The sequence below is a fragment of the Prosopis cineraria genome, unplaced genomic scaffold (assembly GCF_029017545.1).
Source record: "Prosopis cineraria cultivar Desert tree isolate PC_DT_omini unplaced genomic scaffold, ASM2901754v1 PC14, whole genome shotgun sequence".
NCBI classification, from domain to species: domain Eukaryota; kingdom Viridiplantae; phylum Streptophyta; class Magnoliopsida; order Fabales; family Fabaceae; genus Prosopis; species Prosopis cineraria.
The window spans coordinates 28,355,696-28,499,874 of NW_026555345.1; the positions used below are offsets into that span (position 1 = coordinate 28,355,696).

At 32.8% G+C, this 144,179-nt stretch overlaps 8 protein-coding genes, 2 long non-coding RNA genes and 2 pseudogenes across 14 annotated transcripts in view; 5 read left to right on the forward strand and 7 right to left on the reverse strand.

Moving 5' to 3' along the window:
- Positions 1–240: 240 nt before the first annotated feature.
- On the forward strand, positions 241–1,756 carry LOC129293717 (transcription factor bHLH36-like). The gene is made up of 3 exons (XM_054931803.1): positions 241–708; positions 1,034–1,381; positions 1,474–1,756. Exons 1-3 carry the CDS (start codon positions 361–363, stop codon positions 1,555–1,557), a joined length of 780 nt encoding a protein of 259 aa, XP_054787778.1. The 5' UTR covers positions 241–360; the 3' UTR covers positions 1,558–1,756.
- Positions 1,757–7,594: 5,838 nt separating this feature from the next.
- Positions 7,595–9,589, reverse strand: LOC129293457 (receptor-like serine/threonine-protein kinase At2g45590; annotated as a pseudogene).
- Positions 9,590–30,832: 21,243 nt separating this feature from the next.
- On the reverse strand, positions 30,833–33,629 carry LOC129293449 (subtilisin-like protease SBT1.3). Its single transcript, XM_054931430.1, has one exon. It carries the CDS (start codon positions 33,421–33,423, stop codon positions 31,105–31,107), a length of 2,319 nt encoding a protein of 772 aa, XP_054787405.1. The 5' UTR covers positions 33,424–33,629; the 3' UTR covers positions 30,833–31,104.
- A 14,196-nt stretch (positions 33,630–47,825) lies between these two features.
- LOC129292631 (alpha-L-fucosidase 1-like) lies at positions 47,826–51,272 on the forward strand (annotated as a pseudogene).
- A 9,887-nt stretch (positions 51,273–61,159) lies between these two features.
- On the forward strand, positions 61,160–64,560 carry LOC129292606 (low-temperature-induced 65 kDa protein-like). Of its 2 annotated transcripts, none has more exons than XM_054930184.1 (6): positions 61,160–61,313; positions 61,398–61,625; positions 61,845–62,129; positions 62,232–62,531; positions 62,647–64,017; positions 64,135–64,560. In XM_054930184.1, exons 1-6 carry the CDS (start codon positions 61,238–61,240, stop codon positions 64,185–64,187), a joined length of 2,313 nt encoding a protein of 770 aa, XP_054786159.1. In that variant the 5' UTR covers positions 61,160–61,237; the 3' UTR covers positions 64,188–64,560. The 2 variants fall into 2 exon arrangements, with proteins under 2 accessions (XP_054786159.1, XP_054786158.1); XM_054930183.1 differs by having other exon boundaries at positions 64,163–64,560.
- A 5,100-nt stretch (positions 64,561–69,660) lies between these two features.
- On the reverse strand, positions 69,661–70,799 carry LOC129293282 (uncharacterized). The gene is made up of 2 exons (XR_008589130.1): positions 70,654–70,799; positions 69,661–70,038 (listed from the first exon to the last, which is right to left on the reverse strand). It is a non-coding gene; the product is annotated as an uncharacterized LOC129293282 (long non-coding RNA).
- Positions 70,800–71,037: 238 nt separating this feature from the next.
- Positions 71,038–74,822, forward strand: LOC129293281 (uncharacterized). Its single transcript, XR_008589129.1, has 2 exons — positions 71,038–71,356; positions 74,007–74,822. It is a non-coding gene; the product is annotated as an uncharacterized LOC129293281 (long non-coding RNA).
- Positions 74,823–75,667: 845 nt separating this feature from the next.
- On the reverse strand, positions 75,668–76,654 carry LOC129293280 (heavy metal-associated isoprenylated plant protein 39-like). Of its 2 annotated transcripts, none has more exons than XM_054931154.1 (3): positions 76,513–76,654; positions 76,312–76,390; positions 75,668–76,197 (listed from the first exon to the last, which is right to left on the reverse strand). In XM_054931154.1, the coding sequence occupies exons 1-3, from the start codon at positions 76,519–76,521 to the stop codon at positions 75,980–75,982; spliced, it is 306 nt and encodes a 101-aa protein (XP_054787129.1). In that variant the 5' UTR covers positions 76,522–76,654; the 3' UTR covers positions 75,668–75,979. The 2 variants fall into 2 exon arrangements, with proteins under 2 accessions (XP_054787129.1, XP_054787128.1); XM_054931153.1 differs by having other exon boundaries at positions 76,312–76,393; positions 76,513–76,651.
- Positions 76,655–87,203: 10,549 nt separating this feature from the next.
- Positions 87,204–89,416, reverse strand: LOC129293616 (heavy metal-associated isoprenylated plant protein 31). Its single transcript, XM_054931674.1, has 3 exons — positions 89,264–89,416; positions 89,015–89,093; positions 87,204–87,745 (listed from the first exon to the last, which is right to left on the reverse strand). Exons 1-3 carry the CDS (start codon positions 89,270–89,272, stop codon positions 87,405–87,407), a joined length of 429 nt encoding a protein of 142 aa, XP_054787649.1. The 5' UTR covers positions 89,273–89,416; the 3' UTR covers positions 87,204–87,404.
- Positions 89,417–107,308: 17,892 nt separating this feature from the next.
- Positions 107,309–111,566, forward strand: LOC129293022 (uncharacterized). 3 transcript variants are annotated; one of them, XM_054930817.1, is made up of 8 exons: positions 107,352–107,461; positions 107,712–107,753; positions 107,837–108,175; positions 109,136–109,683; positions 110,296–110,488; positions 110,576–110,640; positions 110,732–110,942; positions 111,025–111,566. In XM_054930817.1, the coding sequence occupies exons 3-8, from the start codon at positions 107,918–107,920 to the stop codon at positions 111,382–111,384; spliced, it is 1,635 nt and encodes a 544-aa protein (XP_054786792.1). In that variant the 5' UTR covers positions 107,352–107,461; positions 107,712–107,753; positions 107,837–107,917; the 3' UTR covers positions 111,385–111,566. The 3 variants fall into 3 exon arrangements, with proteins under 3 accessions (XP_054786791.1, XP_054786792.1, XP_054786794.1); XM_054930816.1 differs by having other exon boundaries at positions 107,309–107,753; XM_054930819.1 differs by lacking the exons at positions 107,352–107,461; positions 107,712–107,753 and having other exon boundaries at positions 107,761–108,175.
- An 8,997-nt stretch (positions 111,567–120,563) lies between these two features.
- LOC129292442 (receptor-like protein EIX1) lies at positions 120,564–123,677 on the reverse strand. The gene is made up of 2 exons (XM_054929995.1): positions 121,433–123,677; positions 120,564–121,357 (listed from the first exon to the last, which is right to left on the reverse strand). Exons 1-2 carry the CDS (start codon positions 123,675–123,677, stop codon positions 120,654–120,656), a joined length of 2,949 nt encoding a protein of 982 aa, XP_054785970.1. The 3' UTR covers positions 120,564–120,653.
- Positions 123,678–142,287: 18,610 nt separating this feature from the next.
- LOC129293509 (receptor-like protein EIX2) overlaps positions 142,288–144,179 on the reverse strand; it is a 3,193-nt gene continuing 1,301 nt past the window's right edge. The window contains exon 1 of the mRNA XM_054931516.1: positions 142,288–144,179. This exon is cut by the window's right edge and continues 1,301 nt beyond it. Coding sequence (XP_054787491.1) covers positions 142,479–143,759 — 1,281 coding nt within the window. The 5' untranslated portion in view covers positions 143,760–144,179 and the 3' untranslated portion in view covers positions 142,288–142,478.

Here is a 144,179-nt window from a genome sequence, read left to right on the forward strand (position 1 = left end):
CAAATTACATGGCTTTTAGATGTCAATACTCACTTATAAGTAACTATTTCACTTTTTCTCCAGCAAAATCCATAAAGAAAAAAGGGTCCAATTACTTAAGAAACACTTAAATAGAGTGCTGATCCACATGATCTGTATGCAAATTAATGGGTGTAGTGATCAACAAAGCTTTTATATATATATATATATATATAATACGTCTAATACCCCCAACTAGGTCAGTTATCATATAAAATCACTTTGCAGGGAGGAATCTTGAAGGTCTCTAAGAGAGATAGCAAAGCCCAAAAAATCTGTGCTTCCTGTTGCCTCCATAACCAAAGTTTGAGGACTTTTGAGTACTCATTGGAAGAGAACAGTATGTTTCCTTCACAACGAGGCGATGAGATGGTCATCGAATTTTCTAGTTGTCCCCACCATCAACAACAGAAAATGTCAGAGGATCTCATTCTGGACGACTATGCTCATACTTCTCTGGATTTCCTCGATTTTTCTCATAAAAAATTACAAGGTCGTACCGACAAGCCGAAGAAACTACTTTACGAGTCGTCTGATGATAAGATTAATTACCATTATCGAAATTCTGAAAACGACTACAAGAAGAAGAACGAGAGGCTGGTTCACAGGGAGATTGAGAGGCAAAGAAGGCAAGAAATGGCTACCCTCCATGCCTCTCTTAGATCTCTTCTCCCACTTGAGTTCATCAAGGTAAAGTACCTAAATTCCTATTTCTTTTTCTTCTATGTGTATACGAACTCTGTAACTCTTGCTAAATTTTCCTCCAATCGGATTTTTGAGATCTGAGCCAAAATCCTCTTTCTCAAACGACAACCCACCCCCTTCTCTCTCTTTGTTTAACCTTGGCTTCGGCTTTAATTTGTTCTAATTAACCCGAATTTTCAGTCTTGGAGATAATTACAGTACTGAGCGAAAACTTTCTGGCAGTGTCTCTTTTTTAAGAAAAAGATTACATATTGTAGTGTCTCTTTTACTAAAATTAACTTTAGGGTTTTTGTTGTGGTGGGGCTTTTAGGGAAAGCGTTCGATATCAGACCACATGAATGAGGCGAAGAACTACATAAAGCACCTGCAGAAGAAAATCAAAGAACTGAGCGCCAAGAGAGATGAACTGAAGAGACTATCGAAGAATTCTTCAAATCCAGAAACACTCGAGTGCGAAGAGTACACGTGTAGCGGTTTTTTCAGTATTCACGAGATTAATACTAATGGTGGTGTGGGAATAGAAGTTTCTAGTTCCTTCGGAGAGGAAAGGCTTTCCCTTTCAAAAGTGCTTAAACTGGTGCTTGACGAAGGACTTGGAGTTGTTAATTGTGTTTCCACCGAAGTCAATGGCAGATTACTTCACAGTGTTCAGTGTGAGGTATGGGATTATATTTCTCTTTTTCATCATGTTTTGATCTTTGCTAGCTGTAATATATTCTTCTTTCTTCAATTATTTTACTTGATTCGCAGGTTAACAGTTCCGACCGCGTAGACTTACCCGCGCTGAGGAGGAAAATTGTCAATCTAGTCCCATCATTTAAATGTCGTGATTAATTATGCTTACATTAAAATTAACTTGGGTATTGACAAGAAACGCATGACCATTTTTCTTTTCTAACAGGTTAATTAGTTAGTACTTTTTATGTTTGGATGAGTTTGCTTTAATGTTTCACGTCACCTTGTCTTTGTTTCAGATCCTTCCTTTTCTGAACAATATGAAGGAAATAAGAGGAAAGCATTTCATTTACTAAAAGCCTTACCCTCTCTGCACTTTTTCTTGGACAGATATTGGCGATTGAATTTATGTCTTTGCTGTTGATACTTAAATTAATCTGTGCATTTATGTGTGCTTTTATAACATCATATATCGTTGTATATAGTTACATATAAAACTACGTGTTGTTAACTAACTGTAATATCATACGCATGGATATAAATTTTGCAGATTTTGTGGATGTCTTTAGATGATTTTCTTCACACTTAATTATATGTTTGAATCAGTTCATGAAATATATGTTATTGTTAAAGCTTCTCTGTTATAAAGTTCGACAAATTGGAATCTGAATGTCGGTTAAAATTTTGCATAAAAAAGGTACTTCGTGTGCGTGTGCGCGTGTGTGTGGCATGATAAAGCCACATCAAACTCATGTGTTCGATTATGATATCTACACTTTTTTTTTTAAATACTTTTTTTGTTAGTTCTGACTCTGCACACAATCTTATGTGAGTATTAAGTATTTCTCTCAAGTTGGAGCTCAGCTTACCAGTAATTGTTGAACCTATTTTTTTCCAAGCTTAATTATGATGATTCCTGAAAACTTTGAATAACCAATGTGAAAGAAAAGTTTCATATCGCTTGCGGTTCAAAATGATGAGGACATTGTTTTCTGTGAGGAATTAATTAAACTATCATTAAAAAAAATCCTCCTATGCGTTTCCATCAATTAATTATTTGAAAATATGAGCACCATGAGGGGAAGGAAGCAGCCAAAATGTTCTTTCTAGTACAACAAGAATTCTACTAGTTCTGCATGCATGCTCATCTAAGCCTATAATGTACAACACTGATCATGCAGTTTTAGAGATATACAACTGATTGTCTCCTGAAGATTTAAGGAAATCATTGAAAAGAATGATGGTATACTGTGTGTGTGGATGCTGACTGGCAATGATTGAGTTGCCCACATATGGTATTCTGTGACCTGTGTAATCTGATATGGTGCATGTGCTGTTTGATACTTTGTGCATTATTATTCTCTGGTTCGTCAACAAGTGGCCTTCACATGCATATGTTGTATTGTTAATTAGCTGTCAGTTTTAGTATCCCCTTCCTGTACATACCTGCTCATGTTATATTAGAGATTCTCCATTATTCTCAAACAGCTAGCCTCTGGTGGCTACTTAATTATAGCTTGCTTTCTCAAAGTATGTACTTGTGAGAAAATTAGTGGGAAGATACTCCTTTTGATGCTAATTATGGAGGATAGTTAGTTAATTTCACGGTTCTTAAGGAAATGCGACATTTCAATTTTATCCTAGATGCTTCTTTTCATGATATACTCTTCCTAGGTACTCTTACATCTTACCAATCTATATTGAGTTGGAGTGCATGTAGCTATATCTGTTTAATCTAGCTCCTCCTTCAATTTATTCCTTTGAAATGAGAGAGATTTTTCAAATGTCATTGCACATGCATGTGTGTTAAGCCAATTAACTTACAATCAAATTCATGTAATGTAATCAAGTTTTCAGTTATCTATGGTGGTTAACTGGACCTTGAATTTGACGTGCGAAATATGAATTTTGCCGCCACGTAAAAAGAGTTTAAAAGAATACTACATTATTTTTTCCCTCAGACTAAAATGTAGTAGATCTCACGTGTTACGTTAGCAACGTTCAAAACGTAAGGTTACTATTGTGGGATATATTTTGATAGACTCTTAGGCCTTCTACAGGTTGAGAGAAGGAGAGAACAAATATTGAAACCCGAGAGGTCCTTACTCAACCAAACATGATTTCGACGTTATTTTAGTTTTTTTTTTTTGGGTAATAGACGTTATTTAATTAAAGATAGTAAAACGAACCTGAACCTTTTTTTTTTTGGCCTGAAATACTCAATGCCATTACTAATTGCCAGTAAAACAGATTTAAAAAAAAAAAATCTGTCCAAGAAAGAAGACGCAAGCAAACCAGCAAATCTGCCAAACAGAAAACAAAAGAAGCCAAGATATCAGTTAAAACCCCAACATATTAACCAATACCCTCCCTATCCCGCGCAAGCGCAACAATGAGCCTCAATCAACATGCCTGCTAGAGAAGGAGACAGTTATACGAACTCGAGTAATATGCGAAAGAATTATCAATCATTTTTAGTTGGCTGGTGATGTGATTAAAGCCTAAAATATAGTTAATGAGCTAGTACTTGAGATGACACTGATTAATTAAATCGACATGCATTTTGTGTCAAGGATTCAAATTTATATTCTTAATGAAAAAATATTAAAGATTCAGGCGCGTCACAGTCAAAGGGTAGCCAGCTAGCCAACCAATTAAAACAGATGTTAAAAAGCTTTGGCTCATTCAAAGTAGCAGCAGTATGACACTGAATTCTACCTGAGTCCATCAAAGTTGGGCCGGGCTTTGATGGGCCGAGCCAACTTGTATGTCTGTAAACAATGGATGCCACGTGGCATTATAAGGAAAGCCTGTATTCAAACTCAGGCTTGGAAACTAGCGACTTCCCGTTTGATTGCCAGAGTATAATGAATTAGAAAAAATAAAAATAAAAATAAATTAAATTATCTAGTCTCTCATGTCAATAATAAAAAAAAAATCAATTCCACGCATTTTAAATATGAAAGTCACTTTATCCACCACAAATTTTAAAAATCATATCTCACAATTTTATGAATTAAATTACTCATTTTTTTTATGAATATAATTGACTTATATCTATTTTCTATATCTTAATTATTGTATTTTTATCTTTATTTTTTTAATATATTTCATTATATTCTTCTTCACAAGTAAATGGGACCAAAGAATTGAAAGAATCTTTAAATTTGGGACAATTAATTGATATCAATATCAATAATAAATCTATAAACAATTTAAAATTTAAGTGGGCAATGTGTGTTTACATAAAGGTTAAGACTTAAGATAGATAAGCCGCACTATTCATAATTTGTCAAGCATCACAATCATGAATTACCTACATTGTTTTGCTTTATATCAAATTATTGATTATTCGTAGCAAATTAAATTATGAATATCGTGCTTTATTTTTTAAAATGGTAGTATCACATCCACAGAAATGTTTCAAATTTAAAAAATTTAAAAACATTTCTATCTTCAGTAAATGCACATCACGTGGCTTGGTGAGTGTTCATGGCTTTTATATATGCAACTGTATGGAAGAGTTTAGATTGATATCACGGCTACCACCTCGGGGGATTGCACATTAATTGGGAGTAAAATCTCGTCTCAATTTTGAACCAAGTGCAACCAACTTCAGCACCCCTTGTGACATGTCACATTCACATATCAAAGTGTATAAATTTTTTTTCGTATTTACTCCCTCCATCTCTATTTATTAGATAGAGATATAATATAGTTTTTTTGTCATATCTATATTAACTCTTGATCACAAATTTGTCCCTCTATTTTAAAATATTGATGAAAGAAATGCATTATTAAATTATGTATAAGTAAAAAAAAAAAAAAGCAACCGAGGACCTCAGTAATAAATTAATATCAAAAGATGATTAATTGACTTCAAAATTACAATGCAATTCCTTGATCCTTGACCAAGATTAATTTGTTGCTCAAAAGACCAAACTACCCTCAAATATAAAAACAAAATAAAAAAAAGAAACCCTCATTTTTGCCAATGCTGGTTGCCAAACAACCACCAAACCCCTGCCGATGATGAGGTCACAAGAACCCTTGCTGCTAGCAGGGTTGTTGGAGCTCTAGCGCCAATGACATTTTTATTCAAGAAATTATTGATTTAGGTGGTCAAGAGAGGGTTTAATCCTATGACCCTTGGTCACTTAAAAAGCTTGGTGGCCACCAAGCCCTTTAATTATATATAATAAAAAAATAAGTAATAAACTAAGTTTCTAACTACTTTCATGTTATAACATAATGATTTATTGTTAATTTCTAAATGAAATTTATTATTTTACAAATGTTACTTGTTAATTTGACATGAACAATTTCAAATTAAGAGTTTTAAAACTTCATATATTTTATTTGTTAAAATTTTGAATGTATTATTGTTAATCACAAATAGGTTGTTGTCAAAACCTAAACGGATACTTATTAATAAAGGACTAACACATACAATTAAGCTTATCCTATCAATTTTTTAACTTGTTAAAACCATAATAGATTATTGTTAATTTTGAATGAATTATTGTAAAAACCTAAATGTACACTTGTTGATGAAGGACTAACAAATAAAATTAAGCCTATCTTATCCATTTTTCTAGCTAGTTAGTGCTCGAATGGACTGTTATTAATTTAAAATGAATTATTATCAAAATCTAAATAGATACTTATAATTGATGATTAAAAGCACAGGTCTAATAGGCTGTTGCTTTTCTAGCTTATTACATCTCGAATAGACTGTTGTTAATTTAAAATAAGTTATTGTTAAAATCTAAATGGATACTTATTGACGAAAGACTAATACATACAATTATGCTCATCCTATATGTTTTTCTAGCTTGTTAAAACCTGAATGGACTATTGTTAATTTAGAATAAGTTATTGTTAAAACCCGAATCGATACTTGTTGATAAAAGACTATCATATACAATTGTTCTCATCCAATCTACTTTACTATCATGTACAATTATTCTCATTGAATGGACTATAATTAATTTAAAATGAGTTATTATTAAAATTTGAATGGATACTTGATGTTGATAATTAAAAACACATGTCTAATGGAACAAGTGTATAAACAACAAACCATTTTAAATTAATAACAGTCCATTTTGACTTTAACAAGCTAAAAAAGCATATAAGATGAATATAGTTTTATGTGTTAGTCTTTCATCAATAAGCACCAATTCAGGTTTTAACAACAACTTATTATAATTTAACAACAGGATTTAACAAGCTAGAAAAGCAATAGCCTATAGACTTGTGCTTTTAATCATCAGCTACGAATAACTATTTGAATTTTGACAAAAATTCATTCTAAATTATAACAGTCCATTCAAGTATTAACAAGCTAGAAAAACAGATAAGATAGGCTTAATTGTGTTTATTAGCATCAACAAGTATACGTTTAGGTTTTCATAATAATTTCTTCAAAAATTAATAACAATCTATTCTAGTTTTAATAAGTTAGAAAAACTGACAAGATAAGCTTAATTGTATGTGTTAGTTTTTCATTATCAAGTATTTGTTTGAATTTTAACAATAATTAATTCGTGATTAACAACAATATATTTGGACTTTTAATAAGCAAAATGTATAAAGTTTTAAAACTCTTAATTTATAATTGTTTATGTCAAATTAATAAATAACATTAAAAAATAATAAGTTATGTTCATAAATTAACACAACATCATTACGTTGTAACATGAAAGTAGTTAGAAACTTAATTTATTACTTATATTTTTATTTTGTTATATATAATTAAAGGACTTGGTGGTTTAGTGGGCCATAAGCTTTTTTAAGTGGTCATAGGTTATGGAATTAAACCCCTCTAGCCATCTAAATTAATTATTTCTTGAATAAAAATGTGGCCAGCGTCGGAACTTTAGTGATTAGGCCACCAGTGACCTCGCCACAAGAAGTGGTATCAGTCAAGGATTAACATATTGTATGACGATTTTAAAGTTAATTGATTTTTGAATGATTTAATTTACTATTAAAATCCTTAATTGTTATTTTACTTTATATATATTCAACAACGTTGAAGCCGGAGATTAATTAAAAAGTTTTGATGAGAGTTAACAAGTTTTAAAATATTATAAATTAATTAAAAAGTTAGAGAATTAATAAAATTTAAAATTTTACATAGTTATAATAAATATGTTAAAAATAATTTATAAATAAGAGTAGGGTGGGAATGTATCAATATTAAATTATACAAAAGACTAAAATTCCATATATTTCTTTGCACTTATAATCAGGGAGAATCTATACTTTGTTTGCCTTAGAGTAAAGAGAGACTGCGCATGCATGCAGGGCAGTTGCTGGCATCCCTGTGAAAGGGACGTAAAAAAAATTTATGAGGAAAAAATTATCTCAGCAAATCCCAGTAAATGTGAAAATTTGCAAAACAAGAGCTTCCCAACGCAACAATCAGACACTCCACAGTCAAGACTAAAGTTGGTGACAAAAATTGATTTTTTTTCCCCAAATGGTTCCGTACAAGAATTTCACGGAGCGTTTTTTCGAGACCTGAAGGGAAATGGAGATGGTGATGAAGATAAATAGTCGATCGGCAGTTGCGGTGGCTCCATCTCTCCACACAGCATTCTCACAACCTCTTCCATTGAGGGTCGACGAGATGGCGATTTCATCAAGCAGAGCAGAGCCACTTTAATGCAGAACTGAGCCTCCTCTTTCTCCGTCGGCTTCGCGCACACACTCTGATCTGCCAGTTCTGTAAGCTTCCCGTTTCGCGCGCAATGGCGTGCCCAATACAATAGATTCGCTCTCTGAAGCTCTGACAATGGCGAACCACTCACCACCTCAATTGGCCGTCTTCCTGAAACTATCACCAGTAATAGGACCCCGAAACTGTACACATCGCATTTCTCTGTCATTTCTCCGCCGTGGCTGTACTCCGGAGCTACGTAACAAACTGTTCCTTTCAAACTTGGAGTACTACTGATTCCACCACTCTTGGGATTGTGAATCTCTCCGCTTAAACAATCATGGCTGTTCCTGTTAATTCCATCGAACCACCAATCGATACTCTTGCCTCTTCTTCTTTTATTCTTTCTCTCTCTATCAAATGCTTCTTCGTCACTGTAGAATCCCTTTTTCTTGTTCTTCTTTTCTAGCTTCTCACGGTACTCCTCTCTCCACCATTCGAATTGCTTCTTGCTTTTTTTCTTCTCATCGTCTTCCTTCCTCCACCAATCCTTCATTGATCTGCTCTTTAACCTTTCAACGTTCTTTTTACTCCTGTCGCAATTTACCTGGGCCGGGAAGTCCGCTTCCGGCGAAGTTTCTGATATGGATATTGCTTGCTCCTCAGAAGCAGTATTTACGCTCTCTGTTTCCTCCACCACTGAACCAGAATAATCGATTCCACCGAAATTCTCAAAATCGTATGGGACTCCGATTTCAACCGAGCGAGCCCGAAATCCGCAATTTTTGCTGAGAAAGAAGCGTCCAATAGAATATTACTCGGCTTGATATCTCCGTGAATCACAGGTGGGTCGCAAGAGTGAAGGTAATGGATTCCTTTTGCGATATCAATAATAATGGCGAAACGTTTCTTCCAATTCATCAGTTCAAGGCTCTTCCGTCGCAACAGAGCATCCTGAAGATTTCCATTGGGCATTAGATCATACACCAACAAGAACCTCCGGCGATTTCTATCGGAGGCGGAGCCTATAGCGACGACGACGTGTTGGGAACCGAGCCTGGAAGCGAAGAAAAGCTCGTTGTGAAACTCGCGCTCGCCTTGAAGCGAGAGGCAGAGTCCATGAGCTTGACGGCGATGGGCTTTCGGGTCGGAAGCATGACGCCGGAGAAGACAGGTCCGAACCCTCCGTTGCCTATGCGGGTTGAGAAGGAGGAGGTGGCAAGGCGGAGGAAGGAATAGGAGAAGCGATGAGGAGGCCTTGACTCGGAATCGGAGGAAGGGGTTGTGCGTTTTCTTGTGCGTCTGCGAAAACAGAGGAACGCGAGAAAGAAGAGGGAGCAAGGCGGATATGGATCGACTGCAACCACCGTAGAGGGCGGCGATGTGGAGAGGTGCCGCCGGGATGGCATGGTGGCGGGAGCTATGGGAATTGAGGTTCAGAACAGTTCATAATTTGGGGGATTAACTCTGAAAATGATGGGACAGTCCTGAATATATGTGCGAGAAGGAGCTGATGAATCGCGCTGCAAAAGTGATCTTCAAATTTTGAATTTATCTTAAAAGCCTAAAAGATTTTAATTTTGTTGCGGATGGACAACTTTTTTAAGATATATAATTTGATGACGATAAAGAACATAATAATATTCTATTCTAACATTAGAAAACTCTAGTTATAATATTCTTATAATATGATAATTTAAATTATATATAATTTTGACCTTTTAAAATATTCCCTTTGCTTCATTATAATTATCTTTTTTTAACAAAATAATTTTTAATGCTATTTTTTCCATTTTATCTTTAAAGTAATTTACTATTTTTATTGTAAATTATAATCTAATATTTTTAGAGAGATGAAATCAATAACAAATTTGGTAAAATATTCCATTTTATATATTTATTATATTTTAAATATGTGTAGGATAATCCTTAAAAGATAAATAAAATAAATCAGAAAGAGTATAATGATGAAGTTTTGTAAAAAAATTTGTAACCTTTGAAAATCTCGACGACTTTGTAAGACAAATAAATTTAAAGTATTTTTATTCATTCATGCATGTACCACTTGAACAATAATAAATTAAAATTTTAAAATCTTTTATCATAAACCTTACGAGATTGAGTTCGTTGGATATGTAATTTTTCCTTTGCTCCTTCCATTCCACAAATTGCTAGTGATTTTTGGGCATTCTATTCTTGATCATCTTCTAAAAACTACGAAATTAATTTCAGATTACGAATTTTGCACAGAAATCGCTTATGTATTGAAGTATGAACGTTAGTGGTTTGTTTACCGTTTTCTTTCAGATTCAATGATTGAGGAATAAAAAACATGCAGGATGACAATAAAATCTAAATCTTTGCTTAAGTTCGCAACATCTGCTCAACATACATTTCTACACATAAAGGCTTTTCGGTAGTTTTCTTTTTTGGCAAAAGGCGAAGAACAAGTTTTAGTCATCACATTATAAAGACAAAATTTACACGCAACTTAGGATCACATGTGGCTAGAAGAATCAATGATGTGATTTTTAAAATATAAAATTTGGCATGAGATTGTTTTTTTCCTTAAATTTGAATATTGTTGCAACTCTTTCTTTCGAATCTTTTGAAACGCAACAAGTTATGAAATTAAAAAGAAAGATAAAAATGAAAGAGAGATATTCTAATTGGAAACCCATTTACGAAAAATACAGAACAACAGCGACAGACCTAGATTGAGGTAAGGAATGGGCAAATATCCTCGCTCACTAAAATTTACAAACATACATGGTAGCTTTTGAAATTTGCGCCTACTATCCTTATAAATTTCAACCGCTAAATCCAAAATAAAATATATTTGAGTTCCCAAAAAATTAAAACCTTTGATATCTTATTCAAGTCTAATACATTTTAAGATCTTAATATGTTAAATTTATATTTATATTATTATTTTTAATATAAATTATTATTTTAATTTTAATTATTTTATATTCTATGCCCGAATCAAAATCTTGCGCGTGCCACTGCAGAGGAGGTGCGAATTGCATTTGGTGCCCATCACAAGTGTGCTCATTAGGCTATTTCAGTCTAAATTGATCCCTACTGTTCATTTTAATTAATTTTAAAATATTTTTAACATTATATTTATTAATATAAAAAAATTAAAATTTTAATAAATATATTTATTATCAATTTGGCCAATACATATTTAATCTAACAGTTTAATTTAATATTAAAAAAATTTATAATTTTACATTCTGACTACCCAAATAGACTCTAAACAATTTAAATATAATTTATATGACCTAATTTAATATTAAAAAATTTATTTAAATATAATATTAAAAATATTTAAAAATTAATTTAAATAAATAATAAAGATCAATTTAAATTAAAATGGAGGGTTAGGATTGTTTTTGACCCTCATGTTCATCACAATAAGGAGCACCGGCTGCGGATAAAAATACAGCAACAAGGCATGAATGAAAGAGAGAAAAGCATGATTGGTGAAAACATGAAAAATATGGAAAAGCATTGGGAAATGAAAGGGAGTTGAAATTTTGGAATAATGATGAGGCAATGAAGAGAAAGAAAGAAAGAAGATGGTGGAAAATTAGGTAAGTTGGGTTTGGAGGCTTCTATAGTTCTTTTGACTTTTAATTCTTCTTTTTTGACTATACCCACTGGCGGATCACCAAAATGGCACCCATTTGCTGCTCTCTTTTTCGGTTCCTTTTTGACCTTAATCCTCCGTTCATTTCATTTTTTTTTATTTTATTCTAGCTGCATTTATATTATATAAATATTTGTCTTCAACAAAATTTAAAATTTTAAAAATAATGTGTTTGATAATTAAAACTCAGCCCTGGATAAAAATCATTTCAATCTTCTTTATCTCTCTTATTTATTATTTTTAAACTATCTCTATTTATCTCCTATGAGTAGTTTTTACTTTTCAATATGAATTATTAAAATGAGGGGTATTTTAAAAAATCAACACATTTTTTAGAATTAATTAATTAATTAATTTAATTACTTTTTTTTTATATATGTGAATTAGTTATCTAACTCTTAATTTGGATCGGGAAGGAGTGTGACATATAAAAACAAAGTCCATCGCCATTATTTGCCATGTGTCGCTTTTTAATCGGCTGCTATATTGACGAGATGTGGTCTGTAAATTTGAACATCCTTGCATATACACCTTGTTTACTTTAATGTTGAGATCCATTTTTATAAATGAAAGCTAATTCACTATTAGAAAAAAAAAAATAGTGACAAATAATAAGTAAAATCAATCACTACGTTTAGATTCAGTGACGAATCATTTATCATTAATTTCTATCACAAATATGATGTCACTACTTTAGCAACCAAAATTAGTAATAGAAAATATCTATCACTAGTTAATATACTTTTATCTTTAATTTATTTTATAATTAAAATTTTTTTGTGGTTTTCTTCACTGTCATGTCACCTCCCATACCACCTTACAAGTACACATCACTTGCCCTGCCACATCAACATAACTTGAACCTTCTTGCCACATCATTGCCATATCAACAATTCACTTTGATTCTCTTTAAATGTTATGTTACCTCACCTTAAACCTAAGATCTTGCCAATTAAACCATGATTACTTTTCATTCTTAATATGCAAATTTAATATATATTACTTAACTGTACATATATATTTAACTTAAATGCATTTTATATATATTTACTATGTTATTATTTAAATATGTTGATAATATGTATTATCATATACAGACACATTAACACATATAAATATATAATTCAATATTTATTATTAGTTAATACATATATTATTTAATATCAATTAATATACGTTATGAAAATAAATTTTGTGTTTATTGTTTTATATTATCTATGTTATAATTAAAATATTTTAATTAACAAAAATATAATTGTCAAGAAATTTCATGTTACGCTGTCGAGTGTTGACTGTTGACGGGTTATCTTAAACTTTTAGTGGCTTTTTCTAATTCAAGTCAAATTACGCCCAAAAAAACCAAAGACACGACTTGCACATGTTCGACCATCCAACTTTTTATGCAGTTCTTTTAAAAAAAAAAAAAAGGCGAAACTGGATATTGCAATTTAACTCTACGCGAACTCTTCTTTTTGGTACCTAACAAACTGTTGTGAGAAAAAAAAATTAACATCTGCGATGAAGTTAATTAAATTTCTGATTACTATTAATAACTAACCTTCTAAGGCTTTGAAATTTCAAATTTGAAGACACTTCTCCCAATATATATTTCACTTACTTTTTATTTCCAATACTGGATGCCTGAATTCTTTCAAGATCCCGTAATTATATCTATCTTAATAAATTATAAGACTTCAACTAGATAATTTTAAATATAATTGTTTAACTGACAGATCACAATTATATATTTTTATGCTTGAAAACTGAAGTTGAGGTGATTTTTTAGCCAAAAATTCAGGTGATTTTGACATATGTAAATCTTTTTTTTTTTTAATTTCCCCCCAAAGCACAAAATGTTCATATATGCAATAAAATGAGAATAAGTGGTATGATGAGTTAATTTCTTTTCGTGCTCCTGTTGTTTGGAATATTATATTAGATATATTTGGTGGAAAATTCCTTCTTTAATACTATCTTTATTCAAAAATTTAAGATATTTTTAATCGAATCTTACCTCCTAATAAAGTAGTTATCTATTTTCAAACCCTATTTTTTCATATTTATCCCTATTAAATACCTTACAATAAATATAAAGTCATTATCAATAGGGGTATTTTTGAAAAAAGTAATAATTATACCTTAAAAGACTAAAAATACCTTATATTTTTTAATATTTAACTTTTTTAAAAATACCCTATATTTTTAAATAGAAGGAGTATATTTTTTAGCAAATAAAAGATTGTAATGTTTTTAACAAGTGGAAAGTTAAAAATAGGGTTGTAAGAATTCATATTTGTAAAAATAAATTGGACATTTTGCAATTTAAGACATTTAACAATTAGAATTTCTACTTGTGAATTAAGAATTAAGAAATACTTGTAAATTGTGGATATTTTACGAACTTTTATTCTTGGACATTTTTTAACAAAACTTTCTCCATAAATAAAAGTTGAAAACTGAATCTCCAACTCCACAATTATATATATAAAAGTAGAGTTAAAAATTATGAGAGAATGCCACGTGCTCATTTTTAAGTTTGCTATAATTCTATGTTTTAGGATATCTTTCCTATGATTTTGTGCTTTGGAGTTAGGTTTAGGGTCTGATTCGGGCCAATTATTATTTTTTAATGTATATAAAATATGTTATTTAGGTTTGGAGTTAAGTGTGGGATGACTTATTAATTTTTAGATGTATATAAAAATCATTTTTTCCTATTTAAAAGTCAAATCTTATCATATTTGAATTCAAATTAATATCTATCTATTTAAAATTTTCATCCACTCTAAAGATATGTCGAAAATCTAGGTTCATATGATCAAATACATGTGCAAATATATTGAAATTCAAATTTAAAATAATATTTATCTATTTAAATATTTTAAAAAATGAATATGTGTTTGAATATTTACACCTATCCTCATAATTTTAGAGAATTATAAATATGATAAAGTATAGATATTAATTTATTTAATAATTTAGATCTCGTGAGGTTAAATTTCACATATTATAAATTTCATAATATAAATATTAATTTGTATAACAATAAAGTATTTAGAACTATCATTTGTTATTTATGGAGAACATTGAGATGTAAATTTTTGGATAATACTAATATGTTGAAAAGGCCCTCATGAAGTTTGTTAAAATTTAAATGCATTAAATATCTATGCTCACAAAAATAAATATTTAATATCTATCATCTTGATTTTGTAAAAATAACCCCTTAATTTTCCTTCCCAATTCAGCCTTATTCAATTATAAATTACTAAATTAATTTAATAGTGCATTTCACACATTCACGTCTGTCTCATTTATCTAATTGCATTTAGTTTATTCTCCTCTTGACTATTATTCATACTATCAATGGCTTCTACATCTAAGATGCATGTCAATTCGTATCGTTAGTACAACAAAAAAGAAGTGGTGTATTGTCGTTAGGGTGATTCATGTTTAGAGACTACTAGGTGAAAATATAAAACTAACCAACATCTAATCGGGCTTTAGATTATGCAACTCAACTTGCCATTCTTTGGCAAAATTTGACCTATAGGTTGACTCATATTACCAGCTCTAATTAAATTTGAGAAAATAATACAATCTAATGGAACAGATTTTAGAGATTACAAGCTTATACTTTTACTTGACATGTCAAGTTTGGATACAAGTGGAAACAAATTAATAAAAAATAAGCTAAATTATGATATAGTTGTTGCATTATATGATGAATTGATAAGATTAATTTAGAGCCTAACTTTCAAAAAGAAGAAGAAGAAGAAGAAGATTTATCATGATGCCATTGAACTTGATGAAGGAGATGTTTTTTTTTTTCATGTATGTATATGGTGGTGTTGGGAAGACATATGTTTGGAAGACACTTTTTGCTTTATTAAAATTTAGAGATAAAATAATTCTCAATATAGCATCAAGTAAGATAGCCTACTAGGAGAACATACAACTTATTCAAATTTTGTACTTCTCTTTCTATGATTGAAGACATTATACATAGCATGAAACATGGGAGTAACTTGGTTGAATTATTAGTTCACATATCATGGATCATATAAGATAAGGCTCTAATGGCACAATTTTAAAGAAAAAGTTGCTATATTTGGTGGAGACTTTAGATAAATTTGGCCTTCCTATTATTCTAGATGGGTGAAGAGAAGATATTATTTTTGTAACTATTTACTTTTTATTTTGGGACAATTGTCAACTTTTGACACCAACAATAGATATGAGACTTTTAAAAATAAATAATGGAATATCTATCAGCACTCTTTAGAATTTTGTTGATTGAATAACCTCAATTAGTAATGAAACTACTACTGAAACTAGTGAAGGATTTATAAATATTAAGATCCTGGCCAATTTGTTACAATATGGTTAAGATAATTATAAAATCTATTGTTAATTGAATTTTTTTAAATTTCCTTACCAATATATATAATTCTTTATATTTCAGAGATAAGGCTATATTAGCTCTTATGTAGGTTGTAACTGAAGAAGTAAACAAATATATGTTATTCTTGCTTCCTAAGAGAAAATTGTAAACATGAGCTTTGATTGTGTTATTAAACATGTTGGAGATATGAATTTACTTAATGACTTGTACTCTATATATTTTTTAAATCAAATTATAATGTCAAGCCTCATGAATTATGAAATAAGGCTTAAAGTAAGTACCTTAATTTTAATGCAAACCAAAACATTCATAAGTTTATGTGTTATGTAATGGTACACGTCTTGTAATTACACAAGCTAGAAAACATGTTATTAAAACCCAATAAATATTTGAATTAACTATAAAGATAAAAGTATGTATATCAAGTATTGCTATGCGTTTATCTGATTTAAGGTTATCATTTATTATGAAAAAGAAACAATTTCTCATTATGTTAGCCTTTGTAATGCCCATTCATAAGAGCTGAGATTTGATCCTGTGTTATGTTGATTTGTACATAACTCATCCTATTTTTCACTAAGGACAAATTATATGTTGTTATTTCTCATGTTCAAAGTATGGAGAGTTTAAAATATTAATTATTGATGAGGATAGTCACTATAGAGATATAACTTTTAATGTTGTTTATAAGGATGTCTTTGGTAATTTAATTTAAATAATTATGAAATTTTGTTAATTTACCTATCATCGCATCCATTTATACAATATGCATTTAGTTTTTATCATTTGATATATATATATATATATATATAACATTAATGATTATAATTATACAGCTCCACTGCGTATATAATAATATATATGGATAAAGTTTCTTTTATAACTTATTATTTTAAATCTACCTATAAAAATTGTAGTATAAAACTTGTGCGATGCACGGCTACTTCATTAGTTATAAATAATAGAAGGTTGTGATTTTATTTCTATCTTGAAAGTAAAAATGATGAGGATTATACACACATACACACAATTCTTAGTTGATATATATTGTCCAACTTACAATTATAATTTTATGAACTTTATGAACCATATTAAGATAAATATGAAAGATCAAAAGTTTCATTATATCATAATTTTATAATTGGACAAATTGTTCAAGATTCAAAATAATCAAGAAAACACTTTTTTAAATAATACATACAAAATATATTTTCATGATTTAGGGGAATGGTGATGATGAAAATTAAAATAAATTAATAATTTATTCATATTTTTATTTACCATTACACATACCTAGATAAAAAGAGGTAAATATAGGTACTCAATGCTCCGCAAGTACTTATTGGTCTTAAATCATGAAAATGACATGCGCAAGTGTGAGAGCAAACAAGAAGAAAAGAAAAAAAAAAAAATTGGGAAAGCAATGGACAACTAGTAGAAACAAGGGGCAGCGTCAAGAGTGGGGAAAAAAAATGAAGAGGACCAAGGCTATAATTTCCCTATTTGATCTAACATCTCTCTTAAATCTCACTATGTGTGTTTTGGGGGGTGGGGTGGTCTTGATTACAAAACACAACAATTTCTTTCATTTTTTAAATTTTATTTTCATCCATTCGATTATTGATTAATCATTAAGTTATAGATATTAGACTACAATATTTTTTAAATATAAATGTTGTCTAAAAACTGTTCATATTACCATAAAATTAATGCATATATTTACTTTTTCACGTTTTTACTTTTTACATAAATGTATTTATTCAGTAATATTTTCTAAAATTCAAATACACGAATTAGCCAATTTTTTTTGATAAAAATAATCTTTCAAGCAAGTAGTTAAAAAATTAAACTAAATAATAATTTAATATTAAATATATAATTTAAATTTATTTTTTTGAACACTTTTAATTTTAACATAAAATTTTAAATTATTTATTTAAATATCTACATGCTTAACTATTTACAATTTTTGCATTGGGAGAGAGTAAACAATTAGATTATAAGGATGAATTAATAATTTAAAATTTTCAACATAATTATAAATAAAAATTAAGTATTTTAAAATTTTTAATGAAATATGCCTGACAGGTTTAAAAATTGGATTAAAATGTAAATTTTAAAAATAGAAAATATATTTTTGTAATTTTAGTAAAATGGAAGGAAGGTTGCTACATGTTACTCTTTCAAATAAAAGTGGCATAATATATAATTTAATTAATTTTTTTATAAAATTGGTGTAGTTTAAGTCAAAAGTATGAAACTGTGACCAGGCGTTTATGATTCACTTTAGTCGAAAATCAAAATGTTAATCACAGTGGTGGACAGAGAAAAATTGATTCGCGTGGAAAAATTTGTACATCATATAAATATTGCTTTTAAAAAAATACGAAGTAAAAATATTAAATGAATATGACAATAAAATTTACTAAAATTATATACGAATTCTTACTATCCTTGAAAGGAAATTTCCAAGGGAGCATGAATAATAATGGTGTTTAACTTATGCCCATCTTAATTGGCTTTATTTCATCTTGGTGACATTGGGATGAGTCTCATCTTGACTCAAAAATAATTAAGACAAGATTTTGCAAGATGATATAAAAAAAAAATTCAGGACGGGACGGGACGTAAGATTGTCTTCGAGATGTCCCGTCTTGTTCCAAATATTATATATATGTTATTTTTTATTTTAAAAATATACATTAAATATATTAATTATAATATAATTTATTCTTATATTAGTTATACCAATTATAATTTTAATATGTGTAATTCTTATTTAAAACTAAAATTTTTTATATTGATAATTTTATTGATACATAGTAAGCATTATAGGATAATATCTTTTTTATAATATATTAATTTTATTAATATAATTTATTTTTATATTTATTTATTTCATAACTTTGTTTATATAATATTTCTTGCCTTATTTTTGAAAGAGTAATTAACTTAATATATCTTAACTAAAGAAAAAGAACAACGACGTGATGTCGTGCTTAGTTTTTTTGTTGTTATTACTCTTATAGCATAGAAATATATCACTTGTAATTGCCATCATAATGTTATACACTTATAGTTATGATTAATATAGTTCAATAAATGATTTTAAATTGTTGTGACTGATATACTCATATTGTTTTAATTTTAAACTTAATAGATTATGTGATTTAAAATTTTAATAAATGTTATTATTAAGATCTTTCTTCTACATTGTTAGATTTATTGGGACAGTGAGATGACCCAATTTCATCTCAATCTCATCTAAATTTTTAACAGGACAAAATGACTTTTGAGACAAGACGGGATACGAGATAAAAATTAAGTACTAATCTTTTTTCAGAATAAGAAATGGGACATGGGTGTCCTGACCCGTGAACACCCCTACTAAATAGGTGTTCACTTTTAGTGATAATCAATTGATGAGCACTCTAGACTGTCCAATTTTTTTTTTCTTTCCAGATTTATCAATTTTATTTTATATTTATTATATATTTATTAAAATATAAAATATAAAATTGTAATAATCTACTTTATTATCCATATGGATAATGTATAATTAATCTGAATGTCCAATTTCATATTATCTTTTTTTAGAAAATTATAAATTGACTATTTAAATTACTCTGGATCCAGTTTGCTAAGAGTAAATCTGGATAATTAATTTATAAAAATAATATTAAATTAAATTAATAAGATTAAATTTGTATTGTCCAAATTAATAATAAAATATATTTATTAATTTTTTTATATATTTTTTATAAAAAAGTAAAAAAAATAAATTTTATAAAATCTAAACCAGACACTCATCAAGTGATGACCATCAAAACTAAACTCCTAACTTTTTACTTTTTACTTTTTACTTTTTAGTACAAACAACGCTCTATGTATTGAGAGGAAAAACGCTGTGTGTAGTATGCAGGCGTCCCCTGCTTGATCAAATTCATTTAATCGGTGGCTTATTATTTTTATTTTTAAATCATATCCATGTAATAAAAGAAGACGAGCTTTTCAAATTCACGTGCAGAACGCGCGACATCTAGAAACCACACGTGGGGATTCTCCCTCGTAAAAAGCAAAACACGCGATTTTAGAGTTCATTTTATCTTAATAAAGTATAAGACAAACTAAACCAGCGGCATACTGGAGAGAGAATATTATAACTAGCGGGATTAGGCCAAGCTAAATGAATTAGTAATTGATAATATAATAAATTAAGATTTAAATCATCATCGTGAGATATACAGTATATAACCCTCTTTTAAATGAGATTATTTTCAATCATAGTATAAAAAATCTAGATCAACCCTCCTATGGAATTGTTAAATCAGTGTTTTGATTGCTAAATGACTAGTTTATAATTAGTTTAATACAGATCAATTATGATTTGGATCATTACTTCTTAAATTAATATTTTAATTGGTTTAATAATTGATTTGATTTCCAATACATTGCTTTGGATAAAAAGATCTACATATAAGTTTTTTCTTAAAAAAAAAATTGAGAGCGCTATAATGATGAAAGGCAAATTTTAAAGTAATTAATTAATGTTAGAGACATTTCGTAAAGACAATCCTCAGCACGAATCATTGAAAGCTTCTAAAAAGGATTGTAATTATGATAAGAGCAGAGATGTTTTTGTGCATGAATTGTATTAAAAAAAAAAAAAAAACGGAGAAGAAGATAGACTAAAATAACATTTGGGGGAATTGTGGGGAGCTTATGGGGGATGCAAGGGAGAGTGGAGAACAAGTTTTCAAAATTCAAAGCGTGGGAAAGCTGTCAATCATTTGTGTTCTTTTACTTTGGATTCCCCATCTCCCAACATCCACCTTTCGATCTGTATCTATGTATCTATTGTTATTATATTGTTAGGGAATGAGTCAAAAGAATATGAATAGTATACAATGTCCTTGATACCTATCCAATCCAGCCCGGCCTTCGCGACTCCAATTTTTCACTGAACCATCATCAAACAAAGCTTGTTTCCGAATGCAAACACGCAGTCAGTCAACCCAGGAAGCCTCGCCGCAGGAAACTTGTGATCAACCCACAGACACATTTACTGTTAATTCCTATGAATCCACCTAACATGTTTGACTCCACTTCAATAGTAGGTGCGTACGTTGTCCCCGTTTTCATATAAATCCGAGGTAATTTCTCCCAATTCCAAGGGTCAACCTCCAAACCTCATTATTAGATCTAGAATGTCAGGTTTCCTGCCACACTTGGAAACAACCGACAGCCGCTACCTGCTTCAAAGCAAATTATCACCTAGTTTTTTTCATTCATCTTGCCCTATCAATTTCACTGCATGTGTAAAAAAAGTATTCCCTTTCAATCTTTTTATAAAAAGCAACTCACGGGACTTTTCATATCTAAATATATATATATATATAATTTATATATATGAAAACAATTACTCAGTGTCTTATATTTTATTAAAAAAAAGAAAATCTATTATTTTATTAGGTTTTGCTTTTAATTCTTGTAATATTTTTTAATGTTTTCAGCTCCTATAGGATAAAAAATATTAAAAAAAACTAAAACTTATATGGATCTAAAAAATAAATGTCAACCAGTCTTTTTTAAAATTATAGGGATTAGGATTAAAAACACTCAAACGTTTAGAAATTAAAAGCAAAATCTGATAAAAACTATAAGGATAAAAAATTATGTTTTTCCCTAAAAAATTTCTTTTATCCTGGTTAAAAGAAATGATCATCCTCATTTATTAATACATACATGTCGATCAATCAATATGCATACTTTTTAGGAAAAAATAAATTTTAAATATATTGATTGATTTTAACTGTTTTACTTGAATCACAGCTTGCTGCTTCTTCTGCTTCTTTCTTCTTTCTTCTTCTTCTTCTTCCTTCTTCCTTCTCTGTTGTTCTAAAATGTAAGGGTCAAATTTTATTCCTTAAAACGTTAGTAGTACGCACAAGCAGGTCCAACAACAGAAGTTCCACCAACAGTAAACAGAAAAAGAAGACCTAATCATAGAATTGGGCTAGTTACATCTTCTTCTTCTTTTCTTCTTCTTCTTCTTCTTCTTCTTCAAATTTTATTCCTTTAAAAAGTTAGTAGTACGCACAAGCAGGTCCAACTAACAGAAGTTCCACCAACAGTAAACAGAAAAAGAATGACCTAATCATAGAATTGGGCTAGTTACATAAAGAAAGTAAAGCGAACATAAAAAGTGACGGCTTCAGCAACTCAAAATGGCCCAATCATTTGACGGAATTATAGGGATTAAAAACACTCAAAAGTTTATGAAATTAAAAGCAAAATCTGATAAAACTATAAGGATAAAAAATTATGTTTTTCCCTAAAAAATTTCTTTTTATCCTGGTTAAAAGAAATGATCATCCTCATTTATTAATAAATACATGTCGATCAATCAATATGCATACTTTTTAGGAAAAAAATAAATTTTAAATATATTGATTGATTTTAACTGTTTTACTTGAATCACAGCTTGCTGCTTCTTCTTCTTCTTCTTCTTCTTCTTCTTCTTCTTCTGTTGTTTTAAAATGTAAGGTCAAATTTTATTCCTTAAAAACGTAGTAGTTACGCACAAGCAGGGTCAACTAACAGAAGTTCCACCAACAGTAAACAGAAAAAGAATGACCTAATCATAGAATTGGGCTAGTTACATAAAGAAAGTAAAGCGAACATAAAAAGTGACAGGCTTCAGCAACTCAAAATGGCCCAATCATTTGACGGGAAGATATTGCTCCAACTTCTTCGAAGGAGACGAGCAAGCATTTTAAGCAGAATCTGCATGGCTGATGAAGAACCCTCTCCAAGGATGTGAACAAGGGTACCTAAAAGGTACTGATAAGAAAACAAAAGGTCCTCAAGAAGGTTTAAAAGCCGGAAAAAAGCAAATATCCATCAATTTTCTAAAGACAATTTATATCCTAAAATCAGAAAGCACCAGTTGTAATTAAACCGAAGCCCATTATTGGAACAGAGCAGCAAGATAAAAAGTCATAGGAGTAGCCTGAAATACCCATTTCATGGTGTTCTACACCATCCTGTCTCATATCCCCTCCATGCTAGCTTTTTTGGCCAAAAAGCTCGGAAACCCAAGTCTAGCTCCCCTATCCGAACCCTTAGAGAGATGAACAACAGAATCCTGATGAGTTGAACCAAATACCACCTTCTCCTTTGCGTTTCTTCGGAGGATAGAACAAACCAGGCTTGCATGAACCATATTCCCATGAAGAGTCAACAGACCCAGAAGAACAAAGCTTCAGTAAGTAAAGAAACTTCCAACCATGATTAGGTGAAAAGTAAAAAAGGTAATAACTCTCAAAGCATCCCGAGACTCAGAACCAGCACCATAATGATGCTGTATATGTTTGATCTTCTTTGCCGCCCTAAAAGTCGTATCAGTCTCAGGGATAGCAGCTAAAAACTTGCGCTTAGACAGGGTAGAATGAGAAGTAGCAATTGAAGATAACAGAGGCTTTGCCGAAGCAGTGGAATAATGGGCTTGCATATCATGAGAAGTGGAAAAAGGCTTAAGCAATATTCATTTAACTCCACTGTTGAGACACAACAACAAGTAAAGCCCAATTATATAAATAGGCCCAATCAATGAATATAGCAGGTCCAATATAATAACAGATTTTGAGTTCTATATTTATTCTTTACATATATGTCAGTCATTTATGTATCCTAGGGTTTGTTTTCTAGCTATTTAAGGTTGTAAATGCTTTGGTCACTGTAGCTGACATCAATACAATTTTCTATTCCTAGAACGATTATCTTGATATCAGAGTTGAAAGGATAATCACCACGTCTTCTTTCGAGACAACTGTTATTCCCTCTATTAATTCTTCCTCTAACATGTTAAGCTTCTTGGCTGTAACTAATCTTAGCAAGAATCCTGGTGCTCCTACTTCTCTCCCATCGGCATGTACTATCAAGTTGGATAGAACAAATTTTATCCTTTGGCAAACTCATGTTCTCCCTGTCATACGAAGGCTTTAACCTGGAAGGCTTTCTTAATGGCACAAAACTATGTCCCAGTCAGTTTATTATTGAAAATGGTGCCACCAAGCTCAACCCAGATTTTGAGGACTGGATTGTAGCAGACCGGCTTGTTTTTGGTTGGATTTTAAATACAACAACCTTGGATATGTCATCTATAAAGTCTCCAACTACTAATCTCATTTGAAACCATAATCCAAATTAATCAGGGTCTAATCTAAATTAAATTGCCTAGTTTATAATTGTAAAAATGAGATCATAAGTTTTCACAGATTAAAACAAATCAAAATCACTATTAAACTTTAAATTAGAGTATAACAAGTTTTGAAAGCATTGAACACCTTAGAGGAGTGAAATAAAATTGAAAACAATTGAAAAATATTAAAGTCTGTAAAACAAAGCAGTGCATCATGACATGTTTGTAATATCTGCCTTGACATTATTAGAACAACACTCTAATACACAGTTGTGATAATTAGAATTAATTAAAATCTGTAAATAAAGTCATCACAATCCAATGGTTTTAAAATAGATAGTTTAAAATATTGAGATCCCAAGAAAACTTTTCTTATAAAGATGTTTGAGTTTAAACCATAGTTTAAAACGAATCAAATAAGATAGTGAAAGCAAGAAAGTTAATAATTATTAAACAAACATTAAAAGAGGCATTTCTGATTGCCCAACAACTGTTCTATTCGCCATGGCGCTTTTGCCATTCGTCGAGGTGGATGGCACAGAGAACCTAATGTTCTCGCTGTGCAATGCGCCTGGTGCCCATGACTTGCATAAGGACATGTTGCTATTATTATGACAGCAAAATAGCTGTTATGGTAGCACTTTGAATCTAACTTTTAAAGCAGGTATTTGACATCTTAACATCTAATTTGAGTGATTCAAGTGTCCACATGTAGCTCTTCAAGCTCTCTAATTATTAGCATTGATCTCACACCCAAATATTCAACCATTTAAAAGTTGAATACCAAAACACAAAAGGGTCTGTTTTCAACCCATATTATACACAAGAGTGTCCAAAACTTACAACCTAGTGCTGATAGTTTTAGAACTACTTGGACTAACTCAAATGAACCACACACAACTTGATAAACCAATTATATCACAACAACAACCATATATACACAATTTGGCTACCAAAACCTCGATTTCATAGCAATGTCAAGGGTAGTAATATAATCTCAAATAACACTCTTTGGCCAACCACATGTGCAAACCATTACAAAACCATTACTTATACTAGTATCTCGACCACTAACAATCATTTAATTACAGATACATCAATTGTAAGCCAAGATACTCACATTACATAAATTCTCATAGAGTGACCCAAAATATGCATGAAATCCTAAGTTGGCATAGAATTCATAACATTCATTACAATATTAAAATAGAAATGGAAAGAGCTATACAGACAAAGCTCTCAACCCTCGGTAGTCCCTTCCTTCCCTTTGCCCCTACCGAAGCCCTACCTGTCAAATATAACTACGAGGTAAGATAAATATCTCAATAACAAAATAATTCATAACTATTAATTAACATGCACAACTATAAGCAAGTAAAGCTCGTATATCTATAAACACCCATTTAGTGCATTCAACATAATCTTTTTCATAATCATAGGTCATTTCCACTCTAGCATAATCCTTCTAACATTTGAGCCTTCACATCACCCTAACTAAAATCAAAGACTCTGATGAACTAAGTGCTCATGCACAATGGCCCCAACTCACCTTCAGTAGTAGAATTTCCCAGTCAAAGTGTTTTAGCCCACTTTCAAACTATGTTTTTCCCTCTCATGCAAGATTTAAGGTGTCATTACTCCAACACCACATCACACTGATGCTAAGGAGCATAAGTCTCCAAAACCATATCCCACATTAGTACTAGTGAGATGATCTCCAACGCCATACTTTACCAGGTACTAAGGAGATACATGCCATATGAACTTCACTACCTCCTTCTTACGGGGGAACTTTCACCCCCTGTCAAATAATCATGCTCACACTTTTTAGATTATCACATACGGATCAAAACCACAAATTACTTATATAGAAACTTTCACAAATTCATTATTTTAAAAATCATTTCAAATGCAAAAAATCCTCCTTTCGTAATATGCAATACTTTCAAAACACTTATGAAAATTACATATTTACTCATAAACATTAAACATTTAATCAAATAGAGTAAATTATTCTGTTATCTCAACCTTTTTACCACAAAAAGGGTTACCGTAGTCTACCATTTGATCCACACAATCTACATGTGCAACAACATTCAAGCAATACTTAATCAACATGATTAAGCGATAATTGTCAATTATCATTCTAATTAAACCCCCAAATTCCTAAATTTGAGTGCCTATGATACTGAAGATTTCATTTTATCAAAATTAATTTTCCCAACACACTCCATTAATCTTATTTAACACCCAAACACATTAATATCACTAATCATTTACTCATATTATTCCAAAACTCTCAATTTTCACTTAGGGGGTTCGTCTAAAACCCCAATAAAAAAAATTTCAAATCACTATAAAAATTATAAACTAGGTTTAGAAACTTAATTTAGCTTTCTAACATCTTAACTAAACCATGGGTTTGATCTAAACCTAAGCAAACTGAAATCAAATCTCACCATTGCCTTAAAGTCACATAAATTTGCATAAAAGGAAGAGGAGATGTGTAGGAAGCTTATCATATTTTAAGCTCTAAATGTTCCAAGATGACATTAGGGATTAACCCTAATAGCTCTCAATGTCTCCTCTATCATCTCTTCATTCCAACTTAATACTCTGTGCTAGATCTAGACATATTGAGCTTTAACATTTACTTTATCTGTGATTGGGTCCTCGATTAACAATTGGTTGTACGATACATTCCTTCCTCTGATCAAATTGCAGACTTGTTCACCAAAGCCTTGACTCACTCATGCTTTAGACTACTTGAGACAAACTCGGTTTAATTTAAGAAATTGCCTCTCATTTAAGGGGGAGTGTTGAGAAAAACAAAGTAAAGCCAATGATATAATAGGCCCAATTAATAAATATAGTTAGGTCTAACATAATAATAGATTCTGAGTTGTATTCTTTATTCTTTATTCTTTACATTACATGTCAGTCATCTATGTATCCTAGGTTTGTTTTCTAGCTATTAAAGGCTATAAATGCTTTGGTCACTGTAATTAACATCAATACAATTTCTATTTCTAGAATTTCATCTTCCACATGAGCAATAATGGAGGGCCATTAAAAAATAAAGCTTAAAGAACCGACAGACAAAGCCCAAATATCACATCTAAATTGATTTGAGTTAACCACCTTCAAGCATCAAATGAAGAGTGACCAAAATGCAAACACTGAGAATAGAGGCTCCCAATATTTTCTAAAACCAGAAACTTCAAGAGGTTCACCAGAAGATTAGTCTTCTAAGAAACAATATGCTGTTGCTCGATCTAGTATGAAGTCCACTCTATCATCCCCCTTCAAATGAGAGGGAGGAATCACTAGTCCAAGTTTGTCCCAAAGCAAGAGAGAGCGAGTACAGTGAAGAGGCTTATCAAGCAATTAGCAAGTTGATAAGATAATAGGACATAATGAATAGCAATGGGACTAGCAAGAACATGATCTCAAATAAAGTGAGCTCTAACTTAATTTGTTATCACACCAGATAATAAAGGGAAGCTGAGTAAGAAAGTTAATTTTAGACAACAATGAGTGAAGCTAGAGAACATAAAGGAGGTGTGAGGAAGAGAACAATATTCAAGTCCTGGCACATCCAGGGCAAATCCTAGCATATCCAGACTTGCTCAGGGTAAGTCTTGGCACATCCAAAATTGTTCTATTGTTATTTTTGTTATTCTATTACTCCTTCATTTTATATATAAAAAAAAACTATATCACACGGTTTAAGAAAGTTAATTAATCATAATAATTCTGTCTAAAATAAAAAAGTTAGATTAAAATGTCATATATTAATCAATAAACATGCACTAATTATTTCTCGTTAATGTAAATTATGAAGAATGGTTTAAAAAATATGTAATAAATGATTGTTAAAGTATGTGATTTTTGCTTATATAAAAAAATAAATAAAAGTAATAGTTTTTTTTTATAAATAAAAATAAAGGGAGTATTTATTGGATGCACAGATCTCTGTACAAGACTAATCTATATGTGTCAGTGTTAGACGTCTCTGAGTATTATCACATGACAATTACTTTCACTTCGCACAATTTTTCTTTAGTTGCTATTTCAAGAACCCAATCATCCAAAACCTTGAACACAAGAAAGCGCTTACGACAAAATATAATATGAGAAATATCAAAAGAAGGAAGAAACACATCTCGAAAACAGAACAAAAACCACAGAAAAAACCAAAGAAGAGCAAAACACGAAACTAAAAGCCGAAACAGGCAGAAGGAAATAAAGTGAGAGATTGAAGAAAAAAAAAGAAAGAGAAAGCGCACAGCCAAGCGCACGAAAAACTCTCCAGCTTTTTTGTAATAACCAACATCTTCCTACTCGATTCACGGCTACTTGTCCCCATGCTAAAGAATTTTTTATTAATTTTTTTCATTTTTATTTTTTAAAAAATGAAAATGGATTGGATCATCATATAACTTAAACCAAACAAAGCCTATTCAAAAGGAGGGCTAAATAGCCCAGTAACTATATTTTACACAATAATTTTTATGATTGTAAGAAAAATTAAATTGATAAATTATGTCATTCTGGCCCCGAGAAAGGGGGGAAACTAAGAGGTCATATGTCATTAAACTGTCACTTATTTTAACAATGAATGGCACTTGGGTCTTATTGAATCTAACCAAACTTTTGTTTCAAAAAAATTCTTACCTTTAATTCAATTTGTAATTAAGTAGCTAGGGTACTAAATCCAGTCCTCTACATATGTGATGTAAAAGTTGACTTGGTTAATTTACAATTATAAATAATAAAATTCACTTCTTAAATTTTGTACAACGTACAGAGAAAGGTATTTAATTTTTTTGATAATTGTTACAGATCTTAATCTCTTCAATGTTCATTCAGAAGAACCCTTAAAATAATCCTTTGGCCACAAAAAAGAAAAAGAACCCTTAAAATAATGTCACAGTCACACAGCAGGCACCCGGCCCATGAGAAGGTATAAAGATATTGAGTATATGACCCTTGTCCTTACGAAGCCCCGATGGGTCCTGATATCTGGAACAAACGAATGAGATAATACTAAAAGCTGTAGTTGACTTTCTTTTTGTTTTTTCTTTTATATTTTGAGATCAACATATTTCCACTTGAAGAAATTTAATAATGAACGTCAAATCTAAGAATGATAAAGTTTCCCAAGTCATATATTAATGTTTTTTTTTTTGGTCGAAAGAAGTCGTATATTAATTTATAGCGCTGGCGAAGTAAGGTTTCAACAGACACGTAGAATGGTCTTTATTTCGGGAGAAAAAGACATGTCTCAATTCATATCCTTTAGTAATGAGATTCATTGATCGAAGCTGTATGCTTCTATCCATTGATTGGACTCACTGGTCCATCATTTGGCCTTTGGACCAGTGAGTGACTTTGGGCCGTACATGGCGCTGACACTTCAGATCCATCTATGACCTACATAATGAAACGATGTCGGTTTTTCCTTCGGCGTCGTAAACGTGCAGAGGACGGGAACCGCATGGAGAGAATGTAAAAACTTGCATAAAATCCGTAAAATACTCGACAACATTACTTATTCTCCATATTATACAAAATATACGACAACTCACCAAGTGAGTGAGTCAAAGCTCTTGAGATAATTTACTGTCATTTGCTGGGCATCGACAAAGAAAGAATTTATGGTCATTTGAATATTTGCAAATCCTTAAACTTCAAAAAAATTTCACTTAAAAGAAGAAAAACATCTTAGCAATATAAAACGCGGTCCAATCAATTCGTGGGTATCAAAAATATGTCAGGGCTGCCTTACTTAGTTCCAATGGTCTCTTTTTAAATCAATTGGGCCCTATCTTGATGAGTGACTTATTGGGCTTAACGATTTCTCTTCCATACTTCTAGACTATAATCAAATGTCACTTCATTTTAGGCTCAAATAATGTCTTCATGTCTTATAACACTATCTGTTGGCCCAGGCAAAAAATCTACTGTTATACTACATACTAAATCCACCATAATTTATATATTAAAAAAAATTCCACCATAATTCGTGGTCCAGCTTTGAAAAGATGAAAGAGGTGGCTTTATATAGGGCGTATAAATGTTATGATTCAGACCGCAAAGTGCCGCTCAGTGAAGATTGCACTGAGCCACTGATACATAAATGCGCTGAATAGACACGTCATGAGCTTCAATCACGAAAACTAATGGCTAGCTGTGTGGCCGGCCGAGTCTGATCTCCGACGATGCGTTGCTTTTACAAACCACATACTCTCGATTAGGCAAGCCAGCAATCCCAGAGTTGACATGCACATTTCCGTACTGATTGTTTTACACCAGGAGAATTGCAGATTCACAACCTCCCCCCCCCCCCAACACATACACACACAAGTAACGTATTCAGAAAGCAAAACACAATTGTAACATACCTTGTAATTGTGTTGCATTTCACTTGGTTAAAGAACTTCGTGCAAAAGGTAATAGAGGTCACGGTCGAGCAAAGGGAAAGCTAATGAAACCACAGTATTTGAGAATCAAGCAACAATTTCCATTCTGTTGAACTTTGATCGCTTTTTATAGCCATACACTGCTTGAATCTGCAGATGGATTCATTCTAGGCTGATGAAGAACTAGGCACGTGGGATCATTATTGGAAGCAAAAATAACAAGCATTTCCTTCTAACTGAAAAAAAACTGGTGGCGGACTAAATATTGCAGAAAGATATAGCTTATTGCAAACCGAGCAATCCTACAAAACTTGCAAGAATTGGTCCCAGGGAAACTCATACTGATGGCAATCATGTCATAACTATAGGACTTCTCACCCTGTGAACACCGTCCTTCCAAACCAGACCTCCAAACTCAGGACCAGGTTGCCTAGATTTTCTGGTGAAGGTAACCTTGTAAGACAGTTTCTGGTTCTTGCTGGTAAAATGCAAGACATCAGGCTCGACCTTAACAGAAGCACCCTTGAATGGTGAAACCATAACATGGTATTTGGAGTTAGGAGGGCCAACATTGGTGACAGTTCTGTGAACAGTCAGAGCTGAAATGGTTGTTCTTTCTGGAAACACCACTGAGATAGCAGGGTAATTTAAGTCCCCTGAACTAGCAAGGGAGTGCCCACAGGTTCTGTTTGAGTATTTAGCAAAAACTCCCAACTGGGTTCGAGTTAGCTTCTGTGTGCATAGGAAGTCAAAGTAATCTTGTGGCTCAATGTCGTAGACCAAACCTGGGTCAAGAGCTTTTCTGGGGTTGATGTGTCCAGCCCCATGATCGTAAGGGGTTGATGATTCCGCTGACGAGGCGTCTTTGAGAGGATTAAGGGTATTGTCATGAACATAAGCTGTAGTCATGAGGGCAGATTTTATAGCAGCTGGACTCCACTCTGGGTGCTTTGCCTTGAGCAAAGCAGCAACCCCACTTACATGTGGGCATGACATGGAAGTTCCAGAGAGTATGTTGAACTTAACTCTCCGGCGATCGGTGGCCAAACTCGAGGGTCCAATGACCCCACTCCAAGCAGCAAGAATGTTCACGCCAGGAGCCACCACATCAGGTTTCAGAATCTCAAACGTAAGAAGATTAGGCCCTCTTGATGAAAATGCTGCCACAACAGGAGATGGCCTAATCCCCAACCTTGTGCCAAGAAAATGAAGATTTGCAGTAGCTTTCTTGCTTGTCAAGACATAATGCTTCAGCTCCTTACCTTCTTTCTCTCCAATAGCAACAGCAGGAAGGAGGTGACAATCTGCAACAAGTTCTTCGCCATTAGCTGCAGTATTTGTAAGAATCATTCCAATCCCTCCAGCTTTTTTCACCACCTGACCCTTCTGAACTCTAGGACTAATTCCTCTGTCACAAATCACAATTTTCCCTGAAATCTCTTTGGGATCCAATGTTCCTTCCAAACACAAAGATCTAGGGTCAAGGCTGCTTGAGTTTCTGCTTCCCATGTACACCAGAGGGTATTGCTTCTTAGTGGAAAGCATTTTTCTCCCTCTATAGAGTGAAACTCCAGTCATTCTTCTTCCATTTCCAAGCTTCACTTTAGCAGGGAAATCTCTATCCATTGTGCTTGCTCCAACCGTGGCGATCCAAGGAGACACGTTTGTGAGACTCACAGGGTCAGGGCCTCCATTTCCTGCAGAACAAGAAACAAAAACACCCATCTCCATAGCCCCAAAAGCAGCAACAGATAAACTATCACGATAATAAGAGGAAACTCCACCTCCCAAAGAAATTGACAAAACATTAACCCCATCAGCCACTGCCCTATCAACAGCAGATAGAATATCCGAACTAAAACACCCACCAACCCAACACACTTTATAAGCAGCAATTCTAGCTCCCGGAGCCATCCCTCTCGCCGTGCCATAAGCATAGCCTAAAAGATTAGCCCCGTGAACTGGAGACCCAGCAACTGTAGCGGCAGTGTGGGTCCCATGACCATCTTGGTCTCTAGGCGATTTGAACTCGCTTTGCTCGTTGATTTTTCCCATCGCAGCCTCGTAGCCGTGGTAGAACGCTCTCGCACCTACAATTTTTCTATTACAGTGACGCTTTGTAAATCCGCGTCCAGTTTCGCAGCTTCCTTTCCAGTGAGAAGGCACGAGTCTCATGCCTGTATCGTTGAAGCTCTCGCTCTCCGGCCAAATCCCCGTGTCTAAGACCCCCACAACGACGTCATGGTCAACCGTCATCTGCGACCAGAGGTTCATGCTCTGTGCTGGTTCGAGCCCTAGGAATATGGGGCTTCGCGTGGTGTGAAGCTGGTACTTGGTTTCTGGAAAAATGGCAAGAACCCCAACCTCTTTCTCCAGCCTCCCAGCTTCCTCTTCGCTTAGTTTGGCCGCGACGCCGTGGAAGGCAGTCTGGTAGCTGTAAATTATTCTGTCTTGGTCGTCATTTTCAGCTTCGAGGGACTTGGACAGTACAGATTTTACCTTTGAGGAATACCATTCGAGGTGGCTGGAAAAGGCTCGCGGCATTGCGGATTTATCCATTTGGATTATGTAAGTTTGCTTGGCAATCTGGGCATGGGAAGAGAATGCGAGAGTGCAGAGAATGTAGGTGACTAGAATGAAGCCCATTTTCGTAATGGAGGTGTCAGCCATGGTTGGTGCCAGAAAGAAAGGCAAGCTCAGGAAGAAGATGGGATGTAGTAAATCGAAGAGGGGAAGAGATAAAGAGTATCAGAGAGTGACATAGTGAGTGAGAAGTGAATAATTAAAGCAAGGTGGTTGTTTCGTGAATGGCCGAAGTTAAATGCAGGGTCAAACAAGCAAAGCAACGCAGACCGGTGGTAGAAGTTAATATGCACTTGCTCGTCTGACAGCCACAGCGACTGATTTCATCTTTCTGTCCTCTTTGCAGTTTTTTTTTTTTTTTTTTGGCCCATGTCTTCTTTGGAGTTGAGATGGGTTGAATTGTTGGATCTTTCGTCATTGTACTTTGCAACAGATACTGTTTTTTAAGCTTGTTTAGTGGATATCGAGGTTAATGCATCAATACTAACATAAAACATAAAAATATATTGGACGTTAAATTTTCAATATGTTCTAACATTGTCATAAATAATGTGAGATATTTTATAGCATTTATCATTGTTTATTGTAGGATATATTCTCTTTTGTCCTTGTACTTTTAGCCTTTTCACTAATATAAAATTAAATAAAATATCAATTTATCAATTTTATCTGAAAATAATTTTTTAAATTTTTTTCTATATTTAAACTCATGTTTTGGTAAACAAAATAAATCAAATTAAATGAGCATAAGACCAACAAAGGTTAAAAAAAATAATTTTAAAAAAATTAGAATATTATCGAGTGTTCCGATCAACAAGAAAGAATATTGATTTAATTTAACTAGAAATTTTGAATTAAATAACTCATAAAAAAATAGAGGGACAAATATTTGGTCCAGTGTCTTTATAAGGATCAAAGATCCTTTTTAAAGAGTACCCTATCTCATAAGAAGGATGAGATGGAGTAAAACTTATGCCCAAGCGCATCATTCATATCACAAGTGATACAAAAGGAAATCGCATATCTTTGCATGACAAAGTCACCATAATGTTTAGCCGGTGAATAATATCAATATTGAGTTGGCTGGGAACCAAGATGAAGCAAGAAAGAAAGATTTAGTGAGATGTTTGTGATGTATTTTATATCAATATGCATTTAAATCCATTAAAATTGATAGGAAAAACACAACTTGAATTCTGACATTTTGTTCAAATTTTTATTATAAGTTATTGTATTTTTTTTTTTTTGAGTCTTTATATTTTTTTCTATTTACACCTTATATCCTTACACTTTCGAAGAGATATTATCGTAACACTAATAGTTTTAATTATGGTGATGTCGGTTTTAACATCATTAATTATGTAGTGACATGCCATTCAATTATTGGTGTTTATTTTATAATTAAAAAAAGGCCACATGTGCAAACAAAATGATTTGGATCCCTCTTATTTTCCAAGGCATAATAAAAATGAAAGGACCCAAAAAGAGACCCCACAACCATGACGGAAAACGAGCTGAACAAAATGATCTTAAAATCCCTTTGCTTCACGCTATTGAACAATACACATCAGCAACTAAATGTATATCATTGCATAATTAATGATGTTAGAGTCCACATCAGCTGTTATTGGCTTATTGCCACATCGACGTCCTTTGAAATTATAGATACCTGCAATATTAAAAAAAAAGTAAAAATTTATAATAAAATTTAAGTAAAGTATAGATATTTAAAGTTGTGTTTTCAAATCGATATTACTGTTTCCTCACACTTCGCTCATTCAACTTGCACTCCTGGCTGTGCGTCTCACTTTTGCTTTGCTTCATAAGATAATATAACATTATAAAGCCTGAATATATTGCGGAATCACTTCCATTGTGCTGTAAAATTCTTCATTTTCATTTCATATCACGGGAATTTAACTTTGAATGATTCAACTTTTGGATGAATCATGGACAGACACCATCATTTTCTTGATTATCTCAACAAGCTCTCTCTCTCTCTCTCTCTCTATACACACACACACACACACAGTGCTAGTACATCGCTAGTTTATTAACAAAAAAGTAAAGGCTGTCACATTCTTTCACGTAATAAATAAATAAATAAAGACTTTATGAAAAAGATCTTGTGTGCAAATTAAAGAGTAAAGACACAGGTCATCACATTTTAAATTCTTTCTTTCTTTTGAAATAATGTTCACAGTCAGAAGCTTCTTTGTGAGAGGGATTATCACATATATTAATGGATCATTAAAACAACATTTACTAATAATGATTTGATTGAAAATAAATTGTAATAATTAAATACACTCAATGGATGAATTTTTTATTATGGATTTAAATATTTTAAAGTTGATAGGTGTATTTTGTGAAGTTTACTTTTTTAAGGAATAAAGAGAAAATGTTATATTCAATAAAAAAAGAGAAAATTTTATATTTTAGTATTTTAATATAAGTTTTTCTCTCTATTCCTTAAAAAGAAAACTTCATCGAAATTTATAACAACTTTTGAGGATTTGAATTCCTTTTTTTGCATTAATTATGAATTCATTTAAAAATATTATGTTATTGTTTTAGTACAAAATGTAATAACTAATTTTTGAAGCCTGATAGGAGGTCAAAAGAAAAAAGAGAGAATTACAGTTAGTCCTTTTTTAAAGAAATTAATTATAAATAAAAAGTAACAATAAATTTCATTCACGCATTTTAATAATAATTTATTTTATATTAATTATAAAAAACAATAAGACTCATTCACGCATTTTAATAATAATTTATTTTATATTAATTTTTATCTATAATTAATTTTTTGGGAGGGAGTTGGTTGTAATTTAAAAAAAAAAGCCTCAATCTAGCTCTTTTTTATTTTGGAATAAAAAGCCAAAACAAACTGTTCATAAAGTTCCTTTGTAAAAGAACGGCCCTGGCTTTACAGCTTCATAATTCATCTCAGAGGAAGATTCGTAGTGCGAAATGTTTAATCTCTTTTATAATAATTGAAAAATAGAAATCCACTATTTTATCAAAAGCAAAATAATAGATACTACTAGGCATCACTTCGTTTAACTCATCGAGAAAATTAAATTAATTTATTCTTAGGTGGTAATATTATATATAAAAAAAGTTTTACAATTAAAAATTAAAAAATCATAAATATATAATGCTTGGAGAGTGTCGTCTAATCAAATAACTCAAATTTTTTTTGTGAAACAAAATATTTTTAAATATATTTAATATAAATTATTTAATATGATATCAAGAATTATTTGATCAGGGGACAAAAAGACAACAAAAAGGAAGAAAGGAGAAGAAGGAGAATTGAATAGAGTTGATGTGATGCGATGCCTCTGAAACTAAATAACAAGGTACCAGTCAGGCAAAGAAGAAGAAAAATGCGGAAAAAAAACAATAAAAAATATTAAAGGTAAACGAAATCCTGCATTTAAAAATTTAAAAATAAATTATGAATATATAATATTTAAAACATATTTAATTAAATGATTTAAATTATTTTAATAAAATAAATTATCCTTAAATATACTTTTTGTTTTGAAAAATATCCTTAAACATACTTAATATAAAGAATTTATTACGTAGCACTCTAGATTTTTTAAAATACCATGTGATGAAATAAAAAATAATAATAAATGTATTGTTCGTAGTTGAGCTGTGTCACATGAGATGGAATTGAAGTGGATACATTAACAAGGAACATTTTTTTTTTAAACATTTCGCAACATTGATGAATTTAGTTTAAGAAATTTCCTTACAAAACCAGATCCAAATCGATATGGCCATATTGTCTGATTCTTTGTTTGGTTAAAATTATTGCGTAGAAGAGATGAAGTATTGTTGATCACGTTTATCCAAATAAATGAGTATAATTTCCACTACGATAAAGAGCAAGGTGTAGTGCGTTTTAGTGCTGGACCTGATAAAAGGGACGATAAGATAGATGGGACATCTTTATTAAAACTTTATAACTTTACTTTAATTTTTTAAATCAATTTATTATAATAAATTAATTTATAGTGCAATGCCTTTTTTGCCAAGGCGCCAGTTTTGATCCACCAAAATAAATGGTAATTATTGATGATTGATGCATTTTGCAATGAACTTAAGAGGTTAGATATTCTTGTCAGCATATGCACACCCGCCACAGGCTATTAATGACCTGAGCCAGGAAATGTTACATTTATGAAACGTGCTTACGATGTTTGTGTTTAAAGGTGTATTTAAATCATGGAATAGAATATTAAAAAAAAAGAAATTCCGATATATCCGTTCGTTTTTATATACAAATCACTTTTAATTAATTTAAATTATTGACATCCCAGGAGAAAGGAAAAAAAAATCGCATTCAATTCAATTAATAGTCCCGATTTCGTGTGAAATTACTTTTAGGGCATTACTTATGCATAGAAATCGAGGGAGCATGCTTTTTGGGGTGAAAATTCACTCATTTGAAAACGAATTCTTCGGGCCAATCTAGTTTCGTTTTTGCTTGGAAAATTGACTTATTTGGTTTTTTTTTTTCGTTTTTATGGTTTTAAAACAATTTCACATGGAAATTTTTTAGAATAAGTTAAAAAAATGTTTGAATTATATTTTTTGCGACTGAAGAAATGCATTTATAACTCCAAGGAGATTACAACATCAGCAAAAGTTTTGAGCGATTGTTTTCATTATCTGCCCCCTTTTAGGAGAGAAGTGGGAAGATTAACATCTAAATCTTGAATTATTATTCTGAAAAATATATCTAAAGTAGTAGTATGAAAGGGTGAAAGGATTGATTTTTTTTTTGGGGTTAAAAAAGGATTGTTTTTTTTATTAACATAATTATCATTAATAAAAATATGATATTTTGTATCTTTTCTTTGGTTCTATAGAATAAAAAGTAATAAAATATCCAAAAAAATGTTTTGGTTTTTTTAATTTTGAAAAATAATTTTAAATTTTTGAGTAAAATACATTGACCATCTTTTTATGAGTATGTCTTAACTACACAGACATCCTCTCTATTTTAAAAACATATACAAACATCCCTTAAAATTAAAATATATGTTATGTAAATTTTTTTTGTAAATCTGAAATTTTATCTTCATCTATCTAATCATTAGTTAACTATTAAGTTTAACTTGTAACTTTTAATTTAACCAAAATGACCCTATTGAATATAAGAATTATCTAAAAATATATATTTATCAAAAAAGTTAATTTTTTTATACAACTAAAAAATATAATAACTAAATTTTAAAATTTTTATTATATTATAATAAAATTTATTAACTTTTATCATATTATAAAATTTATGATTTTAATTTTTATCAAATTTTTGAAACTTATTTATTAATTTTTTAAATTTTTAAAAACATACTTCAAACACATAATATAAAATGATATAAGTTTGAGAAAGATTTTTAATTAATTTAAAATTTATAAACATGGTTTTTACAATGAAATGATGTAAATGTCAAAATAATATAATTTAGGACTTATTGAGGGTGAATTAGTAAATAAAATTTGTTTTAATATAAATTTTAACTTAAAAATATGTTTTTAGAATATTCTTAATGAAGTTAAGAGATTGAATTAAATTATATGTTTTTAAAATAGAAAAAATTTTGTATAATTAAGATAAAATAGAAGGGTGGTTTGAGTATTTCAATCTAAATTTTTTTAATTCTCAAAACAGATACTCCCTCCGTTTAAAAATATGAGGTATTTTTTAAAGAGTTATATGTAAGATGTTTTTTGAAGAGTTGTAATCATTGTTTTTTTTTCAAAAGTGTCTTTATTAATAATGATTTTATTTTTATTGTGGGGTGTTTAATAGAGGTAAATATAAAAAAATATTGTTAGTTGAAAAGTAGTTAACTATTTTATTGAGAGTAAGATTCAGTTAAAAATGCTTTATATTTTTGAATAAATGAGTAATAGATAACACATTTTCAAACAAGGTTTTTTTATTTTTTTTCAAAATAAAAAAAGTGAACACTATTATGAAAACATGTAATCAAACAGCATTAAAAATTGTCTAAGAGGGAAGAAACTCTTGCATAAATTCAGTACACCACGTCGCCTGTGCTGTATCTAAAAAAACATGTTATATTGTAACAGTTTAATTAAATAAAATTTTATATGTTATTATTTTTGATGAATAAATTTTCTATTTAATTTTATCATCAATAATAAAATTAATTTATATTTATAATTATTTGATATGGTATATTTTTATTAGACAAAACATGAATAGCACGGTACGCCGAGTCCATGGAAAAAGTTGAGCAGTGAAAGGAGGATAAATAGGAGTAAATGCCAAACGCAACATGGAGGGATTTGTCATTTTTTTTAAATTATAAGGCCACGTCAAACTATACAATAGTCTAAGATTTAGTTATATTAAAATCATGAAGTTTTTACAATTGTGCGTAATATATCAAAAATTATAATATTAAAGATTTTATGCGAAGGTCGGTGAATTAAGAGATTAGTGCATCTGTTTGCTTTTCTATGAACATGATCAAAAGTAATCATTTAATTTCTTATAATAAGATTTTTAATCTTTTTAATAGTGTCAGAATAAGGATATCTTTTAGAACAGATATAATTAATGAGTAATAATATTTTTATGAAATTAGAGTGAATATGAATTCTTGATAATTTTACATTTGATAATTTTGTAAAGATGAGGGGATTGTGTTTGTAAATCGGGTTGAGATGTTGGATTTTCCAAAAAAGAAAAGAGACAAATTTTCTCGAAAAAACCAAGAAAGGGGTGAATCAACAAAAAAGGGTTGGATCTAAGACGATGAAACAGTTGGCGACAATTAATTGGGTCATAAAGAAGCCTTAACGAATCGAGTGCTCTGCAGGCAAACATTAATGACGCGCATTCATTCCTCCCACGCAGCGCTGAAAGCAACTTGCCCCCCTCTTAATGCCTCTGCCACTGTTGCCTCGCTACTTTATCACTCCGATTTGTACGTGTCCTTTTAACTGAAATGCTTCGTATTAGTTGCCTCTCAGACTACATTTTTTTTAATATTTATTTTTATTTTACTGAACGGAAAATATTTTAATTATTAATTATATATTTAAAATAAAAATAAATGATAAAAATACTTTGAAACTTTTTTCAGGGCCCCTGACATTCTAAATTTTTCTTTGAACATTTTTGCTATTAAATTTTTAAAAATAAAACATTTTTATCTCATCATTAAATATGAAAAATGTTGATCATTAATTAAAATTGGATCAAAATATTTTATGATTTTGCCCTCCTCCATGTCTATGCTTTTCGGCTTTCGTTTTCATTCATTTGAGGACAAAAGTTAAAAAAAATTAAAGAATAAAATTAAAGACTAAACACAAAAAAAAGGAGAGAAAACTATAAAAATATCACTGGTTAAATTCTAGTTCAACGATCAATGTTTTCAATTTTTAATGGTGAGGTAAAAATGCTTTTTTTTTTGTTAACTTTTAGGGCAAAAACACTTCAAAAAAAGTTTAGAATGTCAAGTACTCTTAAAGAAAAATTTCAGGACATTTTTTTCTTTTAACTCTTAAAAATATTATTAATTACTCCTTAAGATACTAAAATACCTTATATTATTTAATATAATAATTTAAATTTTTTTATAATATTCAACCAAGGGAGCACTTCTCTAAAAAAATTAGTTGAAACTTTAATCTTTTAAAAAATATACATTTTTAATTATTTATTTATCAAATTTTTTATATCAATGTTTTAATAATGATAATTGAAATTTTATTGGACTGTTTTCAATAATAATAATAATAATAATAATAATCATCATCATCATAAATGAAATACAAAAGATATAAATATATGGAGCATCTATATAAATCCTTTATAAAAATCTCTATGTTTCATATTAAAGATAACTTCTAGAGAATTTCATGGACCATGTTTCAATAATGTAAGATAATTTTTAAGAAGTTAAATATTTAAAAATATAAAATATTTTTAGTGTTTTAAGATATAATTATTGCATTTTTTAAAGTAATCCTACAAAATAAATCAATTTATATTTATTTTAAAATGAAATACTATATTAAATGGGGTAAATATAGAATGATAGTGTTAGTTTGAAGATAAGTAAATACTTTATTAAGAGGTGAGATTAAATTAAAAATAGCTTATATTTTTTAATAAAATGAATATATAACAAGGTTGGTTTAATAGGTAAGGATTTAGCCCATAAGCTACAAGGTTGTGAGGTTAAATTTTGCTCCTATAAAAGAATCTTGTTAATAGGTGGCTTATAAATATATTTATGTGCACCTTTTGAATTTGAAGATATAACCCAATTCTATTAAGCCCCCAGAGGCCAGGAACACAACTCACATTTTTTATGAAAAATTTTATATCAACTATTTAGTTTTTATTATTGGAAAAGAATACCCAGTCTTAAATGCAATTAATAAATGTTTCTAATTAATTGTACCCCTCATTCACAGCTGGAAGAAGGAATTGGAAATTTGGAATTGTTATGGCAATTTATTTTTTCTGATCGTATGTATAAGTGACTCTCAACTACTTAACTTATTAAATTGATATTAAAATATCATATTAAAAATCAAACACTCTTTCTATCTTCTTTAATGAAAGTTACTTTTAGGAAAAGCATTAAATAATTCAAAAACTCATAGAAATTTACTTATATTTAGAATCACAAATTTCTTATAGATGTGTCTTATATCTAGATTAAGAGAGAGTGTAATTATTATTAGAAGAGGCATTTAAGAAAAAAAATACAATTTCAAACATAATTAGTATAAGAATGACTTTCTTAAGAACTATGAAACAAAATTTTTCTTATAATTGAGATTAGAGGAAATATTTTACCAATAATAGCCGAATCTCTCAACTAGACTATATCTAATCGCATGTCATTATATATCTCGGGAGGGTGTCATAGTTACTGTTCTTCGGCAAGTGGATGAACAGTAACCATGGGTTTTTTTTTTGGGGGAAAAACAATCCTCATAAAGTAAGAGTTCTTGTGGGACCCATGAAAAAAAAATAATAAAATGTGCATGAGACCTACGATGAAAAATATGTGTGACTATGAGATTCATAATAAAAAAAATAAAAGATTTAACATTTTTTGTGGGGGTAAGAGATCTACTCATCATCTATTAATTGTATTTTGTATATGTAAAATAATTAACTGTATTATAAAATATAAATCTAAATAATAAATTACAAAAATAAAATTTTTTATTTAATTACAAACTTAATTTATATAAATTACAAAAAATATGTGTGTAATTTAATGGATAGCTTTTATTTTTCAAATCTTAACCCACATGTAATAACAAATTCTACATAAAAGACTTTTAAAATTCTATTTTGAAAATATACAGGATAATAAATCATAAAATAAAATAAATTTATATGGAATGAACATTGACACTTAAAAAAATTGCACATTGAAGGATTATGTGCGGCTTAAAGTAAAAATGATAGGTAAAAAACTAATCATGTGTTGTTTGTATTTTTTATATGTATAAGATAATAAATGGTAGAAAAATACAAAGCTAAATAAAAATTTATAAAATAATTTTTTATTATTTAAATTTAAATTATGAGTGAATGACACATTTTAGAATAATAAGTTATTCTTTATAATTTTAACATACGAGGAGCAACAAATTTTTTATATATAATTTTTTAATATGCATGGGTTATGTTATTTATGTTTAACATGTGCATAGATAAAAAATTTAAAATAAGATAAGGCCTTATTTAAATTTTAATTTTTGGCAGGTGACACATAAAATTAAAATTTTAATTTATAAAATAATATTTCATTTTCTTGCATGCGTTCCGATATACTGAGGTCCTTGACAACTAATCCAGTTGGATTAAAGGTATTCATTCGGCACAAAACAATAACTTTTAAAACTAAACTTACTTTTTATGTGCACTTTTTAAACCTGTCTTAATTTAATTATTTTTTTTATCATGCAATACATGTAGTTGATAAATAATGCTACCATCAATTTTATACGTGAATCACAATTTATAAGTAACTAATGGTTTATTTGATACATTTTTTCGCATGAAAAATGGACCATTATTTTTTTTTCAATTTCACCTATTAATAATTTTTTTATAGATAGAGGGAAAAGTTGCATATAAAAGAGAAATTATCTTTTGAACATAATACATTTAATAAAGATAACTTAAATTTTTTCTCTCACAAAACTATAAATTTTTTCTCTCACAAAACTAATTATTTAACTATTTTTTTTAACCTCCACCTTTATATTTAAGGTATTTTTAACTAAATCACAGATATCAATAAAAGTTTGATATTTAATTGAAAACATATAAAATCATAATAATTTTTTAATTTTACTCTTAATAATATCACAACTAATATCATGAATGTAGGTAAAGCTCATAATTAATGTTTCTTCTCCATTCACTAGACAATAGGGGCAAAATTGTTTAATTACTTAAAATTATTATGGCACTCTTTATATTTAAGGACAAGATAAATTTATAAAAATATTTTATATATAAGGAAGGAGGAAAATAGTTAAAAGTAATTTATACATTGGACACACAAAGAGTATTATAATATTGGCTATACTATTTGATTAATTTAAAATCATTATTTAATATATGCATATTTTTTATTTATTTTTAATTGTGGCTATCATTGATAACAAATACCATCGTGACTTCCATGATGACAAACTTGTTTTAAAACCTTATAATTGAGAGTGAATTCAAGAAGAAAGGACCTTATATTCAAGAAAAGAAACAATATGAAAAATGTTTGATTTTGAGAGAATCAATAAAATGCATATCACTTTCTTAGTTGTTCTTAACTTTGTCCAACTAAGTCCTTACTCACATCGTCGATTGCTCCTCCATTAATGTTATTTGTCACGGCTACTGTGCCATCACTTTATCTCTCTAGTTCTTCAATTGTTTAGTTTTCCAATATAATTGTTTTTCTAAAACTTGTCACTCACAACTCACTCATACTTTAGATAAATGTTGCTCCTCTATTGAATCCGTCCCTCATTGCTGACCATGCATAACACTCTAAACTCTTATTCTTATATGAACCATGTAAAAAAAAAAGAAGAAGAAATAGTGGTTTTCTTTTTCAAATGAAGAAAGGAAGAAGAGAGGGTGGTTTTCTTTTTTAAATTTACTTGTTCAAGACAACAGCATTTTGGTCAGAAGATAATATTATTAAATGAATAAAAAATTAAGCCTACTCTTTAAAGTATATTTGATCCTTGGGACTAATTTTGGTTCTAAATAGGTTCTTTTAACCAAGTTTTCCTAATTTGTAACTTTATTTTGAAATTCTCTCACATATTAATCAAAGAAAAAATACAAATGTATCTCGATAATAATGCACTTTAAGATAAAAATAAATACTTTTTCTTTTTAAAAATATAAGACATTTTTTTAAACGTTGGGTATTAAAAAATATAAAGTATTTTTAGTCTTTTAAAATATAATTATTGCTTTTTTTAAAAACTAGTTTATTAAATAAATTATTTTATATTATTTTAAGGTAAAACACCCTGTTAAATAGGAATAAATATAAAAAAATATAATTAATTTAAAAATAAGTAACTACTCTATTAAGAGTGAGATTTAGTTAAAAATGTCTTATATTTATGAACGAAAAAGTAATTATCTTTATCTTTAACATGTACTGGCAAAACAATTTTTACTATAAAATAAATTATTATTTATATTTTAATTTATATAAATTAACAAAACGTAATATTTTGAGTACATAAAAGTAAATTATTTTTTATTTTTATCTTTTAAATATTAAATATGAAATAAATCTAGTTTATCCTAACGGTGTTAATTTTAAAAGGAATGGAACAAGGGAAGGCTCGATATGTTCATATTATATCATCATCACATGTGGAATGGATAACCGCCCCTCTAGTATATGACATTATCACACATAAATAATTTTCTTAAATTTAATGGATGATATTAATATCGAGTTAACATTTAAAAAAAAATTCAAGAAATTGACATGAAAAATAAATAGTTGATGCAAAATTGATAATGTTTTATTAAAAAAATCAAATTTGTCACAAATACTTCAACTCCATTTTGTGTGATTGTAATCTGTGGCCCAAAGTGGAACAAAGATAGTCAAAGTACATATCTTTCTCTGCCTTTTCTCTCTCTCTCTCTGACTCTGTCTCTATTTATTCGGGATTATAATTTAAATTTGATCTATTATGACTATGAATGGATTGGTGGTCCACGCCCAACAAGAAAGGATGTGATTCGAAGTTTCGAAATACTACTTTATTCATAGTTTTACATAGACTTAAACTAGAGATCTCGTGTTTAAATGATCATAATGTTTCTTCCCATAACCACTTGTTGATGTCTATGAAGTATGAAGAAATATTAGCGTATGCATTAAATGCTAATAAGAAATTGGGCTGAGAGCCTTTGAAGACATAAACAATTGGCGATCCAACCCAATTAAAAGATGATAAGATGAAATTGGGCTCATGTTCTTCTCCCCTTCCATTCGGCCCAGAAAATGATAAGATGAAATCCCATTTCAAATTAACTGGATTGTAATCCGTTTGAGGCAGAAGAATAGGCTATCCTTAAAAGTTTTTAATTGGCATGGGATACGGGTTTTAGGAAAATCATTATTGAATCTGACTTAAAAAGTTTGTTGGATTTTATTAATGATTTCCCTGAAGTTCGTGTTTTAGGAAGCTTAGTCTTCTTGAAGATACAAAACCTTCTCAAATATAGCTGGAATGTCAAAATTAATTTTGTTCCACGTGAACAAAATATGGTGGCTGATTGCTTGGCCAAAAATGGTATCTCCAACTCTTTGCCTCTTGCTTTAGCTCCTTTATTTCTGAAAGACTTGGTGCTCCAGGATTGTATGGGTTTTAAATGCCCAAACTTTGATTAATTTTGCTGTGTATGGGCTTTGCCCTCTTTTTTATGAAAAAAGAAAAAAACTGGATTGTAACCAGCTCATTATGAGCCAACTAGGCCATGTAAAAACATCACGAAGTTTTTTTTTTTTTAAAAGTTAAAACGCGTTTTTTGAATTTCTGACCTTTCAGTAATAACGTACCTGTTGAATATCGGTATAGCATACTGAATAATTACACGACATGCACATCATCTGTACCACACACCATCATTCCGTGTATCAGTATTCATATTCTATGCCAAGTGGCTGATGGGTCAATGTTTTTGTCCTTTCGGAGTCCGAATCCTTTAAATAATTCAAGCCAAAAGGATCCTCTAAATAATAAAACGTTGGATGTAAAAGGAGAGGCAATTGGTTGAACTGTTTGGGAGAGTTTAATTAATTTATTTTGAGATTTTAAATTTAAATTTTAAAGTATGTTGTCGCATTAAATAAATAAGCTAAAGACACCTTGATATAATTGGAAGATCACTGTTGATGATAATGGTTTACATAATAAGGGTTTGGATTAACCTAAATGTATAGTAGTAATACATTTAAGTTTTTCAGACCAAACAACGGAATAAGAAAATGTTAAATGTAAAAATGCTGAAAATATTCTATGGCCGATTTCTCCCTTCACATTATTTTTTATATATACGATCATTCTGATAAAATTATAATATGATTAATACGTATAGAATAAAAATAATAATAATAATAGTCAGAGAAGGAGCAGTAACATAAATATAATACAGAGAAAACACAATTATTGATTACTATAATTTCATCAAATTTTATTTTTAATTTTTGTAATTTATTTTAATACTTTTAATCTCGAAAGTTTTAAAAAAATTGAATGACATTTGTTATTTAAGTTTATATAAATTTAGGTTGAAAATGCTGAAAAAAAATACAGACTAAAAGTAAAATTTATAAAATTATAAGAATCAATAATTATATTTTTTTATAATATATTACACATGTCATTTAAATAATTCTTTTTCCTCAACAGTAGCCAGCAGACCCCTTAATTTTTTAGAGAAAAATTAGTTCTTGGAGCTCATGAATGGACCCTGAAAATAGCACCCGGTCTGCTTTACAAAAGGGGCTTTTCGGACGCCTAAAGGAGGTAAAACATAAGCTTCAATTTTTTTTTTTTTTTCATTAGAGGAATATACATTAACAACTTGAGATTATAAGTGAATCTTTTCACTTATAAAAAAGCTTACATGTCACTGGATTATAAGATCATTAGCTGAGATTTCATGTTTAATTTATAATACATCTATCTCAAAATTCACTTTGTCTTTCAATTTATAATTATACTTAAGACCACAAATACAACATAAATTTAATTTAATGCTGTAAACTCCTCACATGTGAGCGAACATGTTGAACCAAACTCAGAACCGTGTCCCCCCATCATACATTTCACAAGCAAAGTGAAAGCCAAGTAAGTAATAAAATCAAACCCTTCCTCGAGTCCTCGTGAGACTGAAGTCACATGATAGCACATAGCGGAGACTGAATCAACCCGTGAATGATTGCAGTATATGTAGGAGGATGACGACAAGGTTGATCACAAGTGAAAAACCCACAGAACGAGAATCTATATAATTGTGTGGCTCATCCCTTCTTTTGCTTCCATTTTGTCTCCAAGAATCTTTCCTTTTCTCCCTTGGTCCTCCACTGACACAATTATCATACTTGAATTCCTCAGATACTGAGAGAGAGAGAGGGGGGGGGGGGAAGAGTAGAACACCAACGAAGCTGAAGCATCATGGGAAGGCTATGGAGCTGCTGTTTCCTTCTCACTCTTCTTCATCACTTCGAATTCGCCATGTGTAAGCGTGAACAAGTGGCACCCCACCATTACCAATTCTTCCACTTCCCACATATTCACAGTTAAAATGGCAGCAAAGGGAGATCATAATGTTCCTCCATTTCGGTGTCAACACTTTTACTGACACAGAATGGGGAAACGGCCGTGAAAACCCTGACATCTTCAACCCTTCGGATCTTGACGCCGGCCAGTGGGCGGCCGTGGCCGGAGACGCTGGAGTGTCGTTGATGATACTGACTGCTAAACACCATGATGGATTTTGCCTGTGGCCTTCAAAGTACACTGAACATTCGGTTATGAGAAGTCCATGGAAAGGCGGGAAAGGAGATGTTGTGCAGGAGTTTATGAATGCAGCTTCAGCAAAAGGCATAGACGTGGGGCTTTATCTTTCTCCCTGGGATCGACATGACAAAAGATATGGAAATGATTTGAATTACAATGAATACTATTTGGCTCAGCTCCAAGAGCTTCTCAATAAGTGAGTTCCTTCAATTCATTTCTCTTCTTTATTCTATGCTCTGATACGTTCTTCTTCCTGTGTGCCGCCAGAGTTCTTAATTAGCTAAGCTTCATTGAACTCTTGGTCCCAGAACAAAGTATTTCTTTTCGTGAGAGTGTTGGATGTATTTTAAACCGAAACAAGGCATTGAATTGGTGGAAGTATGTTTATTTATTGGTCATTATATCAATGGTATCCGAGCGGTGGAATGCACGGACACTTCTCACTGATATGGAAATGTTGTAGATACGGAGGGGTGAGGGAGATATGGTTCGATGGAGCAAAGGATCCGAAGTCAAAGAACGTAACATATTACTTCACAGAGTGGTTCTCAATGGTGAGAGAGTTGCAGAGCTCCATTAACATATTCTCTGATGCCGGTCCTGATGTGAGGTGGGTGGGCAATGAGAAAGGCTATGCCGGACGCACTTGTTGGTCTCTCATTAACAGAAGCTCTCTCTCCATTGGCAATCCCAACATCACTCAGTAAGTCCACTTTAATTTCCCTCTACAAAACAAAGAGCTCTGGTGCCTTTTTTTCTTGCTTTTACAAAACAAAGTGCAATTGCTTTTTGGTGTAAGTTGTTGCTTTCTTGGTCTGAAGTTATGGACTTTTCACACATCTAGTTTCTGCATTATTGGGAAAGGATTTTTGAAGAATCAATCAATAGTGGGGCACTAAGCATTGAATTAAGTTAACTTTTCAACTATCTAAAGGAAAGGGTTTAATGGGGTTATCAACTTTGATTGTCCTTTAGCTGGATTCCAACATTTTGTATTCTAGGGCAACATGGCATGTGATCTGGTAAAGGTTATAGTGCCTTGATTTATTTGTTTCACCTACTTTAAGATCTAGGGAACATGCTTTGTATTTAAAATAAACACAAAACTTGGCAAAAACTCATTAGTGCGAATGTGTCAGTGAGGTATATGGGGGATGATCATTGGCAAATTTCAATCAATCTCTTGACTCAACATAATATCAGCCGACTTTTTAGAACTTTCAAATTTCACTGTATATTTGGAGGAACTGAAATAAAATTAAATAGCTGACTCAAATAATTTTATTATTTTTGGTGAAGTTAGGTATATGAATAACTCGTGTAAGAAAAATGGATCATTGATATATGAAAAATGAACAACTAACATAGATAGAATTTGAATCTCCCATTAACAACATAACACCATTATAAATTTGCAACTTTCATGCGTCTAGTTTCACTATAGATAATAAAATTATTTGAATGAGCTCCTTAATTTCATTTCAGTTTTCCAAATATGTAGTGAAATTTCTTAGTTTTGGGAAAGTTGATTGAAATTATGTTAGGTCAAAGGGAGTTGATTGAAAATTTCTCACGATTATTTTTGCTACCTGATCAAACAGTAACATCAAAAATTTTTTTTTTAACGAGTTTGAACTTTTAATTTTTGATATGAATTTATTAACATCCAAATGTTACTGAGATATCTAGACCAACATATTTGAATTTTGATAAAAGTACCTTTTTTTTTTCCTTCAAAATGCGTACAAATTTTACTATGACACAACCTTCAGTAATTAATTTTTTTCTTAACTCTGACATTTGAAATAAACATAAAAAACTTAATGAGAACTCATTAATGATAATATTGAAAAACAATATAATATGGAGCAGATGGAAATTTCTTTTTTTTCCAATGCCCAATCATCCATTAGAGGTAGGGATTTGACCTGTCCTAACTTGCCTAATGAACTCTATGATAAGACACCTAGCATGGTGCTGGCTAGCTCGGTCTGGCCTGTTAATACACTCAAAATCAGCTACTTTTGCTGCTATACATGTAATTAAGTTTTCATAGAGTTTTACAGCTGTTGATCATAAACGCAGCTACCTAAGCATCGGAGATCCGCGAGGAACAGATTGGGTACCAGCAGAGTGCGATGTATCAATCAGAAAAGGATGGTTTTGGCACAAATCAGAATCCCCAAGACAACTGAGTGAACTTCTAGATATCTACTACAACTCTGTCGGAAGAAACTGTGTTTTACTTCTCAACGTGCCTCCTAACACGAGCGGCCTCATCTCTGATATTGATGCTCGCAGGTTAAAAGAGTTTCGTGCCGCCATTAACACAATCTTTCACAACAATTTGGCCCAAAACTGCGACGTTAAAGTTAGCAGCCAGAGAGGGGGAAAACATGGTGGATTTGGCCCAGACAACATGCTTGATTCTGACCATTTGTGGTCCTATTGGGCTCCCAGTGATGAACAAGATATAAAGGAACATTGGATTGAGGTTAGTGGGAGATTAAGGTTTAATGTGGTTAGGATACAAGAAGCAATAGGGCTCGGTCAAAGGATCCAACGGCATCAAATCTATGTGGATGGTAAGTTGATAATCCGAGGGACCACGGTTGGTTATAAGAGGCTCCACAGGTTTGATGGAGGTGAGGTTGAGGCTAGTGTCGTGAGGATCAGAATCACAAAGTCAAGAGGATTGCCTCTCATTTCTTCTATTGGACTCCATTTTGATCCTTTTTGGCACTCGAGACTTGGTGCTACCTGAACATTCAACAACTAATGTTGAGAATAATAAGAGCTGGGTGATTTATGCCTTACTCTAAGTTTTGTTCTCTCTGTTTTCTTTTCTTTTCTTTTCTTTTTTGTCTCTTAACCAAAAAAATGGCGCAATTGCTCCAGAAAAGTGGAGAGTTGGCAGGAACAATGTTAACAGTAATTTCATACTCTGTCACCAACATGATTCTTTGTAATAAATAAACATAGAAGTAACCCAGTTAAGTAATAAGTTCTCATTTGTTCTGTCAACTGTGGTACATACTTGAAACTGAAATAACATCTCATCTTGCTTTTCTTCTGCCTTCCTACTTTTGCTTCGTAGGCTCTTGGCTCTAACCTGTGAAATTGCCATGATTAACTACAATAGTTGGGATGGGCTGTCTTTAGTGATACGATGATAATTACTTAGAACTGTTCGGAAGAAAAGGGCATAAATCAGAATAGGAAGGTTTGGTATTAGCGCATTGGTCGAGCAGGCAAAGAGGCTCTGAACATAAATAAATGAAATGAACAAATTAGAGCCTGTTTAGAAAGCGTTTTAATCGATTATTTGAGGTAAAAAATAAATTTATGCCAAAACTATCCAAACACCCATTTGTTCCGATTTTTTCTCAAAACTCCCGAACTCAACTTCTGCGTTCAAATTATCTAACAAATATAAAAAAATTACAGAAAAGGTTCAAGAAAAAATTATAAAAAAAGTACAAAATTTAATAAAATTTAAAAATTATGATAGTTTATACAGCTATATAGTTAAAATTAATTCTAAATAAATTATTAAAATTAATTTTAAAAAAATAATATCCAAATAGATTGTGTTATAAAATAATCAATTATGATTAAAATTTATCATTTAATTAATTATTTTTATAATTTATTATATGCAACTGAAATTTAAAGGGACACTTAATAATTGCCTCCACTGTGAAAATTTTTTACCACTTCAGTTCACATCTCTCCTGCCCATGTGGCCATATCCTGGTCCCCAATCTCATACAAACAACACACATTGGGCTAATGGAATCAATTATATTTGCACATCTATGAATTTAGCATATTTAGCCAATACATATGATGCGCCTAAAATTAGCAACTTCAAGGGCACGGGACCAAAAGCAATACAATAACAAGTCACGGTCATCCCATTAAAAGTTATCACAAAATAATACTAAGCACTCAATAATTCAAGTTCATTCATGTTAAGCGAGTAATTTTGAGAGTGGTTTTGGAATAAATTAAAATAAAATTTCAAAGTTGACAATTTAAAACTCACTCAACAAATGAAATTAATTAAGGAAATCAATTGGAGAGTGTTCTAGACTCCTAATAACCTAATTACTTCATAATCCTCTCTTTATCATTTTAATTATCTTGACATTTAATTTTGATAATCTAGGAACCTAAAATGGTTTTGAGTATCTTTCGATTACTAAAAATCTTAATTAACCTAATTAAAGAAAATTATTATCTTAATTAGTTAACTGCAATAGAGACCAAAACCCATAAGGATTATCTAGGTCCATTGACATTTCTATTCTAATGGAAAAATTAGCTAAACTACTCCTAATCTGCTAGTTTTCAAGATCCAATTTGAGTTTTTTCATCCAAGATTTAACTCAAATACCTAAATCTTAGCTAGTGGTGGCCATATACTAAACAAGAATAAGTAATCAAAAGATAATTTCTCAACAATAAAGCAATAAATTAATCAAGAGTTATTTACACAATTGGTTCATAGTCATCAAAAACAAAGAAATTTACTTAGATATAGCTGATAAAAATAACATGACAGTACAAGTTAAGTTTGAATCTATCATCATAGAAAAAAAAGAAAAAGAGAAAATGTTGATAAATGAGGTAGAGCTGAAAATTTGCTACACTTCTTGATTCCAAGCTCCCGGACTCTCCCTTTTGCTCTCCTTGGGTTGCCTCCAAATTAAGATGGTGAAAGATGCATCCCTCAATTGAGAAAAACTAATTTCATAGGCTTTTTTTGCACAAAAAATGAAAGTTCGAGTTTTAAATTTTAAACAGTTGTTATGGCACTTCCAAGTACCACAGTACCTAAGAGATATTTATAGCATAATTTTAGCATTGATATGGTATCTTAATTGTTATACCTTGGCATCAGAGATACAATCCACGTAACTTTTTTTTTTTAACATTGATGCTTTGACACCTGAACTCTCGTGCTACGGTATTAATGAGCCTTATTATCCTTAATCTCTTCTTTCACAATTTCTTCTCTTTTTTGCTTGAGCTTTTGATATTCACCTATCAAACATAAATATTTATTAGTGGAATATTTTGCTCACTTTAATTCCAACAATTTTAAACTATTTCTTAAAAATATTATATTAAATCCATTTACTTAGTTAATTTTTCTTTCTTGACTGAAAATAAGTACTATAATATTAGAAAAACTATACAATGAACAAAACCCCCAAGGGGCTAACTCCTTTCACAATCCACCCTCTCATTAAGATAGGAAGGTTGATGATGAAGGAAACAAAAGAATCAGTCCTAAGCTGACCTATACTAATCATGTCTTTAAGAAATGCACTATAATCATTACAAAGGAAATTAAAAGAGATATTTCAATTTCAAAGAGCAAAACTTTGCACTTGGAAAAGGATATCATGCCAAGGGCTTTCATAAGTTATACCCTTACCTAAGCAATTAAAAGTACTAGCATAGTGGCAATCAATCTCTATTGTTTTGACACCATCATTCCATCATTTTTTTAGGCCCATAAGAATAGTTCGTATAACCATAGAGTCCCCTAGAGCAGAATCTATCTTTATGCTGTAGCCAAATTTAAGAGATTGACCTTGCTTCCCTATCACTGCTGCACCTATATGTCTTCCTTGTAGCTCTACTTGTTCCACTACCTCAAGTTTAACTAGATTATAACCAGGATACGATTGAATTGGATACACACCAACACCACCTCTTAAAGAGTTAGTTGCATATAGAAGTTTTCTATCTTGGAGAATTCTAAAAATTACTGTTTCTGCATTAAACTGTTGGGTATGTCTATCATTAACATTAAAAATGGCATTACATCGGGATGTCCAAATTTCCCAACATGTGTAAGCAAAGAGGATTTTCCAAGAGATTTGTTTTGTTATTTGATTACCCAAATTATCATTGAGGTTCAGTTTCAGCCACTGATGTATGTTCCTACTTGTGAATTTCGTCCAGTGATTAAGTGCAACAAGTTGACTCCATCTAGTATTTGCTTCTTTACAGTCTCTGAACAGGTGAATCTCATCCTCTGCATCATCACAACCTTGTGGGCATGTGTTTGTTGGTAGTAGAGCTCTTCTGTGACGTAGGCTAGCAGTGTGAACAGCACCATGTGCCATCATCTATAAAAGGACTTTCATCTTTTTTGGTACTTGCAGCTGCCATATTAGTTTCCAGTTAAAAGTTAAGCATCTTGGTGTGCTTGCATGCAAAAAATCATAAGCAGATCTAATTGTAAACCTTTCATCTCTTGAGTGTTTCCAAATAAAAAATTCTCTCTTACTCAAGCTAAACCTAGGTCTAGTGTGAGTCAGAACATTAACCATATGAATAGGAAGGATACTATTTAGCTTGTGCTTGTTCCAATCACCTGATGGAAGAATATACTCAGTCACTTTCTCATCAAGATCAATCAGCCCCAATAAATTAGGGAGAACCTCAAGAATGCTGGAATTAAGATTAGACCAAACATCCATCTAGAAGTTAGTATTTCAAGACAAGCTCCTTTTGGTGCCCTGGCCTTCTTTGAAAATTTCCCAAACCGAGCATATGCTCCTCCAAGTTAGAAAGGCATTTCTTTTCTTTACTATATTAGGTAACAGCCTATCTCCACATTTGTATTTTTCTTTAATTGCTTGTACCCACAATTTCTGATCTTGTGTAATGAGTTGCCAATATAATTTCATGATGTAGGCCTGATTTTGTGTCCTAAGGTCTTTTACACCTAATCTCCAAACTCTTTTTAAGTAATTATCTTTTGCCAAGACAGCAGATGCAACTTTTTCACCTTATCCGTGTCTCCCTAAAGAAAGCTCCTACTATACTTTTCCACTTCATTTAGGATTTTCTTTGGAAGAGCATCATTTGCATATAATAGCTAGGCAAGGTAGAAATCACTGTTTTAATGAGGGTAGTTCTACTTGCTATAGATAACAATTTACCTTTCCATCCTTGCAATCTTGTCCTAGCTTTCTTTATAATAGGATCAAAAATTCCAGCACTAATACATTTATGAAGTAAGGGAATGCTAAGGTACTTCCCTAAATCTCCAATGAGAGCCACTCCTAAGTAAGAACTCAGATCACGAGCTCGAGAAAAATAGACATTCTTAGAAGCACACATCCTTGTCTTGTTTGTATTCATTTTTTAGCCAGAAGCCTCACAAAAAGAGTTCATACAATTCATCATAACCTTCATTTGAGAGGTGGATACTTCCCTAAAAAGGACAAGATCATCGGCAAAGAATAGGTTAGAAAAACCTTTGCCATCCCTAAAGAATTTAAAAGGTTTCCAATGGCCTCTTTGAACTTCATCTTCAATAATATGACTAAGCCTCTCTATACATAGAGTAAAGAGATTAGGAGAAATTGGATCTCCTTGTTTAAGCCCCCTTGATAATTTAATCTCCTTGCAATTATCATTCTATAGTACCTGATGCAATGCACTTTCAATACAAGCCATTATCAACTGAACTATCTTGTCATCAATCCCTAACTTCTCGAGAGTGTTTTTAAAGAAAGGCCACTTAATTTGTCATAGGCTTTCTCAAATCAACTTTCATTGTAACATAACCATTCTTACCTTGCTTGAGTTTCATCGAGTGAATGATTTCCTGATCCACAATTATGTTGTCACTACTTTACCTGCCTGCGATAAAGCTACATTAATGTTCTCTAACCACTTTGTTCATGATAGGCTTCAATCAGTTGGTAATAACCTTAGAAATTATCTTGTAGCTGACATTGCACAAGGATATTGGTCTAAGGTCCTTTATAGTTTCCACATTTTTAACTTTAGGAATAAGGATTAAGTGAGCTTTGTTTAACTGTCCTAACCTAGCTGTTCAAGAAAAGCTTCTTTTATCAGTTTACAAATAGACTCCCTTATAATCGACTAATACTGTTGGTAAAAGAACACTTGGATTCCATCAGGCCTAAGTGCTTTAAAACCTTCCATCTCAAGAACAGCTTTCTTAATTTTTTTCATCATCCACTTCCCTGTTAATAGTTGCTACTTCCCAAGTCTGCAATTGAGGGAAGTTTGAAACCATATCAAAGATACAGCTAGAGGAGCTTTTAAATAACTCACTATAGTAAGAATAGGCAACATTCTTCAAAGCTTCCTTATTTGTAATCCAATTCTCATTCTTATCTTTCAAAGCTAGAATAGCATTTTTATTTCTATTGATTATGGTACTTGCATGAAAGAACTTGCTATTTCTATCTCCCCATTTGAGCCAATTGCACCTGAACTTTTGAAACCATATTAGCTCTTCCTGTTGTAAAGTCTTATTGTATTGATCTTAGAGCTCTTTTTCCACCTATCTAAGATATTATAAATCTCTTGTGTATCTGGCCTTTTCAACCCCTTCTATTCTATGAAACAGTTTTCTCTTTTGTGCTGGAATATTTCCTACTCAAGCCTCATTCCAATCAGTAGCAGACTTTTGGAAATTTACAATTTTTTCATTCCAAGAAGATGCTTCCTAAGCATTCTGCACTATAGTAGGGAATTCCTCCTTAAGGCACCAGGCTACATTACATCTAAACATTTAGGTCTTCTTTACCTTTAGATCATTAACACTTGAATTTATAAAGACAGGACGATGATCAGAACCAAACTTGCTTAAGTGGTTTACTATTGCTTGAGGAAACAGAAGCTGCCATTGAATATTACAAAATGCCTAGTCAATATGTTCTTTCATTTCGTGCTTTTCCTAAGTGAATCTCTCTCCAACCACTGTCAAATCACCCAAATTGGATTTGAGAATATAGTTCTGAAATGGCTTCATGGATGTAGAATTAAGACTTCCTCTTATTTTATCATCCCCTGTCAGATAGGCATTGAAATCACCTACTACTAGCCAAGGATCCCTCATGTTATTACTAATAGTAGTGAGATCACTCCAAAGATGTTTACACAAAAGATAATTCAGTTCACCGTAGACATTAATTAAGAAAAAAGTTGAAGTTAATCCAACATTCCTAACCTTACAGTGTAGAAGTTGGGTAGTTGATAGAATATAATTAACATTAGTTTCATAATCATTCCAAAGGACTTAGATACCTCCTACATACCCTGTGGCTTCCACCCGAATCTACATATCAAAACCCAATTTCCTGATAACTTTATCTGCCTTTTTTCTATTGACTCTAGTTTCAGTTATAACAAGAATATGAATATTTTTCCCCCTTAACGGATCCTTAATTCTCAGAATAAGAGATTTAGAGGAAGCCCCCCTACAATTCCATGAGACTATATTCATTAAAAAATATTTCAATAGAAGATAGGACCAACTTTCACACAAAAAGCTAATTTTGCATAAGTTCTTCGGGTCTTGTGGCACTAAGACCATCTTCTTTGTCTATGGACTCCATTTCATACCACTCATCTTGTCCTTCTCCTAAATCACACCTTACGATAACTTCAGAAGTATCCATGCTCATGTTGTCATCTAGTGGCTTAAGAGGAAGCTGTGTGTGTATAGGGTCAGGGGACGGGATAATGTCTTAGACTGATTGAAGAATCAAAGGTTGGGACTGGGTAAATGAGATGGTGGGTTAGGTGGCATTAAGGAGCTGAGGTTGGGTTCTTTAATAGGCTGGCTAGGGATATCTTGGTTTTGCAGGCCCAAAACAAGGGATCTTTTTGTCACATTTGAGCCTTGTATGACATTATGTAGTCTAGATAAGGCCTTTCTCTTCAAAACTGGTGATAGGATTTTTTATCTTTGGGCTTGGCTTCTTTTATGACCTCAGGTAATGGACCCATCTTTCTTTCTTGCTCCAGATTGCTTTTTACCAGACTTTTTTGCCTTACTTGTTGATGTTTCCCATGTTTTACTTTCCTTAACCCATACTTCCTTTGTAGCTTTGAAATGAAAACTTTCATTTTGAGATAGATTTGGCACTGTACCGTTACTATCTACTACCTTTCCTTTGTCAGATCCCTGGCTGCCTCCTTTTTTCTCCATTCTTGTGTAAGTTTTGTACTTTTCGCTTTTTTTCTGTCTTATCATACTCCATAGCGTCCTCATCTAGAACAGCAAATCTCAATGGTTGGCCACCAACTTATTCCATCATAGTAGTCCTTGGCCTTAAGGGTTGCTTGCTTGACTGACTACCAGTACTCTCTCTTTTCTAAAATTTCCTAAAGGAGGATCGAGATTGAATCATCCACTCCCCAAGCACTTCTTCTAGCGAGATATTTGGCTGTTCTTTAAACTTATTTTTGAATTAGTTCTGTGACTTCGTTGAGCATGAATTATGTGAACATGAATCCTCGCATTTCTTCCCTTCATTCCTAGTATTTTCCTGACTAGATGCAGCAGAGGGGTTCACAGCGTGAGGGCACTGCTCCTTATTATGGCCAAATCTTCCACACTGAAAGCAAATAACATTGAGACCTTCGTAAGCTACATTGAAAACTTACTTCTAATAACAAACTTGGAGAAGAGTCTCTTCTCTAAATCAATCTGAACACTGATGCCAGCAAAACATCCCCTTTCCACTGTTTGTTTACCTTTGTTAGCTTCCATAAGTGTGTTCAGGTCCACCTTCAAGGCTTTACCAATCAAATTTCCTAACTCTCTAAGGATCTCAACATTATAGCAGTGTATAGGAAGTAACAGAACTCTAACCCAAACAGCTAGTTTCTTCAATGTGTTAAAAAACGGGTTGAAATTAGGACTCCATCTTTGGACAGCAAGGTAGTGCCCCTGTATGACCCATGGACCCTCTGTTAAGGCTCGTTTGTAGTGTTGGTTTTGTGAGAATTTAAGAATAAAGTAGTTATTAGGCAAATCAATAATTTCAAAGTCTTTGAAGCCCCATAGAAGATCAAGCCTATCTTTCATTTGAAACTTGTTGAGATGTCTCCCCAAAAGAGTAACAATAAGAGCATCCTTCTAAGATTTGCAGAGTTCAATCCATCTCTCGTTCGGAACATCTACTCTTGGAAGGTTATCCATGAAAGTCTGTTGTTCTGGTGTCAGTACGAGGGCCGCATGTTCTTCTTCCTTTAACCATTCTTTGATCATCTTTTCAAAGCATTGTTCTTCTTCCTGAGGTTGATGCCCTAGAAGCGAGGCTTTGTAGGAGATTTGAGGGTTGTAGGTGGCCTTCTTATTCTGCTTTCCCGTCCTTAAGTTTGCTGCAACATCTCCCATAATAATGTCTTCATTCAGTTTTCTGGTGCTTCTTCCTAGAGCGTCCTCTTCTTCCTTAGTTAGCTGATTGAAACTTTTCTGCCCAGACGCATCCACTAGAATCTTCGAACTCATACTAGCTTTAGTCCTATCGCTCTCTCTCACACTAACTCTCCATCTCTCCCCCAGTATCTTATACTTTGAGATGGAGAGATTGTTAATTTTTCTTTATGAAAGCAACAAAATACTTTTCTTTTTCAATGATGACTCCCAATAATACAACCAAAAACACTACAATTATAAATAAAAAGTAGGGAGTCATCAACACACACATAAATGTGAGGCTTAGAGCTTTATCTTCACAAGTTAAACTTGATCTATGACAATAAACCATCACCTTGTATTCCAAGCAAAAAATAATAATCAGAAGTCATCACTTGTTCGAGTTCATTAAAAAACAAAGTGAATTATTGTTAAAAAAGAAAGTGTTATCATTGCTAATTGCTGAATTTCTTGGTGAGTTTCGGCCTGAGTCTGACTTTATCTTTGTACATGTAGGCCGAAGTTTGAGCTAATTTTAAAGGGAAAAAAATATTAAAATATCGACACGGTCCATTTTCCGAGTAGATTTTTTCTTAAACCTTTTCCCTTGTAAGGAAATGGAGGTTTGAACAATATTTAGAAGCTAATAGAATTAACTGAGGAATGTTAATTATTATTTATATCTTCTATAGTATATCAAAACTGAATGTATTTTAATATGTGGTTATTGGTTAACAAAAAAGTTGCCATTAACGCTTGATTATTTATGAAGTTCCATGTTGTAAAGAATAATCACAATGCACAGTTATGGTATTTTACGGATTCGACACCTCATCTTGTAGATGGCTTGAATTCTAATTCATTCTTCATACGCCATGTTTAAAGTCTTTTTTTTTTTTCAATTTTTTAATTATCTTTTAATGGGTATAAAACCTTATAATATTTAAAACCTCATGTACATGATTTTGACCCAAAAAAAAAGCCCATGTACATAAAAAAATTAATTCAAGTCTCAATTCTTTTAAAAAAATCTACACGCATTTACATTTTAAGCAAACTTAAAAACATTAAGATCACGTCTCGCCAACACGCGCTAATGTATAAACATGTCAATACAAAAGGACAAAACAGAATGTCATCCATGGAACGTAGAACTTACTAGTAGTATTTAATTAGTTAGACAGATATATTCATGAGACTAGAATTGAAGCAGGACACGTGTCCGCACAAATTAAGAGAATGAAAAGCATGGCTTAGTCTCTTGTTTCACTCGAATTTTTAGACAAGGGAGTGATGGCATTCTCTCGTGGGACCCACCTCCTAAATGAAGTTATCTTTGTTTCTGATCCAGGCCAGCAGATAAGATTATTTGTTCTGTCAATAAATAAAAAAACCGACAGTTTTTGCTCTCAGTAACCGCTCACCACGTGTCTGCCACATCACACGTGTCTCCATAATGTAGATGCCACCCTCATGCAAAGGTGGCAATCCACAATGTAACGGCTCTTCCTATAAACCGCAAGTCTCTTATCTCTTTTCTTCCATCTTTTCTTTCCTGTTTCTTGGGTTTCTCGGTTTTCAGTGATGGATTCTGGAGCCGTTCAAAGTCGTGTGCACGAGTCCGACCAACATCATCCTCACAGCCTTGGATCAGAAAAAGGTGGTAACTCGGAATCTTATTTTTCACCTTCACTTTAGTGTACTTCTCTTATGGCTCTTTCTCATTCTAATTTTTCATGTGAAGGGGAACATTATGGGGCGGACGATCACCACCATGACCATGACAAAAAGTCGGTTCTGAAGAAGGTGAAAGCGAAGGCTAAGAAAATTAAGGACACGATCAAGAAGCATGCGCATCATGACTATGATCACGATCACGAGTATCACAATATCCCCGATGATCATGATCTCGACGAGGAAGATGATGAAGATGAAGACATAGTTGAAAATCCTGAAGTTCACGGAGCCCCAAGTGAGATTTTCCCCCTCTAAATTTAAGCAAGAAATTTCAGACAATGAAGGCTTTTAGTCTGTTGCTCTGTTTTCCTTTTTGATGAAACTAAAGGCTAGTTTGTGTTTCCTCTGCAACATAGACTAGGCTTAAGTTTCAGAAATTTTCTATGAAAACAGTGGAATGTATTTGACCATGAAAGTGAAAATCCGCATTATATGTGTGGAACTTGTGGCGCAGTTTATGAGAGTACGGTGGCTAGAACAGTGATTCCTGCAGGCGAACAAGATCATCATCAAGAACCAAAGGTTGTGGTTGTTTCCCCAAATATGGGAACTGATCAAACAGTGGCAAAAGATTCAGCAACGAGAACATTTGCTGGAGAAGAAGGGAACGCTGGGCAAAGAAAGGTCAATTTGCAGAGACCTATTGACTTGGAGGAAGATCCCGCCACTTTTGGAACAACACGTCATCCTCGTGCTGCTTCCAATTATCAAAGCAAAGTCACTGATCCAACGGGGGCAGGTACAAAAAAACGAGTTAATGCATCGTACTCTTGGATGCTAATATCATTACAAACTATTTAGTCCATTTTCCGAATATTTTTCTGCTGTGTGTTGCTTGCAGGTGCTGCAGAAATACACGTAACCCCGGCTCTAAAATCTTTTGCTGAAATGAACATCAATGACAAGACAAAACCTAATCCAGAACTGCACCTTCGTCCTACTACTACTCCATGTCCTTCCGTCACTCCTACAATACATGAAGAACGACCACGCGTTCGTTCCACTGCTACTGCTCCATATCCTTCAGTCAATCTGCCAAGACCTATTGAATTGGAGGAAGATCCTGCCGCTCCTGGAACAACACGTCAGCCCCGTACTGCTTCCAATTATCAAAGCAAAGTCACTGATCCAACTGGGGCAGGTATAAAAGAGAGTTCATTCATCGTACACTTGGCCATTAATGTCAATACCAACTACTATGGTCAACTATATATTTAGTCCATTTTATGAATATTTTTCCGTCGTATTGCTATCAGGTGCTGCAGAAATACACGTAACCCCAGCTCTACACTCTTTTGCCGAAATGAACTTCCCTGACGAGACAAAAACAAATCCAGAACCACGCGTTTATTCTACTGCTACTCTTTTTCCTTCTGTTACTCCTACAATCCATGAAGATCAGAAACGCTATGAATCCATGGACAAACCATCGAACCAGAGCGGCTACAACGCTGCTCAATATCCTTCTGGCACTCCTATAATGCAGGAAGAACAGAAACACTATGAATCTGCAGTGGACAAACCATCGAACCAGAGCAGCTATACTGCAATTCAATATCCTTCTGGTACTTCTGAAATGCATGGAGATCAGAAACACAATGAATCAATGGACAAACCATCGAACCAGAGCAGCTACACCGATAAAATCTCATCTGCCACCTCTGCAATTGCTGATAAAGCCATCACTGCTAAAAATGCCATAGCTTCCAAGCTCAGCTACGATGACAACGAGGGTAGTGGAGATCATGAGAATGAAAAGAGGAGTGGAGAGAATCAGAGCAGCTACACAGATAAAATCTCATCTGCAACGTCTGTAATAGCTGATAAAGCAGTTGCTGCGAAAAATGCCGTGACTTCGAAGCTCGGCTACAATGACAACCAAGGTAACAGAGATCATGAGAACGGACCAAGGCATGGAGAAAATCAGAGCAGTTACACAGAGAAGATCTCATCAGCAACATCTGCAATAGCTGATAAAGCTGTTTCTGCCAAAAATGCTGTGACTTCGAAGCTAGGTTATGGCGGTGGCGTTGGCGAGAATGTGACAACAACTCAGGAAAATTATCCTAAAAGCGAGGCTGCTAATGCTTCTGGGATGTCGACTACATCAACAGCAGAATATGGAAAGAAAATTACAGAGTCCCTGACTGAAAAACTGGCTCCAGTTTATGGGAAGGTTGCTGGAGTAGGGAGTGCAATGAAGTCCAAACTGTCACCTTCTACGAATGAAACAGACAAGGGGCTTTGTATGAAGGACTATTTTACAGAGAAACTGAGGCCAGGGGACGAAGACAGGGCTCTTTCTGAGGTGATTTCAGAGACTTTAAAAAAGCGTGGAGGAGAGGCGACGGCGAATGAGCGTGGTGCTCAGGAGGGAAGGATAATGACTGATGTGATTTCTGATGTTATACATGAGCGAGATGAAGGGGTGGCAGAAGCAGAGCACCGATCATTGGGGAAAGTGACAGAGTCTGAGGAAGTGAAGAGAAGGTTGGGAAGTGAAAGTGACATTGACAGTAGGTATCAAGAGAGTTATGAGAATAGCTCTGGAAAAGGTGTGGTTGATAAGCTTAAAGATGCGGCAGTGTCCTGGTTTGGCAAATCACAAGAGAATCAACCCTCACAAGGTAAAAGTTATATGAAATTTTCATGATGTTGCAACTGCTACTGCATACTCTTTAAACGTAATGGCTTAGGGTTCTTTTCTGTCTTTTTGGATATGCGATGATCCTCGATATATTCAGTCCTTGCTCAACTTCCTGGCTGGTGCAGATGCAGGGAGAGCTGGCCAAGGTGAAAGAAGACTTCAGGAGTCATCTCGGTGAAGAAATGTTGGACAAATATGTGTGCTTTGAGAGAAGCTTCTTCATCCATGATGGTATTATATATATATATATATATATAGTACATATATATATATATATATAGTTTGCACATGTGTACACGTTATAGATTGACGTAATAGTTGTTTGCTGCTTTCCTATCCTTGTTAGCTTTATATGTACAAGATCACATATAATTTACAATTCTCTTTCATTTGTTTGTTTGTGGATATGTATGCGGCTTTGTATTTCAGAATGTGAATTTGTTTTCTAAATTTGTACGCGTGTCTGGGGAAATCTTGTGCATAATAGGATCCAAGTTCTCGGTGATCTTGAGATTATTTGATACTCTGGTCTATGCAATTGTCACTCCTCTAGAATTTGAAGGCTATGATGTATTAGCTTGAGATATACATTCGTCTTCTTTCCAAAAAAAAAAAAAAACATACGGAGAGGATTATTTTCCTTTTGAGAAAATGAGAGGTTAAAAGCCAAGAAAGTAACAACAGAGAAGTAAATAAAACGAAAGAGAAAACAACGAGAACTTCTTTTGTACTCTGTCTGTTGAACACGAGAAGTCACAGCATTCACTCGTATTTTCTTGAAGTTAAACCTAATTCAGTTCAAAATAAAAAAATCTCTCATTGGATGCAACCGTTTCAACTTGTCCCCAGAGGCCGTCCATCTTTGGAATATCAGTTCAGTATGCAATCTGGTTTTGTATCAACAACCATGTCAACATTTGAATTGTTTCCACTGAATTTGTACAATGCTTGACGCTCAAAAATATGACAATCCAACCTTGTGAGAGCTAAGGAAGGAGCTGTACATATTTGCTTAGATTGTGAGGAAACTTCACACCCTCTTTTGATGCAGCGCAAGATATTTGATCATGCCTAACTAAGTTATAACTTTTGATCATACTTTTTAATATGCTACTCAATGTCTTGTTCGTTAATCATGTCCATTAACAAATAATTCAGGTTTATTAACACCCTCTAGGGATTTTTTATTTTTGATGTTTTAGTTCTGGTTTCTTCTGAAATGCGTAGACTCCTAAGATATGAACTTACAATTTACATGGAGTATAATTCTTCTTCTTGCTTTTTCTTTTTGGGGACCAAACGTATATAGTTCTTGACTGTAATCTTTTTCTGACTAAAAAGGTTGCAGTTCATCCAAACATCATATGCTATTTTTTAAGAATACTTTTATTTCTTTTATCTGACTTTTAAAAAATTCAAGACAATTTCAATTGCTATTTTTTTAATCATATCTTTATTGATACAAAGCTTATGTTAACAATATTGCATAACATTTTTTTAGGGAAAATATTTTCCTAAGGTGCTTGTAACTTATCTCAATTTTGAATTAAATCCGTGTAATTTCAATCATTTTAATTAGGCCCTTATAGGACTCTTAATCATTTTCTATCTAATATGGTTTAAGGGAGAATCTCATTTAGGGCCTTTAAAACACAAAAACTTGCACTGCAGGCTCAATAGAATATGAAAACACACTGTAGGCTTGAAGGCCTTTTTTGTAAATTTTGTCGCGGACAAAAAGATACAACTGCCCTTGTTTCAAGGGCATGTCCATATATGCACAATATAATGTCTACAAATTTTTAACATAATGTTCATGAATGCACAACATATTTGGTGAACATGGTTTAACTTGAAGTGAATATACAAGCCATCAAATGGTGTATAACACAATGTTCATGAATACACAATTAAAGTCGGAAATAAGGGTTGGATCTGAAAAATCAGGCTTGGGGCCCTGTTTAAATAAGAGTTTGGGTTTTGAAAATAAAATTTTTTTAAAGTAATCGGGCTTGAGGGCTTGGTCTTAATAAACCTTGTAAAAAAAGGCTTAGGCAGTCTTTTAAACTTTGTTATATTATTATTATTAATTTTTTTATTTGGTGAAACAAGCATTTGAAGCTAAGAACCTACTTGTTTGAAACCTTTATCCTACACGCATTATATTATTATTAATTTTAATTTATTTTAAAATTAATTTAACATAATTTAATAAATATCATTGTACAGTATAAAATTTTTGATATTTTTTTGTTTTTCTATAATATTATGTTTGTGTATTTATAAAAAATAAACTATTTTTTAACCAAGATTTAAATTTTATTACTAGACTTCTAAATGTATGTTATTTAATTTTTAAATATGAAGATTTTAATTTTTTAATTTCAAAATGTTTTAATTAATTTATAATGCTTAATTTTATTTTATTTTTTTTTAAATTTAAAACAAGGCTTGCGGGCCCAATGCTAAGCCCTTCAAATAGGAGCTGGGCCTCAGGAAAGGGGTGAAAAATTGGGCTTAAGGGCTCAGGTTCTTATGGGCTAGGCTAACAAGGGTTGAGCCCGCCTATTTTTCAGCTCTAACACAATACAATGTCCACCAATTCTCAATATGGTGAACATATGTAGATTTGTAACATTTGTACAACATAAAGTCTATAATGAACAACATACTTTTATTGAAATAATATGCTTCAAGTTAATATCTACTAAATGTGTTGTGTATCATACATATTGTGTTGAGAATTTATGAACACTGTATTATGCATAAATAAATGTTTTATTGAAACAAGGACAAATGTGTCTTTTCATCCATAATAAATTTTGCGAAAAAGACCCTGAGACTTGCAGTGCAAATTTGTGTGTTTTCAGGGCGCTAAGTGAGATGCTCTCATGGTTTAAATCCCTCACAGATCCATTAACTTTGTTAGTCTAAGCTATTCTTTTCACATGTGGACTGACACCATGAACTGGAGAAGGACAACAAAACATCAAACAAATTACGGAGGAGTCTTCGTGCTCGAACTCGTTGAGGTCACTGGGTTATCCAATTAAATTGAATAAGAGAGAGAAGCTGTCGCTTTTAAATCTTGGAAATAGTACTGAGGATATTAGAGTCTTCCTTCGTTGCTGAAGATATTGGAGATGTCGCAGAATCGTTGAGTCTAGGTTGATTTGAGACATGAATTTGAAGGAAGAGAAAGAGTGTGTTCCTCATTTTTAACATGTTCGAAGATATTGAAATAGTTTTATTGGTGTTGTTTTAAATTTTGTAGCAGATACATATACATAACAAATCTGACAGCAGAGCTTTGTAATGCATGTATATATATATATATATGAAAATCTATATAAATACATAATATATATTGAATTTGATACATCTAAATAGTTGTTTACGAGCTATACATGCACACACACATATATAGCAGAGCTTTGAAGGTGAAGCTTCATAGGTGAATCTGCAATATATACATATATATATATATATATATAATGGTTATGCTCACTGTTGGTTGTAATATATTAAAAGCATATCAAATTTATATCCATAATATATTGAAGTTAGTTGCATTTGTTGTGGAGACCGGCAGAAATGCGAGTATGAAGGTACGGGTTGCTCGAGTCGTGCCCGAAAGGACACTGTCCTTAAGGACTATTCCGGCACACCGTCAGACGACTGGCAGTTCCCCAGGATTAAAGCTATGTCTGCACGCATGGATATATATAGCCGAAGGTGGACATGAAAGGCTTGGTTACACTGTCATAAAATCGTTTAAAAGCTTGTCTGAAAACGGAGAGGGTACACAAACGTAAACTGTATTTAACCTCCTGTCTGAAAATGTTGGGAAGGCAAAATACCAGACACTAGGTTACACAAACATAAACTGCATCAACCTCAAGAAATCTTCAAGAACACCAACATCTTGTTAATGGCTTCTCTACCAGACACTCAAAGCTACTATGTTTTTTTCACTCTCTTCCTCATTTCCTCCCTCGGCATTCTCAAGTTTGTCCCCTTTTCTCTCTAGCCATGTGCTACAATGTTGCCTAATGTTCCAATTTCTAGTGGCCATCATTTAAATATGAACTTGGTGACATTTCCTTGAATGGGTATGTTTCAAAATATGAGCTTGGGCCTTTTTCCTTTGAGAATGAAAGAGAAGAAAATGAAATAGGGGATTCAAAGTTTTGGAAGCAATCAGAGGGATTGAGAGATAGGTCATGTTTTGATTTCAGCAAAAAGTTCAATGTTTGATGGTTGTGGTTGTTGGAGGATTGGATCAACAGAGGAATCAAATTGTGAATGTTGTTGTAATTGTTACGATTCTTGGGGTGGAGCAATTAAATGAAGAATCGTATGATTGCTAGAGTTTGAACGTTGTTGCCATGTTGAGGGAAACATTAGACAAGCTTCATTGGTTCGTGGGTCCTTCTACTACTCATTGTGCTTCCTCATGAGCTCTTTTAGCTTGCAGTCTCAAAAGTTGACAACTATAAATAATGATAAAAATAAAAAAAAATTATATCTAAGTTCTATAGAAGAGAATTTATTATTAAAAGGTTTCATATAAATTTACATAAAATTTACAAAATACCTAAATTTTAAATTTTATATATTTATAACTTGGTTAATGGCATTTATAATCGGGTAACATACATTTAGAACTTGCATATTTTTCTTTGCAAGTTGTAAATGCCTATTACTCAATTGTAAATACCTTACTTAAGTTGTAAATGTGCATGATTTAAAATTTGAAAATATTTTATGAATTTTATAAAATTATTTGGTAATAAATTATCTTCTTTGGATCCTTGGTGTAATTTGTCCTAAAAACAAAGCATCAATGTGTACGCTAGTCTATGTACATGTGGCAAACTCTCCCCATATGCTTGTTTTCTCAATGACACATCATCCTCCACCTCACTGTAAATTAATGGCTTTTAAAGTATAAGGTCTAACGCTGGAAAAAACTATGAGGACTAAAAAAGAAACAAATCAGTGGGACCTTATTCAAAATTAGAAAAAATTGTAAGGACGGATGGATTAATTTTTTCTTTGAAAAATCTTATGAGCTAAATATTGGGTTTATTATGCAGACCTTATTGCCCTTGGTGCATATGAAACTAGGGACCTTGAACCTGAATACATGGAAAATGATTCTCATAAAACTACTTGTTGCAGTAAGCATTATTCCAGAGAACCTCATGCGAAGTACTGCTCGTTCACCATTTTTTTTTTTTTTTGATAAAACTACTTGTTCACCTTTGTCCTTTGCATTTTCCATTAGTTAAGTGCTTATCATACTGCACAGAAAGGAGATCATAAATTTTCTTTTATTTTCTTCATGTGGCTTGTAGGAACGCATGAAGTCATCAGATATCTTGAATATTATGTTCATAGGTTGCATAATGAAGACCCTGGAATTTATGCAAAGCAGGTTGAATAGTTTACTTGTTAGATTGATGCACTTTGTAAATCATGATTACCATGAGCTTTTCTCTTTCTGATTGTATCATGGTATCATAAAGGTACAATATCTAGGTGGATAGATGTGTGCTATGATTGTCTTTTACAAGAAAAACAATAATGCTGCAACTAAAGAACACATCCACGACAGGACTAACTTATAACCACCAACAGGCACTTAAAAAATTCATAGAAACGAGGATACTTATCCTTTTTTCATTTAACAAGAATATGAGGCCCATGTGCCACTTGATATTACAGAAATACAACAATAATAAGTGGTCTATCTACCACTTTAATCACAATCTACAGACTACAAGTACCCACCTAACACTTTGAAAACATACAATCCAAGGTCGTAATGAACTACAACCAACAACAGGCAAGCATTCATAGCGAGCAAAAACAACAGTGCAGTCTCCAATGCCTTCAGCTGCCACTTTGAAATTTTTGTCCTCCACTCACTTGTGCTTCGAATTTCTTTGGGGACTGCACCATCAAGCCCATCAAAAAATTTGCAGCATCATCCTTCCTGCACATAGAAAGATCCATCAACACATCAAGTAGAAACAACAGCAGCACACATCGTCATTTGAGGAGTAATTTAGGCATATCATAGAATTCAACAGATCAATTCATCATTCATCAATCAGTTCTAATACGAGCATACTAGAGAATACATCCATCTCAAATTAGTTAATTTGTAAGTAAGGGTGCTTTCCTTTACAAACATTAGGGAAAGAATTCATTGAGGCACACAAACAAATTGAAGGAAATAGATAAAATATAATTTTTTAAAATCGCAACCAGCGAATACAATTAAACTTGACTAGCTAATCAATATCACCTTGTTCACAAATTTAGTAATACTATTAAACTTGCAGCAAGGGGATGAACATGGTTTTCAATTTGATATAGTATACAATTCGAAATAGGTTTCAATCTAATAGATGTAAATTTAGTTTTGAGGAACTAATCCATCTCTTTTCTTTGTTGACATGGCAAATTTTAAATCCACAAATACGAGCTATCACAACGGGGAACACCCGCCCCAACTTCGATAAACACCAACACAAAGCAGTGAAGAACCTGTGGAAGCGGGGAAGAACCAGAAATAAAAAGCAGAAATTAGAGCGTGATTGCTTACCTATTCAACTTGTAGAACCATCCTATGAGACGATGATGGCAACAACATTTTCAGCTGCAATACTCCCCCAGCCTTCCCTCCCCTGCCGTCACCCTAACCCGATAGCCCAAAATGTGTTTATTTTATTGCTTGCTTGTGTGGACTTGCCTGTCTGCGTGGGTTATGAACCATCTTGCAAGTTATCAAATTGTTAACCACGTCATCTCAATTTAATGGTGTTAAAGCAGATTTTAACTATAAGGATAGATGTATTTAACACAACAAATTATAAGGATTTAATTTTAAAAAAATAAACAACAAGAACCCAAATTAAAATTGAGTTAAATTACAGGAACTTGCAAATGATTTTTTTTTTTCTTTTTAATTGTGTCTGCAAGTCGGAGCAGAAACTGCAACTGGTCAAAACGATGTGTTTTGGGCAGCGAGAGCTGCAGCAGTGTCTTCTTCCATTGCCCACCTTGCTGCTGTCCTGGCTAGTCCATCGTCCATGGTCTTGGTGTGAGGGTTACCTCTTCTTTGGTTCTGTGGTAAACAAGGAAATTCATGAGATAGAGATATACCTATCGCTTCGTCTTCCTCCGTCGCTTTAGGGTTTTGCAGAGTACTTGCTTGCCTTCCTTCCTCCGTACCTGCAATTTTACTTCACTGGCTGGTCATGAATAATGGATCCAAGAGCGGGTTTTCAACCGATATACATTGCCAGGTAAAAAAAAAAAAAAAAAACCGATATACATGGCAATTCATCCATGCTTTTATTTTGGGACCTCGCAAACCTCAAAATATCGACCGTGTCTCGCAATACGGTACGATATTTTGTTCCTTGATTTTTATTCTGTTGAATTTTTGGGTTCTCCCTACTATGTGTGCAGCTGGTTTCCCACTGCACGGACACTTCTCTGTTTTCTAGCACTATGGATTTGAAGCTTTCCGTGCAAAGACTATTTTTTTAATAGATGGATTTAATCTCTTAAATCACATGAAAGAAACAGGTATAGTGCCAACTGTTCTTCATTTCACCACATTAATTGATGGACTTAGCAGAGCTGGGAATCTGGATGCCTGCAATTTTTTTTTTTTTTTTTAATGAAATGATACGTAACGGGTGCTTGCGTGATGTGGTGGCGTACACGGTAATGATCACGTGATATGTCAAGGCTGTTGAGCTTGACAAAGCTCAGGAGATGTTTAATGAGATTATTTCTAAGGGACAAGTTCCAAATGTGTACACTTACAATTCCATGATTCGGGGGTTATGTATGGCTAGAAAATTTGACGAAGCATTGTCAGTGCTCAGGGAAATGGAGGCCAAAAGTTGCAGTCCAAAATTTTTTTGTGTACAGTACCTTAGTGAGTAATTTGCGGAATGCTGGAAAGCTTACTGAAGCCCATAGAGTAATAAGAAAGATGTTGAGGAAGGGGGAAAATGTCCCTCTAGTTTCCAGGCTTAGAACTCACTGTCCAAGATAGCGAAATAGAATATTCTCTGGCTGAGGTATTAGCTAACCACTAACCGCGCATCGACTTGTTGATTTCACTGAGACCATCTATTGCTGCTTGTTTTGTTGGTGAGTGGCGATCGAGATCAAGTAATATAGTATTTGATTTTCCTCCCTATCTAGTATATTATTTCAATCCTTATTTACTACTGACATGTGAAAAAGGCCAGTATGCCCATGTTTTTTCATAATATGATGACGTTGCTTGTTATTTGTGAGACGAGAGTTTCTCTTGTTTCAAGTGTGCTATAGCATGATTGTTTGTTGGGTTGTTACTTTAGTCTGTGATCCTATTGCATTAACCTTACTAAAAAACATGATAACTAAGGTGAAAAAGACGAAGTAGGCTGTCATTTTTTTAAAGCTAGTTTCCAGGATTAAGCATTGATGTTGACTTGAGCGAGTTTGAATCAAAATGTTTGTATTCTTTTATCTTGTGAAAGTGTAATGTAATGGTTTTCAAGAAGTGGATATGTAATTTATGAAGGTTCTTCCAATAATTACTTGATTTGCTGGGTATATTTATGTACTTGGACAGTGGATAGGTAATAAGTTTGAGGCAGTGGATAATGTGAAGCTGTTAGTTATAAATAGATGTGCCCTGCGTGCTTAAACTGTAGCTGCAGCAGGTTGACACTAGTTAGCTGTGACAGATTTCTTTAGAGAATAGTTGTAGCACAGCTTAGAGGTTGGCTGGACTTAGAAGTACGGTTTATTGTACAAAGCCCCTTGAGATGCTATCATGCTATGCTGGTATGATCAGGGTATTATTTGGAAAGGACAATAGGGGAAGGTTAATTGCCATGCTCACATATTTAGAATGTGAATCACCCGATGGTCTCTTGATTAGATTAGTCTGCTCATGCTATCTCTAAGGTTACCTGGTTAATATTTGTTCGGCCTGGATTTTTGAACTAAATTTGTACCAACCTTGGGGCAGCATATCACCTTGTAACTTAGTAAGAAGGTGGGAACTAAGTTAGTGTATAAGGAAGGAACTGTGACAAACTTTTTCTTCTGACGTCAAGTATAATCACTCAGCTCATGCGCTTCAACACCCCTCTTTTTTCCTTCCTCTCTAAAGTGTGATACTCTTGAGGATATTATTTCTAATAAAGCTAGTCATATGTCCCTGAAGAACCAGTCATGGTTGCTACAATTTTCAGATGTGTGTCTTTGACATTGGATGGCAAGACTATGGACTTAACAGGGTTTAGAGGTTTCTTAGATGAATAAATGGTATGCTGTTTGTGGGTTAAAGGTTCATTGTGAATATTTGAGGACAAGGGTAGTGATATATGTCATAGGGTGGGTTTCAGACTTCAGTGGTTGCTGTAAATAGTAGTGCATAATTTTGGCTTTTAGATCTGATGGGTTTTAGGGTAAATTAAAGAGCCAATGAGGCCTCTGAAATTAGATATTTTGTAGTTCAGTCCATCAAAGAATTCATATCTTGATAGATATTAAGACAACATATTTGAGATTGTGAAGTAGAAAATATGCTAGGGTCCGCTTGCATCACACAACCAAAGATAATGTGAACTTATACTCAAATCAATAATTCACATTGAACCAGTGACCAGGGAATCCTGTTTCTTAATTGGCATTCAGTTGTGTCTGATAATAATTAACATTGCTCATACTTGTTGCATTGGTGGTATTTTGGAGGTCCAGATGAGTAGATCTTGATAATGTGAAATTGTGAATTAAAGCTTGGTGGGGACGGTCACTTCAATAGTGTTTATTGCAGAAGTTTATTCTTTTGAGATTATAGCAATGAGAATAGCATATCACAATTAGTAATAACCAACGTGGTTGATTGGGCAATTCTGACCTTTTTTTTTTGGGTAATTACAGCTTAGAGTATCGTCAGACTTTGTTCAAGCTGCATTCCCTCTTCAGATGATTAAATAGGCATACTCTTTTTGCATTGGATGATGCATTTAAGATTTCATTTCCTACTTTCCAAAGAAATTCATCCCAAGATTCTGATGCATTTGAAGCTGAAAATTTGAAGCGATTGGCTAGCTCCAAGAGCCATGGATGTGGTGATTTGTTCATTGATGCTTTTTTGACACTTGCTCGAGTGCTTTTGTTTGCTTTTCGTGGCCTGAGTGATGACAACCCTAGAACGCTCCAGGTGAAGAGAGAAAGCACATCCCCTCTCCACAGCCAGCGTGAAGTTCTTATGGCACATTTTTCAGCTAGATATCTTGTGCAGAGTCCTAACATGGTTAGCATCTTCTGTCACTAGTCACAGTGCTGCAAGCTCATTTTGAACTGATGTGCTGTTGCCTATGCAACTTGCAACCATTGATTTGCTCGGCAGGTTTTGCTGTAGATGCTTTTGGCGTTGAGGATAGAGAAGTTTGAAGTGCAAGATCACATGTCCTTCCGTATGTGGCTCGTGGAATCAAAGATTCGAAGATTCCAATTCTCCAAGCAGATGTTCTTTTTTTTTCATTCATTATAGGATGCCATCTTCTAAATCTGCTTCTTGTTATTTATTTTTTATAGTGCAAGCATTAATTGTGTATTTAATTGACGTTATGTTGTTATATGCCAACCTTCATCACTTGTATGTTAGTCACAACATTTCTAGGTAGAAACTATGAATGCTGGATTTTTTTTTTTTTTAAACAATAATAAAAGAAGATACCAGGATCTTTTGTATGCGGTTATTCTTCGTGGAGCCTAATTTGGATCCCTACTACTTCGGTAAAGTAGTTAAATATTTAAATACTGGAGAACCTTTTGTGATTCCATGTCGCGCCAAATTTATTCGTGTTGGTGCTGTATTTTTTTTTTTTTTTCCTGGGATATCTATTGGTGCTGTATTTGTATAGAATGCAACTTCTGGAAGTGCTTTGCTCCACTATTTCCTTCTAAAGGGTTTGATCAAACAATTCAAGTTCTATTTTTCTTTGTCTACTACGTGTTTCCCATTTCAGGTGCTTTTATTTTTTTGGGGCCACCTGCCATTTTAGGTCTTTTGACTTGTACAAGCAGGGTAGGCCGACGGCCGTGCTGATACAAATTTCTGAAAATAATGTGATTGATCAATGCAAATTCAGGTATGACTAACGTTTTCTTGCATTAGAATTGGATTAAAATTCTAGTGAGCATGTCAGCCTATTTTTTTACCCTCCGATGCACGTGGAGTTGAAAAGCGGAAGATCACCAAATCCAAAACGAAAGATTCTATGCATGAATTGATCATTTACAACCTAACCTAAGTGACTAAAGCAAAAGGATTAATGAAATGCTTAGCTCATCAAACAATCTTGTGTGTACATGAGTCATCTCCCCACCTCAAAAGAAAGATTTGAAGACCATTTTTGTCCCCATCCATCTTTTTATTACTTGAGGGTAGGATTCCTTGGCCCCTTTTGGGCTTTGGTGTCATTCAGTTTATAGAAAATGACCACAAGCCCATAGAAAAAGGGTTTCGTGATGCCCAGAATTTCTTGACCTTCCATGCCCACCTCTTTTCACAAACATGCCAAAATGCATCGATATTATCAGTGTAACGAGACAATTAGCACATTAAATTAGTCCTTATTTCATACAGCATTATTAACTACACTAAATGCAAATTAAAGCCCACACAAAATTGTCAACCATCTGAGTTTTTGCACGGTTGATTCTGCAAAAGAAGAATACTGTGACACCAGATTTTGAAGAGAAACCCAAAGAAAAAAAAGTATAGTAGTGTTTTCACTGTATGGCTAACCATGGATTTTCTGCATACGGAAATTATCAGAAAACTTGAAAACTGAGAAAAAAGGGGAAGAATTTGAAGAAGCCGACAACATGTAATTATTGTCCTTTCATTTCTTCTCCTCCTTCTTCTCCTCTTTCTTCTCTTCCTTCTTCTCTTCCTTCTTCTCCTCTTTCTTCTCTTCTTTCTTCTCCTCCTTGGCAGGTCCAACAGATATGATATCAATCTTCCCCACTTTCTTCAGCTTCTTCACTACTGCCACTGTGTCCATTTGGCCTATGACAGTCAGCTTCTGATCCTTCACATCTGCAGCGATCGAATCCACCCCTAATCGATAAAAAATCACCAAAAAATCATCAATCAGATGGATCCCCGGTTAAATTCCAATTCAAGCCAGAAAATTGAGTTCTTATGCGAAGAAGAAGATGGAATTTGAAGCACCATAGATATCTGCAGCTGCTTCTATTGCTTTCTGCTTTGTCTTATCATCAGTCATAGTCATGACCTTCAACACCACCTTCTGCTACAGATCCGAACACACAGGGAACAAGAAGATGAAAAAGAAGGCCATAGTAAAAGAGATGTACCGTTCTGAATGATTCAGAGATGACAGAGCAAGAAATGAATGGAGATGAGTAGTACCTGAGCCATTGAAGGAGGAACAAGAGTTGATGAGAGAGCAGGAAGCAGAAGAAGAGTTGAAAAATTTGCGGGTTGAAGTGTCTCTAAAGCGTAATGTTTAAGAAGTGATGGTATTTATGAGTGCGTGGGAGTGCGAGATTACTTCGAAGAGAGGGACCCATTAAATGCCAATGCCTGTTTTGGGATGATATTGGCTGCGGGAATGTTTGACACTGCAGTAGATCGTGCTTTTATGGGCCTTCATTTCTGATGGGCTTTCGGTTATGGGTCAAGGACCATCATTAAATATGGCGCTCTGGTCTGGTCATAATGAATTGACAATTGACTGCTCTCGTAAGAAAGTCTAATTGTATATATTCTACCAAAAAGCAAAAAAAAAAAAAAAAAAAGAGAGGGTCTAACAGCGTATAGAGTTGGCATTTCATAATTTATGCTGTTTTAAATGTAGATTTTTATTTAGGCATGGTCTTTCTTTCGTTTCAAGCATATTTCCTTAAACGATGCGATGATGTCAAGGTCCAGAAATTATTTCTCTTGTTCTATAGAAAATTCGGTTTCCAAAATTTCCCAATAACTTATTATTATATCTGTCAAAAAAAAAAAAAACCCTCCCCTCATTATCCTATGGAATCCCCATGCATCCCTTATTTTTATATCCAGTTAACTTATATAGTCAACTTGATGATGCATATTAAATCAACTGCATCACTTTGTCCCAAAAGACAAAAAACAAAAAACAAATGCATCACTTCAAAATATTTGTGAAATTTATAAAGATATATTATTATTGGGATAAATCAATCCACTAGTACAAAAAATCTTGTACTCAGAAAATATGAACCAAATTTTTAAAAAGTTGGGACTGAGGCCAATTTGCCACATTAATAAACAAGAGATTTATTATTGAAAAATTTAAAGTTTACAATAATTTATTGTTAATATACAATGGCATATCATTAATAAATGTAATAAATTAATTATAATATAAAATATAATAAATATTGAATTGCTTATTTGATTTAGGTTTACAGCATGAGCTATATCAACAAAAGCTTCATTATTATTGTCATCACCAAATGCCAACAGTGTATGCATGAACCTAAAATTTCCCTGTCAAGACAAGCAAGTGTACTTTTGAAGTCTATTTTATGATCTAAGCTTGTCTTCTTCACAACCTCACAGCAGCACTGGTTTACATGCACATGGGTCATGGCTGTATATGTGTGTATAAAATATTCTATCATTCTTCCAATACTTTATTCCGGAAATATTTGTGACATTGTATTTTGTCATGCCGTCCCAGAAACCTTTGAAAAATAATATATAATATACAAATTAATTAAGTCTACTTGAACAATTAAATTTATCCTGAAATAAAATTATCTCTCACAATTAGTGTTATAAGAATCGGATCGAATTGGTTAGTTCAACTAGAAGAATTGGGAACCAATCATAATTCTAGTTTGGTTATAGCTAAAAATCACCCAACCAAAAAATTGGTAAAGAAATGATGAAAATAGGCAGAACTAGCAGGCAGGCAGTTGGTTGAATTGGTCTTGTTACTTTTTAAAATTTTAATTCATATTTTTAAACTACAATTTACACATATTTGTACCTAATAAGTATTGATAAATGAAAAAAAAGGAATAAATATGCAATAAATATGTATAGAATATGTATAAATGTATATATTTTAAAATTAAAATTATAAATAACAAAATAAGTATCTAATTTTGGATGAAAATGATGAAATATTGATGGATACAACTTTTTTATTTTATATTATTTTGATTGAAATTTAAATGTTCATTTTTTATTATATATAATTATTTCTTTTTATTTTAAGCATATATTATTGAAAACATATTAATTTATTCAAGATTGGTTAAACTATGGTTTAGATTACGATCCAACCATTAATTGTGAATTAATATTTCGGCTAGTTTAATGATCAGTCTAGTTTTCTTAATATTTCTCACAATTCTTACATCTCATCCATATGTATTTTTCCTTTTTTAAGATAAATCAATATGCATGACTTTCATTCAGTATTTTTCCTCAAAAGAAAGAATACATGGTGCTCTTCCCCCTAGTTGTTTTGAGCTATACAAATATAATTTCAATTTTTATTATGTTATATCTATTAAAAGGAGTAAGCAAATACTTATAAAATATATTATTTTACATTTTTAAATTGACAATATCTGAGATACAATGATGGGCTTTTCTAGAAGTGTAAACAAGAGAATTGAACTTGAATTAGAATAAAAAACTTGAGTAACAACCTAACATTAACTTCAATAGATAATAGTAAGCCCAGTAGATTATAACCATATACTCTCATATTCTCCCTACTCAAGAAAAGAAATACAACTCAAGAGGAAGAGTGTTGTGTGAAACAAAATGGATTAGGAAGCACGTGCATTTTATCACGAGGATATAAGAATATAGCAGTTGGAAGAGGCTTTATAAGTGTATCAGCAACTTGTTCTGTTATAGGATCATAATTGACTTGTACTAATCCAACAATAGTTCCACATCTTTTGTTTTGGCATGTAAGACAAGATTTATAGTAAGGGAGATGGCACTGGGGTTATCACACCAATACAAGTTATGGGAACATAAAGTTCATGCATAAAAGCCATAAGCCACATAACCTTAGTTACTAAGTCAGCCATGCTATGATACACAGCTTCAGTAGATGAGCGTGATATAACTTGTTGTTTACGAGAGAACTAGAGAACAAGGTTGGCATCAAGATAGATACAAATGCCATTGGTAGATGATAATCATAGCCCTAATCAACATCCACAAATCTTAGAACAACAAAATTGCTAGTAGGCTTAATGAGTAACCCATAATGAATTATGCTACTAAGACACTAAAGAACATGTTTAACACACTTTGGATAAATAATTTGTGATTGATGCATGAATTGACTAAGGTGATTACTAGTAAAAGTAAAGTCTAGACATATTGCAGAGCTCTTGAGACATTACTAAGTAGGATCACTAAGAGGATCAAAGTCAAAATTATTAAAAGGCGAGTCATTAGAAGTATTATCAGTAGGTTTAAAGTTATATGGAAGATAAGCATCAGCATTTGAGTTCTTCTATGGACGCTTAACAAGTAGCACATTTGTAGCCATAAAAGTGACCTATAGCTTAGTAAGAAGCATATGCGTTTGAGTCAATAGAGCCGTAGTTTATTTATCTTGACTAAGATGAATACTTTCAATAGAGTGAGAAAAGTCAATGCCTAAAAAGTAAAACTCTTACTAAATCCTTGAGAGAGAAAAGACAACCCATATAAGAGATGAGTCTACAAAGTTCATATGAATTACTACCTGTCAAAAGTAAATTGCCAACATAGACTACTATATAAGATATAGAATCATTAGTTTTTCAAACAAAAACACATATATCAATAATTAAAGCAACAAAGCCTAAGGAACAGAGAGCATCTTTTAGTTTATGGAACTAAGCATGAAAGGCTTGCTTCAAACCATAAAGGAAACAATGAAGACATCAAACAAGCTTGATGTTGTTGGGTCCTTTTTTGTTCAAAACTAGGAGGTTGATCCATGAAAACTTCCTCATTAAGATCACCATTTGAAAATGCATTATTAAAATCCAACTGATGAACAAGCAAAAAGTGTGTAAGCATTAGGCGAACGGGTTGTGGGCTAGCCCACACAGGTTGGCATTTTTGCTGGTTAGGTTAGGCTAGCCTACTAATTCAAATGAGTTAGAAAACCTAACCCAACCCATTTCATGGAGGGTTAACTCATTTAAATGCATCAAAATTATTTTTTTTACAATTTAAATTTTTTTACAATATAATTAACAAGCATATAAAATTTCAAATATAATCATCCTAATTTAAATTGTTCAACAATTAACATTCTTGAGTCCAAAGTCTACTCAAATCAAACAACAATTAATAGTCAAACTTTCTAGTGAACATAAACACATAATCTATGCTCTAAGCATTTATGATTCACTAATTGAAGAAATACAATCCAACCAAGGTACATAATTAGAATTTGAGGTATAGAGGATCCCTAAGTGCAACGAGAACTAGAGACTGAGTCAGGGAGGAAGCACCACTGCCACTGTGTTAGGAGAGGTGATAAGCAAAGTAGAGATGAAGACTTTGTGCCCAAGAGCAATAACAAGCTGAACAGAGACAAAGGTGTAGACTGAGGACTTAAAGAATGACAGTGAGCTGAGCACTTAAGCAGAGATGTGAAGTTAGAAGAACAGCAATGGTGACTGAATAAAGACCGAAGAGTGAGAAGAGTGAGTTGAGCGATTACTATCTTTACTGATTGAGAGAATGAGTTTAGAAGAAGGATTTGTAATCTTGTTAAGCATTGAGCTTCAATAGACTAGAGAATTAGAAAAGAGACTAAATTAAAGAGTTAAGCCTGAGTAAGGAATCAAGAGAATGAGTTCAGAAGAAGGCATGGCTATGTCTGTGACTTTCTATGAGTATCCTAACCTAGGGTTCTAATGTTCTATCAAGTTCGTCAGTTCAACCATTGAGCACTCTACTACACTCAGGCATCCGAATTCTATGTTTTGTGATTGTCCTAGACCTAGACAGACTCGAGTCTTGGTCTTAGACTCTTAGGCCATTGGATTGTCATCTTAAATTCTCAACTCTGAACGACTAGTACTAGAGTTCATGCCAATGTGTGCATGTGTACTATGTATCAATTGAAAGGAAAAAAATTGAAGCGAGCTAGCTCGTTTAGCCAGCCTAGTTTTATGGTTTGAGCCAACCCAACCCATTTTTTAAAACGAGCTTATTTTGCCAACCCAAACCGTAAAAAATGGTAGGCTAACAGGCTAACCCATTAGGTTGAGTTCATTTTCTTGGCTCTAATATGTTATAGCTATAAAGAGAAGAATACAAATAATAGCTAGTTTAACGATAGGACTAAATGTGTTTATGTAATTAGCACCTGGTTCTTGAGAATAGCCTTTAGTAACTAGGTAAGCTTTGAACTTCTTAGGTGATTTATGATTAAAAAAAAGCCATTTACAATTGATAGCTTTTTGATCTTAGGTAAAGGAACTAACTCCCATATTTAAAAGTAAAGAAAGAGCATTATACTCTTCCTTAACAATTGCAGCTAATCAGGTTAAGTAAGAGCCTCAATAATATATTTAAGAATAGCATTATTACCATGTGCAAGAAAGATCTTTAGCTTAAAAATTCCATCTTTGGATTGAGTGGTCATGGAATGTATTGGAAAGAGGAAGTATAGGAAGGGTAGGTAAGGAAATCAAGAAGGTGTAAGAGAAGAAATTGGTGTAACAAAATTTAAAGGTGAGGAGAAAGAGCAGGTGAAGTAGATAAGGGTATGGTTCTCATGAGTGAATATTGGCAGTGGTTGAAAAGAGGAGAAGTTAAAGGAAGAAGGTCATTTGGTAGGCAAGATAGGATGATGAAGTCCTGGAAGCATATGTTCATGAAAGATATCATGGCGATAAATGAATATATGGCTAGAGATAGGTTCCAGACATTTGTATCCTTAGTACTAGGTACTATAACCAAGAAAAAGATATAGTGTAGATTGAAACTCAAGTTTGTATGTGTTACAGACACGAAGATATAGAAAACATTAGAAGCCAAAAACCTAAAGAAAAGAGTAATTGGAAGCTATTCCATATAGCTTCTAATAAGGAGTAATATGAGAAACTATTTAGCAATTAATTAAAAATAAAGGCTAATAAAGAGTGTGTTATAGCCAATTAATTAAAACATAGTAACGGTGAATACACCAAGCTAGTAAAATAAAGGTAGAGAAGCATGAGCTAAAAGAGAAAGACCAACTTTAACTATTTGGCAATGTTTTCTTTCAACCATGCCATTCTATTTAGAAGTGTGTAGGCATGTAAAATGATGTTGTACGTAACATTTAGCCAAGTATTTAGTAAAAACTACAAACTGTCTATCATTATTGGTCTATAATTATTGAATTTCTGTTTGAAAATATAACTCAACAATAGCCTTAAAAGTATGAAAGATAGAAAGAACATTTGATTTCTTTTTTATCATGTAAATCCATGTAAAACGTGTGTAAACATCAAGAAAAGTGATGTAGTAAGTAAAACCATGCGAGACAATATGTACAAGACCTTAGAGATCAATGAATACAAGTTGAAAAGGCTATGTATACATTGTAGAGGATGGTGAAAATGAAAACTTACAACTTTTCCCTAAGCAACATGCATTATAGGGAGAGAAAATAGAAATAGAAGCATGGGGTACATTATACAAATGTAAAACATGCTTGAGAAAATCACTAAAAGGATGCCCAGGATAAAAATGCCATAAGTCCAAGGAGCTTATATTGAAAGCTTGATAGCATAGAGGTGATTTTGACACTTTAATGGTAAGGATGACAGAAGCACTGCCACCATAAGATACATTCCATTGATTTCAAGTCCATGCAGGAGAGGTCTTTGAGTTTGTAAGTCTTTTACTAAATAGGCACGAGTAAAGAACTCAACTGAGACATCGTGTTCTTTAGTAAATTAAGAAACTGAATATAGGTTTTTAGTAATAGTGGGAACGTATAGGACTCGTGACAAATTTAACTAAACAAAGGGAGAATGAAAATCATTTTTCCCACGAAAGTAATAGGTTTAAGATCACCATTACCTACACATATATTCCCCTGATCAGAATAAGGCTCAGATTACTATAAGAAGGAGGCATCCTTAACAACATGTTGAGTGGCACCAAAATCCATATACCATGCATTATCTCGCACAACATTAGTGGTTACAACATATGCATGAGGTAAGTAGAGATAGAGGTAGATCCCTGCATGGAGGTATAAGAAGGAAAGTAGAAGTAGAAGGTGTTATAACATTCAAAATATTATCAAAAGATGATGCAAGAGTAGATAAAGGTAGATCCCTAAGTGGAGGCAAAAATAGGTGTAATAGCAAGGGGAGGAACATAGTTCTGAGTAAAAGAAGAATCAGAGGATGATGCAAGAGTAGTATGATAGCCAATAGGAGATAGAGTAGCCATATAATAGGTATGATTATTAGTACGAGGAGTAGTGGTATAAGAGTAATTACATCTGTAATAAAGTGACCAGCTAGATGACCAACATGATAAAAGATTTAATAAATAGGATGAGAAGATGGAATAAATTGCCCATGTCCACGACCACCACACATAGATGGAGCCAAAGGATGAAAACCACCATATCTAATATTGGACAATGATCCATGAGCATAGAAAACCATATCAATATGATCATCAAAAAGAGTCGAGTAGATACCATATGAATTTGAGCAACTTATTGGAGAAAAGTCTTTTGATGAGCTTCTGTATCGATTAACATTGTAGAAATAGTGTTAAGGTCAAAATAAGAAATAATAGAGTTTACCAGGGCAATGAATAGCTCATATTCAGTCATGAGTCTATTGAGAATCTGTAAGATGTGTGCACATTCATCCACACAATAACCGGGCATAGTTAAATGGTCACATATGGACTTAAGTTGAGCTAAATAATCACACATTAGTAAGTTACCTTACTTCAAATCTGTAAGCAAATTTTAATAATGTAACACCTTTGATTCATACTTGGTTAGGTAGAGGTTACAAATTTAGTTTCTGCTAAATTTGCGATGCTAAGTCATGGCCAACAAGTTTTGGGAGTATGGATGGAGAGACGGAGGTAAGAAGCCAAGAGGTAAAGGTGGAGTCTTGTTGTTCTTGTTCATATTCCTTGAATACATGATTGGAAATAACTAGATCATCATCAACTCGAATGGTCATTGGAGGAATCACTTGAATACCAATAAAAAAATAGCAAATTAGCAACAGAATTTAGTAACAAAATAAATTTTCATCGCTAATTTACTGACGAAATTCCATTGTTAAAAAATCAGTCGCTATTCCATCGCTAAACTGTTAGAAATAATTTTACCAATGACATTTAGTGACGAGACGTTCCATCGCTTAAATATCAGAAATAATTCAGTGACATAATTTTTTGACAAAAATGTTCATCACTATTTTTCAAGATATGGTATTCTCATTTTGTGATAGTATTTGCAATGAAGAATTCCATCGCAAACCTTTCCATCATAATTTTGTCACTAATTTCATCATAAATTGTTTTAAATTTTATTACATGGTTTATAATATGTATTTATATATAATTTATCATTATGCAATAAATAAATAATTTAATAATTATAATTTATTATTTTAAATTATTTAGATATTAATAATAATTATAATAATTTAAATTATGTATTTAATTATTTTTTATAACATAGTAACATACCTAATTATTGTTATTTAAAAATAAAAGTATTTTTAAATAATAATTCAAAAATATAAAATATTATATATATATATTATAAAAATTATAATATGATATATAGTGATAATAAAATATTTGTTCATTATAATATTAAATTTTCTATCAAAAAATAATTTTTTAACATTATAATATAATATAAAATAAGTATTAAATAAAAAATTAATTTATTTTATTTCTAAATAAAAACAATTTAAATGAAAACAAATATATTTAAATTATATATTTATTGATATATATACATGGGCGGTTATATATTATATATTTAATTTATTAATTAAAGATTAAAGATCTCCTTTAACTCAACTGGTAATAAGATTGGATGCAAAGGCCTACGAAGATGTGAGAAAGGTTCAAATTTGGCCAAAGCACATTTAAAGTTATTTGAAGTTAATATATGACGTGGAAGTGACATGACAGGAACATGGTGACATGGTGACTATGTGGTCGGGAGCGGATGACGAGGTGGCAGTAACATGGCGATGAGATAGCATTGACCTATTGAGTGACATGACAATAATGATTTCTTTTTATATAATTTTTATTTGTGACGGATTAGCGATGGGATGCATTTCGTCACAAAATTATAATAGTTTATCCTTGTTTAGGGATGAAATTTTTCATTGCTAATTCTGTCACTAATAAATTAGTAAGGTGTTTTTATCGATAGATTTATTCCATCGCTAACCCGTTTAGTGACGATATTTTTAATTACTAATTCACTATTTTTTTGTAGTGAGTACTAGCATGAAATGTGTGAAGATAATGTTGTTTGAATATGAGAAAAACTTGTTGCTTCCATAAGAGAAAATTATTGTCATCAAGTCGAACAATAATCTTCTTGTTGGTAAAGATCTTGGAGAGAAAAGGCCAATCAGGTTGGGTAGTCATTGTTGAATTTGAAAAGAAAATTAAGAAGATGGATAGAGATACTCTGATACTATATTAAAAGGAGAGAAACAAATAATGATAAAATGTGTTATTTAATATTTCTGAATTGAAAATATTTGAAATAAAATGATGGGCTTTTATGAAAGTGTAAACAAGAGAACTGAGCCTGTACCATGTTAACGGACTTGAGTAACAAACTAATAGTAACTTGAACAGATAACAAAAAGCCCAACAGACTATAACCATATGCTCCAATAACATCATTGACAAAAAATTTCATAAAAAATTCAGATATCAATATATAAACTTATATTTATATATCATATAATCAATATCATCATTTTATTAGTCTCATTTTATTGCATGAGTGAAAGAAGATTGGCTAGACTCTTCTAAAGCATAATCCATAAAATAAGTGTCGGCAAAAAATTCCATTAAGTAGGTTAATCTCCACTAAAAGTATAGCGAGAATTCAGTATTGCAAGAAATTTCATATTTACTTCATACTTACTGACCTCAAGGGTTAAATTTTTATTTTAAATGGGGATTCTGTATCATTATATATTTAGCGAGTCGGAAATTAATGACTTTATCTGGTAAAGTGTTTCTGTGTTGGTGAGAACTTTTCATGAGGAGAGTCAACTTTCAAGAGTATCCAAAGATAAAAGTGATGTCACGAGAGCACATCACTTTGACCACCTCACAGTAACTATGTTGGATTATTGCATAATTAATTAATAACAATCAATTAGCTGATAATTCACATGTGACTGCACTAAATATATAAAAGATTCCAATATCCTTTCTAGCACGGGTTGTTTACCTACTCATTCACTAATTTTTAATCTCGGTAAACTCATTTTAAAAGAAAAGTCGAGTGTATTCAAATCCGTCTTGGAAATGTCAAAAATAATAAAAAAAAACTTAAAAATAAGCAATAAATCGGATGCACACTTAGAAGGCTCGTGAGGTTATTAACTTAATCTGAATTCAAGATCATTTTATGAACTTGCTACTCTTCCCTCAAAAAATTTAGACGGTAAGAACAGGAAGCGACCAGAGAGAAAATAAATAGACAAAAATAATAAAAAGACAATTACATTTTAAATCAAAATATTCTCAATATTTAAATTTAAAAATTATTTCACTTTATTAGATGTTAATTATTAAGACTAATTTTATCTTAAGTGGGATTTTTTAAATCAACTTAAATTCACTCGTATGTAGATAAACTAACATATTTTTACATGTCAGGTTCTGAAAATAAAAAACAGAGAGAGATGTGAAAGGAATCACTGAAGAGGATGAATGATTTTGAACATGCCCCCTCTAATTAATCCAGCCGGAGAAAAATCAGATCCATGAGCCGATGATAAAGTTACAGAACGGCTGGGTTTCCAGACCCCACCCGCTCCCCTCGCTAATGAACCTCATTCAAATTCAATATTCAATGCATGGCCCAGTCCTCATTGGATTCGACATTAGTAATTTACAACAAACCGTAGTCGTAATGTAACACGATTCAAACAAGCCTACTGCAGGAAATATAGTGTGTCATACTGATACAAACATATGCAGGGGAAAATTAATTAGAGATATAGAATATATAGATGATATGATAGATAAAGGCATGAACATGGCTACATGAGGGAGCAGGCGTGAGGGTTCTCGTCGCTGAAGAGGGAAGCGAAGGGCTCGTCGGAAGAGGCAGCGACGGAGTAGAGAGAAGGAGTGTGGAAGAAGGCGTGGACGCCGCTGGAGGCTTCGGATCTGGAGGATTCGTTGTAGTAATGGTTGACGATGTAGGTGGGGTACTTGTGCAACGACGTCGTCAGCTGAGACTGCGTTCCAGAGTAAGGCCACGGCTCCGCCGTCTTGCCCGCTCTCCTGATCGCCTTCAGCACCTTCTTCTCCAGTTCCACTCCGTACCCTCTCACTCTCACCTTCTGTTCTTCTATCTCCACCTCCACTTCATCCACTCCTGCACCACCCACCACTCGATCGATCAATTTATCATTTTGGTTCATGAAGTTTAATCTTTAATTTATCAATCAAGTTCCCTTAAATTTCAACACTATATACAATTAGTCCTTTGATTTGAAGGGCAAATTGTACTTGGTTATGGTTAAGAAAAGTTGGCAACAATCTTGGCAGAATACACCCAGCACTTGAGCAAACATAATAATATAGCAGACAGTGAGGCAGCCAGGCATCGTAAAAGCTGGACAGGGACAACACTTTATCGACTCCTTTTCGCATCCGCTTCACCTTCACAATTGTTCCCCCTTGATAATTAATTATTCTTATTTTCTCAGGTGTCCACTATTTATCCAATCATCTTTTTTTAAAAAAAAAATTTAGGTGAAACAAAATACAATCTATCTAAATTTATGTGATAGATAGGTCTGGTAATATCATTCTATGCTTATACAATAAAAATATAATAATCTATAAAAAAATATCTCGCCGAGACTTGAAATGATAGACAGTACTAAAAAATTTCTCCATCCTTTCATGCTAGATCATCAGTTTCTAACTTGGTCCAAGTTTTATTTGGGTCATCCATGGATTTCACTTCCAAACTGGGCCTTTTCTTTTTCCGCCTCATGGGCTGGCATTGTTGATAGTGCTAGTGAAGATGAGCCTATAATATTATCTAACTCTGGCTTTTTTAAATAAAATAAGATCAAATAAGAACTAAATCTCAAGTTTCATGCAAAAACATGGAGCTCATAGAAGCAAGCTATAAATAGTATTACTTTCGATATAATTCATGTTGTGTATTATATTAATTTATTATTATTGAAATATTACTTTATCAGCCTCAGCAGTTTGCCTTGGATAGTGACTAATTTGTCAAGAGATGGATGGCTTGCACACGTTATTCTCCAAGTACAAAAAACAGGTTATATATATCCGTTAGCTTCTTCTTCTAGCCTCACTAATTCTAGTATGGGCTTTTTCTCTATTTTCTGTTTCTGATGCTCCGAGGTCTGACCTCTCAAATGAGACGAAATTTGACCAAAGTCACATTAAAAAACGATATGTAGAATTTGTTTGAGAAACAAAGTGATCAGTCTCATCATGTTCATGGACAAGACTGGTGATTGATGATGACAATATTCGAAAGGGGTATTCTTTTTTCTTGTACGCTCTCGCCGCGTGTGCGTTCATTTTTGCATAACGAAGTCCCACAGCATTCATCACTGCCCAGAGAAAAAGCAAAAAAAGCTGATTTGATGCAAAGTACCTTTAAGCTTGATGAGAGCTTTCTTCAACTTGGAAGCACATCCCTCACAGTCCAGATTCGGAACTCTGATCTCTATCATCTGCATTAATCAGATCCAACAACACAACACAATATCTCAGTCATGTTTTGAGGAATGGTCATGTTCTACCATGCCAGATCAGACCACCATTTTGTTATACGTTGTAGTGTACATGGAAACACAGAAAAAGAGAGAGAGAGAGAGAGAGTACTGAGGAATGAAGAACTCACCGTGGACATGGTGGGATTAGCTGAGAGAGAGAAGGAAGAACACAAAATGTTTGAGAAGAGCGTGAGAGGAAGAAGTTGACGGTGGAAACAGTGGTCAGCCTTTGGCTTCGATCAAAGTGATATATGTGCTTAAACAAAACACCCTCAGGCGTCCCTTTATAAAGCCTTGGGTTTTGAACTCCCAAAGCGCATGTACAGGACTGTCTATTCACGCGTGGGAGGGCAAAACTGTCACTTCCTTTTTGGCGCTAGCTCTATCTCAATTAATTATATACAAGTGAATGCGTGTGAATGATAGCCGATTCAAATATTGAAGGGGTGTGTAAATGTGGAATGATGAAATGCTTAATTAAATGTCAGCAATTGGGTCACTTTCCCTCTCTTTTGTTGTGTTGTTGGACAGGAATTGAAAGCAAGAAGCATGTCTTGAAGGGTTGTGGCTGTAAATGTAGTCGATGTGCTGTGTAGGACCTTTCTTGCACGCTCTATGCGGGCGCAGGTCGGTCGTCATTAGGTAACTAATTAAGTGGAGATTTGAAATTACTGATCATGTACTTAATTTCCCCCACACTTTTGCAGTTTAATAATGATTAGAGTGTGTTGTTAACTTTTCGATTTAGAAAACGAGCTGTTATGAACATGTCTTGGCTCTCAAGTGGAAGTCAATTGGAGCCACACAATGTGATGGAATAAAATTAAGAGTTAATATATAATTTGAATTCTAAATAAATTATAGGTATTGGAGTAATTTGAATCCTAAATCTTTAAAAAAATGCATTTTAAATTTTAAATAATTAAAGTTAGGACAATTTTGCTCCTATCATTAACTTTCAACAAATGTCCATCAAATTCATTTAAGAAAAATTACATTTTAGGCTCTAATTTAACAAAAGTTTATTGAAAGTTAAAAATAAGGGTGAAATTATTTTAACTTTAATTATTCAGGGTTTAAAATGCATATTTTTAAAGGTTTAGGGTTCAAAGCGCCCATATACCTAAAGTTTATGGTCCAAATTACATATTAACCCTTTTATATTTTAAAAAATGCACTCTAATCAATAATAATTTAATAGTAACAAAAAAGTGTATTTTTCATATTATATTAATTTTTAAAAAGATTTTAAAAGAGTATGTAAGTTTTTTGGTTTGAATTGATTGATGAAGGTGAAAATTTATAAAATAGAACCAAATACTTTTATAATAAATAAAGTGACAAAGAAAAAAAATGTATGAAGAGAAACCTATTCAAGATTTTTTCTTAACAAAGAATGATAATGTTTTTTTTTACTGATATTATTATGAAATTCCATTATATCAAAGAATAAATAGGAAAAAAATATAAAACGTACACTTATAGTGAAAGATTATGTTACACTTCTATTATTGCCATTGATAGCCTTTCAAAACCCCACTCAGTAAGAACAAAAATAATTAACTCGACATCGTTTCACTTATACCCACTATAATCTCCACCAAAAATTATTTTACTCATTATTACAATTTACAGCTTTCTTTCTTTATAGTGTTATTATCCTCATCATCATTATTATTTACTTTCTTTTATTGTTTCTTCTCATGAAAAAATTTGTAATATTATTACATGTTAATATGCAATTTGAACCCTAAACTATAGGTTTAGAGACGCTTTGAATCCTAAACTTTTAAAAAGGTGCATTTTAAACTATAAACAGTTAAAGTTGGGATAATTTTGTCTCTATTATTAACTTTCAACAAATGTCTGTCAAATTGAGACCTAAAATACAATTTTTTTTCAAATAGATTTGACAGACGTTTGTTGAAAGTTAACGGTAGTAGTGAAATTGCTCCAATTTTAATTGTTTAGGGTTCATAATGTACTTTTTTAAAATTTATGGTTTAAATCACTGCTGTACCTATAGTTTAGAGTTTAAATTACATATTAACCCTAAAACTAAAGCTACTAAAGAAAATGACACTTAATTAAGGAAATTCCAATTCTTTTTAGTTATGAACTATTTACATATAGTTAATTAATTAACAGTTCTACAAATCACTTAGATAATTTTTATGAGCTCGCCATGCAATTATTTATCAATATTCAGATCTACGGAATCGAATTAGACATGAGTTGCAGTATTCATATATATAATAACTCTTGAATGCGGTACCGTGAGAGTTATTAATTATAAAATAAATATGGATATATATATATAAAGTTATGTTTTTGAGGGGGTTACAAAACATTCTTTGGTTGAGATGAAAAAAGGTGGGATGCAAAAGCTAAAAAGGAAAAGGGAGAGGATGTAGCTCTTTTATGCTACAAAAATCTGTCCCCATTGATTTTCGGTCAAACCTTTACGGGGCCATCATTTGCACTCTCACAAGCAATTTCCCTCACCACCACATCATTTTACTTCATCTCCCCCCCCCCCAAACAAAAATTATGGTCAACAAATTGTTTTCACTACGTACTAAATTTTATTCAACTTACCTTGCAAAAAAAGATACATTTTTCTCTTCAATTTTTTTATTATATATTGATAATGAAATGCTGGTTAACTTGTTTTATGGGGGAAAAATACTAGGAACTGTTTGGAACTTTGGATAGAGTACGTCGTCATTGAAAATTAATTAATTAATTAGACATGTTGGACTAAGAATGCTTTTATCTTAAGTTACTTCCAAAACACAGCACTAATCAAAATTGGAAAGAAACATGTACCCTGAGAGAAGCTTTTTTTTTTTTTTAGGGCTTCATTACCCATAATGCCCACCCACCCATATTTACACTCATTCTTCATAGGAAAGAAACATACACACACCAAAATTTTCTCCACTCTGGGAATTGAACACACATCCTCCTTATTACAAGAGAAGAGTGTTGATGTCACTAGGCCACAAGGGCCGCCAGCAGTAGCCTTGACTAAAAATGAAAAGAGGGAAGCCTTTTTTCGCCCCTTTAGTGATGTGATGGGGAGTTTAATAAACAGGTAAACAAGAAATTTATCCAATGTTACATGATTGTATCTAAATTTCTACAAACTGATATTGAGAGGACAAATTTCACACTTATCATTACTATTTTAATGATATTATGTATTTATATCTTGAATGAAAGCATGATTCAGGATTTCAAGTATTTTAAGAATACGGTTTATTAGCATGTTTTCAGAAATAATTACAAATCAATCATTGAAAATGACAGTAGTTTCAGGGTCATGAATATAATTGAAATAGATGTTTTTTGTTTGCATTTTTGGGGCGTGGATAGATGAAGGGATGAGGAAAAGGGGAAGAATATAGATAGATAGATGTAGAAAGGGAAAAGGGAATTGTGATGATGGGGACGGAGATTTTGAGGAGAAGGCTTTCACGTATCCGAAGCTGCCGAAGGCTAAATAGGAGTCACAAGCAAGTCAGGTTACGTCCCTTTTCTTGCATTAATCTATCCAAATCAACAGCTGTGTGTCACGTCCTTATTAATTCCTCTTCAACCTCCTCCTTCTCTCAATTATTCCTGCTTCAATCTCATCGGATTGCGTTTCTTTTGTCTACTTTCTAACATCCCATCACTTTTTCATTCATATATACTTCTTCCATTCTATCTTTATCCTTACCAAATTGACCAAACATAAGTCGATTCAAACTTATGCGCAAAGTCTCACATAAAGAAATGGATTTAGTAACTAATAGTATAAAATAAATAAAAAAAATTATAAATTTAAGCCTTACAATTTTAAATTAAGATGTGATTTTATTTTATCACTCTTGCCCAACTCCTATTTTTGGGCAATCGCTATTAGAATTGGTGGTTAGGATGTCATTAATAGAGGTGTTATTCCATCACTTTCATTCATTTGTTTGTTTTTGGACGGTCACTTTCTATTCTTAATAAGCGATACTTCTTATTTTATATTAGTTATTAAATTTAATTTTATTTAATGTAAGACTTTTTATATTTGTTTAAGTTCACTTAAACTTGAGCAACCGAACAATCCTTGCTTCTAATATTTCCCACCAAATTACCCTGATGCTGACCTTTATTTTGCTTGGCAACTTGTTGCTGATGGGGTCAACTTGGACCAACCATGTCATTTTTACAAATTACACTGGATAAACTCAACACACTCCCTCATGATTTATTTATATCACATCTTTTAAAAGTAATTTTTAATTTAAAATATAAAATATTTTGTAATGATTAAAGCACTTTTTTTAATTTTATGTTTTTTAATTAACGTAAAAATATTTAATATAATTGTATCCTCATTTAAAATCAAAGGTAAAAATAAAAATATATTTTATTTTTTTATAATACAAAAAAATTAACTTTTTTTTAATATACATAAAAGTGATTACATATCATGTTGCGCATGGAAACAAGGGTCCTGTTGAAAAAATTATACGTGATTAGAGCATTTCAATCTGCATAACCTTATTTCCCACCTCCTTGTGTTGTGCGGACCACATGCTATCTTTTTATGGCAGAGCTACTATCGAACAAGAATGATAACATACATGATAGGACCACCATGATTTGACTAGCGTTGGGCCAAAATATACTGTTCCGAATGTTTTCACTCGGCCCAAATTTTAGCCCAATATGACAAGGCTGGGTCGAGCGAGTTTTGCAAATTCCTTGTCAAAGACTCAAACGTGTTGCACTAATGGACGCTGGAAGCATTAAAGGGTGTCATTTTCTAGTCAAAACGGTGGAGGGAGTGAGTCGCGCACACCCTACCCGAAATGTGTTGTTTCCGCTTTATTCTCAGTCTAGATTTTTTCGAGTTCTGGAAATTTTCAAGTCCCACTTGGCTCTAACTCATTTTTGGAGGTTTCCTTTCTCCATCGGTTTTCACATGTTTAGATCAAATTGGTTGCTCTGCTTTTACGATGTTTTCCTTTTTCAAATATTTCATTCAGCAATCTTCTACTCTCACAATTAAAGTTGAAAATAAGAATTGAGTTTAAAAATTTTGTTTAAATAAATGTTTTGATTTTAGAAATTAAAATTTTTTAAAGTAATTGAATTTGAGGGCTTGGCCCTGATAAATCCTGTAAAAAAAGATTTGAACCCGAGTAGCCCTTCAAACCTTATTATATTATTATTATTTTTTTTTTTTAATAAAACACGTGTTTGAAACCAAAAAGGACCTGCTCACCTGAAGTACTGATCCTACATGCATTATATTATTATTAATTTTAATTTATTCTAAAATTGATTTAATATAATTTAATAAATATCAGCCTATAGTATAAAATTTCTAATATTTTTTATTTTTTATAATTATTTTGTTTGTGTATTTATAAAAAAATGAACTTTTTTTACCAAGATTTAAATTTTTTTACTAAATTTTTAAATGTATGTTGTTCAATTTCTAAAAGATAATGAGATTTTTTCAAAAAATTTTAAAATATTTTAATTAATTTATAGTGCTTAATTTTATTTTAATTTTTTCAGGATAGGGCTTATGGGCCCAGCCCTAAACCCTTCAAATAAGGGTCGAGCCTTAAAAAGGGATGAAAAATGAAAAATCGAGCTTAAGAGCTTATTCCTTTATGTGCCGGGCCCATAAGGGTCGAGCCTGCCTGTTTTCCTAACTTTACTCACAATGTCAATCCTTAAAAGCGGGTTTCTAATTTCATGAGATAAAAAAAAAAAAACTTGCCTTGTTCTTATTGATAGTAACATGTTAGCATAAAATATAAAATTTAGGGTTAAAAGAAAAATTTACTATGAAGTTTTTTTCTCAGATCATCTAACATCATTAAGTAGATGAGATTACAAAAATACCTCTAACATTTATTTAATAGGTGCAACTATTCCAAAACCATTTGTAGAACTCAACTTGGTTGTGAAAATAAATGTGTAAGCGAACAGTTGAATTATTTTGCTAATGTGAAGTCTGACATGGTTATATTGCATCATTTTCTCCAACCTAAAGGCCTTTCCTCATTCTTCTCTTATTCTCTCTCTTGACTATTGACAATAGCTCTCCCTCCCTCGCTCTTGACTAAGCAAGTTTATTGCTAATCCTTCCTCTCCCTTGGCTAATCATTAGTTCCGCAAAATAATATATTCATAGTTTACATTGAGAAACAAAAAATCCATGATGGTTCCATGAGCACAATTAGAAACTAATATTAATTCACTCACAATTATTCCTAAAAACTGAATTGACATTGCAACATCCCTAAGAAACTGAGGAATTCATAGGGATATATATATATATATATATATATTTCTTTGTTCAAGAAGAAACACTGCAATAAAAGTTGAAAGACATGAGACATGAGAATAACACTTTAAGAGCGATGCTTCAAGTTTTGGATAGCAAATACCAAAAGGTCTAGTGTCAACTTAAGAAATGAGAGGCATGGACTTGAATCAAATTACATTAGTGTTTAGTTATCATGATACGAATAATACGAAACCAAGAATTGAGTTACCCATAACACATAAGCCATTGCAGATCTTCACTAAAACCCATCTTCTCTCTGCTCAGTCTCTCTTTATTTCTACTCTCTCTTTCACTCTCTAACTCCTTCTCATCTTCTCCTTGTTGTGACTTGACACCCACAACCAATTAACCACAACCCTCGCCCTTTTTCTGTAACATCCTGAATTCATGATTCTTGCATTAATGCTAGTTAAGGGATGAATTAGTAATTTAATGTGAGATTAGGGTTTTGGGATAATGGAATGTTATTTTGACTCTTTGGGATGTTATATGGATACATTGGAGTGAAAGAATGACATTGCGAAGTAGAGTATGTGAGTGTGGTGAGGAGTTTCCTTACTGTGTCATACACCACGCTAGTATTGGATGCACTGCGGCACATGGTACATAATTTTGATAGATAAAGACATGTATTAGCTTATGAAGGCAAAGGAAAAAATGAGAAAAACGCACAAGAGAGGGAGAGGGAGAAGAACCTCTGCTAGGGCATCCAATCTCAAGAGCAAAGATAATGTTTTTGACCTGTTACTTATCAAGTAAGTCTTGTGCTGCCTTAACCTTCAATTCTACCATATTTATTCTTAGTTTAAACTATTGAGAAATTGAATCTAGAGGTTTTAAGAAGTTAATTTCTTATCCTATAGTAATAGATAGATTTTTTTAGAGGAAATTAGGACTTTGTGATTAGTTTGAGTCTAATCGATAAAGCTTTAAAGCTGTTCGTTCAAATTGGTTGATTTAGAAAGAGGAAATTTGAGAATAAGCATAATAATGCTTGAAATAAGATGTAAGTGACTGTTGTAAGTAGGAATATAATTAAATAAGAGAAATGATAGCATTTAAGTGCTTGATTGCTATAATTGGCACTTTTAGGCATTAAAATAATTGACTCTGGTTGCTAGTTTTCGTGTAGATCTTCATGTGTGATGTGTCGAGTAGCTAAAGAGACTTAAGTAAGGGAGTATAATACGAGTAACCCTTTATTGCGAACAAAAGGGTTGAGGTAACTATAATTTTGTTATACTTATTTAACTATTATAACTATGTATAAGTAAATGTGTAAATTATAATTTTAATGTTTATGAGTTCTGTGCATGGTTTTTAATACAAACAGTTTGGGCATGTAATATGATTTTGAAATGTTTATTGAACTATTGTTAGATTTTTATTTGTATTAAGCATATACATATATAGTGGAGAATGTGGAAGTTGTGATTAATACGTGTTAAAGCATGATCATAGGGGATGAGAGTTTACTTATGGTATGTGTAGATGTGTGAACATTATGTAGGTGAATAAATCTACATGGTTGGGTTAGCATGATGGGACAATCGGTGCAGCGATATACTGGCATTGTTACTTTAGACATCCCAGCAGTTTGATAACTCTCTAATACCCGTTAAGGTACGGTTAGGAGTTAATGACACCTCTATCACAAGTATGTGAGATGAGGAAAACTATAGTTTGGAGGTGGGATAGAATACATTTAGCTGGGTGTTTTTACTACTGAAAGTGTGCTCGAATTAATATGTAATTGATCTATTAAAGCCTATAGTTTAACATTGGGGAGCCTTAGATGATTGGTGGATAGATGATCATGCTAGTAAATATGATTGTGTGAAAATGTTCATAAAAGGAAAACTATGTTACTATTGATATATAAACAATTATTTTAGTTTTCTTTACTTTTATGTGATTATTTGTGCTAATATTCATAAAAGGAAAACTATGTTACTATTGATATATAAACAATTATTTTAGTTTTCTTTACTTTTATGTGATTATTTGTGCTAATAAACATTAAAAGCTATTTTGGTTACTGAGATTTTGATCTTACCCATGGTTATTTAACATTTTTCCAGGTTCTGATGTTAGTAGTGCTAAAGGGAAAGATTCAGGCCGAGATTAAAGATTTCTCGACTAAGCCTATTGTAAGAATTTGGTGTAATGACTTAAAGATATAAGTTATGTTTGTATATATAAGTTGCCATAGGAATTAGTACATGTATATAGTTTTATGAATGTTTGTATGTATGGTTAAGTTTCATATCCTAGCTTAGTAGGGCGTAATTACTTGTGTTTGATAGAAATATGATAATATGGGCAAGTGGATGAGTATGTGTGTATGTGAAGAAAAGTATATTGTGAGAAATGTAAAAGTTCGGCCAATTGTGTGAAATGTAGTGTTACACCCAAGAATGTGTAAAAAAGGATAGTTTACAAGCCAAATATGTGCATATATGTAATATTATATGTATGATTATTCAATCAAGTGTAATTTATTCAGTTAGATATGGTCAAGGCCTTAGAAGTGATCAATGACTTGTGATTTTAAATGGTGATACTCTAGTGGTGAATTTTAACTTAAAATGATCAAAATACACTTGAGTGTCTAACTTTTGAATGAAATATCAGATTTCAATGGAACTAGTGTCCTTAGTTAGATTTTAAAATAAGTTTTGTTTAGGCGCTTGAATCACCCTAATTAGACACTAAAGGTGAAAATGATGCACATATGAAGTTTACATCAAAAACTACTATTTGACAATAAAATCTAATATGTATGCCATGGTGCATGTATTAATAAGCTACATGGCACAAAGCGTGAGCTAGTGCCTCTATGTCACATGTTGTAATGCATGTGGCACAAGCCATGGCGTATGGCCCACATTTTAGTTGAATTTTGTTTTCACATCAATTTCTTTGAAAGCTATTTTACACATACCTTGAGTGCTTTTGCTGTGTATGGCTTTTATAACTTAAATATCTCTATAAATTATTTTCAAATGCTTCATGTTAGGATCTGTAACATTCCAATTTAAATTTTAATAGTTAATTTGGGTTAATAAAAATAAAAAAAATATTTAGAGGTAAGAAAATTAGTAAGAGATGATTATTAAATCTAACTTAGGATATAATTCTAAAAAAATTAAAAAATAATTAAAAAAATAAAAAAAAATATATTATTAAATTATTATTATAATAAAAAAAAGGGAAAACGTATTAAAAAAAAAAGGAAGAAGGAGTGAACTTTCGGTGCTCTCCGACAATGATTATGTTTAATAATAAAAAAAAAGAAGAAGAGAGAGGAAAGAGTAAATAAAAAAAATGTGTGGGACTCACTGAATTTTTATAAAACTCACCCGTTTCCTTTCATTTCTTCATTCCTTCTTTCGTGCGTGAGCTGAGGCAAAGAGAGCATCTGTGAGCCAAGTTCACCGGTGCTGGGTTTTAAGGTAAGAATTTTTAATAGGATATTTAGGGTGTGATTTTAAGCTTTTCAAGACTAAGTAAGTGTTCTAAAATTTTTTCTTAGTCATCCTTTTTCTTTGGTTTCTGAGTTTGTAGTGGTAGAAAATTTAAGATCTAGAAGAGGGATGAATTTATGTTGAATAAATATGATTTTTGAGGTTGTCAGTAGTATAATAAATGTTCTAGAGTATAAATTTATTGATGATCTTTGAATCTGTGGCTTATGGATCAAATTCTAAACTAGATCTGAAAATATATGTTGATTTATTGAAGTTTAGATGATTATTTGGGACGAGAAATGAATTATTATGGTTATAGGATTATGATTCTAAGCGAGAGATTCAATTTTTAATTTTTGAGTATTTTAGGTACGAATTTATGAAATAAAAAGAAAATTTTGATAATAGAAATTAGTTTAGAAGTTGATTTTTAGATTATTAATGTTTATTGATAATTAAAAGAGGAGTTAAAAATTTTACTTAATAGTATTAACTATAGATTTGTATTAAGATTGAAATTAAGAATTATATTATATTTTTAATTCTATTATTATAATTATTTTATTAGTTTCAAAAATTGAAACTAATATTTATAAATAATATGTTATTTGTAGATTGTATTACTGGTGAAGATTGTGGTGAGAGAGAAATTTTAAGGAATAATTTATTGAAAAAGCCACAAGGTAACCATGCTTTTAATTTGTGATTAGTGTTACTTCATGTTAATTGGGTGATTATTGAGAAAATTATGAATTTTGTAATATTGTATAATTGTGCAATATTATTATGAATTTGTTTAATTATTGTGGGAGGTGTTGGGAGACTTTCTATTATTGTTGTATTTATGTGCCACGTGGTACGCCCCTATTGGAGCTCAATAGGTGGCTTGTAAGGGCTCGGGCTAATCTACCTTTGGCCGGGTAATTTAGCACCGAGTGAGGGCTACGGCTCAAGGTTAATGGAGGGATATAAGGATGGTTGTTTGTGTTTATTGTAATATTTCTTATATTTGTTGGAATTATATTATTTTTAATTCTCACTTAGTAAGCACACACTTAACTGTTTGTATACACTATTATAAATTGGCTTTGGTTACTGGGACTTTTGAGTCTCATTATGTGGTTAATAATTTTTAGGAGAAGAGCCACGAGTGACACGTGGAGGAGTCCCAGAGGCTTAGTGGTATAGATCCACTGTCTCTTTTGGGTATTTAATTTATGATTTATAATGTGTTATATTGCCAATATTAGGGCTTTTTGTTTATTGTCAATTATATGAATATATAAATGTAATCATGCCTTTCAAACTATTTCTATTTTTGGTACAATTTGGATGACTATAATTTTAATATTTGGTTTACTTTGGATTGGTTAAAATGGCATGATTATAAGGCCAAATAACTGGCTTGTATTGAAAATTTATTAAATTGCTTATTTTACTTGTTGGGAGTATAAGGATGGACAAATGTAATTTAGCCTAATGGCATGTGGGAGGTAAAAATTTATCTGAAATGCTATAGTGTGTGAGTTGAAGCCAATTATAAAATATTTTATATTGAAATTATTGATGTAAAAATGTGTTGGGTGGCTGTAACCCAACTATGGTTGAGTTAAATTATTTAAAAAAAAATTTGGTGTGTTACAGGATCCCCGTAACATCTTAAGTTTTCAAGTTATGAATTATCAGTATTTATAAGGGTATTTTGGTCAAATTAAATAAATTATTGATTAATAATGTTTATAAGAGACTAATATAGTTTTTAGATCTTTGGATAGCTTAGAAGAAAGGTAGGTCAAAGTTCGAGTGGGCCATGGCATAAAGAAAGGTTTGAATTGATAAGGGGCGCACGTGCAAAAATCAACATTTATCAATTTGCGAAAACAGACCGAAACCATAGGGAAGAAAGAAGGGAAATTGAGAGAGAGATAGAGGAGACCTAAGGGCAATTAGGGCACGATCTTAGGGACATCTTGGACACATTTAGAGCTTGAATCTTCATTGAGTAAGTTTTATTTCCCCCTCTCCTTCCTTTTAATGCAAAAATTCTGACTTTAGGGAATTTAGGGGCTTGTTTTTAATTGTGGTTAAGTAATGGACAAAGCCATTAACTTATTTAAGGTTTTGAGAAGTTAAATCAAGCCTCTAACCTAATGTTTATGAGTTTTATGGTGATTTAAAATTTTATTGAAGGTTTAGATGAACCTTAGGCATAATTTAAGAATTTTTAAACAATATGGATAATTGGATGGTGATTTTGGTATGTTGGGATATTTAATAAAATTTTTAAAGTGTTTGGAGATGGTTGATGTTGTTAGATAAGGAATTTAAGTGTTATGGGTTCTTAAAACTTAGTGAATTTGAGGTTTATCAGAGTGATAATTTACAATTATCACTTAATTGTGTAGATTAAGGGTTGTTCGTGTGTTATTGTGTGAATGAGAATGTGTGGAGTTAACGTTTAACTAATCTTTTTGTAACAAAGCGTTGAGATAATGAAATAATTAACACTATTTGATTATATTGCTTAGCTGTTTGTGAGTAGATATATTAATTTGTTACTTGAGATTTGATAATCTTGCATATTATGAAATGTGATTTTGTGCATGTAAATCTATTTGCGAATGATGAGAATTGGTGAAAATTTTATATGGACTGGTTGATGAATTTAAAACATATATATGTGTTATATACAATGAGTGCGAGCATAATCATGTTAGAGAGTGTGAGTTCACCTGTAGAAAGGAGTAGTGGAAGTTCATATGGCATGTATCTCCTTAGTGTCTAGTGAGGTACGTTGTTGGAGATTTTTTTTCTTAATATCCATGCAAGATACGACTTTAGAGAATGATACTCCTTAGCATTAGTGATGTGGTGTTGGAGTAATAATACCCCAATTTGTGTGCGATAAGGGAAGACCATAGCCCGGAAGTGAGATAGGACACCTTTAGCTAGGTGATCCAACCACTAAAGGTGAGCTTGGGTCATTGTGAATGTACACTTGGCCCAAGAACTCATGGTTTCAATCAAAGTGATATGAAGGCTCAGATGGTAGAATGATCATACTAGTGGTAATAACTTGTGTCTATGAAAAGGATTTGTTGAATATGCTAAAGTGACAATATACATTTACTATAAAAAATGTTATGTTATAATATGCTAAAAGTGTGTTTTAATACTTTATAGCTTTACTCCCATATGGTTATGCATGTTAATTAGTAGTAGTGAATTATTTTATTATTAAAATGTTTATCTCACCTCGTGGTTATATTTTATAGGTAAGGGCTCTAGTGGAGGCAAGGGAAAGAAGGGGGAACTGAAAAGTAAAGAGCATTGTTGTATAACTCTTTTCTTTCCTCTTTTTGGGTTTGTAATGAATATGCCATAATATTATGCCAACTTAGGAGCATTTCATGATTATATTATCATTTGTATGAGAATATGTGAAATAGGTGCGTATCTTGGCTTAAGATTGATGCTATTATGATTAAAGGAGTGTGTTCGGCCAAGATACAATTACAAGTAATATAATTGTAATGTTTATTTGTCAAAATGATTAAAATAATATTTGTGTTAAGTTTCGTCCACCCTTTTATGTTGCTATGAATTGAGAGTTTGGTAGTCATTTTAAGTATGCTTGGTTATTTGTGTGATATGATTGGCCATGTGAGTTATGTGTGGTCTATTTGAGGTGGTCAAAGTGATTCTGGAGCTAATGGCATTTGGTGTTGTGATTTGGACACCCTTAAAAGTGTTTTAAGGTGAAAACAAATCATTTTGAGTTCAACTGTCTATCTTTTTAAGGGATGATTATTTAAGTGTGAGACCAATGCCATTAACTAGAAGGCTCAAATAGCTTCGTGTGGATATTTGAACCGCTCAAATCGAATGTCGGATGGTGAAACAGCTCACTCTGGAAATTTAAAATGCTGTCATGACAGTAGGTGCACGCTATGGCGTAAATGCTCACCAAGGGACTAATTCTCTGTGCCATCCGCTGCAGCAGGTGTGGCCTGTGTCGTGGTGGACGGGCTAATTTCTAGGAAAATTCCATATTATATTATCTTATTTTCATATGCTTATGGTTTTCATGCTTTTGTTATCATATTTGATTGATTTTAAACTTTAGTTTAAGCTCAAACAACATATTTCAAGAGGGTTTTTTTGGGATCCCATTGTTTTAAACTAATTACTTTTAAACCCTTGGGTTATGATAACTTTTACTTGGAATTTTATTTAATCCTAATTATCACAATGACATGTAAGTGTGTTGTCTTGATAATGTCAAGGCAGATGATACAATCCTAATCCTTTAAAGAAAATGGTTTAAAATTGGTTGGTTGATTGTGTGGAATGTTAAATGGTAATGTCAATTAGGGTATTACATTTTTCGTCTTCAGCTTTATAGATTAGTAGATAGTTGCCTCCTCTTTTCCTCAATCCCCACAAGTTACCTCACCTTTAACTAAGTCAGAAACCCCGAACATTGTGAGAGAGAAGGGGTTCAAAAGTCAGAGAGAAGGAATTAATGATTAGATTGATGCAAAAGAAAGAAATCAATTGAAATCTACAAAATTCAAGGGAATCTTAAAGAACAAGAAGATGAAAATTGACAAAATGTAGCAAATACCCTTGTAGTCAGAGAGATCGCTTATGACACCATAATCGTGGTTGAGTCTAATTGCTTGGGTGGTGTAAATGCAAAAAGTTTCAATCAAATTAAGGGTGGCGTAGAGATTGCAGAGGCAAGTTAACTGAGTGGCAATATGATGGAATATGAGATAATGGTTCATTATGATAATTAGAATTTATTTAAGATATTAGGATTATTTATTAGGGATATTCAAATAAAGATATTGATCCATTGAAATTAGGATTTATTATTTTATTTTATCGTTATCTTAGATATCAACATATTCAAGATTTAAATTAGATTTAGGATTTAGATTTGAATTTAAATTATTATTATCTTATTATTTTTATATCTCTATAAATAAAGTTAGATTTTTCATTTGTATTTAGCTTTTGAGTATTATTAAATAAGAATTTTCAAGAAATTTTTGATTTGTATTCAATTTTTGAGTATTATTGAATAAGAGTTTTCAAGAATTTTGGCCTTCCCCTTCTTTCTTTCTTTCTCCCTCCTTCTCTTCTCTTTGTCCCCCTCTCCCTTTCTTGTTTCACATGAATTTGGTACTAGAGCCTGATTCCACCTTCCTTTCTTGTGTTACTTTTCTAGTTGAGATTTATAAAATAACCCAAACCTTCCCTAAAGCCACATATCATTATATAAAATATTTGAAGGGTAATTTTCAATCCATATATTCATGATTTTATATAGGATATTATTATGAATGCCCATGCAAGGAGTGCCAAAATATCATGGCACCTACCTTGATATGTTAGGCATCCATAATATAATGAAGGCTACTAGAGAAAAATAATTAAAGAATGATGATAATATTAGTATGCATTCGATTAATGGTGTGGTTATGAAACATGTTGTAGGGTTGAATATTTATGATAGATTGCTTCGGATGAAAGTTTTAATGCTACATTTGAAAAGTGAATAGCTAAGGTCAAATGCCACAATGCTGAAGTGAAACATCAAATTCAAGAAGGTGCACGCTTAACTGAAAAAATAAAGAGTTTTCAAAAAAAATTAGAATCCCTCAATTAGCAAGAACAAGCAATCAAGCAAGAAGAGGTTAAAACTCCTACCTTAAATTTAGAGGAATCTATAGTAACCATTATGGAACCTAATCATGAGAGACGTTTGTCCATTCTAGCACCTTTGTCATTACAAACTACATTAAAAACTCTATTAAAGGCCCATATACTTCTTGTAAATGGCACCTTCCCAAGTTGTAATTAGCTAGAACCAACCTCATCATACTACAGATTCACCTTATCAAGTTGCATCTGCCAAGAATGTCCTATCATTGAATAGGAAGCTTCAACATTATCTTGTCTACTGTAAAGGTTTTCTAGAGATTCTAAATAATCAATGTTATCCTTCACTTGATGCAGTTCATCACTATCTCACTTGTTGGAAATGATTTCTAAATCTATGCACGTGGATAAAATTTTATCCCGCCCTTCCCTTCTCAACTAATTTGTGCCTTGATGAGTTCTTCAAGTAAGGGAGAAATGATGGAATATGGGATGATAGTTAATTAAAATAATTAGGATTTATTTAAGATATTAGGATTATCTATTAAAGATATTCAAATAAAGATGTTTATCTATTAAAATTAAGATTTATTATTTTATTTTATCATTATCTTAGATATTAATATATTTAAGATTTGAATTAGATGTATGATTTATAATTGAATTTAAATTATTATTATGTTATTATTTTTAGGTATTTATAAATAAAGTTAGATTTTTTATTTGTATTTAGCTTTTGAGTATTATTGAATAAGAGTTTTTGAAAGTTTCGGCTTCTATCTCCTTCTTTGTCTCTCCCCCTCTTTCTCTTCTCTCTATTCCCCTCTCCCCTTCCCATTTTACATCACAATGTTTCCTTGATCGAAGAACGATAGGAATTGAGCAGCGTGGTGGTAGAGTTAATCTTGAAACACACACACACACATGCATAGAGGAGTTCAATATAACACATCGAAGGGAGAGAATGAAAGGAGAGAGAAGTTTTGGAGGACATGTGGAAGGAGGAGAAAAGTGAATGGCTGATTTGGTAACACCTAGCAACACATGGTGAGTATTGTGTGGAAATATAATAGATGTTAAGCTCCTCAAAAGATTCAGGCATGGTTGCGCTTCTTAAATAAATGTTAGGGGTATTTTTACCTTATTCCACTTAATTATATTGGGTGCTCCTAAAGAAAAATTTTATGAGTAGATTTGTCATTTAATTCTAAAATTTCTAATAAGTGATGTCATTCATATAAATCATCACTTCAATTTACAAATCGCGACGCTATATGGTTATTCAATTTTTAAATTTTTTTGTAATACACGTAGCTCATCTAGTTTGTGTACTTTTTTTTGTTTGGTGGCCAACAGCGAGCAACCCTGTGTTCTTGCTTGCAATTGATAGGAGTGTTGGTGAAACATTTATTTGTGTTTGATTAAAGAATGAACAATACAATTATGACGTTAGGGTTACAACTTGAAAAAGACCAATCAAAGCTGTTATGAATACTGAACAAATTGGAGGGCTTGCTTGAGAATCTGTTTAGTTTTAGAATAGACATTAATTAACGGATGTATGGTTTTAATTAATAGTTAAAGTGGTCGTCCCAAAGAACCAGTTAGTCGAAAAGTTGAATGAAGCTAATAATAATACTACTAGTTGGTAGTTTAATTGATGAACCATTGCATCCACTTGGAACATTATAAGTTCTCGTTTCCTTCTTATTTTACGGTGACAAGTTGTCGTTTTCAAGCTTCCATCTCAGAAGATAACAACGGTGCGACAAAACATGATTGTCATCTTCATTTTCAGACACCATTGCATGTGATTTCCTTCCTAATCCCTATCCTATCCTCAGTCCTCAGTCTCACCCTTGGACTTTTTGAATTCCAAAATTTCTCATTAACCATAAAAGGTAATAATCTCTCTTTCCTTTCTTTCTGTTTCTTTCTTTCTTGTTTCCCCCGCCTCCTAAATACAACTCATTAGGTTCCTGTTTAATCCAATTTTGCCGTTACCCTTATATATAAAATATTTTTTAATTGAATCATGTAAATTAATAAAAATTAATTATATAATTAAAATATAATAACATTTTATTTTTTTTAATTATTATAAATAAAAAATAAATCTCTTATTTTAAAATAAATTAATAATCCATTCATTAAAAAATATGTTATTAATTTTTTATATTTAGAGATAAAAAAAGTTTTAAAAAATTTTTTATATATAAGAATCGAGGAAGTACTTCTGATGCTATAATAAATTCATCAATTTTAATTAGTTAAATTTGTAGTATAGTATTTTTCACGCTTCAAAAATAACAAGTTCTCAATTATAAACTTAACAATGATTGACATTGGAAAATTTTAAATTGTTTAATTTATCAATTCAGGGAACCTCTAAGTTGAGGGAGTACCCTATCTTTCGAAGAAAAAAAAAAGACAAAAGACATTATATACTGACCTTTTAAATAGTATAAATTTTTCTGTTAAAAAAAAGTATAAATTTTTAATAACCTTTTTCAACAAATAATTTTTAGTCAGACATGGATAGCCGTATTTGGAAATTTTGGAAATCCAACAAATAATTTCTTCTTTTTTGTGGGCCAAATCAATTAATATAAAAAAAAAAATTAAGGTGGAAAGGTAGGTAGATTTTTGGTGACAATAAAAAGGAACGAAAAGGTAAACGGGAGACTAGAAAGCTAAACACAGATATAAATAAGTGGTATGCTTGTAACCACGGTATGAAACTAAATTCCCAAAATCAGACAGAGTCCGCTAAATCTGCAGGTCTCTAACTTTTGTTTGTTTCTTCGATCTTCGCCAGCAAGTTTCAAAATTTCTAGGTCCAATTCCACCACCACTTATACTTCACTTTCTTCTTCTTTTCATCCAAGTCTCTTCATAATCACACAAGTAATCGCACTAGTAGGATGGTGTCACGAAATCATTACACTGATCCCACCATTTCCATCTCACTGTTCAATTTTCTGAAGCCGCTTCTCTCCCCTCCCCTGTTTTAACTTTCTATCAACCAAGAATCCGATCTGCTCGCCGTTTCTTTCTCTCAAAAGGTTAACGTATCTTTTAATACAGGTTCTTTACTGAATCTACCACCACGAAAAGTTAAACTCCCAGGTTACTCCTCTCTCTTTCTCTCTCTGTTCTTGTTCGTTCTTTCATATGATTCAACATATCATACTAACCATGCTCAGCATCAGCTCTCTCTCTAGTCTCCTTAGAAGCTGAGAAATTCAGTGACGCCATTGAAGGAACTCTGAGAAAGCTGGTATCTTTGACTAATGTGGAATATGCAGAGGACAGTGCGCGGCGGGTGTGGCGGAGCCAGACAGAGGCTGAGAGAGAACAGCGTGGTGCAGAGATTGCAGATGCAGTTGCAGGGCTATGAGAATCTGGGATCGTGGGCTTTCCGTCATTTCCCAGACACGATCTGGCGTCCATTTATGAAGTCACCAGGCAGATCCGCGTCTGTTCTTCTGGCCTTCACAATCTTCCTCGTCGTCGGCGCGTTGGCCTGCTCGCGCTTTCTCAATCCCACGGTATGTGCCTCTTCGTCTGACCTCGATTGGCTCCCTAAAGTCTCTTCGCATTAGTTGTCCTCCACGTTTCTTTTTTGGCCACAATTGTCTTCCCCGTTACTTAGACGTCTGGCGTATCACGAATTTGGAACATTGAATCTCCATTCCCATGGACCTAGGCTAGGCTCGCAATTATTTAAACGACTTCTTGCACTTGTCGCTTCGTCGTAATTAAAATAATCAAACGGCCCACTAACTCAGGTCGTTTCGGTGGATCACCACTTTCATTCTAGAAATTTTGAATGTGATTAACACGAGCCGCTATCGGCTATCGTCGGTTAACTAGGCAGGAAAATGCAAAGGTCGTATAGAGAGTTTGTGTGATTGTCGCCACGTGTCTGCACAAGTGGCTATATAAGTCTTGTGGGACCGGCACGACTGCGTTCGTACCCTACAAATTTCGTGACTTTCACAAAGCTGGAGAAAACAGAGCGCCACGTGTTACCGTGTGCTTGAGCTTGTTTGGACCACATCACGCTCATTGGTTCCCCGACTGACTTTGCAACATTAATTAATCAGTTTTCTCATAAGGAAGGAGAATCCACATTTTAATGAAGTCACCCGAAAGACAAGGATGACATTCATTATATAAGATTCTACAGCTGTTATAATAAGTAACCTCAAGTTCTAATATCTCAATATTTTTAGCTTTGCCTTTTATCTTATAAATACATAAATATCGTTACTACTTTTTTGCCTGAGCTGTTATTATGAGTACCAAAATGAAGGTTAGATTCTCTGTCACTGTTCATTTAGGGGAGAATCTTTGTCATGGTATTAGGGGTAATATCATATTATCATTCATTTTTGTGGATTACATATCTGATAATAACTGTTATAATTATGAGGATGATAACAAATAAATATAATCAATACATTTTACACCCATAGCCACAGGAGCTGACCAAAGTTTTATTACAGGTAATTATTCCTGGTGACAAACCAATAACGACGTCATTCGCCGACAACTTGGACTCCAGTAGGCCAGTGGAAATCCCACTGAATTGCAGTGAATATACCCGCACCGGAAAATGCCCAGGAAACTACCTTACCCCACCAGATGATCATTATCGTCAAGAAGGAGGCACGTGTCCAGAGTACTTCCGTTGGATACACGAAGATCTGAGGCCGTGGGCCCACACGGGGATAACAAAGGAGATGGTGGAGAGGGCGAGGAGGACGGCGAATTTCAAACTAGTCATCATGGGAGGGAAGGCCTATTTGGAGACGTACACGAAGGCGTTTCAGACGAGAGACGTTTTTACGGTGTGGGGGATCCTACAGTTGTTACGGAGGTACCCCGGGAAGGTGCCTGATCTGGAGTTGATGTTCGACTGCGTGGATTGGCCTGTGATCAAGACCGTTGAGCATAGTGGGCCCAATGCCACGGCCCCACCTCCGCTTTTCCGTTATTGTGCCGACGATGCCACGTTGGATATTGTTTTCCCTGATTGGTCCTTTTGGGGATGGTAAGTCGCCAACCCTTTTGCTCTTATTTTATTCATTTATTTATTTTTAGAATTCTTACCTGCTAAAGGAAATTCGTTCAACTGCCCAAGTTTTGCTGTCACCTATCGTTTAATCTCCTGATTTTAAAGATATTACAGATTATAAATTGTTTTGAAAGAAACAAAATGCGAGCTTGTGTTTATATGAAATTTGATGTGAATATTACTATTAATAAATAGCATAGTTTCCATATAATTTTATAAATACAGCATTCAAATTGGTTTTAAAATTAAAATTTAATGTAATTTAATACAATTTATAAATATATCACGACTAATACAATTCATTTTAGGCTTGGTATAATTGTAGATTGTAGCTGTAGGTTGAGACTACTTGTGCAAAAATATCATGAACATGATTGTTTCAAATCAGTTTGAGGGTTTTTTCGGCAGAGCATTTTCTTATCAGTTTAATTTACCCATGTGCACGGACGTAATTTTCATGCATTTTAAGTCACTCTTAACTATTATTAATGAATTTAATTGAACAAAATTAAATTGTGATGAATAAAACATAGAAGTAAAATTTACCAGAAAGAAGAAGCGTAGTGATAATGATACAATGATGTGAAGGCCAGAGGTGAACATAAAGCCCTGGGAGAGATTGTTGGGAGAGTTGAAAGAGGGAAATAAGAGGACAAGATGGTCAAAAAGAGAGCCTCATGCTTACTGGAAAGGCAATCCTTCTGTTGCTGAAACCAGACAAGACCTCCTCAAATGCAATCTCTCTCAAACCCATGATTGGAATGCTCGTTTATACGCCCAGGTAATTCCTTTGACCTTTATTTTCAATATTTACGACAAAGCTTCACGTTCATACTGAAATATTATATTATTCTTCTTTCTTTGGCAGGATTGGATATCAGAATCTCGACAAGGCTTCAAGAAATCAGACCTGGCTAGCCAATGCACTCATAGGTAATTAAACTAGCTCGGTCTTGCCTTGCTTGCTGAATTATTTATCACTTGATATGTGTGTGTAAATAGGCAAAACTCGTGATGCACGCAGATACAAGATCTACATTGAAGGGTCTGCTTGGTCCGTGAGTGAAAAATACATACTATCCTGTGATTCTGTCACTTTATTAGTAAAGCCTCATTACTATGACTTCTTCACGAGAGGTTTGCTTCCAGTGCACCACTACTGGCCCATCAAGGAAGATGACAAGTGCAGATCCATTAAGTTTGCAGTGGATTGGGGCAACAACCACAAAAAGAAGGTAAATCTTTGACTAATCTGTTATATTTTTACCATGCCAACTTGACTGTAAATCTGTACCTGCTGTTTGTGGAATTCATCAGGCACAAGAGATAGGAAAAGCAGCGAGTGATTTCATGCAACAGGAGCTGAAGATGGAGTACGTGTATGATTACATGTTTCATCTTCTAAGTTCGTATGCTAAGCTGCTCAGATACAAGCCCTCTGTGAGTGAGAAATCTGTAGAACTGTGTGCAGAAGCCATGGTTTGTAAAGCAGAGGGGCTTGACAAGAAGTTCATGACGGATTCAATGGTGAAGGGTCCTTCAAACACCAATCCATGCACTCTGCCTCCTCCTTACGATCCTCCATCTTTACATTCTCATTTAAGCAGAAAGCAGAGTTCAATTGAACAGGTTGACTTGTGGGAGAGAAAGTACTGGGAGAAACAGAGTGTGCAATAAATCTTGAATACATAGCTTTATTTATGCGGGCGACTTGAGTTAGGGGTTTCTCAGTTGTGGATTCTTTTTTATTTATTATTAGGGATACAAATGGAGCACACGTTATATACTGATCTGAGTTTCTTTTCGGCCAAACTTTAGTGATATAAGTCAACTTTGTCATTTTGACGAGAATTTCTTAACATTTTGAAACTACGTACGATCACAAGAATTGTTAATCATTTTATATTACGGTCAGGTCAGCTTAGACCGGGAAGGAAAAAGTGGTGATTGTGGCTAATTATAATGCAATCATCAATATATCAAAACGGCCCTAGCCAATTCCTTAAAGCGGCTTTTCTAACATTTTACTGTTCATAGAACCAAATCTCACATTTTACTATTCATAGAGTCAGTACTGGCTTCTATCTTCGGTGCAAGCTTTAAAAACTTCGTTTCTCTCTGTTTTTTTTCCCCCAAAGCTGATAGTAATCTCAAGCCCTGTGCACATGGTTACTCATACATCTCATTTGATTGCTCCTGCTCTACTGTTTATTTTACCTGTTCGAACAAGACACTTGTCAGTCACTCTTTGCTCTAAACGTCTTCTTCGAAGAAATCAGCCCGACTCCAGTGAGCAGTCCAGTCGTAGCTTCACCAATGGCTGAGGTACCATCCACCGCGACAACTCATAAGGCTTCAGCTAGCATCTCATGAAGTTCGGAAACATCGTTGGGCTCACCACTAACCCTTCTGTCAAGTGGAAGTTCACTGGTCAGAGCTTCGCCAGTGGCCGAGGGACTGTTCACCACAACAACTCATAAGGCTTCAACTAGCATCTCATGAAGTTTGAAAACATCGTTGGGCTCACCACTAACCCTTCTGTCAAGTATAAGTTCAACGGTGATTTTTCTAGTGAGTTTATCTTCGGAAACGAGTCCGGCAACCCACGATTTCGGTGCAAGTTCGATATATGGGTTTTCAGTTATTATCTGTAGTGTGGGCTTCTGGTTTTGTTCTCTTTTGGTTTCAGTGTTAATTGTTTGGCTACTTCGCTCCCAAAACAAAATAAGAGAGACTGATTCTAGCTTGCTCTTCAAAATCAGATTTTGGCCTATGGTAATGTAATCAGGAATTAATCTCCTGAATTCTTTGTTTTTTCCTATGTAAGGAAAAGTTTTCTTAAGAAGTCATGAGATTAGGTGTTTAAAGATCGACACTGAAATTTGAAACTCCTGTCACGTACGGCCTTCTTCATCCAAATTCACTTGCTTCCTAATTGCCTTCTTTAGGTTCTTAAGTTCTCACTTTCCCTCTCATTTTTTGCTTACTACAATATATATTATATGATGTTGATTTCTGTCTGGAGCTATGAAAGCCTTCTCATAGAACTTTTAATAGGCAAGTGATCTGTTTGTCAACCTCACCTGGGATTAACGAGTAGAATCTCTGTAGCTGGGTCTACAGTGCGGTGAGGGAAGAAAGGATGATCGAGATAAAGGAAAATTCTGATGATAACATTTAGACCATGTACAGATATTTCTTTTCTTTGTCTTGTACTTGTATGCATGTTAAGTCATTATTATATAGAGACTGTTTTTAAGTGTTGCATAATGGCACATGTTTCCTTGGAGAATGTTTGTCAAAGATGAACCAAAGATGGATGCTTTCTTGATTGATTAAAATTAATTTCTGGTAATGATCATTTCTCAGCAATAACTTTGAATATGCTTACACTTTATCTCAGCATTGTCTTGGTAATGATCTATTTGTGAATTTATGCACTGTTTTTACATTTTCTTTCTACCAAACTTTTAACGTTTTGCAAGCATGTTGGTTCTGCCTTAATTTATTCAATAGTTTGGTATTGGTTTATTTGGGATGAAATAAGCCAATCATACATTGTCGGATTATCAGTAGCTGATGGTTACGTCGATGCCAGTTCATAGACAAATGAGGTACTTTATATGCCTTTCAAATGATCTTGGAGAAATTTATGTTACATCTATTCGTAATTGAGTTTCAAGATCTCCTTTTTGTTTATTTTATTCTTCATGTTCAAATAAAGATGCATTATCTCCTCTCTAGATGCAGATTGTCAAATAGTTTCATTATAAGGTCTTTAAGGTCCCCCCTCCTTGAACTTTACCTTTTGATTTATGTGGTAGACTATAACTGAAATGTTTCAGATCCATTATGGGAGTAATTTTCTTTGTATACTGTCCTCCAGGGGTTTCAAGGTTGGATTGTTGGAGAGTTATATTTATGCTACAATGGCCTTAAGGAACCCTAAATTCGATGAGATCATTCTTACCAGGAGGGCTTTGATCTTAACCATTATAGGGGACCTTAGGATTGGAGTATTTGTTTGGAATGGTCTGCATTTGTAGTCTTAGGTCTTTATGTGTATGTCATCCCTACCAGGAAGCATGTTTCCTTTTTGTATATTTAGGGTTTTTTGTTGTAAGGTTATATATGTTCCCCATTTCCTTGGGACCTTTAGACGGCTTTTGAACAATGATGTATCAGGTGCTTCTACACCATATCTATTTTTAATTAATGTTAATGGTAGTTACCATCTTTTTAAGTCTCATCTATATCTTGATTAATTTTGTTACAAGTTAGTTATTTTATTGGTATAACCTCTTTACCTCCACTATATTCATGTTTATATATTTGTTAAGACCTTTGCCAAGTAATTGTGCAGAAGTTAGTTCCTTATCCTTATTCAGTTAAGGATATGTTTTTTATATTAAAGTTTGAATATGCGGATACTTTAATTTACTATGATATTTTAATTTAATAATTACCTGGTATTTTTATATTGAATCACGGTGATCATGTATATTTGAACTGTTTTCGTAGAACAATTTGAAGGGAAAATATATATGAAAGAAGATGGCATATTTAAGAAAACACTTACTGGAGGAATGAAAGGGGGACAAACAACCTAATGAGTTTTTGTTCGAGTTTTATATGCTATAGAATAGCCTTGTATGTTGCAATGATTATAATTTAAAATGTCTTGCTACTAATTCAGGAGGGGGAGAGATATAATTAGGATGCATTCTATACAAAATGTCCCATCTCAGCCTTGTGTAATGTTAGTTACCAGACCCTTTTAGCCTTTACAAAATGTTTGTCATGAGTCATGTTCACTGCTGTAGCTATCGGCTGATATTTATTTTAGAACACTTTTTTTTTAGTCATTGTTTGCCAAAAAGTCAGAACTGATGGGAGAAAGGTTATGTGAAAAAGCAAATTAAATTCCTTAAAAAGTCTTGAGGAAGTTGAGTTTTACTTTTCATGCCTAACTAACTTTTGCCAGTCCTTTATAACACGTCTAGGCCTATTTTTGGAGGATTAAGGTTTTAAGTTATTGCATTCCCAAAGTAGGTCTGAAAATTCGTTTGTAAAGTGGCAGAAGTTTTTTTTTAACATCCTTTAAGTTCAAACCATATATATTTAGTGTACGCAAAAAAAGCTACGCATTTGGGATATTAAGTTTTTTGTATTACTTTTATTCCAGTGAAAGCTTTGACCACTGTGTATAAACCTACATGTAGTTCCATGTGCAGTTCCTTCTTTTACTAGTAATGTTGTCAAGGTTTGTGAAATACAAAGTTAGACAATGAAGTAAAAATACCGAACTTTTCGTAAAACACGCCTCCAACTTATGTGCTAAAAGATTTTCATATGCAGAAACAGTATAGATTGCATGACAATCATCATTTTGAGTTTCTTCACTATTCTTTTTGTAATTTGGCTTACCACTACATCACTTTTCAATGGTTTTTCGTGTGTTAATTATTACATGACTGTCAATGCTGGATCATATGGTATGCCTCTGCATTGCTTCTCATCAATTCTCAAGTGTATGTAGCCGAAAGGTGATCTTTAGGGGTGTAGGGGTGAGGTTAACAGATGAGAGTACAATCTGCATAAAGATTCAAACGGGCATGACAGAAACCTTTTGTGTAAAACATCCCTTCAACCTCTTTCAATTCAGCTCCCCTAATTTGCTGTCATTGTCACAATAGGGTAATTATCATGGCTATTGTCAATGAAGATTTTTACTGACAGTTGCCAATAGTACTTCATAAGTGCTTTCACACTCTTGTGCTAAAGAGTCCTTATAAATCTAACCTATGATATCGCGTGTGTAGGGATAAAGATTTTATGGGGGTGCAGTCAATGTGGAGATTTGATTTTGTATTGAATGATCCCCTGGTTTTGAGGAAATGTTTTTGATAGGTAGTCATTTTTTCATCTTCTTTCCCTATCTTCACCTTCTTGCTCAATTTCAAAACTTTCAAATCGCTATAAGTCATGATATTCTTTTTATGCTTGTAGCTATTATTATATGGGATTATTGTCCTCAATTTTTTTAGGCTTAAGGTGCATTACACAGTCCGTGATGAAACAGGAAAATCTTATTTTGTTTTATTTTGTTTTTGTTTTTGACAAGTTTTCTTAATAACCCATTAATAAGATAGCCCCAGAACTTAAGCTTCAGTTATAAAGGTAATGACTTCAGGCATGAAGCACCTACTACACTACCAAAAATTAGTTTCTAATGGAAGCCAATCCCATGCATCTTTCTTAAAGATTAATATTCTAATATTCTAATGGCATTGTTTAAGTTTCCGTTACGCTAAGCTTAATTAAGTTCTTTTGGACTCCTGGCATTGTTTAGCCACATTTGGTGTCAATCACGGTTTCTCCTTTTGCTTTTTGTATGAATCAAACTTTATATTTGACCCATGGTATTGGCTTATAGTAGCTTGATAAAATGCTTTTTGTTTCAGTTCCTGATTTTCTTTACTTAAGTACCCTATTCAATCGCTGTTTTTAAAAAGTTACATTTTGCTTATTGTAAATTCGAAGCACCATAATTGTTATGTAAGAAAGTAGTTGTAAGTATAATGCTTTAAGAAGTTGTAATGATGTATACAACACAGTTAATAATTAATATTTCGAAAGAACCAAGATTAAGGAATATATACATGCATTGAGAGGGACTATTTTTTACGACTATTTATTGTTGGACTATTTTGCATAATCATTGTTAGCTATAGCTATCTAGATGCATTCCTTATTATTCTTTTTGCCTTCTAAGTTACTGTGTTAATTATTCTCCCTACCTTAAGTTCTAGACGTGCAATCTAGAAATACATATAAGTGGAGCTGGAAATCGCATGGTAATTATTAATTTATATTTTAACATGAAATAAAGGTTTTATTACTAAAAAAATACGCAGAGAGTCTTCTCATGGACAAAAACTCAAACAAGCAATGAAAAGTTACAATTTAAAGGACTACAATACATAATTTTGAATCAAACCTATTAAACTACTCATTCTAAATTTTTGTAAGCATAAAAATGTCAGTACTTGGTGGTAGAGCTTCAATAATTGTACTGTTTCCTTACTTTGATTCTTTTGTTTAAAAGTTATGAATTTTTATTTCATTGTTTTGTTTTTAGTCTGGATATTTTTTTGGTTTTATCTTGTGTACCTTTGGTTCTATGATTTATCTTTTAATTTTACTTATTTTTTTCTCTGTGTTTCAATGTTGTGATTCTGTAGCTTCTTTTTTTTTTAATGGTACTTTTTATGTTTCACATTTTCTTTTTTTGCGTACTTCTGCATTTCAGACCATGCAGTGACAGAAGAAGCTTTTAGGTAATATCTGAATACTTTTGCTTTTTGACAGGAAATCATCCTTCAGCGAACTATGTACCAGGGGACAAACCTTTTAACTATCAATTTTTTAATCTTTTGGTCTGTATGTTTTAATTGTTGTCAATTCTTTTCATTCATTGTATCTTTCCTACTGTTTATGCTTTAGGTTTCTTTGGAAATAAGAGTGTCCTTTATGCAATCATGGCAATGCTACTGCAGGTAGAGCTTTTTTGAGATTTTTGCCTTTTTGTATCAGAAGGTTTACTAGAGTTTGGTTGCTTCTAACTGCTCATATCAAATTAGTATCATGACATTTTTTCCCATGTCAAGGTATATATGATGGCACCATTTTTCTTGTGTACTACTTTTTTGAGTTGGCTATTAGTTGTTGCTTGTGTTATTTGACTGTAGAGATGGCTAATGTTCTTGATAATAATGCGCAGATGCTTACTTTATGGCTTCAGTAATTTATAACATTATCAACTGTAAGTAATAAGATCTAGTGAATTATGCATAATCAGTGCTTGGAGAATACTATTTTCCTTGTATGTTCATACATATTAAATTATGTGTTAGGATTCAAAAATCAAAATAATCTTTCATTCAGTATACTAATCTATAATTTATTATGTCATTCATTTGATTAATTACTGTACGAATGATATGATTTGGAAGATATGTTTTATTCATTGCATACAGGATTATCTGATTTAAAAAGGTGCGATGTGATGAATTTTTCATAATATCATCATGTTTCCATGTCTTATAGTTTAGCATTGTGAATTTATATGGCAAGTATTAATTACCATGTCTTATAAGTTGATCTATTTTTATATACTAAACATTATGTAAATAGTCATTTTATTGACAGCTATCTTTAATCAAATTGTCTTATTAATTTTTGTTTTTAGTTTGTTCCTTCTATGTGCATTAGGTATACTAAGTTATTGAGACCTGAAATATATCGTAGAGCCAATTAAGGGTCAGATCTTCCATGAAGGTGCATAGTGTGAGGATTTACATTTCAGACATTTGCAATAACTTATTTTAAGAAATTATATTTCTTGAGCACCCAATCGTTTTCTTGTCTTCACATTTTTTGTGAGATATGGCAATATAGTGCATATATAGTAGGTGATTCCTTGCAGGTATTAGTTGAAATTCTATTTATAACCTTAGATTTTTTTTAGTAGCACACAAAGATTGCAGATTTGATATATAATTCTTGTGCCATCCTTATGTATTGACTGATCTTTTAGGATAGACTCTCTCTTTGGGCTTATGCTTATTACATTAGTGCTTTTATTAAGACTAATGTCACAGAAAGGGCTACCGACAGAGGATTCTGACCAGGAGAAGGCCAAGCTAATGAAGTGAAGCCACCGGGGATATCGGCTCTTGACGATGTGGTATTATCATGAGTCTCACAACGGGGAGCTTCACAAATAGTGTAAGGTTTATAAGTTCAAGGAGCTCTCCCTCCTAATAGGCTAGTCTTTTAGGATATGCTATCTATAATACCCTAAAATTTTCAAACCGATTTTTCACAAATTATTAGTTTAATAAATTATTTTTACATCATTAAATCCTTATCATGGTAGAAAAATTTCTATCATGATAATAAATAACTAAACTTCTTTTCAAAACTCTACTATGTAGAAAAAAGTTTATCATATAAATTATGCCTATATATGACTAAAGACTTATCTATATGGGTTTTAATGACCTTTTGAGATAGCCTTGGTTTAGTGGGAGTCTGAGTTTTGTCCTTTTAAGGACATTTGATGGTTTAAAGCCATTTTGCTATTTTGCTCAGTTATGTTTCAGAAACATTGAGATGTTTTATATTCCCCATAGAATTCATGATTTGATTTATGTTTATGCATCTTGTATCACTTGTTTCCTTTTGGGATTTAGTGATCTTGTATTGTTTTTCTACTAAGTTTTAGTTTTGGTTCAAAGATATTACGGTCTTTATATCATTTGCCTCCCTATAGGATTCAATTATTTTTGTTAGTACACTCATGTCACTTGTTTCCCAATAGGATCAGTGACTTTGTGTCATCTCTTTACAAAGTTTTAGTCAAAAGGCCTACTATATATTCAGTTTAAGTTTAATTAATGTGTTTATATTATTTGTATTCCCATAAGATTCAATGATTTTCATGTGGTACACTATACAAGTCACTTTTTTTTCCATAGAAATCAGTGATCTATGTTTTTATCTTACTGAACTGTGTCTGGAATAAAATCTTCATATTATATTCTATTCAAACTATGAAGCATTATATCACTTGTTTTCCCATAGGATTCAATAATTTTGTGATGTTTTATTTTTTAAATTTTGTTTGTGGCTTGATTACACTACTTGCATAATTAATGTAATCTAAGTGGGAGATTGTTAGAATACTTATAGATTATTTATGGATTTTCATTAATTAATAAGCCAAGAACAGATTTGTCTTTATGATTTTATGTGGATCATGATAGGTGGACCACAAGTAAACCTAATAGGCAAAGGCCTAACTTACAATCATATAGTAGTCAGTTATTCCATATCTCTTAACTGATCAAGTCAAAGATAATGAGAAATAGATTAATTAATTAATTATTAAGGCGGTTACTAAGGTGATCCATATAATGTAATTAGTTGATAACCAATACATGAGACACTTTTCACTCTCTCCATTATCTCTATACTTTTTGTAAATTATGGGAGTCTAGTAGGTTGTGAGTATGCCATACTTGAGGTAATTGAGGAGTCACAGTTGGTCATGAATTCTTCAAATATGTATATTACTTTACTTAATCTCATTTGAGTTGCATGAATTCAATTACTAGTGTCAACATTTTTCACTTCCAAGTGTCATTTATGTGAAGATGCTAGCACACAGTGCAGCAAACAATTGCTATACAGTATGCACCTTTGTTTCTCAAAGAGTCCAATCTATAATACATTATTTTTTACATAGATTTAATGCGAAGCCATAAAAGCTAAGGCAATCGTTAATTTTTTCTAAATTGTTCCAACGCTTTGAATCATTAAGAAGAAGAGTGTGGGTGCATGGAACCATAATAAGTGGATCCAGCAAGAAATTGATACTACTTAACCATGAGACCAATGAGATTATATTCATACAAAGTGCTACTTCTTCAACAAGAAGATATGGACCAAGGCTTGCTCGCAATAATCAAACTTCAGTACCATGATACCTGTAATTCTGGCGAAATGTCTGGAGCTCAATTATCTTTAACATATCGGAGGCAAAATTATACAAATAACCTGTTTATGATTTTTTCTCTTAATGCTGTTTCGGGGCCAAAAAAATTGTGATCTTTTGAATGCGAACACAAGTTTGCAGTTGCATGCAATCACAAAGCAAGAAACAAGAGATAAAATGATTTAAAAAAAATGAGAGACAGCAATGTGTTTAACTAACAAAGATGACAAACTAACAGGCTGTTATTTAAAAAAAAAAAAAAAGATTTCAAAAACTCAAAAAAGAACACACGTTATTCCAACTACCACACGCATATAAAACATTATCTAGTTACTGGAATAGAGAGAAAATAAAGGGGCAGAAATCACAAATGCTAGGAGGGGGTTCAAACTTCAACATGATTCCTCATCATCCTCTTCAGCTTTGCTACTTTCAATGCCACGGTCACATATATTTCGTCGGCCACATCATCTACTCGGCGAAACACAGCATATCTCCAACTCTTCTTTAACAGGAGTGTCCCAATTGCAGACCAAAACCCAACTGCAAACCCAATCGCTACCACAAAATAAAACCACACTTTCTCTGAATCCTTATCATCATCTTCAGACCCTTCACTTCCATGAACACGATCATCAAAATCACTGCCATTACACTTATTTGGAAGTGGAGCTCCACATAGGTGAGGGTTGCCAGCATAAATACGTTGGTCTCCCAAAGTCAAAAACTGGTTCTCTGTTGGAACTGCTCCTGAAAGATTATTGTATGACAGGTTTAAGTGGCTCAATGAAGTTAAAGTAGGCATGCTTTCTGGAATTTTTCCAGAAATATTATTACAGGAGATGTCGAGAGATTCAAGTGATTTCATATCTCCTATTCTTTCAGGAATCCCTCCTTTCAAATAGTTGTGAGACAGATTCAAGCCAATCAGTCTGTTGAGCTGAGTTATACCTTTAGGTACAACTCCTGCCAAATTGTTATCAGACAGATCCATGTTCACCACAAACTTCAATATTTTGATGTAATCAAGTTCTGTACCCTTCATAACTTGTGTAACATCCTCAGCAAGCCACTCATCAATAAAGTTTGCTACAAAAAAATTGAAATCAAATTTTACTTTGGATTCATTAGAACTGTTGGATTTAATCATTCCACTAAGATTACCAATGCAGTGAGGTATTGAACCCGTTAAGCTGTTACTTGCAAGGTCCAAGATTTGAAGTGATGTGAGTTGACAAAGCTGTGAAGGAATGGTACCAGTCAACTTATTTTGTCGCAGTCTAAGAACTTGTAGCATGGGAAAAGAGTCCCCAGTCCATGGCGGTATGCTTCCAGAAAATTGATTGTCCCCAACATCCATGATCACTAGCTGCTTTAAATTCCTCAAGTATATTGGAAGCTCCCCGTGAAGACTGTTATTGTTCACGTGCAGCCACAGCAACGAGGAAAGATTACCGAATGTGCTTGGAATACCACCTGATAGCTTGTTGGATGACAAGTTTATTTCATCCCATTCTTGATTATCCTGCCAGAAATCTGGAATTTCTCCTGACAATTTGTTCTTGGAGAGATCAAGTCGAAGCAAGGTGGAAATTTTGCACAACGAGTTTGGTATCGAACCATTCATGGAGTTATTCCCAAGAAGCAAATACTGCAACCCAGGCATTATGTCGTGGATATTTTCAGGCAACGATCCACTAATCTTGTTACCAAAGAGATTCAAGATTCTGAGCTGCTCAAATGACCATCCTTTAAAAGATGATATTGATCCTCTCAAACTATTTAAAGAAAGGTCTAACTCAACTAGCTTCACAAGTTGCCCAAAATTGTCTGGAATTTCACCATGTAAATCATTATTGGCAAGACCGAGGTATTGCAAATTTACAAGTTGACCCAAACTTCGTGGAATGGTGCCTGTGAGAACATTGTTTGAAAGGTCAAGTAAATTCACATTCACCAGTTGTGAAACACTGTCTGGAATAGCCCCTTCCAATAGATTGCCGGAAAGACGCAAGAAAGTTAGATTCATAAGCTTTGCAAGGCTTTCAGGAATTGTTCCATTCAAACGATTGTTATTAAGGTCAAGTTTTGTCAACTGTGACAATTTTCCAAGAGAAGAGGGCATGGGACCAAAGACCGTGCTTGCTGATATGTGAAGGTCCTTTAGATTTTCAAGCTCCCCCAACCAGCTCGGCAAATAGTCTTCAAATTTATTACCGCTCAAGTCAATCTGTTCAAGATCATGCTTGACACATCCAGATTCAAAGCTTCCATATGCTTTTCCATGGAAGTTGTTGGTTGAGAAATCTAATATTTTTAAACGGCACATGTTCTTCAGAATCAAGGATAGTGGAGATTCTAAAGAAGTCAGATTATTTGAGGAAAGAAATAGCTGGCGAAGGTTGGTTAGCTCACCTAACCATGACGGAACAGAACTTGTGAGATTGTTGGAAGAAAGGTCAAGGACTCTTATGGAAGACAAGTTTTGGAGAGCAAGAGGAAGCGGACCTAGAAGTCTATTATGAGCGACATAGAGTTCCTCAAGCTTACCAAATTTACTGAGCCACAATGGCAAGGAACTTAGATTGTTGACAGTAAGGGCAAGGACTCCAAGAGAAGTCATGTTTTGGAGAACATCAAGACTGCGACTTTCAAGTGAATTGTAAGTGAGATCAAGAACTTGAATCCTTGGAATATAGGTCAAATTCAGAGAGTGAAGAGGAGGAATCAAGGAGTGAATTTCACACTCCGCTAAATTCAAACTTGATAAGGAAGGAAGCTTGTAAAATACCTGGAATAAATCATGTGCTTTCCCAAGTTCTACACCATGCATGTCAAGGCTTTGCAGTGACCGAAGCCCAGAAACCCAGTTCATGTCAGTGAGTTGGAAACCATTGACGCTGAGATCAAGATGGAGTAGGTTCGTGAGATTGCCAAGATTATAAGGAATCTTCCCGCTAAAATTAGCGTTGGAGAGAGAAAGATTTCTTAGCTGATGCAGAGAAGCAAAGAAAAGAGGAACTGGAGCAGCATGAAATTGGTTTCCACTCAAGTCCAAGTAACTCAAGCGTTCCAATTGCATGAGAGATTGATCAATTTGTGAAGCTGCAACAGAGTGTTGGCTATAGTCACAAAATTCGTCCGTTGAGCTGTAACATGGATTCCTTAGATCAAGCTTGAGAAGGTGACCCGTAACACTGTCACAGGTCACAGCATTCCAGCGGCAGCAATCGTTGGAATTCCAAGAAGAAAGCCTGTCCGAGGGATCGGTGAGGGTCGCTTTGAACTTGAGAAGAGCTTGCCTCTCTTTTTCTAAGCATGCCACTGTTAAATTCCCACACAAGCCTAATCCTACAATTTCAGACAAGAAGAAGAGAATAGCAAACCGGACACTCAGAGACTTGCTCATGTTTTGCCTGTGCATTCACGTGGCTTTTCTTTAAAAAGCAATGACCCATATATATAATATTTGTTATATTATTTTCCTTGTGGGTAATTTTTCACGGTTTACCGTTCATCATATTTCATTCAAACAAAATAAGTATGCATTGGGAATTAACAAAGTTTTGTATTTCTTATATTTGAAGTCCTTATAGTTTAAAAACATTTCGCAAATTGAAGGTCCTCGTAATTTAATTAAAAAAAACGAAATTAAACGTTGTGCGACTTGAATAATTTTTTTAAAATACAGAAAAAATAACTTGAAATTAAATTGAGACTTTTGGTTCTGTCAAATAAACATACAGAATAAGTACTGCGTGCATGTCATTTGAGAGTGATGATATAGTTTCAATATTTTTGACATTTCTGCAAATATAATTCTTGCGTTTATACTATATATGTATATATAGCATATATGCAAAAAGTCGAAGACTCTCTCAAGTCTCATCTCAACCTTTTCCAGAAAAAGAAAGGAAAGAAATTTGAGAAAGGGAGAAAAATGGAAAAGAAAAGCTGAACTAAGTTGCAGAATATATAATAAAAGAATATATATGATATATCGCATATATCAGTTGAGAGTAAAATTATCAGTTCATTGTGTTATTTTTATGTATCATGTTGATATTGATTCTATAAGCATAGATATTAGATTGATCTCTTCGTTATTTCACATTATGTTATTCCTGAGCTCAAATAAATAAATAAATAAATAAGTAGTGGTAGGGCTAAATTCAACACCCATGTGCATGAAGTAAAGTTTCACTAGCTACGTCGAGGCTGGGCAAAAAAATCGCTATGTCAGACTTTTAACGCACCCATCAACCTTGTTGACCCTTGACACACGTAACTTTTTGTACTTTTCTCGACGTATTTTCAGTATCATAATTAGTTTTTTTTTAATTCACTAAATTGATTTGCTTCATTAAATGATTTACTAAATAATTAAATAATGAAACTCACATAATAATTTTATAAAATTATTTCAACATTTGAAAAATGTAAAATTTAATGAAGAAAAAAGTGTCAGGTTTAGCTTTGAATTTGTCGAATAAACTCGTAGAAAAGGTAATACAGGTAATTTGAGGTGAGGGAGAAGTTATGGTTTCACTTGGTTCTAGCTTGTTTGACGCTTCATTTGTATACAAATATTTCTCGTGTTTATACTGAATTCTCAAAATAGCAAGTGCGAAAGCAAAGAATATATTTGGTCCACAAAATGAAAGCGGTCGAAGAAGACGCTCACGTCAATCTCGTCTCAAAATGGTCTCTCTGAATCAGAGACACCTATCAAATTGCACCTATTGCGGAACTGAATGACGTGTCCAAGTGATCCAACAAGCGCACAGACTTTTCATACGAAGACTGGCATGAGAAATTCTTATTGGGGGATATTCTTCAATAAATTGAATGTAGTATATTATTTATAACCTATTCAATTAAATTATTTTAAATCATCTAAATAAAATCTAACACAATATTATTTTAATTAATTTTGTGATTATTATAAAATGTTTTAATTTATTATTTTTTTCTCTACTATTATTAATATTAAAATCAATTTATATTTAATGACATTTGAATGTCACGTTGTTATTGAACAAATTTCAAATAACATGACGTGCTTGACGTATCTAAGAATTCTTAGACTTTCATAGAATAATTTTCAGACAAATGTGCATATTTAATTGGAATCAGTAATTTAGGCAAGTCATGCTTAATTTAGGCCGAACTTATTTGAATCGGGCTTAAAATATCCTACCATCTTATAAAGTTCAAATAGTCAAACCCAACCCTAACTTTTTTCAGCTAGGTTTGGGTTAGCCTATCGAGCTTGGCTAAAATTATTGACTATATATACATATAGAGTCAAAAATTCTAGCGGTCGGGCTTATTTGGACTAAGCTCAATTTAAATTTTGTTTATTTATATCAAGTTTAAAGTATCATATTCTCTTAAAAAAAACTCATATATTCACTCATTGCCCTAACTTTTTTTAGGAGTTCAGTTAATCCATCAAACTTAGCCTGAATTATCAATTTTACTTTACTTAGTGTTGGCGGAAATTTGGTTCTAGGGCTGCTAGCATTAACCATGTGGAATGATGGCAATTGGGGCAAATTCACAAGACTTGATTGTATATTTGTCAGAAAATGTTGGGGTTCAACCTCAAACCATGCAAAAATATCAACTTTTTAAAATCAAAATCATATTTAATTTCTTGAGATCTTTTATCATAATTTTCCTAGATATAGGCACAATAATGTAATTTGAGATTTAAAGACTTGCGAGAAATGGATTTTATATGATTAAGTGAATTCACACATACAAGGAGACATCAGACACGAACGGCCTGGCCCTAAGATATAAATAAAACAATAAAATGATCAAATTAAAAAAGGAAGCAAGGGTTGAGATTTTTTTTTTTTTAGTAATGCTAGGCAACAGAAAAATCATGTAAAGAGACTGAAATCAAGTTATATTTAAAACCATAAGGTTAATACTTTCAGATGGCGAATTGTCTAAAGCTATAATATTGAAGTTATTTTGAGATATCTGATGAGCAAGCAAGTCGACATATTTATTCACTTTCTTATAAGCATGGTCAAACCATAAGGCTTGAGAACTTGACAGCTAGCATAGGGAGGGAAAAAGTAAAACACGAACATAGCAATATGGCTTTTTTCTTACATATATAAACATAGCAACATGGCTATTTCTAAATGGGCTCCATAAAGTAATGTTGGGCTTGTTTAGCCGAAATGTTTTGTTAGGCTTGGAAAAACTTTTGAGCTTAACCCACAAACGTTTTCATGACGAACAATTACTCCTCGGCTTCCAAAACTCGCTTAGCCCATACATTTATAGCCAAGCCTATTATCCTTCTCATTTTTTGGTAGTTGGTATATTAAAGCCCAAATTTATTCTAAAAGCATAGGTTTAGGGCGATGTACTTAAGCCTATTTATAAGTTTTCACCTCTACCGAAGAAAAGCTTTCGGAACTGAGCCCTCTATTGAAGAGCCTAGTCACCTTTGTTAAAAACCAAGCCTTTTGTTGAGAAAGGTAACTCTTTAAATGGCATTCAGGTTTTTGTGAGATCAATCTCATGAAAAATAAAAAAACCACCCCTTACCTTATGCAAGGCTCTTATTGTTGGACTTCTTTCATTTAGATTCTCTTTCTCACACCTCATCGTTTTGCTTTGAATTTTGAATTTTGAATTTTGAGTTCGGATTATCATAAACAGAACAGAAAAAGGATAAAAAGAAGGTGGTATTGAGACCGATTACTAGTTTTTTTTTTTTTTTTACCAAAAGAATACTTTTATTTTTCCAAGTCAACCTGAAATATAGGTGGTAATGAGAAAGAGATAAGAGTTTTGGCGAATTATACGAGTTTCATCCTAATTAGAAACCATAGTCAGCTAAAAAACTCGATATCCATAAAGCAAACGACATCCAGTGGGCTCTAATGTACAATGTTTCAATCAAGGGCAAATCTAATGTACGATATTCCTCCTATGACAAAAAATTTGGGAGTGAAGGAATTGCATCTCATAAAATTAGAATTTATTTTTGATAAACAAACTTGATTGTCCCCGCATGTTAAAAATTAATAACAGGAACATTTTAGTTAAATTTTTTTAATTGTACACATAATTATCATGTTTAACTATTTTTTTTAATTTTATGTGCTGGTTAAAATTTATTTATTTATTTTTATCAAGCAATTGATTAAAATTTAGGATTAAGGTGCAATTTCACCTTGAAGTTTTTCTTAAGGTGCGATTGGTATTCTTAAGTATTTTTAAGTGTAATGTCTCCCTGATATAATTAAAAAGTAACAATTTTGATTTGACCTAACAAAAGTGATGACATTGACAATGATATTGCTTATTTTGACCTTCTATTGCTTTGTTGCATTTTCATGACACCACAACTCCACGAGATCACCAAGAAATTGTCCTTCTTATTCCAATTTTCTAGAATCCATTGATCATGAGATCACTTTCTTTTTGCTTAAATTGGTGTTGTTGCTTCCTCAAATCGGTGTTCTTTTTCTTCCCAATTTCACCTCACCACCTCCCCTCTCTCTCTCTCTGAAGCTTGCCTCTACTATACTGTTCTTCTTCTTCTCGATCTCACCTCATCGCCACCTCTCTCTCCCTCTCTAAAGCTCACCTGTACTGTACCTCTCTCACTCTCTGAACCTTGTGTCACCTGCCCTTCTCTCCAAGCTCGTGTTTGTCGATTGTGTCTCATGTTCATGTTCGTTGAAGAAGAAGAGAAGTCTCCTAGCATTGTGTCTATTCATCGTCAACCACACCCATGCCGACATCTGAGTTTCAAGCTATATCCTCCCTCAACTTCAGTTTCTCTCAAATAAAGAAAATACATTCATGAAGCAAAATGGTTTTGATTTCATGATTTCATCATTTTTTTATTTCTTGATTTCATCATTTTCTAATTTCACGAAGCAATATGCTCATCATTTTATGATTTCATCATTTCTAGGTTCTTGATTTATTGGGTATGTACTGTTGTTTCTTGACTAGGGCCCTTCAAAAAAAAAAAAAGATCACCATTGTTTTTGCCTTCTTCATTGTTTTCTTCTTGATTTGGTGGGTATTGTTGTTTCTTGAATTTGAGCTTAAGGATGAGCAAAAGAATAGGGGCCACTTTGTTTAGTTGTTGTAGAATATCAAAGGGTGCCTCCTTGAACTTTTTTTCAGCATTGTTTTTGGGTTCTTGATTTGTTGACTATGCACACAGGCACAAAGAGTCCATTCTATAATACATGATTTTTAATATAGACTTAAAGAGAAGCCATAAAAGTTTAATTTTTCTAATTTGTTCGTGATTAAGAAGAAGAGTATGGGTGCATGGAACCATAAGTGGACACGGTAAGAAATTGACGCCACTTAACCATGAGAATATAATGATATTATATTCATACAAAGTCCTATTTCTTCAACAAGATGTCAGTAATTCTAGCTGAGTAAAGTGTCTGCAGCTCAATTACCTTTAATATATCAGGGGCCAAAATTACACAAACAACTTGTTTATGATTTTTTCTTAATTCTGTTTTGGGATAAAAAAAAATTGTGATCTTTTGAATGTGAACACAAGTTTGCAGTTGCATGCAATCGCAAAGCAAGAAACGAGAGTTATAATCATTAAAAAAAACGAGAGATAGCAATATGTATTTAAATAACAAAGACTACAAACTAACAGGTTATTATTTAAAAAAAAAAAGATTGCGCAAACTGACTAAGGAACACACCTTATGCCAACTACCACACGCATATAAAACATTATCTAGTCAACGTATCCCTTAACATTCCTCCAGCCAAGCTGACAATTTCTTTGGCTCCAAACTCATTTTTATGTTCTACGCTACAGTGTTGGCTTCACATTTCTCCATGACTTTGTCTCGGCTTCACAGACTCATATCCCTGAATTCATCCCTCTTTATTTGTGCACTTTCAAATTTTTTTTCTCCATTGTCAGCTTTTCCAATACCACACGACACTCCTGACTCCTCCCTTTTCCCTTTGTAGTCTCAAGAACTTTTTTACCCCCTCCATTTTCAGCTTTTCCAATTCCACACAACACTCCTTCCTTTTGCTTGTGTATTTTCAACCACTTTTTTCTCTCCATCTTCATCTGCACATGTTCTTTATGATTTACATTGTTTCTCCTTCCATTCCCATCAGTTTCCCTTCATATGTACAATTCCTCGAATTTTTGGTTTTCATTGATTCTGGGAGATGATAGATCTTCGTCTCTTTATCACTCCAAGGTCCCATGCCTAGAATATAGAAACATGGAATGGAGAACATATTCAAAAAGGAAATGAAACGAAGGGCTGGGATTGAATGTCTTGAAGAATAAAGCCAAAAATCAGAGAATTTATGGGTTGCATGTAACTCGATTATGCACTTCCAGAGCAAATCTATTTCACTTTCCCAAGCAACGCTTGAAAGGATGTCTTCCCGCTACAATGACTTATCACTGCCTATTCTTCCTCGTCAACGTCCTACCCCCTAATCTCATTCCTTAGAAGTGACTCTCTCTCTCTCTCTCTCTCTCTCTCTCTGTGTATCTCTCCCACACGCTCTCTCTCCATTTTTCACAAAATGCTTCAATGTTAAAATTGGATAGGAATGCTTTTGTCTCATTTTTAGAAACATTGGGCTATTGAAACAGAGCAAGATTATGGTAGCTGAATTGATGATATATCCTCTCCTTTGTATTTATATTGATGACCAAAGTGTCAAAATTGGGAGCCAGATTTTCTGACCTTGAAATCATTTGTCATTATAATCTTTTTTTTTTTGGGCCAACTTTGTCATTATAATCATACAATAGTAAAACTGAAACAAGTTCTTCTTACTCCATTCATTATTTTTTTTTTATTACTATTCGCATTGCTTACTCTCTGTTATATTTATTTTGATATTGAAACATTTTACCAAAATGTAGAGGAGGACCAGAAAAAAGGGTGAAGAAATCTCCAAAAAAAAAAGTGCAAGATGAAGCTTAGCAGAATGAACAAGAAAATCGAAGAAGATAAGGGGTCATACTCTTATGTACGAGACACAAACAATTTTTCTTTGTTCTTCTCATCTTCAATCTCCATTGCCATCCTTCATCTCTGATAACAGTAGCTAAGGAAAAAGTAAAAAGCAAAAGCTGAAATTAGGGGAGAGAGAAAAAGAAAGCCTTAGGAGTGAAGCAGTTTCAAATTTTCTGATTTTAAATTACTAAATTAATTGTTAGTTAATGCTTTTAGAAAATCTATACTTCTATCCCAAATGCTTTTGGAAATTTTTTTTTTATTTTCCAAAATACTTTTCTGTTTTGGAATTTCGTGTTTGATGAGAGAGGATTGACAAAACTCTTTTTTACTAGCACACATTAACAAATCTCAAACATCTACAGTTAAAAATATTTCTATTATGATATCATGAATATTTTTAAATAAAAATTTTATAATGATTTAAAATATAACATTTTTAAATTATATATCGGGATATGTTTGTTTTGTGTATTTGTGTTTATTTTTTTCTATTTATTTATCTATGTCTATTGCTTGGAAAGTGAAGAAGATTTGTAAAAAAAAAAAAAAAATTCTTCAAAGAGGTAAGTTTAAACATTGTTTTAAAAGGATATGAGGAAGATGAGATAAAATGTTGAAGTGTGTCATACATTACATTATAGGACTCATAATTATCCATGAGGAGAGTGCTTTCTTATTGGCATTGTGCAAGTTGTAGTATCTCTTTACTTTCTAATTCAAGCGAGGTACTGTGCTCAAAATTCAATCAGTTATTCCTTTGATTGGGCAAGTGGGTTAATTATTCCTTTGACTTGAATTCATCTCAAGCGGATGTATTTTTAGTCTTCAGTTCATAAGGAGAAAACATCTATATCAGATTCAGACTACATCACTACAATATTTATTCACTCTGTACGCATTGTTTTTGTCTTTTTATAAAATTGACTTTTTTCTTTTTGTTTTAATACTCCACATATAATTTTGTGTCCAATTATTTCCCCCTTCTTTCCAGCTTCCAAACTTTTCCACCTTTGGCATCCTTTTTAATGTATATGGTTGATTTTGTTTATCCTTCTGATATAACTTTTCTATCGTTTTTTTTTTTGTTTCCTTGTCTCGAACTATTTTTAATTACGATTAGCGCTTGGAGTAGGACACGTTGCTATACTTTTACCTCCACAACTTTTTGTCGAATCCCCTGCACACGAAACCAAACAATATTAAATAACTTTTTGATGAGAAAAGTGTGAACTACAACTTTTTATCCCGTGGGTCACTAAAAATTTTGTCCTCTCTGTCTGTTGAGTTATACATCTTTGGTGGATCAGGCTCATATAAAAATCTAAATTAAAGAATGGGGCTCTTGTGACAATTATGAAAAATATTTAGGTTCAATGTGCAATTTACTCAGGACCTTAAAACGTAATATTCTCCAACCTTTGATTTTGAATCATGAGTGGTTAGAGAGAAACTGCCACACGTTCTATAAAAGGTGGTTACGGGTGCAGTTCTCAGTCGGTTCAATTGTTCTCTGCGTGAAGGAAGAAACTGAACGCTCTTATTTTTCAGTCGACTCATTTTCTCCTTACAACTCATTCTCTCAGAGAGTGCATTTGCTGTGTATCCGAACAAAGTTCGACCGGTGTAACTTTGTTCCCGCATATGTACGTGCGAATTAACGACTCAAGGTATGTTTTTCCTCCTCAAATTCCGTCATTGGTATCAGAGCTTACGTCTTTCCTGGGCTGTGTTTCCTATGTCTGAAGAACCTATAATGATTTGCTTAACTATATACACACAAATCTCTAAGTTCATTTTTTTATTTTCTTACTGTGTTTACGCTTCGATCTTTCTCTGTCTATCTTTAAGATTATTACTACCAAAATGAACGTGTTAATATGCTTCTTGGTTAATATGAGTGTTTCATATATGGCTATACACGTTTTGCATGCAATCAACAATGACGAACATAATGACTAAAAACAAACCAAATAATAGGTGTTTGAAAAAGGAGTTTTTTGAATAAAAAGATTGCATAAATGTGTAGAACTCAAAAAAAAAGAAGAAAATAACACCAAGAATGCGTGAAACGGAGACCGGATGTAGGAGATATGGCCTCCTGAAGTTTTGAGTCTGACGGACCCGACCTGCTGGAGGAATCGAGTCAAGTTGACCCGGTTAAAGGAAGACGACGACAGAAACGACGCGTCATTTTGACGTGTCATCCAAAAAAAAAGGGGAAAGTAGCTTTTGAGCTGCGAGCCCATAAGTCCCAAACAAAAAAAAAGGAGAATAAAGGTCTTGGGCTTGGAAGCCCAACAAAAAAAAAAAAAAACAAAAATTGGCTTATGGGTCCACGGGTCGGGTACATAAACCCGACCCAGTTTAAAAAAAATTATATATATTTATTTTTTATATTTAATTTTTAAAAAAATAATTTAAAAAATATATATAAAGAGGTCACGTGGCGCGTGGGACCCACCAGATAACTCCATCGGTGCGTGGTTGACCCCACCATGAAGCTGGCGGCGCGTGGAGAACAATGGTCCGGCACGTGTCATCACCGATGCGTGTGAGACCAGATTTGGACAAAATTTATCTTAAAAAATCCCTAAATTTGATATCTTCATTTTGATATATAATTTGCATATTTTTTGAGATAAAACAAGAATTTATTTTTTGAGTTATCTAGTTCTTTTTTTATGAGTTTAAAAAAAATTCTAAATTTTTTCTTCTTATTTTTTTAAGGAAAATATGAAGCAAGAGGCTTCTAGCAGCACTGATAACTCATAAAATTATTCTGTCAGCATTGAGTATCTAGATGAATCAGATTATGAGCTTCTTAGTGAGTATTCCGACCTGGAACCCTTCGAAGAGGAAGAGGAGGAATATGAACCTCAAAGTGGGGATTCTGGTTTTGATCCTGAAGAAGATCCCAATGTTGATCTTGAAAATGTGGCGGAAGGACCTAAAGATGTGCGCACGCTGTCGGGACCAAAAGATGAATCAAAGGGTGATGAGAATGTTCAAAATGAAAATGAAGATGTCAAATAACCTTTCACACCCTCAGTGATCATAAATGTAGCAAAAAGAGAAGCTAAAAAGAATCAAAATCCACAAGAGACCCCACTTTGAAAAAGTAATAGAGAAAGTGTGCCAAAAAGACGCTTCTAAATTGAGGGTGAAGCATTAGTGGTAACTCCTCTAGATGATGATGAGCCACGTTCTGTAAATGAAGCTTTATCAGGACTTGTTAAGGATAAGTGGAAGAAAGCAATGGATGAAGAAATGGATTCCATGAGGACTAACAAAGTATGAAAATTAGTTGATTTACCACGTGGCCAAAAGGCTATTGGGAATAAGTGGGTTCTCAAAATAAAAAAAAATGGATGGATCAATTGATAAATACAAGGCTCGCTTTGTAGCAAAAGGGTATACACAACAAGAGGGAATAGATTATGAGGATACATTTTCTCCTGTTATACGCTTCAATTCTATCAGACTGATTCTGGCAATAGTAAATAGTCTGGACTTAGAGTTGCACCAGATGGATGTAAAGACTGCTTTTCTAAACGGTGATATGGATGAAGAAATTTATATGCAACAGCCATTAGGTTTTATTGAAAAAAGGAAAAGAAAATAAAGTATGTAAATTAAATAGATCAATTTATGGACTAAAACAATTATCCAGACAGTGGTATTTGAGGTTTCACAAAGCAATAACCTCATATGACTTCCAAATGATTGAGGAAGACCACTGTGTTTACATCAAGAGGTTCAACGAGAACTTTGTAATATTATCTCTTTATGTAGATGATATTTTACTAGTCGAAAATAGTCTGGATTCGATAATCGCTATTAAAGAATGGCTTTCGTTGAATTTTGAAATGAAAGACATGGGTGAAGCAGAATACATTCTTGGAGTTAAAATCCAAAGAAATCGCTCTAAGAAGCTTTTTTATCTATCACAAAAGAATTATATAAGTAAAATTCTTAAGCGTTTTAATATGAAAGATTGTAATAGATACCCCAGTAGCTTCAGGTGTGAAGCTTAGTCCTGATATAGGTCCTAAAACTGAGATAGCTAAAAGGAAAATGGAAAGAGTTCCATATGCCAGTGCAGTCGAAAGTTTGATATATGCAATGATGTGTACAAGACCAGATATCTGTTATGTCGTAGGACTTATGAGTCGCTACTAATCCAACCTCAGAGAAGGACATTGGAAGGATGTAAAGAGGATCTTAAGATACTTAAAGGGTACTGTTGACTATGCACTGTGTTATCAAGGGAGTGATCTATGCCTGACAGGATACTCTAATGCGGATTTAGGCAGAGATAAAGATGAATGAAGATCAACTTTAGGCTACACTTTCTTGCTAAATAATGGGGCCATTTGTTGGAGCAGCAAAAAGCAGACATGCATTGCCCTACACTCTATGAAAGCTAAGTTTGTAGTATGTACTGCAGCAGTACAAGAGGCTATATGGCTTAAGAGATTTATAGAACATCTTGGGTTTGGAAATGAAAGTACAATCCAATGTTAATTCATTGTGACAACACTGCAGCCATAGCCTATACTAAAGATCCTAAATATCATAGCAAAACCAAACACATAGACATTAAGTACAATTTTGTAAGGGATTATATAGCGCAAAAAGTTATCACTGTTCAATACATTTCCATGAAATGTATGATAGCAGATCCCCTAACAAAACCCATAGCCAAGGAGATATTTGAGAAACATGTAAGGGCTCTTAGCATGGCTAGATTGACTTGATGTAATATATTAGTTATATTAATGAGAATCTTCATTACTTCCACATGTGTATAATTAAGAACATACAATGTCTAGTATGTCGTACAGGTTGATAAGGTTGACTCGCTCACACGAGCAACTACCTTTGACATTGAAATCAAAGATGAGACATTAGTGTTCACCAGCAAGGCAACAAAAAAGTTGATATGGTAGAAAAGAAACACAAATCATATGTCACCTCGATCAAAGAACAAGTCGAGATGAGATCCGTAAGCATACTTGGATTGAGTCATGGATCCCCATATCCATGATACCTGTAGCCAAACAACAAATTCTTCTAAATTGACGTCATGTGAGATCAATAAAAAAGAAGAATTTAGGTTTAGGTACAATAAATATCTGAACTTAAGTTTGTATAGTGCTAATAATAAATAAAAATGACGTATGCTCTTACAAGCAAGAGTAACACCATAACATGTGTTTCATACCACATGTGCTTAAGAATCATAATGGGAAGCAAGTGAATAAATCCCTACTTCATTGCTGTGTGAGTCCCAGAAAGGAAAAATCCTTTCATTGATGTCCTTTGACTTTGACATTATTATGGAGATATGTTACAGTGTCTGCTACTTTAACATACACCCTATGGTCATGATTGATGTGACTTAAAGGTTTCATGTTAGGAAAGCGATTGTTTCCTATCAAAGTGGTATATAGGCGAAAGGAAGATTATCTTAAATATACACATCTATGCTCGTATTCAAGACATGTCCCTTATGAAATAATTTGTGAATTTATAAGTGTAGATACTATGCATATAAGAGAGACTATCTGAGTCTTGGACTGACTTAAGAGGGATCAGATTAGTCATAATGAGAAAAAGTGTATATTGGTAAATCTAGGACATTAAGGCATGAATTTAACCAAAAATAAATTCAACTTTAAGATTATTTATGTTGGTCCTTAAAAGGATTTCCTAGTACAAACAACTGAAATGGAGACATCAAGCCTATGCAGTCGTGGCAAAGCACCTAATATGAAGAGAGGAAAGAGAAAGAGATAGGACTGACATTATCTTCTCCACCAAGTGTGAGTGGGAGATGTTGGGTTATACACTCTTGGTGGATCAGGCCCATATAAAAGCCCAAATTGGGGAATGGGTGATAAATGATAATTTTATATATTTTTATTCTTTTAATTTAGACTTTTAAATATTTATTTAAGGCTAATTGAGTTTAATTAGATATTATTTGATTTTATTAGCTAATATTCAGTTTTGGAATTTTAACTAACTAAATCTTTGATTTTAAAATATAAATAATATCTTTAATATTTTTGCACAGGTGCTATTTAATTTTATTTTATTTGTGCAGATTTTCTAGATTCAATTTGAAAGATATTGATGAAGAATATTTTGAATAAGAAGAATATGGGCATGCTTGGAGATCAAATCAAGAATCAAATCTTTAAAATTTTATTTGAATTTATTTTGGATTATTTAGTGTAATTTTTAATTAGGATTATTTAAGGTAGTTTTATCTTTTTAATAAACTATTAGTTTTATTATAAAAGAAAGAAAGAGAGACGCAGGGGAGAGGGTCCACTTTTCATATATATATATATATATATATGAATAGATGGGGGACACAGAGAAAAAGCACGATCTGGGAAAAAAAATGAAAGAAGGGAAACAGAGCAGCGATCGCTATTCGTCTTTCCTTCCTCCAATTTCTTGGGTGATGGCTTCTCAATTTTTCATTTCATGTTGTTTGATTTTTAATTCTATGGAGAGCTAATTTTTTTGGTGTGATCAATCACAAACCATGATCCTAAATTTTAATCAGAGTCTTTAATATTCAGAGAAGATTTTATTTTAGCTTTATTCCAATTTTCTCTTCTTCTCTCTACCTCTAAATTTTATACTTTAATTACTATTACTGATTAGAGTAGCTTTATTGCATAATTTTTGAGTTATAAATTTTATCTGAGGTTTTAATTGCTATAATCGATTGATATAGCATCGTAAGAGTAATTTGGCTTGGCTTGGGTGATTATCCATGCTTTGTTTTTGGTGTGGCTATAAAATAATTGTTAGGTTGTGGGTTAAGGGAGATTTCAATTAATCTATAACTTAACTTCTTGTTTAATTCTTGAATGATAATTTGAGAAATATATAATGAAACCAGAATAATAAAGTTGAGTAAAATTAATTTATTTTGTGGACGAGGAAGGTTAAATTTAGGTGATTGGGTTGTGATTGATTGCGCTGCTTATTCTCGGTAATTTTCTTAGTTGAATTTCCTCTATTTATTTATTTCTAATTTAGTTTTTAATTTCATCATAAAAAAAACCCCCATTATTTACCTTTTCATAATCATAATTTAAATAGTTACTCTATTGACTCTTAGGGAGACGACCTAGGTTGCACTTTACTGCAAAATCTAGTTTTTATTAATTTTGGTGCTATTCGACAGTAGTGTCAATGGGGCTCTTGTGACAATTATGAAAAATGTTTAGGTTCAATGTGAAATTTACTCAGGGTATTAAAACGTAATATTCTCCAACCTTTGATTTTGAATGATGAGCGGTTAGGGAGAAATTGCCACACGTTTCCATAAGAGGTGGTTATGGGTACAGTTCTCAGTCGGTTCAATTGTTCTCTGCATGAAGGAAGAAACTGAACGCTCTCAATTTTCAGTGGACTTATTTTCTCCTTACAACTCATTCTCTCAAAGAGTGCATTTGCTGTGTATCCGAACGAAGTTTAACCGGTGTAACTTTGTTCCCACATACGTACGTGCGAATTAACGACTCAAGGTATGTTTTTCCTCCTCAAATTCCATCAGTGTCAAAAAAATATCACGTCATGTACTTAAAAATTGTTGCACTTGGAAAAATGTGACGCGGACGGCGCGGGAGCGGAGGTCCCGGCCTTCGCAGCAAGAATCGGATCGAACGAGGAGTCACCACTAAGATTTTGAGGTAAATCTCGGGAAACCGTTTAAAAGGAGGATAAGGATGGTCTGCGTAATCAGAAAATAGGTTCGGGAGTCGCTTGAGTGTGGGGAAAGTGTTAGGCACCCCACAACACCCGTTCATCAGAACGATTACCTGAAGTTTGTTGTGCTCTATTAATATAATTTTATAATTATTTTAATTATCCCTTTTATATTCATGTGTTTGATAAAAGTGATAAGAATTAAGTGAGAAATGTTTATTTATTTACGAGAGAGGACGGACTTGACTCAGAATCTGACTCTGAGGCCTACGTACCCTGTGATGGGGATCAAAGTCCACGTAGTTCGGGCTTAAAAGTTTGTTGGTGAAAATATTTTTTTTGAAGAGAAATTAATTAAAAATAATTCACCATTTTGCAAATAAAACAATTTCTGAAATTTTGATATGTGTATTTTAAATTGCAAAAGGTAATTTAATTTTAATTATTTTCTCTATTTTTAAATTTTTGGAATAAAGAAAGAAAAGGATTTAAAATTATTTTTCTTTATATTTTATGATTGGAAATTTTAATCGCAGTACCTACAGAACCTTATTAGTTCATACGATAATGCAATTGCTCTAAATATCTTCAGAGATTCTGCAATCTCACACGATAAAAGAGTTTGACAATTTAATTTATTTATTTATATTCTTATGTACATTTTTAAGTGTTCATAATAATTTTTTTTAGCATGTAGATACATGTTTTGAAGAATTTTAATCAACATACCTGCAAAGCCTTATTGACTTATACGGTAATATGATTATCCTAAATATCTGCGGAGATTCTAAAATCTCACACGATAAAGGAATTAAATTTAAATACGTCTTTAATTTAATTAATTTAATATATAATTTATATACATATTTTAAAAACTTAATCGTTGTATCTACAGAGTCTTATTGACTCATACGATAATACAATTATCTTAGAAGTCTACGGAGATTCAAAAATCTCTCATGACTAAAAAATATAATCGGTAAATATGATTAAATTTAAATACATTAATTTGGTTAATTAATTTCCTAAATTGTGTATTATATGATTATTTTCCAAAAATTATTTATTTATAAAAATTGAGAATCACTGCATCTGCGAGGACTTATTATCCCCACAATGATGTGATTAATTTAAATCTCTATGAAGATTCTTAAAATCTCACACAAGATTTAAATAAATTATTAATCTGAGTCATAAAAGGAGAGTTGAATTTAATGATAGGCCATTGGAACCTATATAAATATGTACAAGATTGATCCTCATGCCTGTAAAATCTTATTGATTTACACAGTATGAAATCATTTTAATTGGTTATGGAGACTCATACGATTTTACACAATTAATTTTATTTGAGACAAGTGAAGCTATGTCTATTAAACACACATGGTCACATTCATGCAGATTTAAACTTCAATTGTTAAAATGACCTAACAATTTTTATAATTATAGCTTAAGAGACAACCAAGTGTAGTTTTTTAAAAATGCCTTCCCCATAAGTTATCAACAACATAAGCAACATTAATTGAGTGAAATTTTTTTTTAAAGGATTAATCACAAAGACTAATTTTTGGATGGTTGCAAAACAAGAACATACTTAATTTTTAAAGAGAGTAAACCCAAATCACTTTTGCTATCTAGAGCCACATATATGGTAATTAAATTGAAAGGTTTCACATAAGACATGAACCTCATATTTTCAACCATTTAATCCATCTAAACTCATGACCGAAGAAGAATAATTATTCTAGCCAAGCCATATAAGAACAACATATAAAACGTTTGCAGAGTTCATGAGCAGCAACTAATCCCAGATAATGCAAGTTGAAATGAAATTAACTATGAAACATTCCAGATCCAAAGACAAATAAATCATGAAACCTGTGTAATGTCTCTTCCTCTTTCACTCTGAAAATCGCAGGTCCTCTTTCAATTCTATCTTCGTTGATCTCAGCCTCCTTTTTTCAAAACTCCTTCTCTCTGATCGTATGCGTCTTCTTCGGCCTTTTTTCCTTCCCTCTCAGCCTCCTTTATTCTCAAAAATTACTCATTCTCGTCGTCTTCACCGTTTCTCTCTTCTTTCTCTAACCAGAACAACACTTTCCCTCATTCTTTCGGTTTCTCTCCCTAGCAGCTCCTCTTTATTTTTTCACTCTCTTTTCCGAAAACACGTCCTCTCCCTTCTCGATCTCCTTTATTCTCAATTTCAGGCATTATATAGAGTGGGAAGGAAAGACGATTTACCAATTTCTCCTTCAGTCTCGGATCTTCGTCCCCTTTGCGTGCGTCCATTCTTTTTCTTTTTCCTCTTCTTCTGCTGTGTCATCATATGTTGCTTCTTCTCCCTTCGTGCTTTTCCCTTTCTTTCGCTGCACTTTCTGCATGTGTGCCGAAAGCTCCTACCTCCGGCTTGTTCCTTCTTTCCTCTACTTCTGTCACTGGTTTCGTGTGTGCTCCTTCCGTTTTCTTCCTACTCTCTAGTTCTCCGTCTCTCTTTCTTCATCTCTGTGTAGTCGTGTTTCCTCTGGTCTCTCCGTACGGTGCTTCTCTGCTTCTTTCCTTCTTGTTTTGTGTCTGACCGAGTGCTTCTCCTGCTTTCTTTCTTGTTCTATCATGTCTGGTTCAAGTGTTGCTATGGCTGTGTGTGCTCCGACTGTCTCTGCTGCGTCTAACTCTGTTTTTGCCGTGGAAAGTAATGTTTTGGGGTGGGTGATATATCATTTCACCCACCCTTTTATTTTTATTATTATATTTTTTTATTTTGTTAACCTAATTTTAAAGTTAATTAAAAAAATTTAACTTTCAAAAGTTAATTCCCAATGTTTTAAATAGTTAGAATAATTTGGGAAAGATTTTTCTTAAGTTTAGGCAAGATTTTTTTTTAAATTTTGTTAGATTATTTTTTATTATTTTTTTAAAAAAATAATCCTGAAAAGGGTTAAATTTTGTTTTTTATATTTTTATTATTATTTATTTATTATTATTTTTATTAAATTAAGAAAAATGTTCGGACAAAATACAGTGCTCACAAAAATAATTTTAACTTTTTTCCTTTTTGAGAAAAAATTTTAACTTCTAACTTTTGGGAGAATAGAAGCAGTGGTGTTTTTTCCAAAAAAAAAATAATAATAATGGTGTACTTCACTTTATTAACAAATTAATAGAGGAAGGGAAATATAAGACTCACATGGCACAACACACCTCTTTTTGACAGAGTTTATAAGCAAAAAAGTGAGGAGCTGTACTCGATTCATTCATGATTCACTAAACTTTTTTTTTTCCAAGCTAACTTTAAAATTATCCTTCCACTTTTTGAATTTTTTTATTTTAAATTACACAATGTAAGATTGTATCTTCCCTAAATTTTGGTGAAAATAATTATTACTATGTATTTTTACTATATTTTAACTATACCATGTAAAGTGTGTAACCAATCATCTAGCTCTTGAGAATTGCAAATTTAGCCATTTACGTTTAGGTGATCAATTGGCAATTCCTTTTCTAATTTTATTGGTAATTTTTGACAGCTTGTCCTGTCTATGTATTGCACAAGAGTTAGAATTTAGATAAATTTGAACCATATATGAGTTCACTACTTCTACCATCACATCTTTATATGTATGATGACAATTTAATCTACATTGCTTTAGTGTCCTTTAATTTTTCTGTGTATGCCTGTCTTTTAATCTAATTTAATGAAAGCATACAATGAAAAGAAATCAAAAATTAATACAAAATTGGCATTTTAAATTCTTAGTTAAAATATTTACATTCTGTAGAATCTAGTTGCTGGAATAGAGGGGAGAGAAAATAAAGGGGTAGAATTGCTCCTCGAGATTCTCTGTCACTCCTCATGGTTTGTTTTTACTTTTGAGTACCACATAGAACATTAACACGATAAAAAGAATATGGTCTTTGAGACCTATCACTGATTTGCTTTTTTTAAAAAAAAAAAGTAAATAAAATAAAATAAAATTTTATTTAAAAATGTTAAAAGCCTAGGTTTTTTTTATGAACCTAGTTGAATCTGAGTATTTTTTGTGACAAAAATAAAATCAAATACATATGTTTAAAATTTTTTAATTATAAAATTAATCAATTATATATTAGTATCAAAATTGAATCATTTTTATGGTATGATAAAAAAAATTCAAAATAGTGCTCAGAACCCTTTTTTTTGTTGAATAAAAAAGTTCAAATAAATTTTTAAAATTTTTAAATTTGTCAATTCTATGTGAAGAGTGACAAACTGGTATAGTGGTGATAACGATAGAAACAATATTTTTTTTTTCGGGGGTTTAACAATTCTTCATTTCCTAGTGTCGTTTATTCCAAGAAGCTAGTGTACAGTGCAGAAAACAGTTACAATACACAACACACGCATAAAACATTTTCTAGTTACTGGAATAGAGAGAGAGAAAATGAAGGGGAAGAAATCACAAATGCTAGGAGAGGGTTCAAACTTCAACATGATTCCTCATCATCCTCTTCAGCTTTGCTACTTTCAATGCCACGGTCACATATATTTCGTCTGCCACATCATCTACTCGGCGAAACACAGCATATCTCCAACTCTTCTTTAACAGGAGTGTCCCAATTGCAGACCAAAACCCAACTGCAAACCCAATCGCTACCACAAAATAAAACCACACTTTCTCTGAATCCTTATCATCATCTTCAGACCCTTCACTTCCATGAACACGATCATCAAAATCACCGCCGTTACACTTATTTGGAAGTGGAACTCCACATAGATGAGGGTTGCCAGCATAAATACGTTGGTCTCCCAAAGTCAAAAACTGGTTCTCTGTTGGAATTGCTCCTGAAAGATTATTGTATGACAGGTTTAAGTGGCTCAGTGAAGTTAAAGTAGACATGCTTTCTGGAATTTTTCCAGAAATGTTATTACAGGAGATGTCGAGAGATTCAAGTGATTTCATATCTCCTATTCTTTCAGGAATCCCTCCTTTCAAATAGTTGTGAGACAGATTCAAGCCAATCAGTCTGTTGAGCTGAGTTACACCTTTAGGAACAACTCCTCCCAAGTTGTTATCAGACAGATCCATGTTCACCACAAACTTCAATATTTTGATGTAATCAAGTTCTGTCCCCTTCACAACTTGTATAACATCCTCAGTAGGCCACTCATCAATGAAGTCGGTTGTAAAAAAATTGAAATCAAATTTTACTTTGGCTTCATTTGATCTGTTGGATTTAATCATTCCACTAAGATTACAAATGCAGTGAGGTATTGAACCCGTTAAGTTGTTGCTTGCGAGGTCCAAGATTTGTAGTGACGTGAGTTGACAAAGCTGTGAAGGAATGTTACCATTCAACTTATTTTGTCGCAGTCTAAGAATTTGTAGCATGGGAAAAGTGTCCCCAGTCCATGGCGGTATGCTTCCAGAAAATTGATTCTCCCCAACATCCATGATCACTAGCTGCTTTAAATTCCTCAAGTATATTGGAAGCTCCCCGTGAAGACTGTTATTGTTCACGTGCAGCCACAGCAACGAGGAAAGATTACCGAATGTGCTTGGAATACCACCTGATAGGTTGTTGGATGACAAGTTTATTTCATCCCATTGTTGATTATCCTGCCAGCAATCTGGAATTTCTCCTGACAATTTGTTCTTGGAGAGATCAAGTCGAAGCAAGGTGGAAATTTTGCACAACGAGTTTGGTATCGAACCATTCATGGAGTTATTCCCAAGAAGCAAATACTTCAACCCAGGCATTATGTCGTGAATATTTTCAGGCAACGATCCACTAATCTTGTTACCAAAGAGATTCAAGATTGTGAGCTGATCAAATGACCATCCTTTAAATGTTGATATTGATCCTCTCAAGCTATTTAAAGAAACATCTAATTCAACTAGCTTCACAAGTTGCCCAAAATTGTCTGGAATGTCACCCTGTAAATCATTACTGGCAAGACCGAGGTATTGCAAATTTACAAGTTGACCCAAACTTCGTGGTATGCTGCCATTGAGACGATTGTTTGAAAGGTCAAGTAAATTCAGATTCACCAGTTGTGAAACACTCTCTGGAATAAACCCTTCCAATTGATTGCCGGAAAGACGCAAGAAAGTTAGATTCACAAGCTTTGCAAGGCTTTCTGGAACTGTTCCGTTTAAACGATTGTTAACAAGTTCAAG

Excerpts from the sequence above, each read along its gene's own strand:
- LOC129293717 (XM_054931803.1), top strand. The coding sequence starts at position 361 with ATGTTTCCTTCACAACGAGGCGATGAGATGGTCATCGAATTTTCTAGT. Across the intron at positions 709-1,033 it reads TCCCACTTGAGTTCATCAAG|GGAAAGCGTTCGATATCAGA; the intron begins GTAAAGTACCTA and ends TGGGGCTTTTAG. Across the intron at positions 1,382-1,473 it reads TTCACAGTGTTCAGTGTGAG|GTTAACAGTTCCGACCGCGT; the intron begins GTATGGGATTAT and ends CTTGATTCGCAG.
- LOC129293449 (XM_054931430.1), bottom strand. The coding sequence starts at position 33,423 with ATGGCTGACACCTCCATTACGAAAATGGGCTTCATTCTAGTCACCTAC.
- LOC129292606 (XM_054930184.1), top strand. The coding sequence starts at position 61,238 with ATGGATTCTGGAGCCGTTCAAAGTCGTGTGCACGAGTCCGACCAACAT. Across the intron at positions 62,130-62,231 it reads CACTGATCCAACGGGGGCAG|GTGCTGCAGAAATACACGTA; the intron begins GTACAAAAAAAC and ends TGTTGCTTGCAG. Across the intron at positions 62,532-62,646 it reads CACTGATCCAACTGGGGCAG|GTGCTGCAGAAATACACGTA; the intron begins GTATAAAAGAGA and ends TATTGCTATCAG.
- LOC129293280 (XM_054931153.1), bottom strand. Across the intron at positions 76,198-76,311 it reads AGCAGCTGCAGATATCTATG|GGGTGGATTCGATCGCTGCA; the intron begins GTGCTTCAAATT and ends TTTATCGATTAG.
- LOC129293616 (XM_054931674.1), bottom strand. Across the intron at positions 87,746-89,014 it reads AGCTCTCATCAAGCTTAAAG|GAGTGGATGAAGTGGAGGTG; the intron begins GTACTTTGCATC and ends TGGGTGGTGCAG.
- LOC129293022 (XM_054930816.1), top strand. The coding sequence starts at position 107,918 with ATGTGGAATATGCAGAGGACAGTGCGCGGCGGGTGTGGCGGAGCCAGA. Across the intron at positions 108,176-109,135 it reads CGCGCTTTCTCAATCCCACG|GTAATTATTCCTGGTGACAA; the intron begins GTATGTGCCTCT and ends GTTTTATTACAG. Across the intron at positions 109,684-110,295 it reads GATTGGTCCTTTTGGGGATG|GCCAGAGGTGAACATAAAGC; the intron begins GTAAGTCGCCAA and ends AATGATGTGAAG.
- LOC129292442 (XM_054929995.1), bottom strand. The coding sequence starts at position 123,677 with ATGAGCAAGTCTCTGAGTGTCCGGTTTGCTATTCTCTTCTTCTTGTCT. Across the intron at positions 121,358-121,432 it reads TTCAATACCTCACTGCATTG|CAAACTTTATTGATGAGTGG; the intron begins GTAATCTTAGTG and ends ATTTTTTTGTAG.